At 45.4% G+C, this 144179-nt stretch overlaps 2 protein-coding genes and 2 pseudogenes across 4 annotated transcripts in view; all 4 read right to left on the reverse strand.

Moving 5' to 3' along the window:
* Positions 1-29406: 29406 nt before the first annotated feature.
* On the reverse strand, positions 29407-74179 carry LOC146757092 (uncharacterized; annotated as a pseudogene). Its single transcript, XR_014936946.1, has 31 exons — positions 73768-74179; positions 72705-72819; positions 72274-72447; positions 72056-72162; positions 71487-71624; positions 70594-70742; positions 67732-67782; positions 65329-65362; positions 65179-65248; positions 63876-63936; positions 63326-63510; positions 62400-62547; positions 53275-53303; positions 53110-53173; positions 50079-50164; positions 47822-48830; positions 47628-47634; positions 46842-47059; positions 45076-45256; positions 43346-43492; positions 41805-42761; positions 41413-41565; positions 39969-40144; positions 39707-39773; positions 37062-37174; positions 36513-36654; positions 35435-35728; positions 34515-34747; positions 33881-34127; positions 31911-31956; positions 29407-30398 (listed from the first exon to the last, which is right to left on the reverse strand). The product of XR_014936946.1 is annotated as an uncharacterized LOC146757092 (transcript).
* A 7487-nt stretch (positions 74180-81666) lies between these two features.
* LOC146757093 (ankyrin repeat domain-containing protein 7-like) lies at positions 81667-84212 on the reverse strand. Its single transcript, XM_085523443.1, has 3 exons — positions 83260-84212; positions 82197-82311; positions 81667-81933 (listed from the first exon to the last, which is right to left on the reverse strand). Exons 1-3 carry the CDS (start codon positions 83460-83462, stop codon positions 81739-81741), a joined length of 513 nt encoding a protein of 170 aa, XP_085379569.1. The 5' UTR covers positions 83463-84212; the 3' UTR covers positions 81667-81738.
* Positions 84213-108029: 23817 nt separating this feature from the next.
* Positions 108030-120846, reverse strand: LOC146757094 (class I histocompatibility antigen, F10 alpha chain-like; annotated as a pseudogene).
* A 19183-nt stretch (positions 120847-140029) lies between these two features.
* Positions 140030-144179, reverse strand: part of LOC146757095 (uncharacterized) — a 9007-nt gene continuing 4857 nt past the window's right edge. The window contains exons 2-8 of one of the 2 annotated variants that reach the window (XM_085523445.1): positions 144056-144179; positions 142966-143034; positions 142753-142824; positions 142560-142661; positions 141705-141848; positions 141039-141180; positions 140030-140853 (exon numbers count right to left, since the gene is read on the reverse strand). The exon at positions 144056-144179 is cut by the window's right edge and continues 16 nt beyond it. In XM_085523445.1, the coding sequence (XP_085379571.1) occupies positions 140757-140853; positions 141039-141180; positions 141705-141848; positions 142560-142661; positions 142753-142824; positions 142966-143034; positions 144056-144068 (639 nt within the window). In that variant the 5' untranslated portion in view covers positions 144069-144179 and the 3' untranslated portion in view covers positions 140030-140756. Of the gene's footprint in view, positions 140854-141038; positions 141181-141704; positions 142420-142559; positions 142662-142752; positions 142825-142965; positions 143035-144055 lie in introns of those variants that run through there. The other variant, XM_085523446.1, reaches the window with a different exon arrangement.

Raw genomic sequence — 144179 nt, forward strand, 5'->3', positions numbered from 1 at the left:
CCCACTCCGGGGTGATGGCGTCAGTGGGTCATACCTCGCACACTGGTTTGAAGGGAGCAGCAGGGAGAACCCGCTGGGCTCCCCCCTCATCCCAGCACCACACGTGCCAGGGGCAGCACCAGGCAGGTGGGTGCCAGGCTGGAGGCTTGGGCACATCCCAGGGCACAGATCCCCACTGCTTTCTTCTCTTGCTGCTGAAAGGAGCCAACCAGGATCAGGGACAGGACCTCAACTCTGACCAGCAGGAAAACTCAGGACAATGGAATGCTGTCTGCCAATCTTTTACCAGTTCAGCTGTGCTTTATGACTCATTATTGCAAAGACTCTTTTAGTAAAGTACCACCCTGGGGTATCCAACCAAAAAGAAAAGGTTTTTATTAAATTAAAGGGGTTTTTTTTGTTTTTTTTTTGTTGTTTTTTTTTTTAAACATACTATAATAACTACTATGCAGTTCAACTGTCAATCATCTCAGAAAGTTCACGAAGGAAATCATCCTCATCCTTCTCCAGGTCCAAGTCAATTTCTGCTACCATTTCCCCTCCTGAGATTTCCAAGATGAACTTTTCAGTGTCATCTTCTACAGCCTTGGTGAGCAGGCTGACCTCCGGCAGGGCTGGAGCAGCAGTCTGGGAAGAAGGAAGACAAAGTCAATGATTGCTCAGGAGATCCTTCCTCTGCAGTGCTTCTCCTTCAGCACTGCTGATCCTGAACCCAACACGGGGGCTAAGGGGCTCCTGAAGGATGTTAACAACCACGGGAAGTCTGCAGAGCACCTCAGGTCTTTTTAACAATGCAGCATTAATGGACAAATTCCTTCACACTACAGAGGAATCACAGGGCTGCAGAGCATTGTGCACACACTGTCATTCATCCAGCATCCTGCACACAGTGACTACTTTGAAAGGAAACCTGCAGAACATTTCAGTTCTCCACACTTTCTACAGGAGTTGTATCTCAGTATCAGCCTGACCAGGACAGCACTGACACTTCTTCCCCTCCTTACCAAAGCTGCTTTTTTAGCTGGAGGCTCCTCTTCTTCAGTGCTCGTTTAAATCAGCACAGTGCTAGAGCTGTTACATACCACATTCTATTTGAGCAACAGAAAGTCATTCCTGTTCCCCTACACAACATCCACCCACAGTCTGATTTCATTGAACACGAAGCCATCGTGACCTTTTTGTATCCAGTGCTTCCACGTTAACCTCACAAGTTGTACCTGGTGCCAGCAGGGTTACTGCCTCACTGCCAGATACAATCAGATCAATTCTGAGTTTGAGGAGTGCAAAGCTGTCTGGGAAAGCCATTGAAAGTATCAGGATTGTGAAACATGGCTGCAGCTCTTCACCAAAGGCAGGAAGGTAGGAATGCACTCATGATGGTGGCACATGGTGAGCAGTGAGACACAAGAACATGTGAAGAAATTGTGTCACTGTGTCCATCTACAGAAGGGACTCACCTCTGCGGGTGCAGAGACAGCTTTGGGAGCAGCCCTGCTCCATTCCACAGTCTTTTCCTTTTCTCTTCCAGGTGCTTTAAAACAAGGAAAAAGAAAATCACTTGGTCAACAGCAAGCATAGAAAGAAACCTGAGTGCCAGCGTTTCCTCCATGTGCTTATTTCCTCACATTCAATAACAAGGAACACGAGAGAGGCGACATCTCGCAGTCCATACAGTATCCAAGCTCTTCCCTCCTTCACATGCTGTCTCTTCACGAAGCCTCTCTCACCTGCCCAATGAATAACTCACCCCCCTGACCTTTCTGACAGAGGTTGGCCCCCATGTTAAGGACTCAATCCTGGCTTTACAAACACATTTACATATTAAAACAAGCAACACGCCAAAGATGAAGATAACCTTGGCGTCAACACACAGAACATGCCACACCAAAACCATGGCAGAAAGAAAGTACAGGAGAAACTGAATTACAAAACCTCACAGCGAATGAATTTTCCAGAATGAAGCAGGCAGACACCACGGATTCAATGGAAAAACACATGGATGGACATCCTGGCACTTCCTGCCTTTGCATTTGGTAAGAAACAGCCCAGGCAACTCCATTTGCTTGACAGGGGAAGCACTTCAGCAGAGCAGACAGTGAAACACCTCGTTACCTGCTGGCTTTGCGATCTGCTGCATCCGCAGGGCTTTCTCCTGCTTGATTTCTTCCAAGCTTTTAATATGCATTTCTTCCAATCGCTTGATTTTACGCGGTGGCTCTTCCAGTTTCTCGTTACCAGGCTCAGGTGGAGGGAAAATTCTCTTCTTCTTGCGCTTATCCTTAGATCTCTTCTCAGTAAGAACCTCTTCTCCTTTTTGCTTCTCTTCTTCCAGTCGTCTCTTCTTCCAGATCTCCCCTGCTGGCTTGGCACCCTTCTCTGTCATCATCAAGAAAGGAGAAGCATAAGGATTACAAGAAATTCCAACGAGAGCTCAAGTTTCCAGATTTGTCATAATATTACAGAATATACGTGTTCCCAACAACAACGCTCCTGAGAAAGAATAAGCAGAAAGCCTAGAGAATCTGTGCAGCAAACACCGATGACCATTTACCTCTCCTTGGTGCTCTGTCAACCTCGATCTTCTTCCCCAGCCTTTCTACGAGGCTACGCTTCAGCGGAAGTCCACTGACATCAGCTACAGAGAGAAAACAACAACATTCCTAAGATAATTCCTTTGGAGAAAGATTTTTACAAGTCAACCACAAACTTTGGTTTCTCCAATTGTATGTTCTCAAATTCACCTTTCAGCTGCTACACTTGTGTGCCACTTGGAGTCATCACAGACCCACGACACACTTTCCTCCCTCCTGCTTCAGCAGTGCCCTCCCATTTACGTGGAGGCAGCCAAACAGCAGCTCACAAGCAGCCCTTACCTACAGAGGATTTCCGTTTTCCAGGTTTATCAGCAGTATTCGGTTGAATCACAGGCACCTCCCCTAAAACAAAGAAAAACAAAGTGCTTATTTGTCAGAAACCAACAGAATTACTGTCTTGTGAGCCCATTTCCCACCCAAAACAAATACAACCATAAGACACCACTTTGACAGCCCTGACAGAAAATAATATTGCAACTGTAATGCACTCAGGGTAAGTCCCAATTGTAATTTCTCCATTCCACTTAGGAGCCACCAAATGGAAGCAAAGGTACTCATCATTACCCTGCTTTGCAGGCAGCATCACAGTGCTGACCAGTGTCCGCACATTCTCCTTCTTAGGCACACGAACAATCTGAGATTTGAGCCAATGAGCAGGAGCTCCTGAAGGTCCTTCTGATCCAAGTGTTTTTATTCCAGCATTCAAACTGTCATCTGGGAACACAGAGCAGTAAATGAGACTGAGGGACAGAGGCACACGCTGAGGACCACAGCTCTGCAAACTGCCTCCTGCTCAGAAGCATGCAGAACAAACCCTGTCAGCTCTCCCCACAGCTAAGAGCACCATGGACCTGATGTCTGTCTGCTGCCCTCCTTTCATCCTTCTGGATATTAAAAGTAGGCTTTATCCCTTACTTTATCCCATCCATATGACATTAGATTCCTCTATCAGCAAATGTGGCTTTCACCACTGGTTGAAAAGATGCACATACAGGCACTTAAACTCCATGCTGTGGCCTCGTCTTGCTCTAATGATGTAAACAAAGGAGTTTACCTTCCTAATCTGAAAGGCACATGAAGTTACAAGGTAGGAACAAGATCATGGAAATAGCTGATTCCATTCAGCAACCCTATGTTCTGTTGTGTTTGTACAATGAATTGCTTTGGAGTTAATTGGCAAGTGCTTCTGATTAATCCTGGAATACCTTGTTTTGTATCAGCATCAGATTTTGTAGTGGAAATGATCCGCAATCCATGATGGTTTTCTTCAGCTGGTTGCTGGACAGGTGTTTTTGTTTCTTCTCCCTCCTTAGAAAGCTGGTCTGTACAAGCAAAGAAAAAATCAGTCTCTTCAGTTATGCGGTAGGAATTCAATCAGATTATCCACTGCACAAAGATGGCAGGCAAGGCTGAAAACCCACACAGATAAATGCTGAGTCTCCACTTGCCCATCCAAATGGCTTCTCTGTGAACAAAGAAATCCCCCCCTACACAACATTCATCTCCCTGACACCCAGAAAAAGCTTAAATGCAGGAGAACAACCTGCAAGGCAAAGGCCACAGGAGCAGAGAGAAGCTGAGCATGCAAGATAAAACTGAGGTATCAGAAGCACACAAAGTTCAGCTCTGAACCTATCTATCAGCTCACAAGTGAACGTTACCTGGCGTTCTTTATGACACTATACCCACCTGTGAGTAATAGAGTTAATCTTTCGTACCTAAAAAAGACAAACTCACTTTGGCTTGGTGGAAAGAAAACCCCATTGAGGTAACGTCCCTTGGTGTGATGGAAGGCACAGTTGGATTTCTGGCAGCCTCCTGGCTGGTTCTCCCAGTAGCAGGAAATCATGCTGCGTTTTTTCTGAAGACAGAAAGGAAGAAGAGCTGATGGTAACGTGGACCTAAGATCTGCAAAGGGAGACTGAGCTCCAGATGGTGCCAGTGAGCAGACTGCCACAAAGCAGCACTCAAACACCACTCTGAAGAGTGCGCAGGCTGGGAGCACCAGGCTCACTGAGCTTTCCTAGCATTCTGTGGGTGAGGACACCAGTTTAGAAGGGGTTAAACTAACACACCTTGCAGAATGCTTGTCTGATTGATGTGGTTCTTTAGTATCTGTTGATAGAACACTGTTGGTATCAACTACAAGAATATTCTGCTATGATATACCAATGCCATTGAGCTCTCTTCCCTCTGCTTCCTCCCCTATTCTTAACCGTAGGAACCATCATCATTTCAAAGCAAATGAACCTAATCTGCAAAAGCACATTCAGCCCACCTAAAGAAATGAGAAGTGGGTTTGGTGATAAACTCTGAGGAGCCAACACTCACACTGATCTCCATGTGCCTGAACCTGCAGACATTCCTGAAGCAGCGGCCCTCCTTCCACAGCGTGCAGATGGTTTCATTGCCCAAAGCGGCTTCACAGTGCCTGAAGGGACAGTTGTCTCCCTGTAACCCAATGGAAACCAAGAGAGGAAAATGAAATAGTACAGCCTGAGAACTGGCCATGCTTTGAGCTCATTTTTAGCGAGTTGCTCTATTGTACAATGCAATTAGTTATGAAGTTTGCTGAAGACCAGTAATACTTCTACTTATTCTACCCATTCCTCTTAACTTCAGAACTGAAAGAAAGAAAAAATGAAGGAAAAAACCCAAGCAGACCTTTTTACAAGTGGAATAGAAGTAGAAATAGCAATCATTTCCTTTAATCGACATGCTGGACGAGCGTACAGAAGCAGTTCTGGTCTCGGGGATCTCTGTGCAGCTCTTCCTGTGCTTCTCAAAGAGCTGGCTCGTGCTTCCTTGGACTGAAAGTCTTCTACAGTCTTGATCAGTGAAATCTTCTTTTGAAAAGGAACCCTAAGCAAAACACCGACAAGCAGAAAAGAATGAGGAATGCCCACCCGTCTTCCCAGCTTTGTTCTCTTCATTCAATCAGTCTCTCAGGAGCAGTTGTTTCAAAACATTGCCCTCCTCAACACTGGTCAAACTCTAGTAACATCACCCTGACTCAGCACGGAGTCCCTGGGCTGCACGGCTGCAAGCCCTCCAATGGAGCCCCTCCTTCAACACCACGAGTGACAGCAGTGAGTAACCCCAACACATTTGTCTGACCGCTGCAGGTCTTCAAGCTCAACCACCTGGACAACTTCAGCAAATACAGTGATCTTCAAAGCTTTGCAGTTCACTTCTCCTGTAGGCCGAACCAACACTGAATCCGTGAATTAATTAATTATAACAGGTTAGGAAGAATTTTCCTCCTCACTTTGCCTATGTCAAATTCTGTAAGTTGGAATTTCTGGTCTTCAAGGATTCTTCACCTTTGAAGAATCCACAAAAACCATCCTCCGTCTTTATTACCTGTACAGCAAAAGCATGACAGTGCGTATCAATACACAAATCCACACACATGTGCCTGTATACTGTAACTCAGCACTGCATGGAGCTGCAGCACGATCTGCTCAGCCACAACAAGGGTTTGGGTTGGTTCATTTTTTTTTTTCTTTTCTGATGTAAAAATCAAATATTTTGATATTTTAGATTTGTTTTGTTGTTGTATTTTTTAAGGTACCAAATGCAGTAAAACCTGCAACCAGGCCAGACAGAAGATCAAATTCAAGTGATTCAGAACTCTTTCATTAAAGTGCTGCACATTTCTGAGCTAAGCATTTCCGATAGTCAATAAAGGTTGGAACCTTTTACTCACACAGACACTAGTGAATTTTCGAGGAATTTTTTTTTTTTTTTTTTTTTTTTTTCAGGGAATTTCCCCAAATCTAAACTAAAGAGAGGAGAAGTCGGGTTCTCAAGTTAGTTGCTGGATTGGCTGCATGACAAAGGGAACGAAAACAGCACTTAAGGACAAAGTTTCCTACCCTCCTCCAATACTGATAGAAATGCTGCCTTTTTACCTTTAGTATCTTCACAACGGATTGGCAGATTCCTACGTTCCTAAACACCTCAATGCTGCTCAGCACAGACTCGGGGCACCAACTGTCACTGGACTCTGCACCGTGGAACACGCACACAGCTCAGCACTTCTGTTTCCTCACAATTGGAAGGGTTCTGGAATCGGGAGCATGAAGCGGACTAGAAATACCTCACATCCCTCTGCTCCTTACGAGCCCTTCCATTTTAAAACAAGATAACCCCAGACACATCTGTTAGCACAGCAGCCCAAATGCTAACCAGAACACACAGTGTGTAACGCTGAAAGTACCAGTTTAATGCCATGCCACAAACCCTATTTAATGGTGCAGGTGACCGCCCCTATTAGATACCCGTGACCTCCATGACTCCAGCCCTGGTGCACGCAAGCACCACCTGCCCAATACCCAACATCTCCCCCCTCTTTATCATCTCCAGCCCCTGTAAAGGTTCCCCCACGTACTCCCTGTTACCCCAAAGGTGATTTGCACATTTAAGGCTATTCCGCAAATGAATCAATCATTAAACATATGCGAAAAACAATGAAACTGTCATAATAACATACCAAAGAGATGCAGCTGCAGTGACTACAAACCTGAAAGCACACAACAGCAATCTGCCTAAAAATTGTGAAATGCTGTATGGCAACACTTAGTCAACTTGTAGAGAACGGTGCATTCAAGTTCAAGATAACAGCACAGTACACAATGGAGTTACAACTTCTCCAAGTTCAATGTAACACTATTGTACAGAATCTTCGTGGCAATCCAGTTCTGTCCAGTGTGCATTATAATGTCACACTCCATAACCAAATAAGAAGACAAAAACATATTGGCTGTGCAGAATCGTTCTGAATGTCCACCACTGGGGGACTATCCAGGAACAAGGTCTCCCCCGCTCACGAACTATCAGTCCGGCATGAAGGCTGGATTCCCAGTTCGGACCTTCAGGCACATTGGGAGCAACGCAGTCTCATGTGCCGTTACCAGCAGCCGCTGCCCAGTGCTGACGTCAAATCACTGGCTGCACTGGAGACATTAACCAAGGAGTTGTTGACCAAAACCGGTGCTGAGATGTTCAGATCCTCACGGTGCACAGGATGGCTCGTCATTTGGTGCCGGCTTAACCCAACGCTCCGGCAGCCAGCAGGGCCCACTTGGGGTCCCGACACAGACGTGTTTCCTGCCCTTGACAAGGAGTGGCATAGGGTCTGGGAGCCATGGCCCTCCGTCGGGTCTGATCAGGACCTGACCTATTGGTGTCCATTCGGTCAGCTGATGGTCTCCCATCCGATTCTCTTACGCAGGAGGAGAGCGTGTGGGCACAGCTCAGGCCCCTTCAGCCCTCCCCCCTCTTTAAGCGCACAAAGACGCCCCTTCAAGGTCTGATGTGCACACTCCATAATATCCTGACAGGTGCTGCTGCCGGGAATGCTGAAGATATGCTTAATGCCCCAAGCTGTGCACCAGCGTCCAAAACATGCACTTCTATGTCCTGGGCCATTGTCAGTCTTTAACTCATGAGGTGCACCCATGACAGCGATGGCCATGCACAATGCTTTTATGTAATGCATGGCGGTCTGTCCAGATTGTGCCACAGCCCAGAGAAAACCACTGCATGTGTCAGTTGTGACATGCAAGTGATGGAAACACCCAAACTCTGGGAAGTCTGTGACATCCATCTGCCAAACCTCATTTGGTCTCAAACCTCTGGGGTTCACCCCTGCAGGAAACAGGTTAGCCATAACTCCCGCTCCTCCTTGGCCAATTCAGTTAACTTTCTAAGAGCACCAAGGGCGGGTAGCAGCTTCTGCGCCTCTTTGTCCCCCGCACAAGCTCACAGAGCTCCTTGCTGGCTTTCTCTAATGCTGACCGACTCACACAGTGAGAAGCTTCATCCGCCAGACCTCTCCGCATTATCCACATAATAAGCAGATTGAGGTCCTCATCACACACTCTGTGCCATCTCTTGTCAGCATGTCCTGTCCCATCCCTGGCTCTCCAGCAGGACTGTAATGCTGGGGTGAGCAACACTGGGCACTGTCAGTGTGTTTTTCTTGCAAGCATCTTCCAGGGCAACACGTGCAGGCGTTCCCCACTCCTGGCCGTATCTCTGCAGTGCTGGGTCCTGTGTGAGCAGAGCTCTCTGCCCCAGAAGCCAAGTCACTGCTGTGCAGAGCTCAGCCTCGGGCTGAATGTGCTCCTGAGATTGTCCCAGTGCAAGGACAACCTTCTCATTGCCCTTTAGGAGCACCTCTGGTGATGATGGGTGCTCTGCTCTCAGCAACCACTGGATACACGGCTCCAGGCGCGTGTGTGCTTTGTCACCTTGAGCTGTTTGCTCTGATCGCATCTCACCCTGGGGAGCCGGGATTTCCCTTTGGTCTCGGTGTCACTTCGAGACCAGTAGCAACACTAGGGGTCAGAGGAGAGCTGCTGAATGTGTGAGCACAGCTTCTAATTGAGAAGGAGGTCGCACTCGTGTGACTTCGAAACCCGAATTAATGAGCTTACCTTCACCCTCCTGACTAATGCAGACCTCATGCAGCCCTGGGCCTGCCCTTCTCCAGCCTCCTGCCTTGTTTTGCCTACTCATAGGAAAAGATTTAGCACAGCTCAGAGCCCCAGGCGGCGCTTGGAATGCCAGCAGGAAAGAGCTGCTGGTGTCCACATAGCTCAGGACTGCAGCAGTGGGGCTGCTGGACCTCAGTGTTCTGAACACTCTGATGTGGAAGTGATTGGCAGATGCTGTGGCCAGAGGGATGAGGTGCCTGCAGGGCGTCCCTTGGAAGAAGGTTTGGTGAGGATGGATCCTCTGAGCCAGCATCGGGCACAGGGTGCTGGGTGCAAATGCCAGTGCTGCCCCCTGTCATCCTTTTGGTTTTAAAAGGAGTACAGCTCCGTTTCCAAACATTGCCAACCACAGGCTGGCTGGCAGCTTGAAGGAACTGCCATGAAATAGGTCTAATGAAACGTTCCTGGCAGAGCTTCAGGATGGAGAAATTGCAGTTTGTCCTCAACTGAGCTGGGGTCCAATGAGCTGAGTTTCCTGGCTCAGAGCAGAGGCCGTGAGCATCACGTCTCACAGTCTGTGTCACCTGGGCAGAGCCATTAGGCAGGGGCTGCTAGTGGGGAGATGCCAAGGTTTTCCATGAAGATGATTGCTCAGATATGCCTGAGTTCAGATGGAGGGGCCCATTGCCCTTCCAAACAGTGGAAGATGCTTGGGGGTGAGGCAGCTCGTGCTTTCCCATGCCTGTAGGACCTTACAGTGCTGTGCCTTTCCACATACCTACCCCACCTTCTTTCTTTCCCATGCAGGGGGCATCATTAATCCAGTGGGTGGCACCAAGAATGCCCGGACAGCCCCACTGCAGTGCGTCGCTGTGGCAGAAGGACACACCAAGCCTGTGCTCTGCCTGGATGCCACTGATGAACTGCTTTTCACTGCCTAAAAAGGCATATGTTGGACAGAACAGGTGTGGGGGCTGCTGGCTTTTTATGCGCTAGTCTCATAGATCTCCCCAGGCTGGCGTGGGGAATTGGGGTGCATGGCAGGGATGGCTCCTTCTGGGCTGCTCCCCTGTCCCTGCCTTCTGATGTCCAGGTGCTGGAGCAGGCTGGCTCCATTGCCCTGGAGTGGAGCTGTGGGTGGTGGGAGGCAGTGCTTGGGAAGGAGTCGGTGCCTCCACGCCACGGATGAACTCCCCAGCCCAACTCTCTCAGGCATGTTCTTCTTCCTACAGACCGGAGCTGTAAGATGTGGAACTTGGTGACGGGTCAGGAAATTGCTTCCCTCAAGGGTCACCCAAATAATGTTGTTTCCATCAAGTACTGCAGCCACACGGGGTTGGTGTTCACCGTGTATCATGGTTTTGTAATTTTGTAATTTTGCTATCAGTATTCCACATCATAACATCATGTAAAGTATATATATGTTCCTATGCATTCATTCTATGCGGAAGTCTCCTCCAGAACCAGAGAATGATGACTGGCAGGGAATATGGAAAGGTTTAGGAAAAGTCTTAGAAGCATGGGGACCCTCAGTGTCATGGGATTTCACTCTTGAACACCTAAGGGACCCTAAGAAATTAAGTGAGTATTTGGGTCAGAGATCTAAGGAGGTAAACCTTATGTGGGGTTTGGCTTATGCATACCGTGCTTTGTATCATACTATTCTGGAGAGAGAGAGTTTCCGATCTGAGATTCAAGCCCAAATTAATTCTGATCAGTCACAGGAGGCATCAGTAGCAATATCAGTTGCCCCTGTGGAAGGCAAGAATTGGAAACGGGTGTCCATGTGTCTAGGAGAAGCACAGGGGGGGGCAGCAGAAGAACCAGGTGCTGGGCATGGAGCAGTACCGAAAAAAGCAAAGGCAAAAACCAAGAGGCATGAAGAAGAGACTGATGATGAGGAGGAAATCACCTATTGTCAGCCTCTGAAGCTGACTGAAATCCAAGGCTCAAGAAAGGAGTTCACATGGCGTCAAGATGAAGGTATCCTTGCTTGGTTGCTTCGCTGCTGGGACAACGGGGCCAACAGCTTGTCTCTAGATGGTAATGAAGCTCGCCAACTAGGAAGCATTGCCCAAGATGCAGGTATCGACAGAGGGATTAGCAGATGTTCGGATGGAGCTGCCACTCTCTGGTTGCGGCTGTTAGAAGCCGTGAGAGAAAGGTACTCCTATAAGGATGCTTGGAAGCCTAAATTTGATAGTTGGAATACAGTCCAAAAAGGTATTCAGCGCCTGAGGGAATTGGCCATGGCGAAAATGTTGTACAGCCCTGATCCAAGCGAACTTGACCCTGAGAGAGTGAGGGCCGATCCTGACATGTGGCAGAAAATCACAAGTACAGCACCAGAGAGAATTGCACAGTCATTGGTATCAGGATCTAAAGGGTTCGAGGACAGATGGCCCCGAGTTGTTGAGCTGATTATAATGCTTCAAACCACCGATCAGCAGCTCCCCCAACTGCATGCCGCAGTTTCTGCCATCTCACGGCTAGAAGACCGAGTGGATGAAATGTGCAAGAAATTGTTTCCATCAACTAATCGTAATGATCCCGTAATAGTATCAGAAACAACTGATGAAGGTCAATCCTCGTACGGGCCACTAGGTCTAATGAAGGATCTGATCAAAGTATTCCAGTCCTACTCCTCACCTGCATCACCAAAAGTCTCAGCTGTTAAACGCACACGCTTCCCAGCTCGAGCAAAGAACAACAGTACGATTGCACCGCGTGTTTCCATGTGGCGCTACCTACGTGACCGTGGAGAAGACATGAGGAAGTGGCATGATCAGCCCACTTCTGCACTACGAGCACGGGTGAAAGAACTACTAGACATACCAACCACCAGTGGAGTTGCTCCAGTCATCACAGGTAACCAATAGAGGGGCCCTGCCCTCAGTCAGGGGAGGGAAAGGGATAATAGAGTTTATTGGACTGTGTGGATTCGATGGCCTGGCACATCAGAACCACAGGAATATAAGGCGCTGGTGGATACCGGTGCACAGTGCACCCTAATGCCCTCCAGTCATGAAGGGACAGAATCAATCCATATTTCTGGAGTGACTGGGGGCTCTCAAGAATTGACTGTGCTGGAGGCTGAAATAAGCCTCGCTGGCAAAGACTGGCAAAAACATCCTATTGTGACTGGCCCAGGGGCTCCATGTATACTGGGTATTGATTACCTCAGAAGGGGGCATTTCAAGGATCCTAAGGGGTATCGATGGGCCTTTGGGATAGCTGCTGTAGATATGGACAACATTAAGCAGCTGTCTGTTTTGCCTGGCCTGTCAGAGGACCCGTCTATTGTGGGGCTGCTATGAGTAAAAGAGCAGCAGGTACCGATTGCTACAAAGACAGTGCACAGACGGCAGTATCGCAGCAACAGGGATTCCTTGCTCCCCATTCATGATTTGATTCGCCAGTTACAGAATCAGGGAGTGATCAGTAAAACTCACTCACCTTTTAACAGTCCCATATGGCCAGTGCGTAAAGCCAGTGGAGAATGGAGGCTGACAGTAGACTACCGTGGCCTGAATGAGGTCACACCCCCATTGAGCGCTGCTGTGCCGGACATGTTGGAACTCCAGTACGAGCTGGAGTCAAAAGCAGCCAAATGGTATGCCACCATTGACATTGCCAATGCCTTCTTCTCTATTCCTTTGGCTGCAGAATGTAAGCCACAGTTTGCCTTCACCTGGAGGGGCATTCAATATACTTGGAACCGTTTGCCCCAGGGGTGGAAACACAGCCCAACCATTTGCCATGGGTTGGTCCAAACTGTACTGGAACAGGGTGGTGCTCCTGAACACCTGCAGTACATTGATGACATTGTTGTGTGGGGTGATACAGCAGAAGAGGTTTTCACAAAAGGAGAGCAGATCATCCAAATTCTTCTACAAGCCGGCTTTGCTATTAAGTGAAGCAAAGTAAAAGGACCTGCCCAGGAAATTCAGTTCTTAGGTATAAAGTGGCAGGATGGACGTCGTCACATCCCAACAGATGTGATCGACAAAATCACTGCCATGTCTCCACCAACTAGCAAGAAAGAGACACAATCTTTCCTGGGTGCAGTAGGCTTTTGGAGGATGCACATTCCAAACTACAGCCTCATTGTAAGCCCCCTTTATCAGGTGATGCGGAAGAAGAACGATTTTGCATGGGGCCCTGAGCAGCAGCAGGCTTTTGAACAGATTAAACAAGAGATAGCCCGTGCTGTAGCCCTGGGGCCAGTACGGACTGGACAGGATGTAAAGAACATCCTCTATACTGCTGCTGGAGAGAAAGGCCCCACTTGGAGTTTGTGGCAAAGAGCCTCAGGAGAGACCCGAGGCTGACCCCTGGGATTCTGGAATCGATCATATAAGGGGTCTGAAGAGTGCTACACTCCAACTGAGAAGGAGATCTTAGCCGCGTATGAGGGGGTTCGGGCTGCTTCCGAAGTAGTCGGGACTGAAACACAGCTCCTTTTGGCACCTCGACTGCCAGTGCTGAACTGGATGTTCAAAGGACAGGTTCCCTCCACTCATGCTACTGATGTCACCTGGAGCAAGTGGATTACGCTGATTACACAGCGAGCACGAATGGGAAATCTCAATCGTCCAGGAATCCTAGAGGTAATCATGGAGTGGCCTGAAGATAAAAAGTTTGGAACATCACCAGCAGAAGAGGTATCACGTGCTAAAGAGGCCCCACCATACAACGAATTACCAGAAAATGAAAAGAAATATGCCCTATTCACAGACGGATCATGTCGCATTGTAGGGAAGTGTCACGGGTTAGTTAGATTTACCTATGCCCGTGACAGGGGAAGCCACCCCACGCCCCCCCCCGGGGCCCGGAAAGGAGGGGGAAAAGGGGAGTGGGATAAAACAGCGACAATCTAAGGAGGAAAAACTTATTTTACTAAATATGATATCGAAATACAAGATAACACAATATAATATAATTAAGGCTAACAAATCGAACGAAACAGAGAGAGAGAGAGAGTCTCCGAAAACCGAGAGGCCTACTGTGAACTCTAGGCGACACGGCTGGAACGCTTCCCACTCTCCGAGCAGTTCGAGAGAAGAAGGAGGGCACTCCAGCCTGGGAACGAGATTATATAGAGTCCTGGTCCCGTGACTTATTGTTACTCCTGTTGTTCTCTGGGATATGTAGTCTTCTTCTGTGGACTGCACATTCAACAGAAGTATCCATACTTGACATGATGTTATGATGTGGAATACTGATAGCAAAATTACAAAATTACAAAACCATGACATTCCACCCCTTATTCTACATTATTACATCATGGTCAATATATACATATATATACATATATATATACGTATGTAAAATTGTGATAGCTAAATAGTAGAATTGCATGTAACATAACTAAATGTACAACTATAATAACTAAAATACACTACACATGCAAACATATATATATATATATATAGATACATAAAATTATTGACTGCACTCCCCCAGCATCAAATTCCCTTGTGGCACACATTGAACATCCCCATCCTTCTGCATTACCCACCAAGTGCACCCAGGTCCCTGGGCGAAGACAGTTCCATGGATAGGTTTGCCCTTTCCAGAAGCTGGAAGGACCCAAACAGCTTTTCCCAACATGTTCTTTACATGTATAACAGGGACCTTATCTCCTTCTACAGTGTGTAGGGGGCTAGATTGACTAGGACCATCACGATTGACAGATCCTCTAGTATTGACCAACCAAGTGGCTTCTGCCAGATTCTTCTCCCAGTGCTTAAATGTTCCACCACCCATTGCTTTCAACATAGTTTTCAACAACCCATTATATCGTTCAATTTTACCAGAAGCTGGTGCATGGTAGGGAATATGATAAATCCACTCAATGCCATGATCTTTGGCCCAAGTATTTATAAGAGAATTTTTGAAATGTGTCCCATTATCAGATTCAATTCTTTCTGGGGTGCCATGTCGCCACAGGACTTGTTTCTCAAGACCTAATATGGTGTTTCGAGCAGTTGCATGGGGTACTGCGTATGTTTCAAGCCACCCAGTGGTTGCCTCTACCATAGTGAGTACATAACACTTACCACTGCGAGATCGTGGCAAGGTGATATAATCAACCTGCCACGCCTCCCCATATTTATACTTTTGCCATCGCCCTTCCTCCCAGAGAGGTTTCATCCTTCTGGCTTGTTTAATTATGGCACATGTTTCACAATCATGAATAATCTGCGCAATAGCGTCCATGGTTAAGTCCACCCCTCGGTCTCTGGCCCACTTATATGTTGCGTCTCTTCCTTGATGGCCTGAGGTCTCATGAGCCCATCGAGCTAGAAATAATTCGCCCTTATTCTGCCAATCCAAGTCGATTTGAGCCACCTCAATTCTAGCTGCTTTATCTACCTGATGGTTGTTTTGTTGTTCTTCAGTAGCCCGACTTTTGGGCACATGTGCATCCACATGACGCACCTTTACAACCATATTCTTTGTTCGGGAAGCAATGTCCTTCCATAGTTCAGCGGCCCAAACAGATTTTCCCCTCCGTTGCCAGTTATTTTGTTCCCACCGCTGTAACCACCCCCATAAGGCATTTGCCACCATCCATGAGTCAGTATAAAGATACAGCATTGGCCACCTCTCCCGTTCAGCAACATCTAAGGCCAGCTGGACAGCTTTTACCTCTGCAAACTGACTTGATTCTCCCTTACCTTCAGTGGCCTCTGCAACCTGTCGTGTGGGGCTCCACACAGCAGCTTTCCATTTGCGATGCTTCCCTACAATGCGACATGATCCGTCAGTGAATAGGGCATATTTCTTTTCATTTTCTGGTAATTCGTTGTATGGTGGGGCCTCTTTAGCACGTGATACCTCTTCTGCTGGTGATGTTCCAAACTTTTTATCTTCAGGCCAGTCCATGATTACCTCTAGGATTCCTGGACGATTGAGGTTTCCCATTCGCGCTCGCTGTGTAATCAGCGTAATCCACTTGCTCCAGGTGACATCGGTAGCATGATGGGTGGAGGGAACCTGTCCTTTGAACATCCAGTTCAGCACTGGCAGTCGAGGTGCCAAAAGGAGCTGTGTTTCAGTCCCGACTACTTTGGAAGCAGCCCGAACCCCCTCATACGCGGCTAAGATCTCCTTCTCAGTTGGAGTGTAGCACTCTTCAGACCCCTTATATGATCGACTCCAGAATCCCAGGGGTCGGCCTCGGGTCTCTCCTGAGGCTCTTTGCCACAAACTCCAAGTGGGGCCTTTCTCTCCAGCAGCAGTATAGAGGATGTTCTTTACATCCTGTCCAGTCCGTACTGGCCCCAGGGCTACAGCACGGGCTATCTCTTGTTTAATCTGTTCAAAAGCCTGCTGCTGCTCAGGGCCCCATGCAAAATCATTCTTCTTCTTATCACCTGATAAAGGGGGCTTACAATGAGGCTGTAGTTTGGAATGTGCATCCTCCAAAAGCCCACTGCACCCAGGAAAGATTGTGTCTCTTTCTTGCTAGTTGGTGGAGACATGGCAGTGATTTTGTCGATCACATCTGCTGGGATGTGGCGACGTCCATCCTGCCACTTTATACCTAAGAACTGAATTTCCTGGGCAGGTCCTTTTACTTTGCTTCTCTTAATAGCAAAGCCAGCTTGTAGAAGAATCCGGATTATCTGCTCTCCTTTTGTGAAAACTTCTTCTGCTGTATCGCCCCACACAACAATGTCATCAATGTACTGCAGGTGTTCAGGAGCACCACCCTGTTCCAGTACAGTTTGGACCAACCCATGGCAAATGGTTGGGCTGTGTTTCCACCCCTGGGGCAAACGGTTCCAAGTATACTGAATGCCCCTCCAGGTGAAGGCAAACTGTGGCTTGCATTCTGCGGCCAAAGGAATAGAAAAGAAGGCATTGGCAATGTCAATGGTGGCATACCATTTGGCTGCTTTTGACTCCAGCTCGTACTGGAGTTCCAACATGTCCGGCACAGCAGCGCTCAATGGGGGTGTGACCTCATTCAGGCCACGGTAGTCTACTGTCAGCCTCCATTCTCCACTGGCTTTACGCACTGGCCATATGGGACTGTTAAAAGGTGAGTGAGTTTTACTGATCACTCCCTGATTCTCCAACTGGCGAATCAAATCATGAATGGGGAGCAAGGAATCCCTGTTGCTGCGATACTGCCGTCTGTGCACTGTCTTTGTAGCAATCGGCACCTGCTGCTCTTTTACTCGTAGCAGCCCCACAACAGACGGGTCCTCTGACAGGCCAGGCAAAACAGACAGCTGCTTAATGTTGTCCATGTCTACAGCAGCTATCCCAAAGGCCCATCGATACCCCTTAGGATCCTTGAAATGCCCCCTTCTGAGGTAATCAATACCCAGTATACATGGAGCCCCTGGGCCAGTCACAATAGGATGTTTTTGCCAGTCTTTGCCAGTGAGGCTTATTTCAGCCTCCAGCACAGTCAATTCTTGAGAGCCCCCAGTCACTCCAGAAATATGGATTGATTCTGTCCCTTCATGACTGGAGGGCATTAGGGTACACTGTGCACCGGTATCCACCAGCGCCTTATATTCCTGTGGTTCTGATGTGCCAGGCCATCGAATCCACACAGTCCAATAAACTCTATTATCCCTTTCCCTCCCCTGACTGAGGGCAGGGCCCCTCTATTGGTTACCTGTGATGACTGGAGCAACTCCACTGGTGGTTGGTATGTCTAGTAGTTCTTTCACCCGTGCTCGTAGTGCAGAAGTGGGCTGATCATGCCACTTCCTCATGTCTTCTCCACGGTCACGTAGGTAGCGCCACATGGAAACACGCGGTGCAATCGTACTGTTGTTCTTTGCTCGAGCTGGGAAGCATGTGCGTTTAACAGCTGAGACTTTTGATGATGCAGGTGGGGAGTAGGACTGGACTAGTTTGATCAGATCCTTCATTAGACCTGGAGGCCCGTACGAGGATTGACCTTCATCAGTTGTTTCTGATACTATTACGGGATCATTACAATTAGATGATGGAAACAATTTCTTGCACATTTCATCTACTCGGTTTTCTAGCCGTGAGATGGCAGAAACTGCGGCATGCAGTTGGGGGAGCTGCTGATCGGTGGTTTGAAGCATTATAATCAGCTCAACAACTCGGGGCCATCTGTCCACGAATCCTTTAGATCCTGATACCAATGACTGTGCAATTCTCTCTGGTGCTGTACTTGTGATTTTCTGCCACATGTCAGGATCGGCCCTCACTCTCTCAGGGTCAAGTTCGCTTGGATCAGGGCTGTACAACATTTTCGCCATGGCCAATTCCCTCAGGCGCTGAATGCCTTTTTGGACGGTATTCCAACTATCAAATTTAGGCTTCAAAGCATCCTTATAGGGGTACCTTTCTCTCACGGCTTCTAACAGCCGCAACCAGAGAGTGGCAGCTCCATCCGAACATCTGCTAATCCCTCTGTCGATACCTGCATCTTGGGCAATGCTTCCTAGTTGGCGAGCTTCATTACCATCTAGAGACAAGCTGTTGGCCCCGTTGTCCCAGCAGCGAAGCAACCAAGCAAGGATACCTTCATCTTGACGCCGTGTGAACTCCTTTCTTGAGCCTTGGATTTCAGTCAGCTTCAGAGGTCGACAGTAGGTGATTTCCTCCTCATCATCAGTCTCTTCTTCATGCCTCTTGGTTTTTGCCTTTGCTTTTTTTGGTACTGCTCCATGCCCGGCACCTGGGTCTTCTGCTGGCCCCCCCTGTGCTTCTCCTTCTTTTCGTTCTAGACGCATGGACACCCGTTTCCATTTCTTGCCTTCCACAGGGGCAACTGATATTGCTACTGATGCCTCCTGTGACTGATCAGAATTAACTTGGGCTTGAATCTCAGATCGGAAACTCTCTCTCTCCAGAATAGTATGATACAAAGCACGGTATGCATAAGCCAAACCCCACATAAGGTTTACCTCCTTAGATCTCTGACCCAAATACTCACTTAATTTCTTAGGGTCCCTTAGGTGTTCAAGAGTGAAATCCCATGACACTGCGGGTCCCCATGCTTCTAAGACTTTTCCTAAACCTTTCCATATTCCCTGCCAGTCATCATTCTCTGGTTCTGGAGGAGACTTCCGCATAGAACGAATGCATAGGAACATATATGCATGCATTGATAGTGATAACATGAATGCAAGTATGAACCCTATCTCAGTTATTGAAAAGCGTGTGGAAATCTGAGAGTACAACCTAAATAAAAAGGGTTTATTTAGCCTGTACAATGAATTAAACATGGTGGTGTTTGTAAAATTGCCTGTTCCATCTGGGATGCAAGTATTTGTAAAATTGCCTGTTCCATCTGGGATGCAAGTGTTTGTAAGATTCACAATTCCATCTGGGGTGTAGATGCCAAAATTCTGACCATACCACATCTCGTAAAAGTACCAGGCAGGTGTCTCCATCAGTATCCACCTTACTAGGCTATATATCTGCACAATTCCACAACACCAAATTATGGTGTTAATAGTTGACCAATACTTTAAGAAGATCATAATTGCTTTCAATCCCTTAAACAGAGCAACTGGGATGAAGAGTGGATTCATAGCTGGCAGGCTCTGTAAAAGTCAGAGCTAGCTAGCTTTGCTCTAAGGGAGAAAGAAATCCCTTTGTTTTCTACACAAAAGTTAGATAGCAGTGCTGAGAATGTACAGCAGCCCTTAATGTTGACAATTTGTCTGGTATTTCAAGGTCACGTTCTCCGTGAGCAGCTACGGAAAGATAACACTCCCAACACTCCCGTAACGAAGCTCTTTAAGAGCAAAGAGAGAGTTGTTCTAAAAGCTAAAAAGCTCTATGCCCGCATTCTCCACCAAAAATCTGTCACGGGTTAGTTAGATTTACCTATGCCCGTGACAGGGGAAGCCACCCCACGCCCCCCCCCGGGGCGCGGAAAGGAGGGGGAAAAGGGGAGTGGGATAAAACAGCGACAATCTAAGGAGGAAAAACTTATTTTACTAAATATGATATCGAAATACAAGATAACACAATATAATATAATTAAGGCTAACAAATCGAACGAAACAGAGAGAGAGAGAGAGTCTCCGAAAACCGAGAGGCCTACTGTGAACTCTAGGCGACACGGCTGGAACGCTTCCCACTCTCCGAGCAGTTCGAGAGAAGAAGGAGGGCACTCCAGCCTGGGAACGAGATTATATAGAGTCCTGGTCCCGTGACTTATTGTTACTCCTGTTGTTCTCTGGGATATGTAGTCTTCTTCTGTGGACTGCACATTCAACAGAAGTATCCATACTTGACATGATGTTATGATGTGGAATACTGATAGCAAAATTACAAAATTACAAAACCATGACAGGAAGCATCGCAAATGGAAAGCTGCTGTGTGGAGCCCCACACGACAGGTTGCAGAGGCCACTGAAGGTAAGGGAGAATCAAGTCAGTTTGCAGAGGTAAAAGCTGTCCAGCTGGCCTTAGATGTTGCGGAACGGGAGAGGTGGCCAATGCTGTATCTTTACACTGACTCATGGATGGTGGTAAATGCCTTATGGGGGTGGTTACAGCGGTGGGAACAAAATAACTGGCAACGGAGGGGAAAATCTGTTTGGGCCGCTGAACTATGGAAGGACATTGCTTCCCGAACAAAGAATATGGTTGTAAAGGTGCGTCATGTGGATGCACATGTGCCCAAAAGTCGGGCTACTGAAGAACAACAAAACAACCATCAGGTAGATAAAGCTGCTAGAATTGAGGTGGCTCAAATCGACTTGGATTGGCAGAATAAGGGTGAATTATTTCTAGCTCGATGGGCTCATGAGACCTCAGGCCATCAAGGAAGAGACGCGACATATAAGTGGGCCAGAGATCGAGGGGTGGACTTAACCATGGACGCTATTGCGCAGATTATTCATGATTGTGAAACATGTGCCATAATTAAACAAGCCAGAAGGATGAAACCTCTCTGGGAGGAAGGGCGATGGCAAAAGTATAAATATGGGGAGGCGTGGCAGGTTGATTATATCACCTTGCCACGATCTCGCAGTGGTGTTATGTACTCACCATGGTAGAGGCAACCACTGGGTGGCTTGAAACATACGCAGTACCCCATGCTACTGCTCGAAACACCATATTAGGTCTTGAGAAACAAGTCCTGTGGCAACATGGTACCCCAGAAAGAATTGAATCTGATAATGGGACACATTTCAAAAATTCTCTTATAAATACTTGGGCCAAAGATCATGGCATTGAGTGGATTTATCATATTCCCTACCATGCACCAGCTTCTGGTAAAATTGAACGATATAATGGGTTGTTGAAAACTATGTTGAAAGCAATGGGTGGTGGAACATTTAAGCACTGGGAGAAGAATCTGGCAGAAGCCACTTGGTTGGTGAATACTAGAGGATCTGTCAATCGTGATGGTCCTAGTCAATCTAGCCCCCTACACACTGTAGAAGGAGATAAGGTCCCTGTTATACATGTAAAGAACATGTTGGGAAAAGCTGTTTGGGTCCTTCCAGCTTCTGGAAAGGGCAAACCTATCCGTGGAACTGTCTTCGCCCAGGGACCTGGGTGCACTTGGTGGGTAATGCAGAAGGATGGGGATGTTCAATGTGTGCCACAAGGGAATTTGATGCTGGGGGAGTGCAGTCAATAATTTTATGTATTTATATATATATGTTTGCATGTGTAGTGTATTTTAGTTATTATAGTTGTACATTTAGTTATGTTACATGCAATTCTACTGTTTAGCTATCATAATTTTACATACGTGTATATATATGTATATATATATTTACCATGATGTAATAATGTAGAATAAGGGGTGGAATGTCATGGTTTTGTAATTTTGTAATTTTGCTATCAGTATTCCACATCATAACATCATGTAAAGTATGGATACTTCTATTGAATGTGCAGTCCACAGAAGAAGACTACATATCCCAGAGAACAACAGGGGTAATAATAAGTCACGGGACCAGGACTCTATATAATCTCGTTCCCAGGCTGGAGTGCCCTTCTTCTTCTCTTGAACTTCTTGGGGAGTGGGAAGCGTTCCAGCCGTGTCGCCTAGAGTTCACAGTAGGCCTCTCGGTTTTCGGGGACTCTCTCTCTCTGTTTCGTTCGATTTGTTAGCCTCAATTATATTATATTGTGTTATCTTGTATTTCGATATTTAGTAAAATAAGTTTTTCCTCCTTAGATTGTCGCTGTTTTATCCCACTCCCTTTTTCCCCCTCCTTTCCGGGCCCCAGGGTGGGGGCCCACGGGTTGGCTTCCCCTGTCATGGGCATAGGTAAATCTAAGTAACCCGTGATAGGGACATGGGGGGTTATTTGGGGGGGATGGGGGGTTATAGGGGGTTATTGGGGGGGATGTGGGGGTTATGGGGGGTTATAGGGGGTTATAGGGGGCTTATGGGGGGGATGGGGGGTTATTAGGGGGCTATTGGGGGGAAAGGGGTGGGATGGGGCGTTATAGGGGGTTATGGGGGGGTTATGGGTGGGATGGGGGCTTATAGGGGGTTTATGGGGGGGATGGGGGGGTTATAGGGGGTTTATGGTGGGAGATGGGGGGTTATGGGGGTTATTGTGGGGTATGGAGGTTTATGGGGGGTTATAGGGGGTTTATGGGGGGAATGGGGGGTTATAGGGGGTTTATGGTGGGAGATGGGGGGTTATGGGGGTTATTGTGGGGTATGGAGGGTTATGGGGGGGTTATAGGGGGTTTATGGGGGGGCTATAGGAGGTTATTGGGGGGTGTGGGGGGGAATGGGGGGGTTATAGAGGGTTATTGGGGGGGATAGGGGGGATGGGGGGTTATAGGGGGTTATTGGGTGTGTGGGGGGAAGGGGGGTTATAGGGGGTTATGGGGGTGTTATGGGGGGATGGGGGGTCATGGAGGGGGATGGGGGGGTTATAGGGGTTATAGGGGGTTATTGGGGGGATGTGGGGGTTATGGGGGGGATGGGGGGTCATAGGGGGTTATAGAGGGTTTATGGGGGGGATGGGGGGTTACTAGGGGGGTTATTGGGGGGAATGGGGGGGATGGGGGGTTATAGGGAGTCATTGGGGGTTTATGGGGGGGATGAGGGGGTTATTGGGGATTATAGGGGGTTTATGGGGGACGATGGGGGGTCATTAGTGGGATATGGGGGGGAGATGGGGGTTATGGGTGGGATGGGGGGACATGGGTGGCTTATGGGGGGGGATGGGGCTGTTATAGGGTCCATGGGGGTCATGGGTGGGTTATGGGGGGGGATGGGGGGGTTATGGGGGTGATGGCGGGACATGGGTGGGTTATGGGGGGGTTATCGGGGGGTTATAGGGTCGATGGGGGACACGGCTGGGACATGGGGGGAGATGCGTGGGTTATGGGGGGTGACATGGGGGTATGAGGGTTAATGGGTGGGTTATGGGGGGATGGGAGTCATGGGGAGGGGATGGGGGGGATAGGGGGACGGGAGGGGTAATGCGGGGGAGTTGGGGGTGGTCATGGGTTGGTATGGGGGGGTATGGGGTCTATGGGGGGACATGGGTGGGGTAATCCACTGTTAACTGAGAAAGCCGCTTGGCATTCTGATCTGCTCATCATCATGGGAATCTTGCTACCCTTGTGGAGATGTCTTACTTTTGAACTCAGTCCTGTCCTGTTTCTGTCTAGTTCTTCGTAAATACTGATGCATCAGGAAGGAGAAATACTAGGGATTACTAGGAAGAACAATAGAACAGCAGGCATCATTTTGTCATTGCGTAAATACCTGGTATGCCTTGAATTTCAGAGGGTTGCAGTAGGAAAATTCACAATGAGCAGAAGTTAGAATAACAAGAGGTATGAAATGTTATATGTCAAGGAAAACCTGAATAGACAAAGGCTTCTCAGTGTGGAAAAGGCACAGCTGTAGAGTCAGCTGATTGATGAAATGGTACAATGAGGTGGGAGAATACCACGAGAATTTGGCATTTAAGTGATAGAGCTCTACAGTTAAATTTAAGCAATAAAAACAAAACTAAGTCTTCACTTTCTAGGTTTGCATCAGAGGATTTTAACAATTGGTAACTTGTTTTTTATTACAGTGCTGTCATTGGTGAGATCGATGAAGAGACAGATTCAGCTCTTGACTTAGGGAATATTCGAGCAGAACCCTTAAGTTCAGTTGTGCATTGAAAAGAAGAGAATGCACAAGGACTTTGTAAATCTTTGGTTGTACAGACCTATTTAACAATGTTCAACAGTTTTTAGAAATTGTACGTAACTTGTCTAGTCACCAGTTTTTTTTTTTTATTATGAATATGTTGTAGTTTCGCTTGTAAATTAAAGTTTCTACATTTTACTAAGTATGTTTTTGTTGGATTTACTTTAGACATTTCATGCTGTGTAATTTCACTATGAATAATGGGAAACTCAAGCAATATCAGGACAGGGGGCTCTGGTATAGAGTTCAAAGAAGGTAATGCATCTCTATTCACAGGCTGACAAAGATGTAGGTGCTAGAGCATTCTTGGAGAAGCTGAGAAAGGTGATTTCAGACTCTTTCAGAAAAGACTGCTGACAAAAACTGGCAGCACAAAGCCCCATTAGGTTGATAGGCTGTGCATTGTTGAACTGACTCTTCTTCAACAAGGTAGGCAAAGGATGGTCTGCTCACGGGTCTGGTTAGAATTTCAGACTGCAATTCAGTGCTGCCAGGAGGGAGACTACTCAGAAGCAAAGTTCTGTGTGACAGCTTAAACTGTCAGCTGTGAAGTTTGGTTACCTACACATGTAGACAGCAGCAATGTTAAGATTATTTTTTACTTTTGGATTGCATTCAAATTTTCTGTTTCAACAGCAGATTTTATTTCAGTTTTGATGCCATTGGTTTTGGTCTGGATTTGACCAAAGACTGTGCTGGTTACACTGGTGAAGAAATCGGAGAGAGAAGAACTGGTAACAAAGGGGTTCTTTAAATCAAACAGAAGGCCCACTACCCTTCTAAAAACTACAAAGGTGAAATCATAGCCTAATAAAGTTACACTCTACAGTGGATTGTTAGGTCTTAATTAGAGCTTAATTTTGAGAGAAGTTTCATTCTCAGATGTTGGAAGAAGTCTGGGAGAGGAAAAAGGGAACCACAAGCCGTTATTGTTTTGGACAGGGCTGTGCCAGTTGCTGTGTGCCATTTGGCTGGCTGCTAAGATTCCTGTGGTTTCCCACTCTGTACGAATGTAGAAAAGAAAGTGTTTCCTAGGAGATAAGTGGTAATTTCTGCAAAAGAAGTCCTTTCTCTCACTGAAGGAAAGAAAAAAGTACTCAACAAAGAAGAACAATTCTCAGGCTTGAAGGTACTCTCAGTACGGACTGCTGGTCTTAAGACTGACAGATGGTTCCTCAGTACATGGAGAGTCCTACTGAAATACATATAAGGTGTCAGTTCACAGTGTTCTTGAAAAGCGGCTTTTCCTGCCAAGAGCCAAAATCGAGTATGATAAATAACAAGAAACTGAGTAAAATTCAATGTGTCCTTGCAAATTAGCAAACTGATTTTACAAAAATGAGCAGGGAAGAGAAAGATGATGTTGAGGACAAAAGGAAGTAACACTGAATTGGAGGTAATCGTCATAATCCACTACGTTTCCTGTGTTGCCTGATGTTGGTCGCTTCCTCCTTTTGTTTATTTAAAAGACATCTTGGAGTTAAGGGACAAATCTTGGCTAACACTGGAAAAGGATGTCTCCAGTGAAAGGACTGAGCTGGCTTATAAAAAGATGTGTTGAATTCATTTGGTGTGCTTGAAGCAAAACAAAAGCCATCTTTGTAGTCAAAGAGCAAGTTCCTTAATTGCAATCCGTGTGCAGAGCCTCCGTGTCCACACGTCTGCAAAATTCTTCAAACATTAGTTGGTCAACCCATAGGTTGAAGGAATGTGATTCTGTTTTGAGGACTTAGTCTGATAAGGGAGGCTTTCTGTCCAGCTCATCCCTTGCTATCAGCTACAGCCTGTTATCCTTAGGCCTTGGACTTGGTGAGTATCAAACATGCTGAGCTAGATCTGGAGACTCATCAGGTAGTGTGATGTATCTAGTACGATTCCATCAGTATACTACCTTCCCAACAAACATACCAGTTCTGTATGTGTGAATAGATGCTTTTCCACCTATTAGCTTCCGATGGGTGAAGCTGTGCTCCACTGAGAATTTTACTCTGCAGGTAAAATGATCCTAAATACCTGGCTGGTGTTCTCAATGCCTTGCTGAGAGGTGATTTAGTTGATTCCATGGCTGACAGTTCATGGCTTGGTATTTGGTCATGTTCCTTTAGGAACTGAATGACCTTGAAGGCACTTCTCAGCACAATGAAAGCCTCTCAGAAGAGACTCAAACTCCAAATGGGAGTAATGCCACTGTAACTACATGGTTTATGCTTGCAAGGTTTATTTGGTCTATAGTATTTGTGAACACATCTGCCTCTTTCGCATCCTTCAGGCTGTGGGTTTAAGGAGTGACAGTGACAACCAAAGGAAGTGTGAGCCATGGAGCCAGACATAGCAGCTCTGCCTTCATGTCTGGCAGCACTGTATGCAACTTGGCTAATTTTTAGTAATTGTATTTTCATTCCTACCTTCCAGCTGTGTGTTCTGCTTAGTGATTAGAACCATGAAAGTCCATGAGTTTTCTTTGAGTGGAAGAGGGTTCTTCAGTCTCAGTTGCTGTCCAGTCAATGAGGGGAAACTTGTACCAGGTTTAGTTTAACTACATGTGGCAGAAGGTAATGAGTCAGGTGTTTGCCTTGAAAATCCCACACTTGCCTCTAATACTCTTTTAAGGATTTATTTATTTATTTATTTATTTATTTACAGTAATTTTTACAGCAATTACAGAAACTGTGACATTTCTTCCAGTAGTAGAATCTTCCCTGAAGAAAATAAAAGCTCTGCTGACGAAGGTAGAAATCAAAGGTGAAAACAATAGCAGTCAGACTCCTGCCAAGAGCCACTTGCCTGCACTGTGATCCTGACCTTATCCAGGCAGTAATATCTTCCTTCCTGGACCTTGCAGCACGTTCCAGGAACTCAGGGACTTGTGCTGAACAATGTGTTGCTGCTGTTAGTCTGACATCAATAACGCTGGCCCTGAGTGGGTGCCAAGAAATGTCACTCCACAATGAACTCCTCCACTTGCACTGTTATATAAACGGTGTTGGTTTCTCCTGGGGACACGAGGGCAGGAGGAGGGCAGTCCCTGTACGATTTTTGTTCTCTGAAACATCAGTAGTGGTTGTTCCCCACACCTCATTGTCATCATTGTGTCATGGTTTTGTAATTTTGTAATTTTGCTATCAGTATTCCACATCATAACATCATGTAAAGTATGGATACTTCTATTGAATGTGCAGTCCACAGAAGAAGACTACATATCCCAGAGAAAAACAGGGATAACGAGAAGTCACGGGACCAGGACGCTGTATAATCTTGTTCCCAGGCTGGAGTGCCCTCCTCCTTCTCTCGGACTTCTCGGAGAGTGGGAAGCGTTCCAGCCGTGTCGCATAGAGTTCACAGTAGGCCTCTCTGTTTTCGGGGACTCTCTCTCTCTCTGTTTGTTCGATTTGTTAGCCTCAATTATATTATATTGTGTTATCTTGTATTTCGATATCATATCCGCAGGCACCGAACCCCAAGGGGCCGCACACGCTCTGCCTCACTGCTCCGGCAGCCCAACTCTAACTCGGTCCGGTCCCGGGCTCGGCGCAGCTGCTAGTCCGATGGCAATGGAAATTATAATAATTGATCACAGTCCGTTACAGATTTCTTTGTTCTTTCTCCACACCCACTGCTGCATTTGACTAGTCTTTAAAAAATCTGTCATGGGTTACTTAGATTTACCTATGCCCGTGACAGGGGAAGGCACCCCGTGGGCCCCCCCTGGGGCCCAGAAAGGAGGGGGAAAAAGGGGAATGGGATAAAAACAGCGGCAATCTAAGGAGGAAAAACTTATTTTACTAAATATGATATCGAAATACAAGACTCCTCACAAATTGAGGATTTCCCCTGCAGTTTCCTTAAATGACAGCATTCCCTGTCCCTTCTCTATCACAAGGAACTATCCACTCCCTGCACTGAATCTAGTTTAAAGTGCTGGTAATCAATCCAACCAGCTTGCTCCCCAGCATGCTTTTGCCGCACCTGCTCTGTCACATTCTGTCTGATGTCCACATACCTGGTCTCTCAAAGGCCTGCCCAAGATCACAGTAACCAAAACCTTGATCTGACACCATTACCTGAGCCAGTAATTTACCTGGCCCATTCTCCCCCTTCATTTCTCAGCCCCCAGTCAGCAGTACAGAGAAGACTACTTGTGTTCCTGCTCCCTTTAACATCTTCCCAAGGGATTCAAAGTCCCTTTTAATGTTCTGTAATTTCCTTTTTGCAGCCTCCTGGGACCCTACTTGAATGAGACCTTGAGTGGGTAGTAGCCTTCTATTTTATCAGAGGCAGTAGAGTCTTCTTAACATCTGTGACATGTGCCCCCAGATAACAGCAAACTGCTCTGGAGAGGTTATTTTTGGTGACAAATTCGAGGCCTCAGTGCCTCCCAGCAAGGAGTCCCAATTACCAAGGCTCGTCAGCTGTTTTTGGTGGCACTAGTTTTAATAGTACTCCTTGGTTGGCCCTGCCCTGCATGCTTGTTGTATGCAGTGGAAGCAGGGACAGGTAGCTGGGAAGGGGCCAGGGATGCCGTCTGGACATGCATGGGATCAGGAAGGCTGAGGCACAGATGGAACTGAACTTGGCGAGGGATGTAAAAATAACCAGAAGGGAGCCTACAGGTGCACTGGGCAGAAGTGACAGACAGAGGGAGTGCACTCCCTCTGATAAATGAGGAGGGAGAACTGGCTTTAACCAACATGGAGAAGCGCAAGGTACTCTATGAGTGCTTTGCTGTCTGGATTCTGCTGGAGATATTCTTCCACCTGGCTCCTGGCTTGTACCAGCTGGAGAGAGCACAAAGGGCCACCAGAAGTTATCTCATAAAGGAATGTCCAACCTGCAGAAAAGGCTCCAAAGATCCCCCTCCCAAGCATGGCCAGGTTTACAACAGAGACTTTACCCTTGGCTTCCTGTTAATGAATCACCACCGAAGACCTGAAAGTGGTTCAGCACACCCATTAAAATCACAACCCTCCACACTTGTTTCAAGCATATACCCCTTAATTTCTATGATGACAAACCTTATGACATATAGTAGCTGTTTGCCCCACTGTTTCAAGTACCCAGGAGGAAAAGAACACAACATGCTGGCCACTTGTCTGATCTCAGGGCAGACTGAAGGCACCAGAAGGAGAGATGGAAGTGAGCAGAGGAGGACTGTAGCAAGTCATAGAGGCAAGGAATGAGGTGGAAAGCAAGTCAAGAAGGCCAACAGAATAAAACAAAGATGTACCAGATATGAAAGTTTATTAAATACCAAGTTGGAACATAAATATCTGGAATTAAATATAGCATATTAGTGTCACAAAATACATTCATATAAAAAGGTGCAGTACCAATTGGACAGAAGGTTGAAACATTAATTTTCCTTCTTACCACTATGAACCGCTTCAGGTTCATCATGTGTTCATCTACCAACTGTGAATGTCTTAAGATGAGTCAAATTCTAATGCAAAATCCAACAAGGATATCAAGTCAGAAATATCAAAAAGGTCACATTAAAGCTTTCTTGGCACTGCTACACACGCACAGTATTTTTAAACCCTAGGTGCGTGAAAGTGACAGCAATGTAAAGTGCATTCTTCTCCAGCTTAATCACTGCTAAAACTTCCACTTAACCAGCAGAAATATTCACAGCATCAGGACGGAAACAGCTGGCAGGAATCCAATCAAAATCTCCTATGCGTTAAAATAACACTGGAGACTCTACCACAAACAGTGGAAGGGTTAAATAGAACCAAAGGAATGCTTCTGGTAAAACCTTCAACAAAAAACATGGAGCAAAATAATGTGTCAAAAACATTTTGACAGTTCCGTCAAGTTCAAGAACCAACCTTACTCAGTCTGACAGTAATTAAAAATAGATATGGTTCTTATCCTGAGTGCAAAATAAACTGACTACCCCTCGGTGACCAACAGGTAAGTGCAGAGTGTCAACCTATTTAATATATTTAAAATTTATATTCAAACCGCAGTAAAGATGTTTCCACACTAAGCTGCAGGATGGGAAGTCACAGACCTCCTATGTAAACAAATGATCTCCAGTACTTTTCCCTTTACATTTTAAATAAAAATATATTTAGATCAGGTAATTTTGGTTTAAAACATCCCGGTACTCCTGTACCGCTCTGCAAAGGGGATCCTGGTCAACATTGAGATTTTTTGAAGATCCATAAGTAGATTTCATTGGAGAAGCTCTAGCAGTTTCAAGCTCAGCGGTGGCTGGAAAGAAAAGAAACAAGATTGACGATGTTACTTTTACAGTAGATTGAGTCAAATCAGTCACTGTAAAAACATTACTGATAACTGATCAGGCTACGCTCTACAGAGATATTTAAAAACTTCCAAGGAAAACACAAATCAAAAAGGACAGGCATAAAGGAAGAAACATTTTTTCACATTCAATGATCAGCCAATACAATTTTTAAAGCTAGTTAAAGAAATTCCAGGTTTTAGAAACACAGAATGGTTTGGGCTGGAAGGGACCTTTTAAGATCACCCAGTTCCAATCTCCCTTCTATAGGCAGGGACAGCTCCCTCTAGACCAGGTTCCTCAGAGCCCCATCCGGACTGGCTCTGAATGCCTGCAAGATGGGGGCTATGCACAACATCTCTAAGCAACCTGTTCCAGAGTCTCACCACCCTTACATTAGGAAGTAAAGAGTTTCTTCCTAATATCTAGTCTAAATCTACCTACTTTCAAGTTTACAGCCATTTCTCCGCATCCTGTTATTACATGCCCATATATATATATGAAAGTTTCAGCCTTAACTTTAACTGCCAGGGATGTCTTAACTTTCCCTGGCTAAACCCTCTTTCGTTCATGGAAACACATCTTCGATGGAAGCAGAAAAGGATTTTCAGTACTTCCATCCATCAGCCTTTTCCAGACAAGATCCCCAGACCAAGCAAATACTACGGCTCCTACTACACATGTAATTATGTTTGAATATGCAAATGGGCACATGGCAATGGGTTTCTGTCTATTCAGGGAAATTGGAAGAGCTGTGAAGCAACAGCTGGATTCTCAAGGGCTCCCTGCTTCAAAATAACTCTAGGAACAGCAGCAGTGACTCTGGCAGAATGCTAATTGTGAAACAGTATGAATTCTTCTCTGAAGACCTGGCCTTTTATTATAGAACAGGCTTTACACTGCATATTAAAAGCAATCAGTTCATGCTGTGTTTGCCTATATATTGCTGAATGATTTTTACCTAAAGAAAGGCTATCTTTTCCACTGATTCTTCTTTATCCAAAGACAAGTATGACAACATGTCAGGTACAAAAAAAAGCAATGAAAAAGAGCGAGCAAAAATTAAGAACACCAGAAAATGTATATGGTATATTTGAAGTGCTGAATGCAATGAATGTATGCAGAAAGAGAAGTAGTGACAGAAGTCCATAAAAATCTTATTTCTGGGCTTTTTTTTTTTTTTTTTACATTTGATGTTTGTGCCTGAGGATGAAAGGTGACTTGAACTTAAGCCAAGTGTATCTGTGCGGGGGAGATGGTTTGCTCTCCATGCTTTTTCTCAAAAGTAGCTGCAGAACATTCTGAAGAGTATATTGGTTAGCAGGAAGTTTTCCATTAAAACTCTCTAAGTTAGAGTTAAAAACAGCCCCACACTGTGCTTCAAACAGCACAAATCTTGACAACTTTTGAAAATAATTACATAGAAGTTACGAACAGTCATCACCTTCCTTAAAAACACTGATATCAGAGTAGCATATTACCTTGCTGAAGTTCCTTATTGATTTTTTCCTCCAAATCCTTCTGTACCTAGAATTATAAATAACACATGCATTATAAATAACACTGCACATTTTATTAAGTAACAGAAACCAGCTTGGATCGCTAGAAAGGAGCATTTGCCCCTCGCTCTCCCAGGAGATGTTTATTTACTGTCATTTACTCTGAATGCAAAGTTTTCATAAGGAGAAATTAGACCTTTTAAAGGGCCACAGTCCAAACACCGTATGCGATCATTTACATTTGAAGATATTTGCGACTCCTGTGTTATTTTCCATCAGGTCTTTAACGCATAGAAGTAATTGTCAAAACAGACAGCATATAGCTTCCAGACTCATGTAATTAGCAAATACAGTTAAGTGCTTGGAGCATGTGGCTTACGTGGAGAGGCTGAGAGCATCAGGACTGTTAAGCCTGGAGAACAGAAGGCTTGTGGTCTCACCTACAGGTGTAATTATCTGACTGTGGGATGCAGCATAAAGAGGACAGAGCAAGAAATTTCTCGGTGGTGCCAAGTAAAAGAACAAGAGGAACAGGCAGAAGTCAAAAGAGTGGAAATTTATAAGACTGCTAAAAATCAGGAGTGCAGACAGGAAATAAAATCAGAAAGGAAACAGAAACTGAGAGACGGAATGGGAAGTAGGTGTTCCCTTTCTTATGCTACCAGTAGGAAAACTGGTTTCATGAATCCATGCACTCACGCTGGTTGCAGCTAGCAGAAGTCACTATTATTTCCTGAACCCACTTTTCAGAGCTGCATTTCTTTCTCTTGTTTGTAATCAGTGCAATTTGTTTCTTCAAACAGTTGCATGGACAAAGTAATTGATACCAGCATTTTGAATAACGGCAGCGTAAAGTATTTTCAGCTTCTTATCCCTGAAGCTTTATCAAAGCTTTTGCAAAATCAAAGCCAAAATCTACACGAGCTTCCTCATCCCAGGAGATGCTCACACTCTACTTCAGATAACCTCCCTTTCTTTGAAAAACACCAAATGTGCACTGAGAGCTTTAAATAAAAACAAAAGTGCAAGATGACTACACGAGGCAAACTCCAATTTAAGTTCCTTAGTTTCCAGTTATTATGAACTTTACTGTCAGGAGAACTTGTAATCTCCTCCATCCAAGAAGGCAGCACTTAGTTTGAATTTAATGGCAATACAGAGGTGTTTTTTTTTGTTGTTGTTTTTTTTTTTCCCAATAGAAGGAAACAGATTACTGGAAAAATCTGAGGTATAACTGAAGCAAAGACAAGGCTCAGAGTCAGGTAAACTCTTGTCTTTTTAAGTAGCCTGGTGAACAGGCCAAGTACTAAGCAGCACAACTGGCAAAGTACTTCAAAGCTATTGCAGAAGTTGCAATCATGTATAAATTGCTGCAAAATATTATAAAGCTGTCAAGACTTGAAGAGTAGGTTGTTGTTTTCTCAGGTAATAATACATAGCAGGAAGCACAAAAAGAAATGTTTACTAGGCACAGCATGCATCCCACAGCAGACTGTATAGGAAGAAGCAAAGCAATCATACTCACATCATCCTAGTTTTAAAGGATGTCTTTGTTAGTATTAATGTACTAAAAGAAACTAAAAATGAAGATCAGTAAGGAAAAAAACAACGTGGCTTGACCAGAGATGTCTGATGGGCTGAGCAAAGATGTCAAAGTTATCCATTTCAAGTATGTCATACACTTATGTACAGTCTATACAGTAAAGTTTAATAAATAGCTTAGCTGGGAACTTCCAATGCCACAGCAGCTGCTTATTAAATTTTCTCTAGTTGAAAAAAAAGAAAAAAAAAACAATACAAAAACCTTACATAAGTACATAGTTATGTGTATATACAGTTAGATAGTTCATCATTTAGATGTCAGTATTTTTGGTGTCTGAGCACTCTAGGAATTCTGTACAATCTTAATGACCTAAAGTCTTCATCACTGAAGAGTATTTCACAATGCTTACCTTATCCATGTACACTTCAACTTTTTTTCTTGCCAATAATGCAATCCCAGCAGCATCTAGGAAGCATTCCTCTTGGCTGGAGCTTCTGTTTAGTGCGGAATTGTTTCTGAGATTTCCCAGTTCAGCTGAATATTTTCCTGGACTTGCAGGAGGACCTCCACTGACAGTGCTGCTCGCAATTAAAGATTTGTTTCTTTGGCGTTCCTCAAAGAGCTTACAATTGGCTTCTGCAAGTCTCTTGGTTGTTCTGAAATATTTAAAAACACACAAAGAATTATCTTTGATAATATTTTTGCAGAGTCACTTCTTCCAGGTCTTTGACTACTATTCAGCTTTTGAAAAGAGAAGGCATTAGAAGTCCAAAATGAGAGGGGCCCAAAGGCCATGTGTTAAAATGCTATCAACTTCAAACATGGGCCAGTGATGCCATAACTAGTGGTGTGACTGCTAGAACACTGAAGTGAAATGATGGTGGTTCCAAAAATAAAGGGGAAAGGTTTTAGAGGGTTACGCTTACATCCATAGTGCTGACAAGACACAGAAAAAGGATTTTAGGAGGAAACAGTACAAGGTTTTTCATGCAAGCTACTGCTACTTCACGTCTTGTTACCACTCCAAAAAAGCACGCACTTACCTTTCCAGCTTATTTGCTAGCCTTATTCTCATTTTCATTTCTTCACGATGCAGCTCTTTGTATTTTCCCAGTTCCGCAAGCATAGATTCGTTTTGAAAAATATTGTCTTTGGTATTTTTTATTTTGTCCAACTCACATTCAACCTCTTTTATTCTGCACTTCAGCTGGTCTCTCAGCGAGGCATGATGATTTTCTCTGATTTGTTCTATCTTGTCTTGTGAGGCTGCCTGGACCTGAAGCAGATAATACAATTTCAACCATTGCAAAGAAAAAGTGAACTGCATCTCCCTATACGGTTGCCCATAACCAATTTAAAGGGCCCAGTTTTACTCAACTGAGTCAACTGGACCTTTTCACTACTATCAGCAATCAAGGCAAAACCCTGGAACCAACACGTTAAATAACTGTTTTCATCCAGACAGATCTGCTCTTAGCAATATTACTTATGGGAGCAGCTACTAAAAGAATGCTATGGTTGAAGGACAGGGCACACAAAAAGGATTCTACAAAGAAATTATGAGAATCCCATCCCCACTCTTTCTGCCCCACGGTAACTTCAGTGACTTCTTCCCTGAGCATTTTATCCTGTACAATGATAAAACATAACCTGTACGTATGGCCAAGCCATCTCTAAGTTATAGCATTCATGTGATGAACAGCAATAACAAGATGACCAGATGGCCATAGCTTCTTCTAAGAACTGCAAAACAGAAGTCTGTCAAGGGACGGCTATTAGCTTGGGGACCTGCAGGCAAATTACACACACAAAAGCACTTTCGCCAAACAATTTTCCATTCTTCCACTTCCCTTCAGGAAATATAGAAGTATGGCACTAACACAAAAAACCAAAGTACGAACAAGAAATGGCAAAAAGAAGTTACATAATAAAAACTATAGACATACACAACAAATTCACTTACCTGCAAAAACAAATTGACTTCTTGAAGTTTTTGATTTATTTCTTGTGCAGCTCGCTCTTCCACTTCTTTCTTGTATCGTTCGATTTGGTTGTAAGTCATCATGTGCACATTGTGGACAGCCTCCAGATGTTGTCTCAGGTTTGCCACCTCTTCTTTCAGCTGGCATCTGGTCTTCTCTAGTTTTTCATGTTTTTTCATGTTTAGAGCCAGCAGTTCTTGCAAATAATGGTTTTGTCCTTGTAGTTGGACGCATTTTTTACACTCTAAATCCAGCTGATGAGAAAGTTCAGTAACCTACAGACAGTAATAAAATGAACTTAGAGGGGTGTAAAATTATTCTCTGAAAATTTATGAAGGGGAAGACCATCAAGTCTGTAACTGTCATCTGCTGACTCAGTACCCGAGTCAAAGGAAAGACAAGATCATCTTTTAAGGGAAGAACAACTTTTAAGTTCTTGCCAATAGGGTTCCTTGACTTACAACCTTCCTCAGTTCTGCAGCAAGTAAAAGATCAACAAGTAGCAAACTAGCAGAATTTCACTTACGGGAGTGTGCTGAAAGGCACTAGGGCCATTCTTTTGTGCACTGCTCTACTGCTCGATGGAAATCAAACCACTCTACCCAGACAGCAGAAAGAATGCCTATCATGCTTCAGGGGTAATGTTCCAGTACAGAGTTAACTAGGCACAGGAAACAAGTACTCCTCCTGCCATTGCTCTTGAAAGCTTTGTAAACAGTGCTTCAAAAAGCAGCTTCCACAGCAGTGGTAAAGGAAGGTATTTTCTCTCTAGGTCAAATCCAGTGTCTGGTTGCAAGAATATGTACAAAATATGAGATGTTTCAGTAGTTTCCAAGGTCAACTGTGAAGCCAATTTTCTCTCCCAGAAATATAACTTTTCCATACCTACTGAAAAGAATATTACAAGTCTCTAGAAATTAACATGACCCAAACAAAACAACAACAACAAACAAACAAACAACAACAACAACCAACCAACAACAACAACAAACAAACAAACAAACAAACAAACAAACAAAAAAACACCAAAAAACCCAAAAAGAAACAACAAGAACTTGCCTTTGTTCTTGATTTTTCAACTTCATTCACCATTTCAGAATACCTGTTCTTCATTTCTCCCTGGAAATTAAACTGGGAGTCTCTTTCTTTGGCTTCATGCATCTTTAGTTTTTTCACAGCTTTCTTCAAAAGGCTCTTGAACCTGCACAACAAATCAGTCAAGAAAATAAGCAAAGGAACTAGGTATCTATTTGTCACGCTTGTACAAGAAAAGCATAGCTATGGCTTGCTTCATTTTTAACATGCTCAACAGGCCAAAAGTTAATAAGAAAAACCAGCATTTCAATGCAATAGATCACCTGGAGGGTCCACATTTCACCTCAACAGAGGAAAAAAAGACTTCCCTCCCAGAAGTGCAAGGCAGCCTACATTTGCTCTTCTTATGGCAGCTACAGAAAATCATAGGCTCATGTACCAGAACTGTCTTGCAAGAACTGATGTGAGATCTGAATTTGTTCAGAGTTAAACACACCTACTTTTACATGCAAGTTCCTTAAAGCCTGACTTCTAACCTACATGAGCTCTCTTTCAAGTACTAGTGAACCATACCTGTCACATTCCTTCTGCAGTTCAGTATTTCTTTCCCTTTCCTGGTCAAGACATGCTTCAAGTGGTCGTTTCAATTCTATCGGCTTCTTCACATTCTTTCTTTCATTCTCACACTTTCAAAAAACAAACAAACAAAAATACATGATACACTCAGCACAGGACAGTACACATAGCAACTGCAGATAGCACATATCCATCCCTTTGCCACATTCAGCAGAACACTGAGGCACAGGATTCTTGTAAACATTTAAATCACTTCAGGCTTCACACAAGCGGGCCAAGACCTAGGGATACCAATTAACGCCCCTGCTGAAGCAAATGCTCCTCTGCCCCCTTATTGGGCTTCGTCCCAAAAAGCTGGAAAAAAGATGCTAGAGAACAGCTTCCGCAGTTCCTCTGCTAATAGGTCAGCTTGCACAGGTAGCCACAGCCCTGGAGAACACTGCACACTCTACAGCATTCATTCCAATGACCAGCAGGCTCTTGTGGAAGAGTCTGCTTTTCTGGAATTCACCAGTGTCTTCTCAGTCATTACTTCCATATCTTATTTGTGGGTGTTTACTAATTTAGTTGCTGTTCCTCATGGTGTTTTTTCAGACAAACTACAGGAGAACTGGCAACTAGTTCTGTAGTTTGCATTTGCACCTTATTTATTCTGCAAGGTTTTTAAGCTCCTGTTATTCTGAAAACATGCAGCAGTTCCTCCGTACACTGCACTGAAAATAAGGGGTGATTTAATCCTGCTTGGAAATCAAGGGGTCAGACAATAACCAGAAGGAAATCAAATAAAGAACACAGGAACTGCTGCCTTGCTCCATGTGCTCAACTGGTATCAAACCACACCGTCTTTCTGATAGCACAACTCCGAGATATTCTCTTGGCTTTTATTCAATTCCTTCATGACACCCAAATCACAATAGTACTCAGGGCCTGAGTAGCAGGGATATAAAATCAGAGTATGTAAGAACTCAAGAAAATGTCAGCATTGCTCTGGGTATTGGCTAGGTGTTAGGGACTGTTTTCTGGGCTCACTTCTTCTAAAAGCTCAGCATTTTCCCTACTCAGTTTAGCAATATGGTCTTCAAGGTGGGCTCTCGACTTTCGATCTTCCTCGCACATCATGCATGAGCCTCTGGATGTCATAGCCAACATATTCTGATTTTGTATCTATGGAAACAACAATGACAAAGGGAATGCCAAGATAACCAGAGAGACAACACTGCACATGAACTGCATTATAAACTATTAACTCAAATGGAGGCAGGGCTAAGCTCTCACCACTAAGGATCTATAGTGAATGTTACACTGAGTTTATAAAAGATGGCTTGAGAAGCACCGTCAAGAATAGCACTTAATGCTAGTGGAAAAAGTGAATGCTCTCTATGCGATAAAATGAGGTTACATCATTTGGAGATAAGAAGACACACATACAACATTAACTCACAGTTTTCTTCATAAAATTCTCCAGATTTCATAATGATACAAAAATGACTGCATTTATAATTGTGCCCACCACTTAAAATTCCCTACACTTACTGACTGTGAAATAACTGCAGATCTCCTCAGAGCAAGAAAATGTTTTCAGAACAGCAATGTTACTTATCCTTTTACACAAAGGAGCAAAGATTTGCATCACAGATGCATTTGTGTGTAAACAAGTTTGCTTATTCAGTTCCCTTTGTAAAGAATGAAAGTTGCCTACATGCTTTGAATAGCACATTTTAAGAAAAAGAGAGACATCCCTGACGTACAGAAGGACATAAAAACCTGAGCTTAAAGGCTTATATGACAAACTCATAAAACTTCCTCATGTGTCTTTACAGGATATGTTAAATGTCGGTTCTCCCTATGTGACAATGTATGGGTAAAATACAGAAGTGTTAAAAATGCTAAAAACCTTCTAATTGGTATATCACCAAAAGAAGATGGCAGGAAAGGAACCTGGAAAAGAACTCAGACTTTTCTGGTGCAGATAATCAACAGCTTTTCCCTTCCACTAGATCCTTCTTATTCTCCCTATAGCAGCTTAATTTTCCAACAGCAAACTAATTAAAGAATATTCCAAGGTTACACAAGATGCTAAGCCATGCATGCGCACCAGCTACTTCCCAGCTGCCTGCCACTGACTGCACAGCATTACTTCACCTAGTTGTTCTTTCCTTACCTCAGCCCCCTGCGGGGCAGTAAAGTACCAACACATATTCACAAATGGAAAAAGAACCTAATGAGCTCAGGTGGAAACTATGACAAAGCTCTGAAGATAAAATAGATTTCTCACATCCAGGTTTCCCCTCCCAGATCTGAACCACACATCTCCCTCCTGCTGACACTGTCCGTCCTATCCATCAAAAGAATCATGCTGATTAACACAAACATTTTCATACTACTGCAAAGACAGAAATGGCAGCAGTGAAAGGTGGAGATTTACAACCTTTACCTTATGGGAAAACTCTCAAAACTGGAGAATAGACCATCAGGATTTTCAGAGTACCCTACAGTCACACCACAGCTCAGATGACTCAGCTCCCCTATGATCCCCAGGAAAACCACATAACTTCCCCACGAAAAATATCTAAATAGGCTCAGAAGCTCACATAAAAAAATAAAAAATAAATAAATAAAAGGGAAGTTTATGACTGGCTTACTGAGGCTTCAGTTCTCTTGTCCTGGTGTTGCGCAGCAGCTTCCACTCTGGCATTTTCCATTTCAAGCCTTAAAGAGAAGCACAGATCTTATTAGACAAATCCATAATAGCGCACACTGCAAAAGAATGGTGTGAAAGAATGCTATTTAAAGCAAGAGCTTCTTTTAAAATCATGTTTTACCCTGATGATGCAACAAGGCAATTCTGATGTTTTCAGAGAATCCCAGAAAGCAAAACCTTGCTTCACTCTGTTATTTTCTTACCGTTGGACATGTTCTTCCAGCTGCTTTATTGTAGAACTGCTTCTGGAAGCTGCTAACAGAAGGTCTTTCATTTTTTGGTTAGAAGCTGATATTTGTCTTTCCTTATTATCTAGGTCAGTCTTCAAATCTTGAATGCAACGCTCATATTGAATACGCTGTTGTTCAGAGTCATGTAACTGTAAAGTAGCAATGAGAATCCTCAGCAGCCCGGTTAGGTTCAGTATAGAGAGCTCATTGAGCACTGAAGAATTTGGATATTGCATGTATCTACATACACCCCCTACCCAAAGTACTGGAATCGTTTCCAATTCATTCAAGCCTTCATTCCTCTTAGCAAATAAACAATAACAGATGATATTTCATCATCTGTGACACTGGCCTCTCCCATCTGTACAAAGGATTTTCTATAACACCATTATGAGCATTGACACTGCCAATCCTACCTTCTCAGTGACTTGTGACATCCTGAAATTACTTGTTTGCTATTCTATCGAAAATATTAACCAAAAAACCTCATCCTTTTCCTAAAGTGATTTCACAGCTCATTAGTACGTTATTATGGTAGATGTTTCAGAAAAAACCCACAACTCTCACAGAGAGCAAAAAAGAAAAACTCAAATTCAGCTGTCCAGTATTTCTACTTTTTCTCAGAAATCAGACACCAAACTTGGCCAAACCAAAAGCGATAACCTGCTGAGACACCAGGTCATTTTGCAAAGCAGCTTATCAAATACAGATCTTCTCCAGTTAAAGACATAATGACTTCGTGTCGAAGACCACCCAGTCATGGACACCAAGTGCACAGAACAATGCAGTTCATATACTTGTCTTTAAATCTATACCCCTGAATTTATTTCTAGGATAGGAGGACATTTGCTTATACTTTGAACTCTCTGCTCTGATTTGGCACAGGCATGACTGTGATCACAGATGACAAGGGGCAAGTTGAGAAGACTAAGGGGATAAAGACCACCTTATAGTGTTTACAACCAACCTTATAAGACACAGAAAAACAATTTGTAAATTCAGAGCACCTGTGTAATGTTGCTTCAGATAGTTGGTAGTTTGTACACATCCCATCCACAAATAAATTCTTAATTGTGTTTGACACCAGGAGAGGGAAGTAAGTTGGGAAAAGAAAGAACACTGCTACAACACCCTGGAGCCACAAGAAGAACTTTAGCTGTGGGGCTGAAGAACGGCTCCTACTTGCAAAAGAAACTAATTGGCTTTTTGATGATTCTAGTAACACTTATCTTTCACTACAGAGGAGGAGGCCAGCTGGCAAAGATTTCACCAGCTTCATGAATTATGACAGGGTATCACTGCTAACCTCCTTAGCTCTCTCTGGTACTTGCTCTCAGAACATTATTTTTCTCTTCTTCACCAGAAACAGGGAAAAATCACCCTCAGATTTTATGTGTAAGTTACAGCCTCTCTGTACCTTAGCTTTAATCCTGTCCAGTTCCTTCTGCAAGTGCAATTTGTCTTCCTCAAGGTCACTGCGGTAGCATGTAGTAACTACAAGGGAAGCTTCTGACATAGACTGCTTTTTAAGAGCATCAGCAAGCTCCTGCTGCAGCTGTCTGACCAAACCCTAAGGAAACAGATAAACATGAGGAAAAACATGAAACTTGACTTTACTCCTTTAAACTGACTATATTATACAGTTCAGTCATTTACCGGTCCTCCTTAATTCTAAGAGAAAAAACAATGAACCACAACAAAACAACACAATTTGGTCCTATGTGTAAAACTTACACCTGATGCATTTTAGAAATACAAAATCATTTTATGAATTGAAACATTTTAATTTATTCTAATTGTATAGCTTACCTCTCTTTCTACTTTGTCAGTCTCATATTTAAAGACTTGTTCCTTTAAATCAGTACACTTGGTATTTAATTCCTTGTTTCTCTCTTCCATGAGATAAACCTGCTTTTCACTGTCAGCTCTGAGTTTGTTGAACATATCATGAAATCTGTCCTGGACATCATTCACAACCTTTTCTTTGATGATCTCCTTGTTCTGCAAATCTTCCAGCTGCTGACGGAGCACAAGGTTTTCACTTTGGAGCTGGGCCAATCGTTCCTGCATAGATTCATGCTTTATCATAAATTTACTGACTTGATCTTTCTCAAGTTGCCACGCATGCTCATTTTCTTTTGCTTGACACTGGGCTTGATTTAAGTCTTTTTGTGTCATTTCTAAAAGCAGTGTTTTTTCTCGAAGTGTTTGTTCCAACTGGTGAAGCTCGTTTTCTAGACTATTAACTTTGCTTTCCGTTTTACTCAGCTGCTGAGACAAGCTCTTGTTGCTCTCTCGCACCTCAGAGAGCTCACGATGGAGCTTGTCTTGTAAACGAAGCCATTCATCACGTTCTCTCTGAAATGTTCGTTCGGCATCACTTTTCAATGACTGATGACGTTCGAGATCTTGAACCACTGCATTCAAGCGGGAACAGAATGATTCAATCTCTGTTTCCAGTCTGTCTTTGCTTTCTTTTTTCTGTTCAAGCTTGGAAGTTAGCATTGCAGATTCCGTCTTGAGTAAATTCAGCTGTCCATTGTACTGAAATACTGTCTGAGTTAAGGTTTCCTCACTCAGTTTAAGTTCCTTCTGAAGAGAATCATTCTTTTCTTTCAAAGACTCATTTTCCTCTAAGTATTTTCCTTCATCCTCCTGGTGCTTAAGTTTTACTTGATCGAGTTCTAGTCTTAGCATAGCAATCTCTTCTTGCAGTAACTGATTTCTGTGTAGCAGATCCTTTTCTCTGTCATTAGTGTCAGATTTCTGTGTGATAAAGGACAATAATGAATAGTTAGTTGGGAAATAAATTCAGGTTTAACCCATCAGGCAGCTAGGCACCACACTCTCATCACTAAGTGGGATGAGGGAGAGAACAGGAAACAAAACAGAACTCATGGGCTGTGATAAAAATAATTTATTAAGCAAAAAGATGAAGGACATGGAAACAAGAAAGTGATGACAGCATAATAACGAATTCAAAAGCCAAGTAATAGGATCACAAACAGCCTCAGCCAGCTTCTTTCTTAGTTAATCTCCAGATATCTGGACATTTCACGGGTAGAAACCTTAGAAATGATTGTAACAACTATACAGTGAAGAACAGCAGGCAGTTTAAGAGACTGGGAACACAATGTCTTATTTTCCAGTGGCTTCCTACTTCCACATGCAATTCAGGTCTATGTGGGATTGATGATGCTATTCAGAGTTTTTAGACAACAGTAACAAAATTTGGTTATATTGATAAACTGTAGATAATCCACGAAAAGGCACAAAAGGTTATTTTTCTTAAGGTTTTAGAATGAGCACAGTGAAGTATAACCAAATTAATTAGGAATGGAACTGCTTACCTCTGAATTTTTCCCAATAGTTTTTCTTGTCTCTTCTTCCAGCTCCTTCTGTCTCCACAGGTGGTTGCTCAAAATTCCTTCTTGCAGAGCTCTAGCACTCCTTTCATTAGAGAGCTGTCTCTGTGTTTCATCACGCTCTTCTTCAACCTACAGTAATATAGTTGAACTTGTGAATCTTGAACAAAATCAGAATTAGCAATACCTTCTTATTTCATTCTTTTTATTCTTACATTCTATTAATTCTATTAAGAGTCATTTATCATAAAATCATAGAATGACCTGCATATCAATTTTCCATGTTTGCAAACAAACATCTTTAGATTTATCTGAATTGAAAGTTATAAGGATAGTGTGAGTCCTTTGCACAAATCAGCATCATAGAAGTTTTATACTTAATGAATCTCCCTCTATAACACAAGAAAAAAACAAACAAACTAGAACTACTATTCTTGGAAACATACAGAGTTTAAGTAGAAACCCAAGTTATCTTTCTAACAAACTATATATACATACTAAAACCAGAGATGGACACTCATATGCTTACAGTCAAAGATTTAAAAACATCTATTCATCAATATGAGCACTAACACTAAGAACTGCACAAAACAAATGACTAAGATTTCCAAAAGCACAATAACTACACTTACTTGACCCCACTGCAAGGTCTTAAGTCTACATCTCTTCTACTAATATTTAGAAATGCTTCAGAAAATGTGCCAATCCATTTTCAGTTTACCAAAATCTAGCAATACTGCTGGATAAATTGAGTTGTATGAGATTTCCAAAGGCTATTAATGAAGTGAGACACAGAAGAGGACTGACCAGCTGAACAGCAGACCAGGAGGTAAACTAATGCCAATGATGTCCCTGTTAAATCCAGGCAGACTGAAAGAGGTGATGCTAACTACTTACTGCTTCTGCCAGAGCAACATGGCCACTGAGGATCCTTAATGACCACTTTCACATGTTCTTAATATGTTTGCAAATACAAGTTCTGAAAATTTGAGGCTTACTATTTATGGGGAAAAATACAACACAACAGACCGAATTTCCGAGGTATATTTCAAACTGCGTAGAACCATGACAGGAATGCTGAAAAGTAGGTAAAGGCCAGTGAAAAGACCCTCAAAACTGTATGTAAGAACTGAAGAATTCATGCAGGTTGTGTACAGTGAGAACATCATCATCTCAATTGCATTAAATAAGCCACTAAACTTGTAATAAAAATAAAGGTGAGAGTTTTTCTGGATTCAGTCTTGATTGTAAGCAACTGAGGCAATTTACAGATTATCAGGTAAACAGTAACATTTAGGCCTAAATTTAAATTCATGTAAGTATAATTGAAAGAATACTACAAACAGTAACTGTAATTTCCTTCTGAAGAAAAAAAACAATAATAATAAAAACATTATATATATATATATACACATATAATATATATATAGATATATAGATATAGACATACATATACACACACGCGCACAGAGTTCTGTAGTAATTAGGAAAAATAACTCAAAGAGAAGCTTTGCCTGAAGCACAAACCAAACTATAATTCTGAAAAATGTGAAAAGGTATCATGAACTTGTTTGTTCACGCTGGTTTCATGACAATGGTCCTCAAAATGCACCAAGATAATTACCTAATGTCTCTTTCACCAACAAGTTGAACATACTAGCATAAAATATCAGTTTGAAAGAAACAGAAAAACAGAAGATATATATTTAATATACCTGTTTCTTGAGCCGTTTCAGCGTTATTAACTCTGTTTCTAAATTCCTTACACGAAACTCAAGTTGTTTTTCCTCTGTCTCTCTAGAATATTGTTCCTTTTCCCTCTTTAGTTGCTTTCTTGTTTTTTCATATCGCATTTCAGCTCTATGTCTCTTTTCCTCTCCTTGTTTCACAGAAAATCTGGGATTTAAAAGAGAGTATTTGAGGAATTAAAGCACTGACAAAAAAGTAAATATGCCACATCATGAACCAGGAGAAACAACTTAAAACTGTAGAAATGTCACACCTTTTCAAATATAGAAGTTTTTCTGCAATTTTAAACTTTTAACATCACTCTAATTTCATTCCATTAGTGGTGGAAGACACCTTATACATGAGCTGCACAAGACTGACAAATAAGCCCTTAAGTGATGTACAAAATTCATCATGTATTTCCATGTCGACATAGGTAAACATGAACAGTAAACCATGAACTTTTACTAACAAAAATACACTGTTTTTAATAAGTTGATCATCACCTACATAGTACAGATTCATAATGACTGCAAGTAATACCGATAAAACATCACATCACTTATCTAAGACAATTCAAAAACTTTTAAGAAGCCTTCCCTAAGACTATAACAACTGCTTACCATGTGCGGATGAACCTTTTCATTTCTTTTAATAAATTGAAGGATAAGGATAGTGTTCAAAAAAAGATTTGAATATCAGCAACCACTAACAAGTAGTTCAAAACATTGGCTGTAACATCAGTATTGAAGCAGCTTATTCTAAAGGAGAAAGATTTACATGTAGTCTTTAGCTTCCCAAAAAGTACAGCTTTTACTCATGTATAGCTAATACTGTTTTGAGATTTTACATAGAAGAAAAAATTAATTCCTTCTATTTACAGATGTTTGGGAATTCTGAAAAATGTTTAGAATCAAATCCAGGCCAAATCAGGAATGGCTTTGTCTTACTTACAATCCCCTTCCACGTACTGGGAGACTGCTGGCACATCCTGAAGTTTATTTCCCTCAGCTTATTCTCACAGAGTTTCATGCTCTGTGATCAGCCTGGAAAGCCTCTACTGAACTCACACATGTTGACTACGATCTCTTGAAGGCCATAAAAAGAAATGCACACAAGTACTTGGAGGCCAAAAGTTGGACCCAGTGCTCCAGACACAGACCAACTAGATGCTAAGTAGGGATGGACTCCTCCCTTCAGCTTCTTGACTCTGCAACCCAGGATGCTGCTGGCCTTCTCAGCTGCAAGATCATTCTGACTCATGTTGCACTTAATCTCTGCCAAAGCCCCCAGAGGCTTCTCAGCGAATCAGCTCACCAGCCAGAGCATTTCACTGTGTACACAAGGGGTTCCTCCATCCCACGTGCAAGGGCTTTGAATTCGTTCTTGATTAATTTATTAGGCATAGGAGGTAAGATTCTAAAGACACGATTAGAGTCAGTGTTAAGGAAGAAATTCTCTGGGAAGCCTGGTCTGGTGGTTGGTGACCCTGCACATAGCAGGGGGGTTGAAACTAGATGATCATTGTGGTCCTTTTGAACCTGGGCCATTCTATGATTCTGTGATTAAGACCTCTATCACTTCCAGCAAAATTAATCTGAACCTCCACTGTGCATTTAGTTCTTTGAAAAATATACTTTTAAAACAGTTTGGGGAGCAGGGGACTACTCAGCATAGCTTTCAATACCGAGGAAAGTGCTTCAATTACAAGATTTAAAACAATCTAATTCTACGGATTATTTTATTAGCTTACCCTTTTACTGGCATTTCAAGTAATTTTGGTCTCTCCTCAGATGAAGAATTCTTTGTGTGTTTTTCTTCTATCATTTTTTCATTCTTCCTTAGAGCAAGCTTTTCTTTTACTGGTTGATGGGTAATATTGCCCACTGGTGTATTTGATTTATCAAGACTTTCCTGTTTCTCCACTGCTTGCATTTTGAAATGTTTCTGCTTCCTTTTTTCCTTCTCAATCTATGAAGAGAAAATTAAGCTTCATATATTTTTCTGATTCTAAAGGAGATCCAAGACCAAATAATCTAAGCTTGACTTTTAAAATAATGTAAAATAAAAAAGATTTTCCCCAAAAATTACTCTACAAAATGTACCAAGTCAACAAATATACTCTGAATTCACTCTTGATTTGAAGTATAACAATCAAACAAAAACAAAAAAGCAAAGCAGCCCTAAGGAAACAAACAATAGAAGCGTTACTGATGGATAAGAAATCAGATGGACTACACAACAGTAGTTGTAGAAACACAAAGTATGAGTGGATGTATGATGTCGTACTTCCTTAATGATGAGGACAAAAGCAAACTGAACTCAAAAGCAGAAACAGCTTCACAGCAATCAGGAATTTTAGTGAGAGGCAATGAAGGCACACCATGCACAAACCACAGCAAATGAAGAGATAAATCAAGACCCTGTTCAGAAGCTATTTTCATTCCTTGATCGACAATCAAAACTGGTGTACTTGTATGAATTTCTTTTTATGGTAATGAGGTGATAACTACTTACACTGGAAATGACTGCCACCTACTGTCAAACTGAAACAATACACTTTGCTTTCTCAAAACCTTCTGATTACATTATGGGGAAAAGCACAGTTCTCCACTGCTTTCCTTATTTATGAGTAACGTTCTTCTCTTAAGACAAAAAAACCAATTTGCACAAAGCACCTTCTTTTAATGATCAATAGCTAACATGAACAGGACCACCGATACTGAGAAAGACTAAAGAATAAGGAAAAGCAGGTGAACTTCTACCTCTTTTTGTAGCTCTACCTTCTCTTTTTCCAAAGCCAGGAATACCATTTGCAGCATTCCTACCTTACTCTTAAATCTTTCCACATCTTGTTTTAGTTCTTCATCCAGATTCCTTTTCAGCATGCCACAAGGTTGCTGAGCATGCGGGAAAAGATTTTCCATTTCTGTTTCTCCTATTTCCTTGTTTTTGATAAGGCAGTCTCTGGGAACACTGTCACTAAGACAGATGTCCTTGCCAATTTTCTTCTCACTTATAAAGCCAAGTGTACTTTCACCATTTGTGGAAACAGGTCTTATATTAGGAAGATTATTAGAAATGTCATCCCAAATATTTGTTTTTAAACAATGTCTCAGGGAATACTCAGGACTTCCCTCTACATCTCTACTAATCCCATTCTCATTCTCTTCCATTTCCTCTGCTTTTGATAGATGTACTTTTGTATTATCTGTGTAATTAGTGCAGCCTTCTTCATCTGGTATTCTCCAGGTATTTTCCATGCTCGCATTTAAGTTATTGTGATCAGGAAGGACACAGAGACTCAGAATAACTATTTCAGGTTTGGGTTCTTTTAGGTCTACATTAAGCTTCACATCTCCAAATTCACCTTTACTTTCTAACTTATCACTTGATTCTGTCACACAAGACGAAACACAAAGACTCTTCAATTCTTCAATGAGGTCATCTTCTGACACTTCTGCCACAAGGGATGGAGCTTTCTCAGATTCATTAATTTCACCAAACAGCTGCTTCAGCTCTGCTGTAATGTTTGTAAAATTTCTTTTCAACTCCCTTTTCTCTTTTTCAATCCACATTTTTTGTATCTTTCTTCCCACAGCTTTAGACTTAACTGCTTGTCAGCACTGTGGGATTCCTCATTTTCTGCTATGGCTTCCTGATGAGAAATTTCTGCTTTGTCAGTCTGCTTTTCATGTGCTGTATTTTCTATCAAGTTGGTAGTTTCTAAAACATATTTATCCTTAAGTAAGCAGGTAAAGACAGAAAAATTACCAAGAAAAATGAAATTACCGTTAAGCCATATAATTTACATTGCAAACTCATCCCATCATACAACAACAAAACAAAGATACCTTATTTATTTTTTCCTCAAAACAGAAGGATCTAGTTTAGAAACATAAACCAATCAAACAGATCAAAACCAATCAGTAACAACAGAAAACACAACTGCCCAAATTTTCCCATACTCCATTACTTTCTACTGACTGTCCCTTTAAACCCCCTGCTGGTGAGCGTTCATAACAAGCGTGAGTGATCATAACAAGCTTTTTTACTAACCACCACAAGGGACTGGCTACATTACAATCACTTATGCTCCTCAGAGTCAGAATTATTAAATTCTATTCCAAGCTCCCAAGACAAATATTTACAAGGAATACCTGTTCATTCCTGCCCTCAGCCCAAAATCAAGAACTGAGACATCTATCCAAACGGTACCATGCCTCAAGCTCACTGACCAGCTCCTCTCTCCAGCCTTCTTACTGTCTCTGACTTCACAGTCCCTGCAAAGTTGCCCTTGGCTTGTGTTCCCTTCTGAACAAGGTCTGCAGCCTTGGCATCCCAAGGAACCACAACTATTGTCCTTCTTACTCTGGTTATAGAGGCCCTTTTCTCCTTCCACATCGTAACTCCACAAAAATCTTTCACAATGGAGAGCATCTCAGTCACCACCTGTCTCAGCCACTTCATTTCCAAGCTCCATTCACTTTGCACATCTGCTACCACCTTCCAATACTTGAGTTCCGCTCTCTACCTGCTGAAATGAATCACATCCCTCTTCCACAGTGCCTTGGATGTATGATGATATTACTTCCTCCACTTCCCTTGAGGTATTACAGAAGACTCCAGACACTCAATGAAGATCCCTACCCAGTCCTGTATGCTCAATACAAACAGGACGCCTAGCCTATATTCCTCCATAATGACCTTCAAAAAATATTTTCGAACACTTACTAACTTGATCAGATAAGGAGATATTTTGCAGAGGCAGAGAAAGCACTGACAGATCATATTTCAGGTTTTTACTTAATCTTTCTAATACACAGAGGAAAATCTGGCGTGTTTTGTCAAAGAAATAATCACATGATATAAAATTTTGCTCCCAAATGAGTATGTATTTTGCATAGGAAAAAACAAAAAACCCACCACATGACTGCACTGTTTCTCAGAATTGCACGCAAGGAAAAACACAATATTTGGTTTCACATACCTGCCTCCCAAAGTTTTCAGTGGCATCCTTGACCATCTCTTTTTTAGCTGATGACGACACATGAACGGTAGATTCTGAGCGCTCACCTACAGTGAAAAAATTACATCTTTATAACGAACATGACTTATTACAAATTAATTATACCTAGAGTACATCCTGAATCATTGCATTTGTGAGAAAATGGCACAAACTAACACAGCCTCTCAAGCGTATGATTATTTACGATTTGAACATAATATTACAAAACAGTTTGAAGATGCCTCTGTGCGAACTAATCCCTCTCAGGGCATTTTCCCTTTCATTCCTAAGGGAAATTTGATGAAAATCAGTCAGAAATACACCTTTAAGAATCTCAAATGGTTTACATGTAGAACTATATTTATACATACATGACACACTGTATGCTAGACAGCAATCGGCTAGATTCCTCTAGCTACTTTCATTTCTCCTTGTTTTGTGCCACAAAGGGTCTCGTTTAACCCTTTTAGAGTTAGAAATACTTGTACCATAGGAATTATAACACTCTGCAGAAGAAATACAGCTTGCTGAAACCCAAACATAGGAGTTTGAGACAAACTTTCACATATATTTCTTAATACCTGATCTTTGAGCAAATACATGGATTATAGAAAAAAAACAGACTCGAGGAAGGATGAACAGAAAATACATGAAATGATGACATAAAATGATCTATGAAACGACTGTTTTTCCTATCTAACTTTGCCACGTCCCACACCATCACTGGACTACATTTCACATGACTACATAAAACAGACAAAACAAGAACTCACAGAATCACAGAAACACAAAGGATGGAAAAGACCTCCAAGATCATGGGTAAATTAGGTTGCTAAGTCACTATCCACCATATTTAAAGAGTTGTGGCAGTCAGGTAAAACCCTTAGTGACAGGAGAAAGGGAAACATCACACTTGTTTTTAAAGAGTTTAAGAAAGGAGGTACTTTCCAAGGCCCAGACAACCTTCTATTATGGAGTGACTAGAGTGGAGGATAAAGAAATAGCAACTGATGTTAGCTACCTAGAGAGCTCATCTCTCTAAATTGGAGAAATATCATGGATGGATTCTTTGGTAGACAGGGAAGTGCTGCCAAGTGGTGTATCTGATATGTTAGTGAAAAGAGATCGCATTCAGACAGATACTGACAGCCTACAGAAGCAGGTCTTATGATGTTCAGCAAGGCCAAGCGCAAGATCCTGCACCTGGGTTGGGAAGTCATCAGCTTCAGCACAGGCTGGACAATGAACAGACTGAGAGCAGTCCTGTGGAAAAGGACTTGGGGATAATGCTGGATGAAGAATTACATATAAGCTGAGAATGCATGCTTGCAGTCCAAAAATCCAATTGCATCCTGGGCCACAAAAAAAGAAGCACTGCATGGCCAGCAGGCCAAGAGAGGTGGCGTCCCCTTCTACTCCACTCTTTCAAAACCCTACCAGGAGCACCGAGTTCATCTCCGGGGCCCCCAGCACAAAAAATCTCTGGCTAGAGCAGGTCCAGGGAAGGGTCTCAAAAAACAATTTGAGGACTGGAACACTTTTCCTATGAGGAAAGCTGACAGAGTTGGGGAATATAAGAGTTTGCAGAGACCATATGATGGCCTTTCAATAATTAATGGGGGCTTACACGAAAGACTTTTAACTATGGCCTGTAGTGACAGAGCAAAGGGTAACAGTTTTAAACTAAAAGATCGTTCGGATTAGATATAAGGAATAAATTCTTGATGAGGGTGATGAGGCACTGCAACAGGTTACCCACAGCTGGGAAGTTTCAATTAGGTGATTTTTAAAGGTCCTTTCCAGCCCAATTCTATAATTCAATGATTCTAACCACCTTTTGTGCATCTTACAAAAACAATATCACTGCAGTAGAGAATCTCCTTTTCTTTATGCAAACACACGTACATTTTTTTTCTAGAAAGAAGTTTAACCTCTATTGTCATCAAAAGAAACAGTACCTTTTTTTCCCAAGACATGGATGTCAAACAGCTTGGAGCAATTTCCATTCCATACTTAGAAGTTGCAATAGTTTTCTGAACTCTTATCTAATCATCTACTTCATATGCTTGCTTATATAGGTTTTCACCTGATTTGTAATTTTCAGGGCTTGTTGTAGAAATTCTAAGACCTTAATAGGGAACTGTTTTGTATCTCGCTAACAAATAATTAAATTCACATATATCAGAATTAAGAAACTAAGAACCCATTGAGGTTAGATATACTCTCTCCCATGTATAACAAATGATCTAGCTGCTTCACTTTTATTTATCTTTCCCAACCAAAAGGAATACCTGCCAACATACTTCCACTCACTACCTCCCACCTACACTCTCTTTCCCATGTCCTTCCACTATCTCTAAACTCAGTGGCCAGTTTAAACAAAACATGAGAGGATGGCTTTGGAAGAGCATATGTAATACATGTTTTCATACAACTGCCAGAGAGGCAAAGAAAAAGCCAGGTAAATAATCAATCATGCTTATGAAGCATAAGCCTGTGAATCACCCATTCTGTCCCACCTGCAGCTCCTGGACAGCTCCATCTGCAGACCCTAGCCAGGAATCAGACACAGGACATGACCCCTATTGCTCCTCTGCAGATTGGTATATTTGGCAATGAGAAGGAAATGAGTAAATGTGGACTGCCTGACAAGGGGTGATGATAGCAGGTATGCTGGAGGAACCTTACACTGTAGAAGGATGTTTAGAAATGTTGAATGGAGCTGTAGTGGAGAAAACACCCAAAGATAGAGCCATATTTCATTAAATCTGCTGCTGAAATAACATCTTGCTAGCAAAACATTAATTTAATATGAAGAATTTACAACTACAATGTATCTGCCCACAAAGGGACATGACAAAAAAAAAACCAACAACTATTTATAAATACTTTCAATATCATCTACACTCAATTTCTCCTGTGGATCTGCAAAACAAATGAATCAAATGCTTAATTAAATATGCTTATCAGAAAGATTTTGAAGCTAAAATCAGAATATAAAAGACATCATTACCTGATTTTTGCTTTTCTGTTTTTGAAGATGTTTCATTCATCTCTAAAACTGCAGAAACCTTTAACTATGAAAGACAAACCAATGAAAAATAAACACCCATACATTCAAAGTAACTACATATTCATTAATGAGCAGGACAAGTAGATTTCAATGAAAAGCATTTACCTGCAAATTACTGGGTTTCTCTGAAAAGCCTGGAGATGAAAAATGAAAGCGTTATTTTATTTAATTGAAGATATCTTTTATTCTTTACAACATTAGTAGGCTCTGTAATTGTTTCTTGCACAAATTACTTCATTGAGAGTGAAATAGCTAATATCCAATTATCTTATCACAGAGAACTTGTAGTAGTATATAAGAAATACAGAGTAATTCCCATCATCCAACTTTTATTAAAAAAAAAAAAAAAGAATCAAATCACAGAATGACAACAATTCATGTGAAGCATTAAGTCATGTCTATTAAGAGAACAAGATTAAAATATTTTGTTCCTTTTGGAAGCTGAATTCTGCTTTCTGGAAAAATTAATTAGAGCAGATAGCTTTGGCTTCTTAATGACCAATCAAGAAAGAACCCAGCAGAACTATGACTACTTCTATTCTAGCAGTGCATAATGTTGAGGCTACTTTCTCATTAACAGCTTATGGAGAGCAAGGGTACAAACACAGCAACCTCATACAAACATCATTCAATGAGGTAAAAACAATCTGGTTCTCAACGGACCTCTCTGGATCAGTTTGCAAGGAAATAAATGATACAAACATTGCTTGGTTGTAATGCACAACATGTGCGTTATTCCAAATCTCCAAGTTTAGTGTCAAATCTTATTTCCTAACTCACACAACCTACTGCCCTGTGCTGCAGTCATCTTATACTTTACGACTCCATTCATGAAACAAGCATACAAAATGCTTCTACGAATTGTTCCACAAAATAATTTTTAGATTTAAAAAATACTAAAAACAAATCATCAAAACTTGATTTTCGAACACTAGGTGGTCAAGTAACATGGAAATACATTAAAAAGACTACCACAGTCACCTCTTCCCCCCTCCCACACTGATTTAAAGCTTAGCAGAATCATATGAAGCAGACATTAAAGACAATTGGTAAGTTGATTTATGGATTCCAGAAGCTTGCTAAGATTTGGTGTCTGCTTACAAAAATAAAATTGGACTTGCCTATTAGGCTATGTCATTGAATCCATATTATAAGCCACATTGCCAAAGCACTCTCAAAAAGATAAAAGATTTATTCCAATAGCAAAATTTTCCAGCACACTTATGATCAATCAGGATGGTCATAAAGCAACTGCCATGAGCTGCAGGTGGAAACCCGCAGAAACATAACAAGAATTTGCCCACATATTTTAGTTCTTAAAGAAAAACAGGAAACTAAAAAAAATTAAATAAACAAACAAAAAGATTAACCAAATGATATTTTTCTTCTGCTGATTATCCAGAAATATCCAAATCCTCAGACAGATAAATCTTAAACCAGATATCACTCCCACCACTTTAAGCAACCACTTAAAGCAAAGAAAAACACCCGAACAAATACATATCCAAAAAGTATACATAATGAACGCAAGAACCGCCTGGACTAATCAAGCAGACCAGCAAGTTCAGTGTTCACTGCTGTTAATTAACATCAGCCAAGCACTTCATTGCTACAGCACATACTCACTGAACAACAGGACTGACAAGGAAAACAAAAGAAAAAGTTCACTTGTCTATAAACACAGACAAATCCAATCTATCAGATAGTTACCCTTGTTGTGCTCCCCTGAAACACTCTGCAAGCGTACTCCATGTTCAACTGCAGGTGGGAGAAACACAGGAGGAGATGCTTTCCTCGAACCTTCAGAACACGGCTGTACAATACAGTACATACGCATAAGAATTTGTACAAAACAATTTTTTTAAAATAAAATCTAACAAAGGCTTTTGCATTTTAAATAAAAGGGCAAAAAAATCCTCACAATTCATCTAAACTATTCCATAATGTTGATTAAGGCTGGCAAATCACAGAGCCACACAAGAAATTAACACAGGAAATCAAGATGTTGATTGTGAACAAGAAGCTGCAGCTCTGTGTTGATTGAACATTGGCATCAAATTTGCACCTGGCATTCAAATATCAGCCTACATTGCTGGGGCACATGTCCCACAATGTTGAGTGAGTGCATCACTACGTTGCAAAAGCAAGATTTGATTTGCTTAAAGGCCAAAAAGGCAAAGCTGATAGCGATTAAGCTATCTAGAAAGTCTTGTATTTTTAAGAAAGGAGTGGGGAATTAGTTTTTTTCCCAACAACAAAGGCTAGAGGGGAAGTAGCTACAGACCCTGCTCACTCTCATCTTGAGAATTATCAGACAGAAAGGATAAACACAGCCAGCACACTTGGTGTCTGCTGAACACGATTTTCAAAATCGGATTAAGTCTATCTAGAGAAGACAGAGGTTCTATACAGAAAAATCTAAATGTCTGGGTTGCTCAATGTATTGGCATCCGTTAAACTCTGAGTGGATCAGCAGAATAGATCTGAATAGTAGGAAAAAAAAAAATCCTCACAAAAATATGCCTGAGAAGTTCATAAGTTTAAAAGCAGCAATAAACTGCTGTATTAAAACTGTGCTAGAAAATCAACTCCAAAGCCTGCAGCCAGGAGGCCAACGTAAGTAGTCTGACATAACTTTGTCCCAGTACTATCTCAACAGAGAACCTACGCTACAGGTATTTCAATGACCCTCAGATACAGGACATCGAGCAGCAGCAACATGGGGTAAATAAGCCTCACCAGGGGCGGGGCTCAACTCAAAGGCAAGCTCTCACGTAGTTCTCATCAGGCTCTCCCACAGACCGGGGAGATGCACATATCTCAGAAAGTACCTCAGAATCCCAGGGAGAATCAGACTCTTCCTTTTTCTCTGTTCCTACTGCTGGCAGAGCACCTACAAAAAAATGGACAAAGAGAGACACTGAGAATTTACTGCACTCCAATTTTATACCCCATCAGTCAAACAAAGGATCTGAAAGATGAGTAACAGTACTACAGCAAAGGACAAACCAAGAAATGAGTTACACTCAACGGTAGCTTTACACCCAGTCACATCACATTATTCTCTTTTCTCCTCTTCATTTCTTTTCCAGCAAAAGATGCATAAGAATGGTGGCTGACATGACAATGTCCCTCGTGTTGGGACAACGTTAAGGAAGAAACTCCAGCATGCTTCAGTCTCAGCATATGGACACCCTGAGTCATCTTCCCTCTTGCCTACACCTCCATCATCTGGCACTTACTATCACATTCCACTCTACAGGACATACCACAAAAGCACGATACAAAACAACCTCACACTAAGAGGAAGCTGCCAACACACACGGCTCCTTGCTTAGTGCTATCAAGGGATACCTCACCTGACCATGATTCATAATCCTGCAACTTCTGACCAGGTACATACATAAGAAACTGACATTTAGGAATGAAACAGAAGCTCACAGCTCCAATACAGTCCGGAACACTGCAAGCATTTTAAATCTTATCACTTCAAAGTCTAGTATCTTCTGACCACCAAACTCCCATCTAGAGCAGACCACAGTCAGTTCTCTCTTCTAAGCTACTCCATTATGTAAAACAAACTCAGGATTGACTCACACAGAAACGCAAGGAAAATTTACAGGAATGAGCCAGACAGGAGCAATGGCGTCCACTCTGGAAAACCATAACTGCTGATTCCAGCCTGAGTGCTGACTATTCATGCTTTTCCAAAATAAACTTTTTGCACATAAAATGCACTAAGAGAAAAGTGAATGCACCGTGAGTGCTGCTTCCACACCTTCTGAGCAGCAACTGACCAATAGCTACACGAGCTCTGAAAACATCTACAGCAACAAGATATCCTCTGGAGACGGACATACTATCTTCTGCTCTGAGACCCTGGGGTGAGTACCTAAGCACCCACCTCTCTCTGATCAGGTCATGCTCTCAAGCATACAAACGAGTAGCACAGGAGAGATCTCCTACATTTTACAACTGAACAAGGTGAGGCACTGGAAGAGTCTTCTCCGACTTTGAATCAGGTCAGCTCTTGGCTGAAGCCCTGAAAAACCACAGCTTTTCAATCTGATAGTACCCATTAGAAAGGGAATCAATAGTGTCACACACAAGGCACACTAGACTACCTACTTGTTTTGTGCAGATCAAGGAGAACACAGCAACAAAATTAATAAAGAAACTTGCATCATACATAATCATTAGGAACCCAGCACCACCATTTGTGACCTTTAGGAAAGAACGAAAAGCAACAAAAGCTGCAGACCTTCTCTACCACAGCAGGCTAGGGTTCACAGCTAAATCTTAAACCAGATACCACTCCCACCACTTTAAGCAACCACTTAAAGCAAAGAAAAACACCCGAACAAATACATATCCAAAAAGTATACATAATGAACCCAAGAACCGCCTGGACTAATCAAGCAGGCCAGCAAGTTCAGTGTTCACTGCTGTTAATTAACATCAGCCAAGCACTTCATTGCTACAGCACATACTCACTGAACAACAGGACTAACAAGGAAAACAAAAGAAAAAGTTCACTTGTATATAAACACAGACAAATCCAATCTATGAGATAGTTACCCTTGTTGTGCTCCCCTGAAACACTCTGCAAGCGTACTCCATGTTCAACTGCAGGTGGGAGAAACACAGGAGGAGATGCTTTCCTCGAACCTTCAGAACACGGCTGTACAATACAGTACATACGCGTAAGAATTTGTACAAAACAATTTTTTTTAAATAAAATCTAACAAAGGCTTTTGCATTTTAAATAAAAGGGCAAAAAAATCCTCACAATTCATCTAAACTATTCCATAATGTTGATTAAGGCTGGCAAATCACAGAGCCACACAAGAAATTAATACAGGAAATCAAGATGTTGATTGTGAACAAGAAGCTGCAGCTCTGTGTTGATTGAACATTGGCATCAAATTTGCACCTGGCATTCAAATATCAGCCCACATTGCTGGGGCACATGTCCCACAATGTTGAGTGAGTGCATCACTACGTTGCAAAAGCAAGATTTGATTTGCTTAAAGGCCAAAAAGGCAAAGCTGATAGCGATTAAGCTATCTAGAAAGTCTTGTATTTTTAAGAAAGGAGTGGGGAATTAGTTTTTTTCCCAACAACAAAGGCTAGAGGGGAAGTAGCTACAGACCCTGCTCACTCTCATCTTGAGAATTATCAGACAGAAAGGATAAACACAGCCAGCACACTTGGTGTCTGCTGAACATGATTTTCAAAATCGGATTAAGTCTATCTAGAGAAGACAGAGGTTCTATACAGAAAAATCTAAATGTCTGGGTTGCTCAATGTATTGGCATCCGTTAAACTCTGACTGGATCAGCAGAATAGATCTGAATAGTAGGAAAAAAAAAAATTCTCACAAAAATATGCCTGAGAAGTTCATAAGTTTAAAAGCAGCAATAAACTGCTGTATTAAAACTGTGCTAGAAAATCAACCCCAAAGCCTGCAGCCAGGAGGCCAACGTAAGTAGTCTGACATAACTTTGTCCCAGTACTATCTCAACAGAGAACCTACGCTACAGGTATTTCAATGACCCTCAGATACAGGACATCGAGCAGCAGCAACATGGGGTAAATAAGCCTCACCAGGGGCGGGGCTCAACTCAAAGGCAAGCTCTCACGTAGTTCTCATCTGGCTCTCCCACAGACCGGGGAGATGCACATATCACAGAAAGTACCTCAGAATCCCAGGGAGAATCAGACTCTTCCTTTTTCTCTGTTCCTACTGCTGGCAGAGCACCTACAAAAAAATGGACAAAGAGAGACACTGAGAATTTACTGCACTCCACTTTTATACCCCATCAGTCAAACAAAGGATCTGAAAGACGAGTAACAGTACTACAGCAAAGGACAAACCAAGAAATGAGTTACACTCAACGGTAGCTTTACACCCAGTCACATCACATTATTCTCTTTTCTCCTCTTCATTTCTTTTCCAGCAAAAGATGCATAAGAATGGTGGCTGACATGACAATGTCCCTCGTGTTGGGACAACGTTAAGGAAGAAACTCCAGCATGCTTCAGTCTCAGCATATGGACACCCTGAGTCATCTTCCCTCTTGCCTACACCTCCATCATCTGGCACTTACTATCACATTCCACTCTACAGGACATACCACAAAAGCACGATACAAAACAACCTCACACTAAGAGGAAGCTGCCAACACACACGGCTCCTTGCTTAGTGCTATCAAGGGATACCTCACCTGACCATGATTCATAATCCTGCAACTTCTGACCAGGTACATACATAAGAAACTGACATTTAGGAATGAAACAGAAGCTCACAGCTCCAATACAGTCCAGAACACTGCAAGCATTTTAAATCTTATCACTTCAAAGTCTAGTATCTTCTGACCACCAAACTCCCATCTAGAGCAGACCACAGTCAGTTCTCTCTTCTAAGCTACTCCATTATGTAAAACAAACTCAGGATTGACTCACACAGAAACGCAAGGAAAATTTACAGGAATGAGCCAGACAGGAGCAATGGCGTCCACTCTGGAAAACCATAACTGCTGATTCCAGCCTGAGTGCTGACTATTCACGCTTTTCCAAAATAAACTTTTTGCACATAAAATGCACTAAGAGAAAAGTGAATGCACCGTGAGTGCTGCTTCCACACCTTCTGAGCAGCAACTGACCAATAGCTACACGAGCTCTGAAAACATCTACAGCAACAAGATATCCTCTGGAGACGGACATACTATCTTCTGCTCTGAGACCCTGGGGTGAGTACCTAAGCACCCACCTCTCTCTGATCAGGTCATGCTCTCAAGCATACAAACGAGTAGCACAGGAGAGATCTCCTACATTTTACAACTGAACAAGGTGAGGCACTGGAAGAGTCTTCTCCGACTTTGAATCAGGTCAGCTCTTGGCTGAAGCCCTGAAAAACCACAGCTTTTCAATCTGATAGTACCCATTAGAAAGGGAATCAATAGTGTCACACACAAGGCACACTAGACTACCTACTTGTTTTGTGCAGATCAAGGAGAACACAGCAACAAAATTAATAAAGAAACTTGCATCATACATAATCATTAGGAACCCAGCACCACCATTTGTGACCTTTAGGAAAGAACGAAAAGCAACAAAAGCTGCAGACCTTCTCCACCACAGCAGGCTAGGGTTCACAGCTAAATCTTAAGCCAGATACCACTCCCACCACTTTAAGCAACCACTTAAAGCAAAGAAAAACACCCGAACAAATACATATCCAAAAAGTATACATAATGAACGCAAGAACCGCCTGGACTAATCAAGCAGGCCAGCAAGTTCAGTGTTCACTGCTGTTAATTAACATCAGCCAAGCACTTCATTGCTACAGCACATACTCACTGAACAACAGGACTAACAAGGAAAACAAAAGAAAAATTTCACTTGTCTATAAACACAGACAAATCCAATCTATGAGATAGTTACCCTTGTTGTGCTCCCCTGAAACACTCTGCAAGCGTACTCCATGTTCAACTGCAGGTGGGAGAAACACAGGAGGAGATGCTTTCCTCGAACCTTCAGAACACGGCTGTACAATACAGTACATACGCGTAAGAATTTGTACAAAACAATTTTTTTAAAATAAAATCTAACAAAGGCTTTTGCATTTTAAATAAAAGGGCAAAAAAATCCTCACAATTCATCTAAACTATTCCATAATGTTGATTAAGGCTGGCAAATCACAGAGCCACACAAGAAATTAACACAGGAAATCAAGATGTTGATTGTGAACAAGAAGCTGCAGCTCTGTGTTGATTGAACATTGGCATCAAATTTGCACCTGGCATTCAAATATCAGCCTACATTGCTGGGGCACATGTCCCACAATGTTGAGTGAGTGCATCACTACGTTGCAAAAGCAAGATTTGATTTGCTTAAAGGCCAAAAAGGCAAAGCTGATAGCGATTAAGCTATCTAGAAAGTCTCGTATTTTTAAGAAAGGAGTGGGGAATTAGTTTTTTTCCCAACAACAAAGGCTAGAGGGGAAGTAGTTATTCTGTTTCACTACTGTGCTAGAAAATCAACTCAAAAGCCTGCAACCAAAGGGCCGATACAAGAAGCTTAACCTAACTTTGTCCCAGTACTATCTCCACACAGAACCTACACTACAAGTATTTCGTTGACCCTCAGATACAGGACATCGAGCAGCAGCAATATGGGGTAAATAAGCCTCACCAGGGGCAGGGCTCAACGCAAAGGCAAGCTCTCACGTAGTTCTCATCTGGCTCTCCCACAGACTGGGGAGATGCACATTTCACAGAAAGTACCTCAGAATCCCAGGGAGAATCAGACTCTTCCTTTTTCTCTGCTCCTACTGTGGGTTGGGCTTCTACAAATAAAAAGGAGAAATACAGACACTGAGAAATATACTGCACTACACTTTTATACCCCATCAGTCAAATAAAGGATCTGAAAGACGAGCAGTAATTCTACAGCAAAGAACAAACCAAACAGTGAGTCCCACTCAAGGGTAACTTTACATCCAGTCACATCACAGTATTCTCTTCACTCCTCTTCATCTGTTTTCCAGCAGAAGATGCCCAAGCAGGACAGCTGACATGGCTACGTTCACCATGTTTGGACAATGTTCTGTGCAGCATCTGACCAATAGCTACACATGCTCTGAAGAAGTCTACTGCAACAAGCAGTGCTCTGGAGTCAGACAATGGAAATAGTATCTTCTGCTTTCGCACCCTGGGGTCTATGCCAAATTACCCAACTCTCTCTGAGCTGGTCATGCTCTCAAGCCCACAAAGGTTTAGCAAAGGAGAGATCTCCTACATTCTACAACTGAACAAGTCGAGGTACTGGAAGAGTCTTCTCTGAGTTTGAATCAGGTCTGCTTTTGGCTGAAGCCCTGAAAAACCACAGCTTTTCAATCTGACAGTACCCATTCGAAAGGGAATCAGCAGTGCCACACACAAGACACACTAGACTACCTACTTGTTTTGTTCAGATATAGGAGAACACAGCAACAAAATTAATAAAGAAACTTGCATCATACGTAATCATTAGGAATCCAGCACCACCATTTGTGACCGATAGGTAAGAACGAAAAAAACCAAAAGCTGCAGACCTTCTCTACCACAGCAGGCTAGGGTTCACAGGTAACAGGAAAGTTTATCATCTTTGAGGATAATCATCATTTTACTTTATTTACTGAACATTAATACTTATAGAGGAGCAATCAGGATCATATTTAAACTCACTTCTCGCATAAGCTGTGTCTTCTGAAACTTTACGGACTTGATGTTTATTACTAGAAACAGAATGTTTCACATCTCCCAAAACTGTCGTTTGCAGCTTCCTTCTAGTATCTTCCTTCTCCTGTTCTTCTTTCCATTTAGGTGACTCCTTCTAAAACAGATTGACCAAAACAGCTGAAAAGCACAGAAATCAATATCTACTTCACCACCCATTAACAACTTGGAAAACGGTTTTCTTGGGTAAGACTTAAATGAAGCAAAGTGCAACATGGTTTCTAAAGGCCTACAATTTTTAGTGGGAATCTGCACAATTAAACTGCAGTGCCTCATGTTGTAAACCTCATCTCTGGCTATGCAAAACCTCTGAGAAGCACTTCCTTGTGTCAATCTAAATGCAGTTTCATTGATATTATTCAGAAAGTCTTCTTTCTGCCTACATATCTCACAATTTCACTAGTTTCCTGCCCTCAATTTCATTCAAAACTTCCTTTTGTTTCTTCATTTCCAGTCATTACCTCATGAATTCTACTAAATGGCTACAACTTCTAATGGATATTATCCATTCCCTCAGTTTTACATAACAGAAAGTGCACAGATTCCAGAAAGAATGAAGTTTCCTGTCTTTCTCCTTCCAAAACTCTCCAATCTCATAATAAAAATATTGAAAATAATGTCTGAGTTTGGCTATGAACAAGATGTTTTCAGTATCAAAATACAATGATTGAATACAGATACGTGATTGAGTATTAACAGGAAAATAGTTTACTGTCGCTTACCTGTATTACCCTTAACAAACTCTTCCAATTGAATCATCCCTGTACACTTACTTTTGTGCTTGAGGGAAATGCTGCCCATAGATTTTCCTCATATCTATTTAGGCCCAGGTTTTCACTTTCTTGTTTTAGTGTTTCATGGAATTTATTATGTACCTCTTTGCACTGCCCTTCTTCCTCTTCCACCAATTCATCTTCCTCAAGGTTGCCTGAATCTGAGACATCTTGTTTCAACAACTGTCCACATTCTCCTCTGCTCAGATTTGCACCTGTTGGTTTTTTTTGTTTGAGGCTTTTCTTCTGTGACTTAGGAATTTCAATTCTAGAACTATCACCACCACCTTAAAGCATGAGAAAGGGAAAGAGGAATATGAATCAAATGGGTTATATAAATAGCAGCAGGCATTTTACCCATTAAAAACACAGGAAAGTAGTCATCTGGGACTGTATGGAAAAGAAGCCAGGAAAGGGCAGGATGGGAGAAGGACACATCAGACACAAAGGCTTAGGAGGGGACTCAGTATGGTCATTTCCATTATCTTACTTATTTTATTCTGACATGACCATCTGTTCTGTTCTTATAACACTACTTTCCTCAATTACTACAGCCAAGTGAAAACAACAACAACAAAAACCGAAATGAAATTACTTAGTAAGTTTACTTTTGTATGTCATTGTATTATGAAGTACTTTCCAAATAACTTACCAGTATTTCTGAACTTTTGGGGAACATTCATTAACGATGTCAAGTTTGGCTTCTGTGGCTTCTGCAAATAAAAACACATTTTAAAAGAATTATTTGATCTGTTTTTGTTTGCTTTTTTGTTTTAAAGCAAATCCTTTACTTACATCAAATCTTGAACAGTAAATACAACCAGGCTGTCCCCTTTTGAAAGGACTCAGATACTTGCTAGATCCTTCAACTTTAATTACACAAACATTCCTCTCCTCTTGTGTACAAGTCAGTGACTATTCAAAACTATCTGTAAATGCGTAACAATTCTTAAAAGGTATTTTAATCCATTGGTAAAATACAACTACACTCGCGATTACTTACTTGTAAGTATGCACAACTCAAGTATCAATTAAAGTTCCTGAAGCTTGAAGAATAAATTAGTTAATATAACTCCACTTAGTGAAATATCTGTAAATTTCAAAATAATGCTAGAAATTTGAATCACTTCCCCTAAAATCAATGTAAGAAAATAGAAAAAATTTTAAAGTACACATGCTTACATCTCCAGCATTACAGAGTGTGCTGAACTAACAAACTAAAGTTCCTAATCACTGCAGAATCCCAGTGCAACAGACTAAATACTCCAGACGCCATTGAAAAAACTGGTAATCCTTTGGAACATTCATAAAAACAGCAGGATAAGCACATGGAGCTTATAAAGAGAAAAATCCAAATATTCAAAAAATGAAGATAGTCATGCAGTGTGAGATTATATACAAGCACGGAATGTCATCCCACAGAAGGAAAAAAGAAAGAAAGAATAATTATTTGAGCAACTCAAGTATCGAACACTTGAGGAACCTAGTGAGGAAGGAAAGAGAACCAGGTGATGAACAATTTCACTAGATTTTGATAAATAAATGTTCTTTTTCATTATCGTGTTCTTTTTCATTAATCATCCTATCATGTAAATTAGGGGAAACAATTGTGAAGTTTGAAAGAGAACAGAACAGGTTATTTATTAACTTATCAATTCCTAGGGTTGGCAAATCTCACTCAATGAACAACTAATACAATGTGGTAGTTTATCTTAATATCTACTCTTTTGCCTCAAACCACAAATCTACTGCATGTTCTGCCAAAGCAACAATTTTTAGGAAAAACTTACAGCAGAAGAAAGGTTGGCAGATGAGAGACTCTTCTTAAGGAGGAAAAAAAAAAAAAAAAAAAAAAAAAAAAGAATTGGCTGGAAAAAGAGTTTCCTTCTATCTCATAGGAAATTGCCTTCAAATCACTTATTTTACACAACTATTTTCCCATAAAGGCACCATACCTTGGCTGTAAAATCCAGTTCTTCTTCCTCAGAATTATTCCAGGTGCCATTACTGCCCTTTTTTTCAGAACTTCAAAAACAACGAAAAGTAAGTACTGGTCCTCTCAAATAATTCCTCAAATAAGCATTTGGTATTTTTATAAGACTCACCTTGTTGAGTATCCTTCGAAAAAGTCATCCATTGCTGTTCAAATATAAATCGACATGTTGAGATTAGATTTTGCATACTAAAAATTAACCAATACAGACATTTAACATGAAAACAGCTCATAAGAGTACAGAAGCTGAAGTGGCCAATTCAATAAGAACAGCATGAAGGAAAGTATTTACAAAACAAATGCTTTTTCAAATTATACTGAAAAACAAATCAGACATATCTACAATATCTACCATTTTTTGCTGCCGTACCTTGCTATGGATTATAAATAAATATAAAGTATATTTATAAATACAAAGAAAATCAAAAAGCATACTCAGGAGCTATAGGTTATCCCTAGCTAGAAGAATCACCAGCATTTCTCTACAGTGAATCAAAAAATGATATACTTGAGACAAAAGGAGCATTAGCAGGGCATGCTATACTACACCCCCAAGTTTTTATCAGTTCAGTGAAGGTAGTAACTCACACCTAAGACTATAGGATAGGTCAGGTCAAAAGGGATCTCTGGAAGTCTCTCAGCCAACTACTTAAAGCCAGCTCAGCTTTGAGGTCAGGAAAAGTTGGTCAGGGTTTTATTCAGTCTAGTCTTGAACACCTCCAAGAGAAGGTTCACAACTTCTCTATTTTGCCATCCTTATCATGGCAACACTTTTCATCTCCAGCTAGAAACCATCTTGCTTCCATTTATACCTCTTGCCATCTTCGCTTCCTGTCAAGTATCACAGGGAAGCATCTGGCTTTGTCTTCTCATCTGCATTGGACGCTGCAGTTAGGGCCCTTCAAAGCTGCCTCTTCTTCAGGCTAAGTCCACTTTCTCAGCCCTCTCTCACAGGGCAAATACTCCTTCACAAATATGATGGCTCCCTAGAGAATTAGCTTGCTATTGATCCATCGACCTCTCACGTAGAAGGAACTCAAAATTACAGCCAAGGCACAGTCAAGTGAGTGCTAAACAGGGGCTGACAATCTCTTCTCTCAGTCTCCTGGCTTTGCTACTCTTAGCACAGTGCAAGCTGCAGCCCTTAGCTGCCAGAGCACCCTGCTGCCTCATGCTCAGCTTGCCTTCTGACAGGTCTGTGTCCTTTCTCAGCAGAGCTGCTCCCCTGCCATGCAGTCCCATCATGTTTTGTAGGAAGGGGCTTTTTCACCCCAAATGGGTCTTGGTATTTGCCCCCGATGGATTTCTTAAGATGCCTGCCAGTCTATTGCCCTGGCTCATTGAAGTCCCTCTGAATGCCAGCTCTGTGCTGAAGCATATCCAACAATCGCTCTTACTTCAGATCATTAGCAACCCTGATGAGAGCGCCCTGCAGTAAATCCTTCAGGTCACCGTTCTAATGAAAACTGCAGTCTAGGAACACAATTTTTGAAGCGCTAACACCTCTTAACAACTAAAACATAATAGAAGGACTTTCTGATTCCCAGCACAGAAGGGAAAACAGACATATCTGATCTCCACATAGAAATCATAATTCCTGAAGTTTCTGAACTGTTAAATATTATAACAAAAAGAAGGGTTACTACTAACAACCTACAAATGAGTGTACAAATTTTGCCTTTCCTAAACACAGTATGCGAGAATATTCCCTGATCTGAACACAGCTTTCTGAGATGCAGTACAGTATAAATGTTCAAAGAAATCTCATGTAGAAAAAAGCTAGAGGCTGAAACTTCCCATCTGAGGGCATCTTAAATGGTTCAAATGCTAACAATCTGATTTTTGATGTTTTCCACTACAGAAAACACAGAATATTCTTAAATGCTAATGGAATCCTGCTGTATGTAAAGCTAAATAACTAACTCAGTACTATGACTCTATCTGCTAACTTTCCACGCAGAACAGAAAATTGCTGCTGTGTGGAACAGTTAAACTCTGGACGAACGACTTCAGTTACATCTTCAATGAGTACCACTAGAAGTAAGGAAAACAGCTCATTAAATTACCTACACTTTTGCTTTCAACATATAAATACTGCCAATGATCCTGCTATCCTTTAGAAGGTGAGACAGGAATTTGATGAGATAGCTTTCAGCTAGACCAAAACCACAGCCATGATGCACTGACACAGAAATGAGATCTAGTCTCCAGGGACCCGTTTCCACTTTAACTGAAGCCTATATCACCATTTCTGAGCAAGAGGAGAACAGATTACAAAACAAACAACCCCAAAACCAACACTATCACAAGTGATAAAAGCAAATGCTGAATTCAGTAATAAGGGACTCATGCAAAACATGCAAAGAAACAAAAGCTGCCCCAAATCCACTCTAACTCATAGATCTTAAATCATCAAGATACAGATCTGCAAGATAATAAGCACCTATGATGAATAAGTATTTGTGTATCACAAGACATGTGTGGTATTTAAAATACTGCTGTGCAGAATGAATACCTTCACTCGATTCTCCTGTTCTCAGAGTCTGCTCAGGGGACCGTTGCATTTCTATATCCATTAAGGGAAAGGCATGGAAAGGACAGACAACAATGACATCAGAATAAATGCGGAATCTCACAAGTTTGGAAAATACAAAAAGCACACACACAAAGCTACAGCACTGGGAGAATGTGCTGTGACTATGACATGCATTTGTGTGCATGTGTACATCTGTGTGTCAAAAGAGAAACTGTGGAACACTACCTTGACATCAAATTCTTTCACAATAAATCTGTTACTTTTCTCTGGAGCAGAAGGTTGTCCTACTTACATGGATTTTATCACATACACATGCAGTGCTGTGGAAAAACAGCTACTATCAGAAACATACACTTAAGAGAAAGTTTAAAAGAATCATAGGATGGCTTGGGTTGAAAAGAACCTCAAGATGATTTCTCATCCCTTCTGGCTTTTCTCTGTTTCCTTAAGAGGGAATACAGGAAAAGTTTTATCTGACCTCAGGAGATAAAAATCACACAGAAGTGATAATTTACTTTTGTAAAGAGTTTTACAATGCTGAGACAATTCCTCTAATCATAGAAACACTAAGGTTGGAAAAGATTATCAAGTCCAATTGCAAATGACTCAGGGAAACACTGAACAATACACTAGTATGTGCTGCAGTGGCCAAACATACTGTCACTGCAAACATACTAGAAACAGAAATAGCACAACTACTGTTTTCCTCAAAAAGAAATTGTTACTTAAAATCTAAGAGATCGGTCATTCAATACGTTCTGGAAGCCAATCTGTACGTGATTAATAAAAGGGTTCATGTTCTGACATCCAAATAATCATGAGCAAACTTGTTGAAAAATGCTGACCTGTTCAACATTCTTCAGAATCTCCTCTTCTAATTAGAAGGTACAAAAGCAGCAGAAAGGATAAGGTCAAAATTTTAGATAGCAGAAAAATAAAACAGAAGAGCAAAAGACAATAAAAGAATTCCAAAGTGGGTATTTCTCTGGTCTCTCTCTCAACATCCCGGCTTCTCCTCTAAAGGACACTTTTAAGACTGTTACTGTGGCATATTAAAAGGACTCTCATGATTCAGGGTGTGGATGCAATCAGAGACTGCAGAATTAATTCCAATATTGTTTCTACTACGCTACTGAACTTTCTCTCTGCTCCCTCCTACTCCTCATGCTGGTGTCATCTTTAAGAGACTGAGCACAGGGAGAATCACAGAATGGTTTGAGTTGGAACAGACCTTTAATATCATCTAAATCCAACTCCCTGCTATAGGCAGGGACACCTCCCTCTAGACCAGGTTGCTCAAAGCCCCATCCACCTTTGGCTTTGAATGCTTGCAGGGAGGGAGCATTTACAACCTCTCTGGGCAACCTGTTCCAGTGTCTCATCCCCCTCACAGTAAAGAATTTCTTCCTGATATCTAGTCTAAATGTACCCTCTACTTGGAAGAAGAAACCCTCAAATCACATATTTTAAATTAACCCAGGCCTGTTAGTCCTTACAATGGGGTACCAGAGCAACTATCTACGTGCATGGAAGGTAGCAACTGAGTGGATTTGGATAAAAAAAAGTATTTCAATGATTAAACCAACTGTATCGAGCCCCACTGAAAAACAAGCAAACAAAACTTCAAAACCAAGCTACGAAGAAACTTTTTCAACCACTCTCTAGTTCAAAGTAACTGCTCCTAAGTCAAAGGCAACATCACTTGGGTCTAAAATCTATACTTCCATCTGGGATAAGTCCAGGAAGAAAAAATATGCCATGTATTCTTTGTTCATATTTCTAAGTCTTTATAATAAAAAAGTAATGACTTGTGTTTGAACAGTCTGCTGCCCATCTGACACATGATTCTCACAAAACCCTTAAAAATAAGGAACAAATAAAACCTCGTACGTTGGGGCTTGAAACGTAAACTGCAAGGCAATCTCATTCATACTAAAATAGCAACTTTCTAAGATTCATTTAGGGCAATTTGAGCTTATAAACGCTGCCTGGATTTTACAAATTCATTGAAGGAATGTATTTCTTTTATTTACAAGGCAATGAGAAAATGTAACAGTTTTTCTGGATCACAAAGTCTTTCTCAGTTGGTTTTTTTTTTTCTTTTTTAAATAAAAGTAATTGAAAAAAACATTATTTGATTATAAATCAAACCATGTCCAAAAAGATACGGTGTATACAAACAATGTACTGTTGTTGCTTATGAAGTTATTTTTCCAAGACAATTTTTGTTACGTCTCCACAACACAAACAAAAGCAATTGTAATTGAAGGTGAGAAATTATGTCTCCCAAAAAAGGAGCTTTATGCAGGTGAAACTATTAAAATTAAAACAAAGTGACAGAAATCCAGTGGTAATCAACAAAAGATGCATCTTCTTGCAATTCATCTGCTGCTTCGCTGCTACAGAAGATAAAACTACTATTTGGGATGAAACTACAGCTTTTGCAATTGGATTTTCTGAACAACAATCTAAATGAGCATCTCTAAGAAAAATTGCACACCCATAAAACAAGGCTACTTTAACCTATTTTGTTTCTTCTCTTCCCTCCTCCCCCTTGCTAAAGGGACAATTTAAATAAATGGGCAACTTGATGTGCTGAAAGTGACAACTGTATGAGCAGATGGATGTAGTGCACACAAATCACAACTGTCCCCACAGCCTGTGGAGATGCAGTGTAAACTAGCAGCAAGCAAACACATTCATAACACTTCTTATTACAGTCCACCTGATGCTTCCACTGAAGTCCACACTGAGCACGGTGAATTTAAAAGATGCAAACCAACCTAAGGAAGGGGCCACCACGATTCTGCCCATTAGCTCTACCACAGTTAAGTATCCTACCTCCTCTGCTCGAAGCAGCTGCACCCAACGTAAAGCCAGCAGCTCTTGCCTGGTGAGGAGTCACTGGCACAGGGATGCCTCCTTTAGCACCTGCAGAAGCTTCCCCTGCATTCTCATGGTCTGCATATTCTGCCAGTGTTTTACTAAGACTATGGAGAGCAAAAAAGGAAATGCATTTGGGAAAAATAATCCCATAGCTACATAAACACTTAATGGGATAATAAGAGCCTTATACTATCCATCCTAAACATAACCATAGCCAAAACAATTTTCATATTCAGTAAGTGTAACATACTCTACTTTTTGCAAACCGTAACATACTCAAATATAATGGACACATCTATTTTATAGATGCACATCCAGATCTATGAAGTTATTTACTTCTGCTCGGTACCCTTTGCAGTCCAGTTTTTACAAATACAACCACTCTTATGAATGAACACCCATGGGTAAAATACTTATGTGTAGGAGGAGTTAAACTGCTTAGTAATTTAACAAAAGAAATAACAGCTAGATCTCCTCTGAAACAAAACAGGTGGTTCCTGCTCAGTGGAACTGAAGACAGTAATAACAAGGGTTCTGTTTTGAGAAGAATTTACAAACATTTCAGTTTTTCAAGTTGAACTTCTGCGTCTGTGGGCTACAGACACATTTTAATAGTGTATAGCAGGCAGACATCAGCTTAGAAACAAACACTTGAAATCTTACAGAGAATTTTGAGCAGAAGCCCTTTTCTCAACTTTCAAATTAACACCAGACACATGAACAGTATACGTGAGAAGATGTCAATGAACACATCTTCAAAATAGCACCGTTAAACTTGGTGCTGTTACCAAAAAGGTTCAAACTCAACACTGATAACTAAAAACCTAGCAATAAATTTAAAAGTTTACCTAGCATTTCCATGAAGGATAGCATAGTCCTCAGCTGTCCATCCATTAACGTCTTTATGGAAAATTTCAGCACCATAGCGAAGAAGCATTTCTACCAACTTAAGCTCCCCACCGGCCGCTGCAGTCATAAGTGGGGTTCTACAGCATCCAAAATACAAGACAAACCATACAATTTAGTCAGACATTGTAATTATTTTAATTCCCATTTGCTCAATCTCAAAGAAAAATAAAATCACTTTATGAACAGAAAAAAAAGCTTCTATATTAACAACACTTGCATACAAACTTGGCATCAATTTGAAAAACTCTCTCTGGCATAACAGCAATGTTGCTGGCACAATAGCAATTTTCCTGCCACAGCGGCTACCAGAAACAATGTTTTCTTGCAGTTTTCAATGCAGAAAACATGCAATAATGCATGTCACCTGCCAAGCTGAGACCTGCTTTCGCCAGTCACTCAACGAGCTCTTTCTCTGTGTCTTTCTACTTCTATGCTCATTCCCATCCCTCCCATCAGTCCAACCTGAAGACAACTAAGGTGACCTGCAGAGTTTAGACCATCTCCTCACCTTTCACACGGATCTCGAGTGTGAACATCAGCTCCTTTTTTAAGAAGGAGCTCTACGATTTCTTTGTGATTTTCAGAGATAGCAAGAGTAAGAGGAGTACATCCGTCCTGAAAGAACAGAAATAATTCAAGTTAAAAATCAAAAGAAACAAACAAAAAATCTACAATAAAAATATCAATGCAACTTTTTGAACTTCTCTATTGAATATCGAAATGTACCTTATTCTGAGCATTGATACGGGCACTGTGCTCAATTAACATCCCTGCTAGAAATGTGTTAGGAGTTACAGCAGCCAAGTGAAGGGCAGTGTTGCCACCAGCATCTGCCAGGTTCGGATCAGCACCATGCTCTAGCAGGATCACTGCACATCTTTCTTTCTGGCATTGTACTGCCTGGAAACAACACACACACACACACACAAAAAAAAAAGGCAAAATTTCCAGCAGTCATATTTCACTGTGTCACTACTACTACAACTTCCCATTCCTGGAATATAAAAGCATCTGCCAAGATTAGCTATCACATGCCAAAGCCACACTGATTACAGCATGCATGCTTCTACACAGACTTACTTAAAGAATCTGGAAAGACATCATTTAATACATAATCAATAATTCCTACTTGCAGCAACATAGTATGTTCTACTTACCTTCATCAGTGGAGATCTGTTATCACTGTCAACAAGATTTAGCTTACACTTGTTTTCTACTAGAAACGTAACGACATCCTCACGTCCATTTGCACAAGCAAGATGCAGTGGTGTCCTAAAAGTGAAACGTGTAAATTGAAACAGACAGCTAAATAAATATTTTCACTCTGTGGTACATGAACAGGGCAAATTGCATTTCTTTATCCCAATTACCTCCCAAAATAAACAAAATAAAATAAAAACAAGCTTATTCCATTACCAGCGTGCACCAAACCATGTCCCTTAGTACAACATCTACATGTTTCTTGAACACCTCCAGGGACGGTGACTTTACCACCAACCTGGGCAGCCCATTCCAGTGCACAACCACTCTCTGGAGAGGCTTATCCTAGCATCCAACGTGAACCTCCCCTGGTGCAAGCTGAGGCTGTTCCCTCTTGTCCTAACAGCTCCCATCACGGGCAGGCTGATGAGTACCCTCCATAAGACCAGCTTCCTCCAAGGCAGAGAAGATGAGGACGAAATAACAGGCAGAACGTCAAATAACTCATCATGCCTTGTCACAGACATGGAACAACTCGAGGGTGACTGTCCCCACTGAGAAATTCCCAAATAAGTATACAAGATCCTTCACCTCCGAATAGAAGCCTGACAATATTGATCTGAGCACTGTATTTATTATTTATTTAGCACAGTGTACCGCAAAGAGCTCGAATGAGTAATTTAACTGTAACAAACACAACTTTGTGCAGGAGCCCCTCCTCACCCAAAAGCAGCCGTTACCAAGCACTGGGGAATATGACAACCTAAAGGAACCACCATCAGCTTCGCAAGCAAGAAAGCCTTCATGAAGCCAGCAGCCTTATCGCTGCCTTTTCTCACCAGCCCCCAACAGAGCTCCCAGCTCGGAGGAATGCCGAGCAGCCCTACGAGGGATCCAGGCCGGGAGGGCACATCGGAGCGGCCTCTACTGGCCGTCCCAGCCACGCGCGGCCCCCGTTAACAGCAGCCCTCTGTGCCCAGGTCATGCAGCGGGGATCCCGGCCCGGCCCGCCCCCCTTACCGCTGCGCCCTGTCGCGCTCGTCGATGTCGTGCTTCTTCAGTCCTTGCTGCACCAGGGCCAGGTCTCCGGCGGCGGCCCCTCGGTGCAGCTTGGTCAGCTCCTTCCGGCGGATCTCGTACGCACCGGCGGAGCACGCCGAGGCGGCGCTGCCGGGCGGCGGATCCCGTTTTTTCTTCTTTACGAAGCTGAGTATCTTCTTCATGTCGTCTTAAAACTCTGCCGGGCCGAGCCCCGAGCAGGACGCGGAAACACGGCGCAGGCTCAGGAAGCCGCGGCCCAACCCACAGGCTGCAGGGCAGCCTCAGGCTCCCAGCCGGAGCCGGGAGCCCCACGTATGCGTTATACGTGCGATATTAAGCGATATGAAGCGATAGTAAGCGATATGAAGAGGATACACACCCGCGGAGAGCAGGAGTGTGCGCGTCTGTAGGCTCGGCTGCCTCAGAAAGCGGTTGGCAACGGTGTGTCCTGGGGCCGTTGCCTTTGGAATAGTCACGGGGATAACCGTCTGCAGGGTTATTTCTTGCCCTACTTGTGGGTATTATTTAATAGGGATCTCAAAGCACGCGTTTTTAACCTGTTACTAAACCAGTTGTCAGCTTTCTGTCTTCAGTTTTCCCATCTTCCCCTCCCCCCCTCCACCTTTGTTCATACTGTTTATTAAATCTTTAATATGGGTGATTTTGAATAATATTTTAAATTCATTCCTGTTAAAAACAAATAGTTCCATTTAATTTTTATTTTTCTTCAGAAATTGGTATTTCCTGTCACAGTTCCTCATATTCTCAGTGTGTTCTCTTTGATAATCTGGAGCTTTCTCTAAGAACCATTGAGCAATTGCTATTCCTGTTGCTGTCTGCGTGAGGTGATTCCTCTTCTTTTACCCAGTACTAGATCCACGTAGCACAGTAAGATTTTCAAGTAAGGGCTTAAGTGTGGCTTAAGTGTTGCGTAAGCATTGGCATTTGGGTTAGTCTGCTAAAGACTCACCTTTCCTTTGACATAACAATACGGCTGGATAATTTAGCTCACAATCCTTGCAGCTCTGAGGTACAAAATGGCAGTCTGAAGCTCTCTTTTTGCAGTCTTTATTTTTCCCCTATTAAATCACTGTGTGTATTTTGCTTATTGAAGAGTAACAATGGCAGTAAAGGCTTGTGTGCTGCGTGTTGTCTGGTCATAGAATCTTTTAATCATAGAATGGAATGGCCTGGATTGAAAAGGCCCACAATGACCATCTAGTTTCAACCCCCCTGGATATAGCCACATCCAGCCTGGCCTTGAATGTCTCCAGGGATGGGGCATCCTCAACCCCCTTGGGCAACCTGTTTCAGTGAGTTACCACCCTCTGTGTGAAAAACTTCCTCCTAATATCTAACCTAAACCTCCCCTGCCTTAGTTTCAAACCATTCCCCTTGTCCTATCAGTATCCACAGGTGATTTACTACGCCTGATTTGCAGCTGATGTGTTTACAAGCTGGGAAATCTGGCTGGGCAGATAGCATGTTTCTGCATTGCTTGCTCCAGGGCTTTGAAGAGAACTGGGCAGTTGCAGGTAGAGACTATAGCAGCTCCAGCTCTGTCTAGGTTGGAGAGCTGGAGCTGAGGTGGTGCTTTTGATGTTACACTCTTGCTTCCCTATGCAGCCAATGTGTATGCTTAAATACAGTTTTGCTTGTTCCTGGTCCAGTCTGAAGCTCTCACACTGTATCTCATGCACATGGTCTGTTAATCCTCAGCTGGATTAACAGCTAGTTTCTATTGATAATGCTGAAAGAATTCCTTTTGGCTTACTCTAAATGAAAAAGATGCAGCTATGCTTCCCATTTTAACAATGAAAATTAAGAATAGGTTTCAAGATTGAAAAAAAAAATATATCATTTATTTGCTTTCTTTATGACTCCATTTTCAGTTGACATAAATACATGACTTGCAGATTTTCAAATGGAATATATGGAGTTGCAACTAAAAGTTTGATCATGTCTCTCTACCAGACCTCTACAAGTCTCATTTTACCAGAGAGAAATATCCTCCTTCTTACTTGTGTCACCGCTTCTGGCAGTAAATACATTTGTGAGTGACTGTTTTTCAAGGCTGAAGCACAGGAAGAGTAAAATTTCATCAAAACTGTGATCAAAACCTGGAGTTCTCACTGAGAATGGCAATCACTGCCATTAAAGCAGCCTCATGTGGTTGTTTCACAGAAACAAGATCACATATCCCACTAGTTTTGTGGGTTTTTTGGTCTCTTTTTTACATGCTTTAATAATAAAGACTAAAAATTAAGTTTTGTTATTTTGTATATGCAGTGTTTCTTCCTGAAGTTCACACCTTATTGCCACTCTTGCCAGTATCAGTACAGCACAGGGCCTGCAGTCACCTCCCTACCTCCCCAGACCAAATCCATGAATCATTTGCTTCTCATAGGCCTCAGATGAAAATACTATTTTATAACAACTCTAACCACGTTAAGGACAGTGAGACACTTTAAGTCAGTGCTGTGCAGTTCTACAAACTTGGCAAATACCTCTAATGAGGAGGAATGTCTAACGTGCAGCCTGAGGTCTTCGATACCACAACTAAAGCAGATCTAAACCTGAAAATACTTACACCAGCATGTTAGTGTAAACCCTTACCTTCTCTAGTGTTAACTACGGCTTGCCATAGCATCGTGGCAAGTCTCAAAACCACAAACATGGGGAAATAACGAATGGCAGGATTTTCAGAGTAGCCTATGGTCAGCACAGCTTGGGAATTCAGCTCTCCTAGGCCCTCCAGGAAAATGTCATCATGCATTTTCCTCACAGAATTACTTAACTAGTCTCAGGAGCTTGCAAAACCCACAGAGGTTTTTAACTAGCTTACTGAAGCAAAGGCTTGAAGGTTGTCCTGAGGGGCTTCATTCGTTTTGCTTTGTTGCTGAGCTGTGGTTTCCAGTCTGTCACTTCCAGCCTTGAGCCTGAAAGAGAGACAGGCCTTGCTGTGGACATTCACAAGAGCACAACTTCTGAAAGAGCAGTCTTTATGGAGGGAAACTGACAACTTCTACTTTCAAAAACTCACGTTACTTAATTGCATTCCCTTCTATTAGAATTCAAAAAATAGCTTTTTGAAAGGAACATGCACACAATTCTCCCAGCATGGAAAAAGCAACTTCTTGATTGGCAGCCCTCCTAATTACAGGTTAGTAAAACAAGGCAACCAACTTTCATATCACTGAATCTACCCTGCTGAAACGATGCTCAGTGTGCTACAGCAACCTGAGCTCATGCCCCCACTGTAACCTTAAGCTGCTCATAGGAGCAGACACGGAATGCAGCAGCCCCATTCCTTCCCAGTCACTGTCATAGCTGAGTGCACGCTGAAGCATCCTGAGCTACAGAAATGTCCCAGAGAAGGAATCAGCTCTCCACTCTGGGTTGTTACAGCAAAGACCTGAGCACCACTCTCTGGGAACTACGTGGAAACTTAGGACGGACATGGAGAAACCTCAGAGTCCAGAGCTTTGATGTGAGTATATGGCTTGTGTTGTCGTGTAATTTGGTGCCTGTTTACATTAAACATCCCCAATATGGCTGCAGTCTTTCATGTGGCACAAGCTTAGCAAAAGGGCCAATTCACAGTTGGGCATTGAAGGCAGGAGCTTGGGCTCCTCCTAGAATCAGGGATGGGGAGAATTCAGAAATACCCATTGCTCATCCACTGTTAGGTTCATGTCAGCTTCAGTGCAGAAACCTGCAGGGGGAGCAAAGTGTTTCTGTGTATCCACTAGAAGGCTGTTTCTAACACACTGCTTTGCCCCTCCAGCTTGTGAAAAGCACCCAGGCCTGCTAGCAGCATTATGTACCTTGAACAGCTGGCCTAGAGCTTAAGTATTTCAAGGTCTCATTGTTCAGAAGCATAAGGCAGAGGCAGCAGCAGAGGGAGGTGGGTCCAGAGGTGACAAGCCTAGAAGTAAGCAAGCCAAGAAGTAAGCAAGCCAACAGGGGTCCCTGCACATCCTTCAGAGAAAGTACCTCAGAGTACTGGGGAGATTCAGTCTTCCTCTTGCTCTGCTCCTGCTGCGGGCAGGGCACCTATGAAGAATGGACAAAGTGAGACACATTCAGTCTCTTGCAGTGAGTTTTCCTAAGTCTGTTAAGCCCTGTCATCAAAGCTTTGCCATGCTCTCTGTGGGGAAGTGCAGCTGCAAGCTTTGTTAAAAATTGGTGTTATCTAGCTTTACAACGTGAGTTTTCCAGTTATCATGTTCTGTGTTTTTTTTCAAGATTGTAATAGGGCCCTCTGTCAAAAGAAGCCCAACTCTATGCAGAGAGATGTGCATAATCAGGCAGAGCTTTCTAAAGAACAGCACCTGTTGCAGAACGGCAGGAGAAAAGCAAACGATCACACCTGTCATTGACATATGATCAGCTAATCTCGTTTATTCCTTGGCTGCGTGTACATTTATAATACGGATAATTAGCTCATACATATTGCAAAAGTGGAGCTCATCATTGGTTCCCAATTACATACCATCCCCAAGTATCTTTGCAGCTTCTTGTTATCATCCTGAAAGCTACTCCCTTGCTGAGTTCACAGAACCATGGCTAGTTTCTCACCATCCCAGGGCATCCTGTTGTTCTCACTGTCCTTGCAGGTGGTATGGCTGCTTGATTAACTGCACCGTGTTTACGACCCTTCTCAGCTAACTAGCTGTAAAAAACACTCTCTACATTTCCCCCGTTTTCTTTTAGGCTGAAAAGGCTCAGTTTACCGACCGACTAACCATATTTAACAAGCAATTCAGTTCATTTGTTCAATTAGTTCTCATGTAGTTTTATCCTGCCCCGTAGCTGCTGCTCTGTGAACTCCTTATCTTGATCCATGGCTGCTGCTCCATAAATTCTTCTTGTATTACAACAATTTCAAGATACTGCCTATAGAATAACAACACTACTTATATTAATAACATAACTATGATAACTCAATCAAGGCCTTGATTGACAATACTCTGAAAGTGAAAAAAGAGACAAGTCAAATACAACATAACAACATTACTGTTAAACCCACTAAAAAGAACAAATATGTTTGTACTGCAACCTAAGTTTCTGCAACCTGAAAATAAATCTGTGAGGGTCCCATTGTGTTAATCTGTAACTGATTTGGAAAAGTCTTCAATTTTCATATACTCTGATACATTGATTTTTTAATGACCACTAAAATTTGTGCAATAAATGCTTTTAAGATGCTCATAACCATGCTCTACTGACTGAGTTATCCGGGCTAATAATTGATTAATGATCGCGCAATTTAATGGAATAGCATGTCAAATAGAACCAATTTTAGAGGAAAAATGTACTAGAGTATCACTAGGGGCATTATTACTTACTGACCCTTGAGAAACAGCAAGCCATGTTGGTGTTGGATGTAACAGGCGGTGCCAGCAGGGCGTCCCCTGCTTCAAGGTGCACATTTCCTCTCTCACCCATCACAGATTCTCTCCTGCATTCAGGGTCTGAAGGATTTCTTCCAGTTGTACACCATATCTGCGTGGCCAGTACGTGATACAGAGCCCAAGTGCAACACCTGCTTGGAAAACAGAATAAACTATCAAATTTAGTTCTATTAGCGTGCACTTTTGTCTAAAATGATCACAGAGGCTGCCTGCAGTGAGTGGGGAAAAAGGCATCATTAGTCTCAGGCAATGTGATGGGGTTACTTCCTGCTAGCAAACATTTCCAGGCTGATTAAGAGAGGTGCTGGGAAGATATCCAGGGCCTACTGACGCGAGAACAAAGAGGGACAGCAAACTTGCATTTCAGTTGCCTTTGCCCGCCTGCCTACGAAAAGAGCCCTCAGCCTTCAGTACTGCTGCACTTGCAGGTGGGGGGGAGTGAGGGTCACGAAGCACTGGAACAGGCTGCCCAGGGAGGTGGTGGAGTCTCCTTCTCTGGAGATATTCAAGACCCGCCCGGACGCCGAGCTGTGTGATGTGGTATATGGAGCCTGCTTTGGCAGGGGGGTTGGACTCGACGATCTCTAGAGGTCCCTTCTAGCCCCTACAATTCTGTGATTCTGTGATTCCGGGAGGGACGTGAAGCCGACCACTTCATGGCCCTGCAATTGCCAGCCCGAGCCAGGCACTGTATTGAGCAGCTACTGAAAGAGGCAGCAACACTTATCAAATGTTTGTTTCGCTTTTATTTACAACAAAGAGAAGCCAAATGCATCCAAAATACATTTCAATATGAAATCAAAAAGGCGGAATACTGGTAATGATTAAAGACACAGCTTCCTTAGTTCCCCTCTGGAGTCCATGAAAGGGAAAGCACAGCCAGGCCTGAAAACCGCACCACACAGTGTGTGTCCTTTGGTGCACCTGTGAGGACGCAATCCAGGCGATTCTGCTGTCCTTTGTGCCTTTCTGCTCAAGCCCTTATCGTTTCTTTTTGCTTTCCTTCTTGGCTTTCTTGCTCAGCTGAGCAGCACTTGCCTTGGGTTTCTTCACTGTCTCCCAAGTCTGATACTCAAAACCCTCCGAGTCCTGCAAGAATCAATTGGGAAACAGTCAGGGAGCTTTAACCATAGCCAAAACAATTTTCATATTCAGTAAGTGTAACATACTCTACTTTTTGCAAACCGTAACATACTCAAATATAATGGACACATCTATTTTATAGATGCACATCCAGATCTATGAAGTTATTTACTTCTGCTCGGTACCCTTTGCAGTCCAGTTTTTACAAATACAACCACTCTTATGAATGAACACCCATGGGTAAAATACTTATGTGTAGGAGGAGTTAAACTGCTTAGTAATTTAACAAAAGAAATAACAGCTAGATCTCCTCTGAAACAAAACAGGTGGTTCCTGCTCAGTGGAACTGAAGACAGTAATAACAAGGGTTCTGTTTTGAGAAGAATTTACAAACATTTCAGTTTTTCAAGTTGAACTTCTGCGTCTGTGGGCTACAGACACATTTTAATAGTGTATAGCAGGCAGACATCAGCTTAGAAACAAACACTTGAAATCTTACAGAGAATTTTGAGCAGAAGCCCTTTTCTCAACTTTCAAATTAACACCAGACACATGAACAGTATACGTGAGAAGATGTCAATGAACACATCTTCAAAATAGCACCGTTAAACTTGGTGCTGTTACCAAAAAGGTTCAAACTCAACACTGATAACTAAAAACCTAGCAATAAATTTAAAAGTTTACCTAGCATTTCCATGAAGAATAGCATAGTCCTCAGCTGTCCATCCATTAACGTCTTTATGGAAAATTTCAGCACCATAGCGAAGAAGCATTTCTACCAACTTAAGCTCCCCACCGGCCGCTGCAGTCATAAGTGGGGTTCTACAGCATCCAAAATACAAGACAAACCATACAATTTAGTCAGACATTGTAATTATTTTAATTCCCATTTGCTCAATCTCAAAGAAAAATAAAATCACTTTATGAACAGAAAAAAAAGCTTCTATATTAACAACACTTGCATACAAACTTGGCATCAATTTGAAAAACTCTCTCTGGCATAACAGCAATGTTGCTGGCACAATAGCAATTTTCCTGCCACAGCGGCTACCAGAAACAATGTTTTCTTGCAGTTTTCAATGCAGAAAACATGCAATAATGCATGTCACCTGCCAAGCTGAGACCTGCTTTCGCCAGTCACTCAACGAGCTCTTTCTCTGTGTCTTTCTACTTCAATGCTCATTCCCATCCCTCCCATCAGCCCAACCTGAAGACAACTAAGGTGACCTGCAGAGTTTAGACCATCTCCTCACCTTTCACACGGATCTCGAGTGTGAACATCAGCTCCTTTTTTAAGAAGGAGCTCTACGATTTCTTTGTGATTTTCAGAGATAGCAAGAGTAAGAGGAGTACATCCGTCCTGAAAGAACAGAAATAATTCAAGTTAAAAATCAAAAGAAACAAACAAAAAATCTACAATAAAAATATCAATGCAACTTTTTGAACTTCTCTATTGAATATCGAAATGTACCTTATTCTGAGCATTGATACGGGCACTGTGCTCAATTAACATCCCTGCTAGAAATGTGTTAGGAGTTACAGCAGCCAAGTGAAGGGCAGTGTTGCCACCAGCATCTGCCAGGTTCGGATCAGCACCATGCTCTAGCAGGATCACTGCACATCTTTCTTTCTGGCATTGTACTGCCTGGAAACAACACACACACACACACACACACACACAAAAAAAAGGCAAAATTTCCAGCAGTCATATTTCACTGTGTCACTACTACTACAACTTCCCACTCCTGGAATATAAAAGCATCTGCCAAGATTAGCTAGCACATGCCAAAGCCACACTGATTACAGCATGCATGCTTCTACACAGACTTACTTAAAGAATCTGGAAAGACATCATTTAATACATAATCAATAATTCCTACTTGCAGCAACATAGTATGTTCTACTTACCTTCATCAGTGGAGATCTGTTATCACTGTCAAAAAGATTTAGCTTACACTTGTTTTCTACTAGAAACGTAACGACATCCTCACGTCCATTTGCACAAGCAAGATGCAGTGGTGTCCTAAAAGTGAAACGTGTAAATTGAAACAGACAGCTAAATAAATATTTTCACTCTGTGGTACATGAACAGGGCAAATTGCATTTCTTTATCCCAATTACCTCCCAAAATAAACAAAATAAAAAAAAAACAAGCTTATTCCATTACCAGCGTGCACCAAACCATGTCCCTTAGTACAACATCTACATGTTTCTTGAACACCTCCAGGGACGGTGACTTTACCACCAACCTGGGCAGCCCATTCCAGTGCACAACCACTCTCTGGAGAGGCTTATCCTAGCATCCAACGTGAACCTCCCCTGGTGCAAGCTGAGGCTGTTCCCTCTTGTCCTAACAGCTCCCATCACGGGCAGGCTGATGAGTACCCTCCATAAGACCAGCTTCCTCCAAGGCAGAGAAGATGAGGACGAAATAACAGGCAGAACGTCAAATAACTCATCATGCCTTGTCACAGACATGGAACAACTCGAGGGTGACTGTCCCCACTGAGAAATTCCCAAATAAGTATACAAGATCCTTCACCTCCGAACAGAAGCCTGACAATATTGATCTGAGCACTGTATTTATTATTTATTTAGCACAGTGTACCGCAAAGAGCTCGAATGAGTAATTTAACTGTAACAAACACAACTTTGTGCAGGAGCCCCTCCTCACCCAAAAGCAGCCGTTACCAAGCACTGGGGAATATGACAACCTAAAGGAACCACCATCAGCTTCACAAGCAAGAAAGCCTTCATGAAGCCAGCAGCCTTATCGCTGCCTTTTCTCACCAGCCCCCAACAGAGCTCCCAGCTCGGAGGAATGCCGAGCAGCCCTACGAGGGATCCAGGCCGGGAGGGCACATCGGAGCGGCCTCTACCGGCCGTCCCAGCCACACGCGGCCCCCGTTAACAGCAGCCCTCTGTGCCCAGGTCATGCAGCGGGGATCCCGGCCCGGCCCGCCGCCCTTACCGCTGCGCCTTGTCGCGCTCGTCGATGTCGTGCTTCTTCAGTCCTTGCTGCACCAGGGCCAGGTCTCCGGCGGCGGCCCCTCGGTGCAGCTTGGTCAGCTCCTTCCGGCGGATCTCGTACGCACCGGCGGAGCACGCCGAGGCGGCGCTGCCGGGCGGCGGATCCCGTATTTTCTTCTTTACGAAGCTGAGCATCTTCTTCATATTGTCTCAAAACTCTGCCGGGCCGAGTCCCGAGCAGGACGCGGAAACACGGCGCACGCTCAGGAAGCCGCGGCCCAACCCACAGGCTGCAGGGCAGCCTCAGGCTCCCAGCCGGAGCCGGGAGCCCCACGTATGCGTTATACGTGCGATATTAAGCGATATGAAGCGATAGTAAGCGATATGAAGAGGATACACACCCGCGGAGAGCAGGAGTGTGCGCGTCTGTAGGCTCGGCTGCCTCAGAAAGCGGTTGGCAACGGTGTGTCCTGGGGCCGTTGCCTTTGGAATAGTCACGGGGATAACCGTCTGCAGGGTTATTTCTTGCCCTACTTGTGGGTATTATTTAATAGGGATCTCAAAGCACACGTTTTTAACCTGTTACTAAACCAGTTGTCAGCTTTCTGTCTTCAGTTTTCCCATCTTCCCCTCCCCCCCTCCACCTTTGTTCATACTGTTTATTAAATCTTTAATATGGGTGATTTTGAATAATATTTTAAATTCATTCCTGTTAAAAACAAATAGTTCCATTTAATTTTTATTTTTCTTCAGAAATTGGTATTTCCTGTCACAGTTCCTCATATTCTCAGTGTGTTCTCTTTGGTAATCTGGAGCTTTCTCTAAGAACCATTGAGCAATTGCTATTCCTGTTGCTGTCTGCGTGAGGTGATTCCTCTTCTTTTACCCAGTACTAGATCCACGTAGCACAGTAAGATTTTCAAGTAAGGGCTTAAGTGTGGCTTAAGTGTTGCGTAAGCATTGGCATTTGGGTTAGTCTGCTAAAGACTCACCTTTCCTTTGACATAACAATACGGCTGGATAATTTAGCTCACAATCCTTGCAGCTCTGAGGTACAAAATGGCAGTCTGAAGCTCTCTTTTTGCAGTCTTTATTTTTCCCCTATTAAATCACTGTGTGTATTTTGCTTATTGAAGAGTAACAATGGCAGTAAAGGCTTGTGTGCTGCGTGTTGTCTGGTCATAGAATCTTTTAATCATAGAATGGAATGGCCTGGATTGAAAAGGCCCACAATGACCATCTAGTTTCAACCCCCCTGGATATAGCCACATCCAGCCTGGCCTTGAATGTCTCCAGGGATGGGGCATCCTCAACCCCCTTGGGCAACCTGTTTCAGTGAGTTACCACCCTCTGTGTGAAAAACTTCCTCCTAATATCTAACCTAAACCTCCCCTGCCTTAGTTTCAAACCATTCCCCTTGTCCTATCAGTATCCACAGGTGATTTACTACGCCTGATTTGCAGCTGATGTGTTTACAAGCTGGGAAATCTGGCTGGGCAGATAGCATGTTTCTGCATTGCTTGCTCCAGGGCTTTGAAGAGAACTGGGCAGTTGCAGGTAGAGACTATAGCAGCTCCAGCTCTGTCTAGGTTGGAGAGCTGGAGCTGAGGTGGTGCTTTTGATGTTACACTCTTGCTTCCCTATGCAGCCAATGTGTATGCTTAAATACAGTTTTGCTTGTTCCTGGTCCAGTCTGAAGCTCTCACACTGTATCTCATGCACATGGTCTGTTAATCCTCAGCTGGATTAACAGCTAGTTTCTATTGATAATGCTGAAAGAATTCCTTTTGGCTTACTCTAAATGAAAAAGATGCAGCTATGCTTCCCATTTTAACAATGAAAATTAAGAATAGGTTTCAAGATTGAAAAAAAAAATATATCATTTATTTGCTTTCTTTATGACTCCATTTTCAGTTGACATAAATACATGACTTGCAGATTTTCAAATGGAATATATGGAGTTGCAACTAAAAGTTTGATCATGTCTCTCTACCAGACCTCTACAAGTCTCATTTTACCAGAGAGAAATATCCTCCTTCTTACTTGTGTCACCGCTTCTGGCAGTAAATACATTTGTGAGTGACTGTTTTTCAAGGCTGAAGCACAGGAAGAGTAAAATTTCATCAAAACTGTGATCAAAACCTGGAGTTCTCACTGAGAATGGCAATCACTGCCATTAAAGCAGCCTCATGTGGTTGTTTCACAGAAACAAGATCACATATCCCACTAGTTTTGTGGGTTTTTTGGTCTCTTTTTTACATGCTTTAATAATAAAGACTAAAAATTAAGTTTTGTTATTTTGTATATGCAGTGTTTCTTCCTGAAGTTCACACCTTATTGCCACTCTTGCCAGTATCAGTACAGCACAGGGCCTGCAGTCACCTCCCTACCTCCCCAGACCAAATCCATGAATCATTTGCTTCTCATAGGCCTCAGATGAAAATACTATTTTATAACAACTCTAACCACGTTAAGGACAGTGAGACACTTTAAGTCAGTGCTGTGCAGTTCTACAAACTTGGCAAATACCTCTAATGAGGAGGAATGTCTAACGTGCAGCCTGAGGTCTTCGATACCACAACTAAAGCAGATCTAAACCTGAAAATACTTACACCAGCATGTTAGTGTAAACCCTTACCTTCTCTAGTGTTAACTACGGCTTGCCATAGCATCGTGGCAAGTCTCAAAACCACAAACATGGGGAAATAACGAATGGCAGGATTTTCAGAGTAGCCTATGGTCAGCACAGCTTGGGAATTCAGCTCTCCTAGGCCCTCCAGGAAAATGTCATCATGCATTTTCCTCACAGAATTACTTAACTAGTCTCAGGAGCTTGCAAAACCCACAGAGGTTTTTAACTAGCTTACTGAAGCAAAGGCTTGAAGGTTGTCCTGAGGGGCTTCATTCGTTTTGCTTTGTTGCTGAGCTGTGGTTTCCAGTCTGTCACTTCCAGCCTTGAGCCTGAAAGAGAGACAGGCCTTGCTGTGGACATTCACAAGAGCACAACTTCTGAAAGAGCAGTCTTTATGGAGGGAAACTGACAACTTCTACTTTCAAAAACTCACGTTACTTAATTGCATTCCCTTCTATTAGAATTCAAAAAATAGCTTTTTGAAAGGAACATGCACACAATTCTCCCAGCATGGAAAAAGCAACTTCTTGATTGGCAGCCCTCCTAATTACAGGTTAGTAAAACAAGGCAACCAACTTTCATATCACTGAATCTACCCTGCTGAAACGATGCTCAGTGTGCTACAGCAACCTGAGCTCATGCCCCCACTGTAACCTTAAGCTGCTCATAGGAGCAGACACGGAATGCAGCAGCCCCATTCCTTCCCAGTCACTGTCATAGCTGAGTGCACGCTGAAGCATCCTGAGCTACAGAAATGTCCCAGAGAAGGAATCAGCTCTCCACTCTGGGTTGTTACAGCAAAGACCTGAGCACCACTCTCTGGGAACTACGTGGAAACTTAGGACGGACATGGAGAAACCTCAGAGTCCAGAGCTTTGATGTGAGTATATGGCTTGTGTTGTCGTGTAATTTGGTGCCTGTTTACATTAAACATCCCCAATATGGCTGCAGTCTTTCATGTGGCACAAGCTTAGCAAAAGGGCCAATTCACAGTTGGGCATTGAAGGCAGGAGCTTGGGCTCCTCCTAGAATCAGGGATGGGGAGAATTCAGAAATACCCATTGCTCATCCACTGTTAGGTTCATGTCAGCTTCAGTGCAGAAACCTGCAGGGGGAGCAAAGTGTTTCTGTGTATCCACTAGAAGGCTGTTTCTAACACACTGCTTTGCCCCTCCAGCTTGTGAAAAGCACCCAGGCCTGCTAGCAGCATTATGTACCTTGAACAGCTGGCCTAGAGCTTAAGTATTTCAAGGTCTCATTGTTCAGAAGCATAAGGCAGAGGCAGCAGCAGAGGGAGGTGGGTCCAGAGGTGACAAGCCTAGAAGTAAGCAAGCCAAGAAGTAAGCAAGCCAACAGGGGTCCCTGCACATCCTTCAGAGAAAGTACCTCAGAGTACTGGGGAGATTCAGTCTTCCTCTTGCTCTGCTCCTGCTGCGGGCAGGGCACCTATGAAGAATGGACAAAGTGAGACACATTCAGTCTCTTGCAGTGAGTTTTCCTAAGTCTGTTAAGCCCTGTCATCAAAGCTTTGCCATGCTCTCTGTGGGGAAGTGCAGCTGCAAGCTTTGTTAAAAATTGGTGTTATCTAGCTTTACAACGTGAGTTTTCCAGTTATCATGTTCTGTGTTTTTTTTCAAGATTGTAATAGGGCCCTCTGTCAAAAGAAGCCCAACTCTATGCAGAGAGATGTGCATAATCAGGCAGAGCTTTCTAAAGAACAGCACCTGTTGCAGAACGGCAGGAGAAAAGCAAACGATCACACCTGTCATTGACATATGATCAGCTAATCTCGTTTATTCCTTGGCTGCGTGTACATTTATAATACGGATAATTAGCTCATACATATTGCAAAAGTGGAGCTCATCATTGGTTCCCAATTACATACCATCCCCAAGTATCTTTGCAGCTTCTTGTTATCATCCTGAAAGCTACTCCCTTGCTGAGTTCACAGAACCATGGCTAGTTTCTCACCATCCCAGGGCATCCTGTTGTTCTCACTGTCCTTGCAGGTGTTATGGCTGCTTGATTAACTGCACCGTGTTTACGACCCTTCTCAGCTAACTAGCTGTAAAAAACACTCTCTACATTTCCTTCGTTTTCCTTTAGGCTGAAAAGGCTCAGTTTACCGACCGACTAACCATATTTAACAAGCAATTCAGTTCATTTGTTCAATTAGTTCTCATGTAGTTTTATCCTGCTCCACAGCTGCTGCTCTGTGAACTCCTTATCTTGATCCATGGCTGCTGCTCCATAAAATTCTTCTTGTATTACAACAATTTCAAGATACTGCCTATAGAATAACAACACTACTTATATTAATAACATAACTATGATAACTCAATCAAGGCCTTGATTGACAATACTCTAAAAGTGAAAAAAGAGACAAGTCAAATACAACATAACAACATTACTGTTAAACCCACTTAAAAAGAACAAATATGTCTGTACTGCAACCTAAGTTTCTGCAACCTGAAAATAAATCTGTGAGGGTCCCATTGTGTTAATCTGTACCTGATTTGGAAAAGTCTTCAATTTTCATATACTCTGATACATTGATTTTTTAATGACCACTAAAATTTGTGCAATAAATGCTTTTAAGATGCTCATAACCATGCTCTACTGACTGAGTTATCCGGGCTAATAATTGATTAATGATCGCGCAATTTAATGGAATAGCATGTCAAATAGAACCAATTTTAGAGGACAAATGTACTAGAGTATCACTAGGGGCATTATTACTTACTGACCCTTGAGAAACAGCAAGCCATGTTGGTGTTGGATGTAACAGGTAGTGCCAGCAGGGCGTCCCCTGCTTCAAGGTGCACATTTCCTCTCTCACCCATCACAGATTCTCTCCTGCATTCAGGGTCTGAAGGATTTCTTCCAGTTGTACACCACATCCGCATGGCCAGTGCATGATATAGAGCCCAAGTGGAACACCTGCTTGGAAAACAGAATAAACTATCAAATTACGTTCTATTAGCGTGCACTTTCCTCTAAAATGATGCATGGTTATATTTTCAGGTCCCAATTAGTTGGATGTAATCATGCACAGGGTCACCCTGCCATGGACAGGATGGTGGCTGCTCCTGGGTCACAGCTGAGCCCTGTGCTGTGGGGCTGGGCAGGATGGATCACAGGCCCCATGGTTGCCCTGTGACGCACAGCACTGGGAGGTGGGGGCAACGCTGCCCTCTCAGCCTGTTTTTTTCCATTGGGATGTGTATGTCTGCGTTCGTGTGGCTGTAGCTGGGTGTACCATAGGTACTGGTGTCTCAGTACCTGTGTGGGTCGGTATCTCCCATGTGGAAGAGTGGGGGGGTGTTGATCTGGGGAGATGGAGGGTGTGTGTTGATTTGGTGTAGCTACCTCACGGTTCAAGCTGGGTGCTGTTGTCATTGATTTCATTTTGGGGGTGGGCTGGGGAGCTCAAGGGTTTCTGGTGTTGTAACAGCCTCTGCCTGAGGTCGAGGCAATCTGAGTTAAACTGAATCTCGTAATGCTGTTAAGAGTTGTTGTCCCCAAAATGCAGTTCAATCTAGATCCTGTCCCAGGCACTGAACATGATGAGGACAGCCCCAGGAAGCTGGCACAGAGCTCTGCCCTGCTCCCCATCACAGGGGGCTGTGGGGGGGCAGCTCTGAGCCATGCTGTCAGGTTGGGGGGGCAGGTCCCCCAAATGCTAAAGCACAAAGTCCCAACTCAGCTGCAGTCCAGTGAGCGTGGCTTCTTGGCCTCTGCTTCTTCAGATCCTTCCCTTGCTGCCCTGCCTCTGCCTGTGGGCAGGCAGCAGGAGGCCCTGGGGCTGCACTTGCCTGCTTTGCCATCTGTTCCATGCCCCAGAGCACGGTGCCTGCAGGCCCCGTGCTGGGGCTGAGGGCTTTGGCCACAGAGGGTGAAGGTTCAGGGCTGGGCTGCAGATGGGCTCCGTCCTTTCGCACTGTGCTGGGTGCTCCTTTAGGGCTCAGGACTTGCACTGCTTTCTTGTGGTCTCTGAGCCTCTGTGCACCTAATTTTGCTTCTCTCTCGGTGCCTTTGGTGGTGTCAAGCATGGAGATAATAACTGCTGTCCAGGGAGGGAGCTCCTTCCTTTGCTGAGAGCTGGGGGACTTCTTCTTCCTGGCTTCTGCCTCTTGCTCCTGGATCTCCTCCTCCCAGCACACAGGAGCCAGCTTCATGCTCTGCTAAGGGCACTGCACTGCCTGGAGCTGAGCTTTGCACACAAGGGCTGGAGTTGACCCAGAAGTCCAAATGTTTGGGCCCCCAAACCAACCACTGTGAGCCCCCCCAGGGAGCTGCAGCTCTCCCGGCACAAAAGACAAGGCTGTAGGACTGTCCCCAGCCTGGCCAGCTGCGAGAAGCACAAGGATGCGTTGTTCCTCCCCAGCGCCTCCAAAAGCACAGCTGCTTTGGGCTCCCTGCCTGGGCAGTCTGCTCCCAGGGATGCCCTCCCATCCCACACTGGATGGGCTCCAGGTACGATCCCACAGAGCACCTGTCACTTGTCCCCTTGCCTTGCAGCGTGCTCACCCCTGCTTTGCTCCATCCTGCAGGCAGCATCACCCTCCCCAGGGCTCCCACCAGCTGCCCCTCTCTCCCCGTGCTGCTCCCACCCCAACTGTGAGGGATCCCAGCACAGTCCCACTCCCCCCCCAGGCCTTTCCAGCAAAGCGTTGCCCTTCACCTTCCTGCCACCCCGGGCCTTTGTCCCCATTCGCAGTGGAGCAGCTCTGCCCCTTTAGCTGCTCACTGCTCTGCATCCCACCACCACCCTGCACTCTGCTCCCTGCTCTGCAGTGCTGCACTGCCTGCTCCATCAGCCCATCCCACACAGCAGCAGGTGCCTTTTCTTGCTCAGAGCTGTTGTACAGAGCCCAACTCCTGTTGGTGAAGGCTTTTTTTCTCTGCTGGGTGGTGCAGCCCAGCACTGCGCTCTGGGTTTGTCAAGGTGTGTACAAATATTTGATCCCTCGATGTGTTCCTGTAAATAGTGTAACTTATTTCGCTCTCATGATGTACGTTGGTTTGAATTGTTTCCCGATGGATGTGTTTGTTCCTCGCCTCTTTGTCTTCACAAATAAAGCGTTACTGAAAGGAAGAGACAAAGCAGTGCTGACTGTTATGGGGAAGAACAGAGCTGGGAGCCACCCGTCCTGATGTGCATCCTGTCCTTCTGTGCTGTGGGTGCTGTGAGGAAGTGAGCACATGGGAACAGGGTCCTCAGGGACTGCAGGGATGTCCCCGTGGCTCTGGGATGTACCTGAGCAGCTGCCTGGGCTCAGTGAGCCAGCTCAGGGAGCAAAGTGCATTTTGGGGCACTCCACCCTACAAAAAGGACCTTGAAAGCATCGCAAGGAGGCGACAAAGCTGGTAAGGGCTACGAGGTTCATCCTGTAGGAGAGGCTGAGGACCCCCGGCTCGTCCGAGCTGCAGGAGATGGGGCTGAGAATCCGTCCCGTTGCTCGTTGTGGCTTCCTAAGCAGGGGAATGGCACAGAGCTGCCCGTAACTGATGAAGGAAGCGGGGGAGGGCTGAGAAACGCGCCTTTGCCGTGGGGGTGGTCCAACGCAGGCACGGGCCCTTCTGGGGGGTGGTGGATGCCCCGAGCCCGTCACTGACCGAGTGGCGTTTGGACAATGCCCCGAATGTGGTGCTTAACTTCAGGGCAGCCCTGAAGCGCTCAGGACCCGCTCGGTCCCTTCCGGCTCCTCCATCCAATTTAATTGCCCCCGCATTTGTCCCATCCTGGGGGCGGCCCGGCTGCTGGAACCCCCGGCAGCGCTGCGGGGACAGCCGCCAGGTGGCAGCGCGGGCTGCGGTGCGGGGACGGCGGGCGGTGGGCGGTGTTGGCACCGGGGCCGTTTGCGGGATGTTGTGAGGTTCCTCCCTCCCTCCCAACTCCTTTCTGCCCCCCCCCCGCCCCCGAGCCGCGCTGACTGCGCTGCAGTGCCCGCAGAGATGATGATGCTGGCACCGCGTTGTGCCCCACTCCGGGGTGATGGCGTCAGTGGGTCATACCTCGCACACTGGTTTGAAGGGAGCAGCAGGGAGAACCCGCTGGGCTCCCCCCTCATCCCAGCACCACACGTGCCAGGGGCAGCACCAGGCAGGTGGGTGCCAGGCTGGAGGCTTGGGCACATCCCAGGGCACAGATCCCCACTGCTTTCTTCTCTTGCTGCTGAAAGGAGCCAACCAGGATCAGGGACAGGACCTCAACTCTGACCAGCAGGAAAACTCAGGACAATGGAATGCAGTCTGCCAATCTTTTACCAGTTCAGCTGTGCTTTATGACTCATTATTGCAAAGACTCTTTTAGTAAAGTACCACCCTGGGGTATCCAACCAAAAAGAAAAGGTTTTTATTAAATTACAGAATCACAGAATCACAGAATCACAGAATTACCCGGGTTGGAAGGGACCTCAAGGATCATGTAGTTCCAACCCCCCTGCCTAGCAGGGCCACCAAACATACACATTTACTAGATCAGGTTGCCCAGGGCCCCGTCCAACCTGGTCTTGAACACCTCCAAGGACGGGGCATCCACAACCTCACTGGGCAGCCTGTTCCAGGACCTAACCACCCTTCTAGTAAAGAACTTACCCCTAACATCCAACCTAAATCTTCCCTCCTTCAACTTAAAACCATTTCCCCTATTCCTGCTATTATCAGCCCTTTCAAAGAGTTTACTCCCCTCCTGGGAGTAAGTTCCCTTCAGGTACTGAAAGGCTGCAATGAGGTCACCCCGCAACCTTCTCTTCTCCAGGCTGAACAAACCCAACTCCCTCAGCCTGTCCTCATAGGGGAGGTGCTCCAGCCCCCTGATCATCTTTGTGGCCCTCCTCCGGACCCTTTCCAAAATCTCCATATCTTTTTTGTACTGAGGGCTCCACACCTGGACACAGTACTCCAGATGGGGCCTCACAAGAGCAGAGTAGAGAGGGACGATCACCACCCTATCCCTGCTGACCACCCCTCTCCTGATGGAGCCCAGGATCCCATTTGCTTTCTGGGCTGCCAGAGCGCACTGCTGGCTCATGTTAAGTTTCTCATCTATCAGGACCCCTAGGTCCTTTTCAGCCGAGCTGCTCTCAAGGACAACTCCTCCCAGCCTGTACAGGTGCCTGGGGTTCTTCCGGCCCAAGTGCAAAACCTTGCACTTTGCCGTGTTGAACCTCATTAGGTTCACCCGAGCCCAGCTTTCCAGCCTGTCAAGGTCCCTCTGAATGGCATCTGTTCCCTCCACCGTATCAACTGCACCACTCAGCTTGGTGTCATCAGCAGACTTGCTGAGGGTGCACTCCATTCCCTCATCGATGTCATTAATAAAGATGTTAAAGAGCACCGGTCCCAAGAGAGACCCTTGAGGGACGCCGCTCGTTACCGGCCTCCACCTGGACATAGAGCCATTGACCACCACCCTCTGTCTGCGGCCTTTCAACCAATTGCTTATCCATCTAGTTGTCCACCCATCAAATCCACCTCCCTCCAATTTGGAGATGAGGATGTGATGGGGGACCATGTCAAAGGCCTTGCTCAGGTCCAGGTAAATGACATCGGTCGCCTTCCCTTCATCCACCAACGCCGTCACTCCATCATAGAAGGCCACAAGATTAGTTAAGCATGACCTTCCCCTGGTGAAGCCGTGCTGGCTGTCTCGGATCACATGCTTGTTCTTTATGTGATCAAGCATGTTGTCCAGGAGGATCTGTTCCATAATCTTCCCAGGCACAGAGGTGAGACTCACCGGCCTGTAGTTACCCGGGTCGTCCCTGCTCCCCTTCTTGTAAATGGGAGTGACGTGACCCTTCCTCCAATCATCCGGGACCTCACCTGACAGCCACGACTTCTCAAATATGATGGAGAGCGGCTCAGCAACCACCTCACCCAGCTCCTTCAGGACCCTGGGATGCACGCCATCTGGCCCCATAGACTTATACTCATTCAGTCTAAGGAGGCACTCTCGGACTTGCTCTACCCTTACAGTGGGGAGGGATTTACCTCCTTGGTCCCCACATGGAGGGATGGGGGTGCAAGACTTAGGGACGTGAAAAAGACTAGAATCCTGGCCACCAGTGAAGACCGAGGTGAAGAACTCATTCAGCACCTCAGCTTTCTCTTCATCTGTTGAAGCCATTTCTCCTTTTGAATTTACCAGAGTAGGTACGCCTGTTTTGGCCTGTCTCTTCTGGCCAATGTACCTGTAGAAGGTTTTCTTATTGTTTTTCACATCCCTCGCCAAGTTCAGTTCTGCCTGTGCCTTGGCTTTCCTGATCCCACATCTGCAAGTTCGGACGGCATCCCTGTATTCTTCCCGAGTGACACAGCCTTGTTTCCAGAGCTTGTACACCCCTTTCTTCACCCTCAGTTCTCTTAGCAGGTCCTTGCTGAGCCATGCCGGTTTTCTACCTCTCCTGCCCACTTTCTTAATCAGGGGAATGGAGACCTCTTGTGCTGCCAGGAGGGCATCCTTGAACAGTAGCCAGCTCTCCTCAACGTCCTTATCTTTGAGGGCAGCGCGCCAGGGGATCTTGGCCAGCATTCCATTGAGTAGCTTGAAGTCTGCTCTTCTAAAGTTGAGCATCCTGGTCCTGCTCTTTGCCAGGCCCACATCGCTTGAGATCACAAACTCAACCAGGGCATGATCGCTGGAGCCCAGGCAGCCTCCAACCTTGACGCCTTTGATGATCTCCTCAGCGTTGGTGAGCAGCAGGTCCAGCAACACTTGACCTCTGGTCGGTCTGTCCAATACCTGAACCAGAAAGCTATCATCAATGGATTCCAAGAGCCTTCTGGAGCTCTTGCAGCTCGCCGTGTGGTTTTCCCAACAGATGTCAGGATGGTTGAAGTCCCCCACCAGGACAAGAGCCTGTGAGCCAGACGCCTCACGCATCTGGAGCAAGAAAGCCTCATCAGCAGCCTCCCCTTGATCAGGTGGCCTGTAGTATACCCCTAATACCAGCTGACCTTTATTAGTCCCATCTCTAATCCTAACCCACAGGCTCTCAACCTGTTCTTGACTGTTTCTCATGGGGAGCTCCTCACAGTTTATCCAATCTCTGACATAAAGGGCGACTCCCCCACCCTTCCTACCTCGCCTATCTCTCCTAAAGAGCCTATAGCCATCGATGGTAGTATCCCAATTGTGGGAGTCATCCCACCATGTTTCTGTGATAGCAACAATGTCATAATTTTCAGAGTGCATCACAGTTTCCAGTTCCTGGAAATTAAATTAAATTAATCCAATTAATTAATTAATTAATTATTTTTATATAATATAAATTAATTAAATTAAAGGGTTTTTTTTTTTTTTTTTTTTTTTTTTGTTTTTTTAAACATACTATAATAACTACTATGCAGTTCAACTGTCAATCATCTCAGAAAGTTCAAGAAGGAGATCATCCTCATCCTTCACCAGGTCCAAGTCAATTTCTGCTACCATTTCCCCTCCTGAGATTTCCAAGATGAACTTTTCAGTGTCATCTTCTACAGCCTTGGTGAGCAGGCTGACCTCCGGCAGGGCTGGAGCAGCAGTCTGGGAAGAAGGAAGACAAAGTCAATGATTGCTCAGGAGATCCTTCCTCTGCAGTGCTTCTCCTTCAGCACTGCTGATCCTGAACCCAACACGGGGGCTAAGGGGCTCCTGAAGGATGTTAACAACCACGGGAAGTCTGCAGAGCACCTCAGGTCTTTTTAACAATGCAGCATTAATGGACAAATTCCTTCACACTACAGAGGAATCACAGGGCTGCAGAGCATTGTGCACACACTGTCATTCATCCAGCATCCTGCACACAGTGACTACTTTGAAAGGAAACCTGCAGAACATTTCAGTTCTCCACACTTTCTACAGGAGTTGTATCTCAGTATCAGCCTGACCAGGACAGCACTGACACTTCTTCCCCTCCTTACCAAAGCTGCTTTTTTAGCTGGAGGCTCCTCTTCTTCAGTGCTCGTTTAAATCAGCACAGTGCTAGAGCTGTTACATACCACATTCTATTTGAGCAACAGAAAGTCATTCCTGTTCCCCTACACAACATCCACCCACAGTCTGATTTCATTGAACACGAAGCCATCGTGACCTTTTTGTATCCAGTGCTCCCACGTTAACCTCACAAGTTGTACCTGGTGCCAGCAGGGTTACTGCCTCACTGCCAGATACAATCAGATCAATTCTGAGTTTGAGGAGTGCAAAGCTGTCTGGGAAAGCCATTGAAAGTACCAGGATTGTGAAACATGGCTGCAGCTCTTCACCAAAGGCAGGAAGGTAGGAATGCACTCATGATGGTGGCACATGGTGAGCAGTGAGACACAAGAACATGTGAAGAAATTGTGTCACTGTGTCCATCTACAGAAGGGACTCACCTCTGCGGGTGCAGAGACAGCTTTGGGAGCAGCCCTGCTCCATTCCATAGTCTTTTCCTCTTCTCTTCCAGGTGCTTTAAAACAAGGAAAAAGAAAATCACTTGGTCAACAGCAAGCATAGAAAGAAACCTGAGTGCCAGCGTTTCCTCCATGTGCTTATTTCCTCACATTCAATAACAAAGAACACGAGAGAGGCGACATCTCGCAGTCCATACAGTATCCAAGCTCTTCCCTCCTTCACATGCTGTCTCTTCACGAAGCCTCTCTCACCTGCCCAATGAATAACTCACCCCCCTGACCTTTGTGACAGAGGTTGGCCCCCATGTTAAAAACTCAATCCATGCTTTACAAACACATTTACATATTAAAACAAGCAACACGCCAAAGATGAAGATAACCTTGGCGTCAACACACAGAACATGCCACACCAAAAACACGGCAGAAAGAAAGTACAGGAGAAACTGAATTACAAAACCTCACAGCGAATGAATTTTCCAGAATGAAGCAGGCAGACACCACGGATTCAATGGAAAAACACATGGATGGACATCCTGGCACTTCCTGCCTTTGCATTTGGTAAGAAACAGCCCAGGCAATTCTAAGCAAACTCCATTTGCTTGACAGGGGAAGCACTTCAGCAGAGCAGACAGTGAAACACCTCGTTACCTGCTGGCTTTGCGATCTGCTGCATCCGCAGGGCTTTCTCCTGCTTGATTTCTTCCAAGCTTTTAATATGCATTTCTTCCAATCGCTTGATTTTACGCGGTGGCTCTTCCAGTTTCACGATACCAGGCTCAGGTGGAGGGAAAATTCTCTTCTTCTTGCGCTTATCCTTAGATCTCTTCTCAGTAAGAACCTCTTCTACTTTTTGCTTCTCTTCTTCCAGTCGTCTCTTCTTCCAGATCTCCCCTGCTGGCTTGGCACCCTTCTCTGTCATCATCAAGAAAGGAGAAGCATAAGGATTACAAGAAATTCCAACGAGAGCTCAAGTTTCCAGATTTGTCATAATATTACAGAATATACGTGTTCCCAACAACAACGCTCCTGAGAAAGAATAAGCAGAAAGCCTAGAGAATCTGTGCAGCAAACACCGATGACCATTTACCTCTCCTTGGTGCTCTGTCAACCTCGATCTTCTTCCCCAGCCTTTCTACGAGGCTGCGCTTCAGCGGAAGGCCACTGACATCAGCTACAGAGAGAAAACAACAACATTCCTAAGATAATTCCTTTGGAGAAAGATTTTTACAAGTCAACCACAAACTTTGGTTTCTCCAAGTGTATGTTCTCAAATTCACCTTTCAGCTGCTACACTTGTGTGCCACTTGGAGTCATCACAGACCCACGACACACTTTCCTCCCTCCTGCTTCAGCAGTGCCCTCCCATTTGCGTGGAGGCAGCCAAACAGCAGCTCGCAAGCAGCCCTTACCTACAGAGGATTTCCGTTTTCCAGGTTTATCAGCAGTATTCGGTTGAATCACAGGCACCTCCCCTAAAACAAAGAAAAACAAAGTGCTTATTTGTCAGAAACCAACAGAATTACTGTCTTGTGAGCCCATTTCCCACCCAAAACAAATACAACCAAAAGACACCACTTTGACAGCCCTGACAGAAAATAATATTGCAACTGTAATGCACTCAGGGTAAGTCCCAATTGTAATTTATCCATTCCACTTAGGAGCCACCAAATGGAAGCAAAGGTACTCATCATTACCCTGCTTTGCAGGCAGCATCACAGTGCTGACCAGTGTCCGCACATTCTCCATCTTAGGCACACGAACAATCTGAGATTTGAGCCAATGAGCAGGAGCTCCTGAAGGTCCTTCTGATCCAAGTGTTTTTATTCCAGCATTCAAACTGTCATCTGGGAACACAGAGCAGTAAATGAGACTGAGGGACAGAGGCACACGCTGAGGACCACAGCTCTGCAAACTGCCTCCTGCTCAGAAGCATGCAGAACAAACCCTGTCAGCTCTCCCCACAGCTAAGAGCACCATGGACCTGATGTCTGTCTGCTGCCCTCCTTTCATCCTTCTGGATATTAAAAGTAGGCTTTATCCCTTACTTTATCCCATCCATATGACATTAGATTCCTCTATCAGCAAATGTGGCTTTCACCACTGGTTGAAAAGATGCACATACAGGCACTTAAACTCCATGCTGTGGCCTCGTCTTGCTCTAATGATGTAAACAAAGGAGTTTACCTTCCTAATCTGAAAGGCACATGAAGTTACAAGGTAGGAACAAGATCATGGAAATAGCTGATTCCATTCAGCAACCCTATGTTCTGTTGTGTTTGTACAATAAATTGCTTTGGAGTTAATTGGCAAGTGCTTCTGATTAATCCTGGAATACCCTGTTTTGTATCAGCATCAGATTTTGTAGTGGAAATTATCTGCAATCCATGATGGTTTTCTTCAGCTGGTTGCTGGACAGGTGTTTTTGTTTCTTCTCCCTCCTTAGAAAGCTGGTCTGTACAAGCAAAGAAAAAATCAGTCTCTTCAGTTATGAGGTAGGAATTCAATCAGATTATCCACTGCACAAAGATGGCAGGCAAGGCTGAAAACCCACACAGATAAATGCTGAGTCTCCACTTGCCCATCCAAATGGCTTCTCTGTGAACAAAGAAATCCCCCCCTACACAACATTCATCTCCCTGACACCCAGTAAAAGCTTAAATGCAGGAGAACAACCTGCAAGGCAAAGGCCATAGGAGCAGAGAGAAGCTGAGCATGCAAGATAAAACTGAGGTATCAGAAGCACACAAAGTTCAGCTCTGAACCTATCTATCAGCTCACAAGTGAACGTTACCTGGCGTTCTTTATGACACTATACCCACCTGTGAGTAATAGAGTTAATCTTTCGTACCTAAAAAAGACAAACTCACTTTGGCTTGGTGGAAATAAAACCCCATTTAGGTAACGTCCCTTGGTGTGATGGAAGGCACAGTTGGATTTCTGGCAGCCTGCTGGCTGGTTCTCCCAGTAGCAGGAAATCATGCTGCGTTTTTTCTGAAGACAGAAAGGAAGAAGAGCTGATGGTAACGTGGACCTAAGATCTGCAAAGGGAGTCTGAGCTCCAGATGGTGCCAGTGAGCAGACTGCCACAAAGCAGCACTCAAACACCACTCTGAAGAGTGCGCAGGCTGGGAGCACCAGGCTCACTGAGCTTTCCTAGCATTCTGTGGGTGAGGACACCAGTTTAGAAGGGGTTAAACTAACACACCTTGCAGAATGCTTGTCTGAATGATGTGGTTCTTTAGTATCTGTTGATAGAACACTGTTGGTATCAACTACAAGAATATTCTGCTATGATATACCAATGCCATTGAGCTCTCTTCCCTCTGCTTCCTCCCCTATTCTTAACCGTAGGAACCATCATCATTTCAAAGCAAATGAACCTAATCTGCAAAAGCACATTCAGCCCACCTAAAGAAATGAGAAGTGGGTTTGGTGATAAACTCTGAGGAGCCAACACTCACACTGATCTCCATGTGCCTGAACCTGCAGACATTCCTGAAGCAGCGGCCCTCCTTCCACAGCGTGCAGATGGTTTCATTGCCCAAAGCGGCTTCACAGTGCCTGAAGGGACAGTTGTCTCCCTGTAACCCAATGGAAACCAAGAGAGGAAAATGAAATAGTACAGCCTGAGAACTGGCCATGCTTTGAGCTCATTTTTAGCGAGTTGCTCTATTGTACAATGCAATTAGTTATGAAGTTTGCTGAAGACCAGTAATACTTCTACTTATTCTACCCATTCCTCTTAACTTCAGAACTGAAAGAAAGAAAAAATGAAGGAAAAAACCCAAGCAGACCTTTTTACAAGTGGAATAGAAGTAGAAATAGCAATCATTTCCTTTAATCGACATGCTGGACGAGCGCACAGAAGCAGTTCTGGTCTCGGGGATCTCTGTGCAGCTCTTCCTGTGCTTCTCAAAGAGCTGGCTCGTGCTTCCTTGGACTGAAAGTCTTCTACAGTCTTGATCAGTGAAATCTTCTTTTGAAAAGGAACCCTAAGCAAAACACCAAAAAGCAGAAAAGAATGAGGAATGCCCACCCGTCTTCCCAGCTTTGTTCTCTTCATTCAATCAGACTCTCAGGAGCAGTTGTTTCAAAACATTGCCCTCCTCAACACTGGTCAAACTCTAGTAACATCACCCTGACTCAGCACGGAGTCCCTGGGCTGCACGGCTGCAAGCCCTCCAATGGAGCCCCTCCTTCAACACCACGAGTGACAGCAGTGAGTAACCCCAACACATTTGTCTGACCGCTGCAGGTCTTCAAGCTCAACCACCTGGACAACCTCAGCAAATACAGTGATCTTCAAAGCTTTGCAGTTCACTTCTCCTGTAGGCCGAACCAACACTGAATCCGTGAATTAATTAATTATAACAGGTTAGAAAGAATTTTCCTCCTCACTTTGCCTATGTCAAATTCTGTAAGTTGGAATTTCTGGTCTTCAAGGATTCTTCACCTTTGAAGAATCCACAAAAACCATCCTCCGTCTTTATTACCTGTACAGCAAAAGCATGACAGTGCGTATCAATACACAAATCCACACACATGTGCCTGTATACTGTAACTCAGCACTGCATGGAGCTGCAGCACGTTCTGCTCAGCCACAACAAGGGTTTGGTTTGGTTCATTTTTTTTTTCTCTTCTGATGTAAAAATCAAATATTTTGGTATTTTAGATTTGTTTTGTTGCTTTTTTTTTTTAAGGTACCAAATGCAGTAAAACCTGCAACCAGGCCAGACAGAAGATCAAATTCAAGTGATTCAGAACTCTTTCATTAAAGTGCTGCACATTTCTGAGCTAAGCATTTCCGATAGTCAATAAAGGTTGGAACATTTTACTCACACAGACACTAGTGAATTTTCGAGGAATTTTTTTTTTTTTTTTTCCAGGGAATTTCCCCAAATCTAAACTAAAGAGAGGAGAAGTCGGGTTCTCAAGTTAGTTGCTGGATTGACTGCATGACAAAGGGAACAAAAACAGCACTTAAGGACAAAGTTTCCTACCCTCCTCCAGTACTGATAGAAATGCTGCCTTTTACCTTTAGTACCTTCACATCAGATTCCTCTCTGGCAGATTCCTATGCTTCTAACAACCTCGGTGCTGCTCAGCACAGATGCCGGGCACCAACTGTCACTGGACTCTGCACCGTGGAACACGCACACAGCTCAGCACTTCTGTTTCCTCACAATTGGAAGGGTTCTGGAATCGGGAGCATGAAGCGGACTAGAAATACCTCACATCCCTCTGCTCCTTACGAGCCCTTCCATTTTAAAACAAGATAACCCCAGACACATCTGTAAGCACAGCAGCCCAAATGCTAACCAGAACACACAGTGTGTAACGCCGAAAGTACCAGTTTAATGCCGCGCCACAAACCCTATATAGTGGTACAGGTGACCACCCCTATCAGATACCCATGACCTCCATGACTCCACTGCTGGTGCATGCAGGCACCACCTGCCCAATACCCAACATCTCCCCCCTCTTTATTATCTGCAGCCCCTGTAAAGGTTCCCCTGCATACTCCCTGTTACCCCAAAGGTGATTTGCACATTTAAGGCTATTCCGCAAATGAATCAATCATTAAACATATGCGAAAAACAATGAAACTGTCATAATAACATACCAAAGAGATGCAGCTGCAGTGACTACAAACCTGAAAGCACACAACAGCAATCTGCCTAAAAATTGTGAAATGCTGTATGGCAACACTTAAAGAGAACTTGAAGAGAACAGTGCATTCAAGTTCAAGATAACAGCACAGTACACAATGGAGTTACAACTTCTCCAAGTTCAATGTAACACTATTGTACAGAATCTTCATGGCAATCCAGTTCTGTCCAGTGTGCATTATAATGTCACACTCCATAACCAAATAAGAAGACAAAAACATATTGGCTGTGACGAATCATTCTGAATGTCCACCACTGGGGGATTATCCAGGAACAAGGTCTCCCCCGCTCACGAACTATCAGTCCGGCATGAAGGCTGGATTCCCAGTTCGGACCTTCAGGCACATTGGAGCAACGCAGTCTCATGTGCCGTTACCAGCAGCCGCTGCCCAGTGCTGACGTCAAATCACTGACTGCACTGGAGACATTAACCAAGGAGTTGTTGACCAGAACCGGTGCTGAGATGTTCGGATCCTCACGGTGCACAGGATGGCTCGTCATTTGGTGCCGGCTTAACCCAACGTGCCGGCAGCCAGCAGGGCCCACTTGGGGTCCCGACACAGACGTGTTTCCTGCCCTTGACAAGGAGTGGCATAGGGTCTGGGAGCCATGGCCCTCCGTCGGGTCTGATCAGGACCTGACCTATTGGTGTCCATTCGGTCAGCTGATGGTCTCCCATCCGATTCTCTTACGCAGGAGGAGAGCGTGTGGGCACAGCTCAGGCCCCTCCAGCCCTCCCCCCTCTTTAAGTGCACGATGACGCCCCTTCAAGGTCTGATGTGCACACTCCATAATAGCCTGGCCGGTGCTGCTGCTGGGAATGCCGAAGGTATGCTTAATGCCCCAAGCTGTGCACCAGCGTCCAAAACATGCACTTCTATATCCTGGGTCATTATCGGTCTCGTGAGGTGCACCCATGACAGCGATGGCCATGCACAATGGCCATCATGCTCCTGGCTCAGAGCAGAGGCCGTGAGCATCACGTCTCACAGTCTGTGTCATCTGGGCAGAGCCGTTAGGCAGGGGCTGCTAGTGGGGAGATGCCAAGGTTTTCCATGAAGATGATTGCTCAGATATGCCTGAGTTCAGATGAAGGGGCCCATTGCCCTACCAGGAAGTGGAAGATGCTTGGGGGTGAGGCATCTCGTGCTTTCCCATGCCTGTAGGACCTTACACTGCTGTGCCTTTCCCTCAAGGGTCACCCAAATAAATGTCGTTTCCATCAAGTACTGCAGCCACACGGGGTTGGTGTTCACCGTGTCCACATCGTACATCAAAGTGTGGGACATCCAGGACTAAGCGTGCTGCATCCACACCCTGATGTATGTAGTGGGAAGAGTGGCTATGGGGGACTGTGGGCAGCTCTGGCTTTGCAGAGGATGGTGTGAGAAACTTCTGGGGTCCCACAGGCTGGAAAAGAGCCCAGCTGTTTTAGGATCAGTGCCTACAGCTGTAGGAAGAAGGGAGGCTTAGGGAGATCTTGGAATGGAATCTGTGGGGACCCTCTGCAGCAAATGCTCAAAGGAAAGCACTGCTCTGGAAGGTGGAGGTTTTGCTGGTCCCATGGCGGCCAGACAGCTGCAGGACCATTCCCAATGTGGGACCAGCTGAGAGGCAACAGCTTCTTTGGGTTCCTCGGTGGGGCCTCGCAGGCTCTAAGCTGGTCTCTGATCATCCTTTCTCCTCCCATCCTCCCTCCTCTAGGTCTTCTGGCCAGGTGATCTCTGGGGATGCATGTGCTGGGACAACCACCCACCCTGTGACCAGTGTGCAGGGGGAGCACCAGATCAACCAGATTGCTCTCAACCCCACTGGCACCACCCTCTATGCTGCCACTGGGAACTCCGTCCGCATCTGGGAGCTGAGCAGGTGAGGGGCAGCACAGAGGCAGGCAGGACAACTGACTGATTCTGTGTGGACGGTGTCCATCTGAAAAGACTCCCCTTAGGAAAGGGAAAACCTTTGTAGCTGTGGAAGCTGCCTCAAATGAGGGCTTACAGAACCCTTTCATATGCCTTTTCAAGCCCCTGTTTTGGACCTGATGGGTGATGAGCAGCAATGGGACTACTTGAGGCGTGGCTTCCATCTGTGAGAAGAGGGAAGAAATGGGAGATGAGCAGCATCTTCCCCAGGCTGTGCCACTGACCCTGAGCCCTCACTGCAGCCTGGGCTCTGCAGATGGCTGTCGGTGTGCCCCAGAGCTGCCTTCATCCCTCAGCATCACTGTGAAGCAGGGTACCCCTGATGGCGATGCCCGTGTTTGGGGACCTTTCTATGTCAGGAGTGCTTGAGGGCAGTGGGCTTTGTGCTGGGGGAGGGCCCTGGAGGAGCTGTGCTGTTGGGAAGGGGCTGACTGACCCTTGTCACTGGTTGTAGGCTGCAGCCCGTTGGGAAGCTGAGTGGCCACACTGGGCCCGTGATGTGTCTCGCAGTAAGCCAGACAGCAAGCAACCATGACCTGGTGGTGACGGGCTCCAAAGATCACTATGTCAAGGTACTCTCCTGTGGCTGCTGGGCAGAGCACCGCTCTGAGACCTCTTCTCTCCCCCTTGCCCACATTTCTGGTTTCCCCTGTTCTGCATGTGGCTTTTTGTGCATCTTCTCACCCCAAATATTGCCCACATCTGTGGCAGCTGTGTTCTGCACTCACCCTTGCAAGGACAGTGGGGGGGGGAGTCGGCAGCCCACCATGGGCTGGGGGTGGGCGCTGCTTCTGCTGGCGGTGCCTGTCTGAAGCATGCAAAGCTCCTGACTCATTCCATCATTCTCTTTTGTTTCTGAAGCAGCCAGCGCTGCACATCTGACCTGGCTCACCCTGAGCTTCCCTGCAGAGATCTCTGAATCCCAGCTGCAAATTCTGCTGACCCTCTGCTCTTCCCTGGGTACCCACTTTGCTCTGCAGTGGGGTGGGGAAGGGCTGCAGATGGGTGAGGATGGAGATGGTTGTGCCAGGAGCGGAGTGCGGACGGGTTGGACCATGATCCTGCACGACTCCCCCCACGGCTGCACGCCTGAAGGACAATCCTACAGAGAACGATGGTGCATGGCTGGAGCCCTTCAGAAGGCTGAAGGCTCAGCCCAGGAGTGTCAATGAGGACGCAGCCTCTCCAGCTGCCCTGCTCACGTTTCTCTGCTCAGGGGGCCGACGAGGCCCTGGTCTCACACTGGAGCTTTCTTCTACCTCTCCTGTGGTCCCTTGGAGCATCCCCTGCTCCATCGTGCCCTGCCCCACGCTGGGCTCGTAGGGGAACATGGGAATACCAGAAAAGCTGTTCAGAGCAGCAGCTGTGGAGCCAGATCAACAGCATGAGAACCAAGGACACCTCTGGAAGGAGAAGAAGGGACTCACGGCTCTGATTGGATATGTGCCTGCATGGACAGTTGAAGAGTTTTTGTAGAATGCTCTGTTGACATGTAAAGGTGGTTGGGAAAGTTGTAAGGGCGGATGCGAAAGCACAGACCAATTTCCTTCTGCTTTCTGCAGCCCCGTTATTTTGTGCCACCAGCCCTCGTTCAAACCACTGCAGGGTGGGAATTTCTGCACACCTTGAAACAGGAGCATCTCTATTTACTTGATGGAGTCTGTCTTTTATCATTCTGGGAATGGGGGGGAGGGGAAGAAGAAAATGCAGTTTCCATGGCCTGGTGGAGGGCACGATGGCATGCGCAGGGTCACCCTGCCATGGACAGGATGGTGGCTGCTCCTGGGTCACAGCTGAGCCCTGTGCTGTGGGGCTGGGCAGGATGGATCACAGGCCCCATGGTTGCCCTGTGACACACAGCACTGGGAGGTGGGGGCAACGCTGCCCTCTCAGCCTGTTCTTTTCCATTGGGATGTGTATGTCTGCGTTCGTGTGGCTGTAGCTGGGTGTACCATAGGTACTGGTGTCTCAGTACCTGTGTGGGTCGGTATCTCCCATGTGGAAGAGTGGGGGGGTGTTGATCTGGGGAGATGGAGGGTGTGTGTTGATTTGGTGTAGCTACCTCACGGTTCAAGCTGGGTGCTGTTGTCATTGATTTCATTTTGGGGGTGGGCTGGGGAGCTCAAGGGTTTCTGGTGTTGTAACAGCCTCTGCCTGAGGTCGAGGCAATCTGAGTTAAACTGAATCTCGTAATGCTGTTAAGAGTTGTTGTCCCCAAAATGCAGTTCAATCTAGATCCTGTCCCAGGCACTGAACATGATGAGGACAGCCCCAGGAAGCTGGCACAGAGCTCTGCCCTGCTCCCCATCACAGGGGGCTGTGGGGGGGCAGCTCTGAGCCATGCTGTCAGGTTGGGGGGGCAGGTCCCCCAAATGCTAAAGCACAAAGTCCCAACTCAGCTGCAGTCCAGTGAGCGTGGCTTCTTGGCCTCTGCTTCTTCAGATCCTTCCCTTGCTGCCCTGCCTCTGCCTGTGGGCAGGCAGCAGGAGGCCCTGGGGCTGCACTTGCCTGCTTTGCCATCTGTTCCATGCCCCAGAGCACGGTGCCTGCAGGCCCCGTGCTGGGGCTGAGGGCTTTGGCCACAGAGGGTGAAGGTTCAGGGCTGGGCTGCAGATGGGCTCCGTCCTTTCGCACTGTGCTGGGTGCTCCTTTAGGGCTCAGGACTTGCACTGCTTTCTTGTGGTCTCTGAGCCTCTGTGCACCTAATTTTGCTTCTCTCTCGGTGCCTTTGGTGGTGTCAAGCATGGAGATAATAACTGCTGTCCAGGGAGGGAGCTCCTTCCTTTGCTGAGAGCTGGGGGACTTCTTCTTCCTGGCTTCTGCCTCTTGCTCCTGGATCTCCTCCTCCCAGCACACAGGAGCCAGCTTCATGCTCTGCTAAGGGCACTGCACTGCCTGGAGCTGAGCTTTGCACACAAGGGCTGGAGTTGACCCAGAAGTCCAAATGTTTGGGCCCCCAAACCAACCACTGTGAGCCCCCCCAGGGAGCTGCAGCTCTCCCGGCACAAAAGACAAGGCTGTAGGACTGTCCCCAGCCTGGCCAGCTGCGAGAAGCACAAGGATGCGTTGTTCCTCCCCAGCGCCTCCAAAAGCACAGCTGCTTTGGGCTCCCTGCCTGGGCAGTCTGCTCCCAGGGATGCCCTCCCATCCCACACTGGATGGGCTCCAGGTACGATCCCACAGAGCACCTGTCACTTGTCCCCTTGCCTTGCAGCGTGCTCACCCCTGCTTTGCTCCATCCTGCAGGCAGCATCACCCTCCCCAGGGCTCCCACCAGCTGCCCCTCTCTCCCCGTGCTGCTCCCACCCCAACTGTGAGGGATCCCAGCACAGTCCCACTCCCCCCCCAGGCCTTTCCAGCAAAGCGTTGCCCTTCACCTTCCTGCCACCCCGGGCCTTTGTCCCCATTCGCAGTGGAGCAGCTCTGCCCCTTTAGCTGCTCACTGCTCTGCATCCCACCACCACCCTGCACTCTGCTCCCTGCTCTGCAGTGCTGCACTGCCTGCTCCATCAGCCCATCCCACACAGCAGCAGGTGCCTTTTCTTGCTCAGAGCTGTTGTACAGAGCCCAACTCCTGTTGGTGAAGGCTTTTTTTCTCTGCTGGGTGGTGCAGCCCAGCACTGCGCTCTGGGTTTGTCAAGGTGTGTACAAATATTTGATCCCTCGATGTGTTCCTGTAAATAGTGTAACTTATTTCGCTCTCATGATGTACGTTGGTTTGAATTGTTTCCCGATGGATGTGTTTGTTCCTCGCCTCTTTGTCTTCACAAATAAAGCGTTACTGAAAGGAAGAGACAAAGCAGTGCTGACTGTTATGGGGAAGAACAGAGCTGGGAGCCACCCGTCCTGATGTGCATCCTGTCCTTCTGTGCTGTGGGTGCTGTGAGGAAGTGAGCACATGGGAACAGGGTCCTCAGGGACTGCAGGGATGTCCCCGTGGCTCTGGGATGTACCTGAGCAGCTGCCTGGGCTCAGTGAGCCAGCTCAGGGAGCAAAGTGCATTTTGGGGCACTCCACCCTACAAAAAGGACCTTGAAAGCATCGCAAGGAGGCGACAAAGCTGGTAAGGGCTACGAGGTTCATCCTGTAGGAGAGGCTGAGGACCCCCGGCTCGTCCGAGCTGCAGGAGATGGGGCTGAGAATCCGTCCCGTTGCTCGTTGTGGCTTCCTAAGCAGGGGAATGGCACAGAGCTGCCCGTAACTGATGAAGGAAGCGGGGGAGGGCTGAGAAACGCGCCTTTGCCGTGGGGGTGGTCCAACGCAGGCACGGGCCCTTCTGGGGGGTGGTGGATGCCCCGAGCCCGTCACTGACCGAGTGGCGTTTGGACAATGCCCCGAATGTGGTGCTTAACTTCAGGGCAGCCCTGAAGCGCTCAGGACCCGCTCGGTCCCTTCCGGCTCCTCCATCCAATTTAATTGCCCCCGCATTTGTCCCATCCTGGGGGCGGCCCGGCTGCTGGAACCCCCGGCAGCGCTGCGGGGACAGCCGCCAGGTGGCAGCGTGGGCTGCGGTGCGGGGACGGCGGGCGGTGGGCGGTGTTGGCACCGGGGCCGTTTGCGGGATGTTGTGAGGTTCCTCCCTCCCTCCCAACTCCTTTCTGCCCCCCCCCGCCCCCGAGCCGCGCTGACTGCGCTGCAGTGCCCGCAGAGATGATGATGCTGGCACCGCGTTGTGCCCCACTCCGGGGTGATGGCGTCAGTGGGTCATACCTCGCACACTGGTTTGAAGGGAGCAGCAGGGAGAACCCGCTGGGCTCCCCCCTCATCCCAGCACCACACGTGCCAGGGGCAGCACCAGGCAGGTGGGTGCCAGGCTGGAGGCTTGGGCACATCCCAGGGCACAGATCCCCACTGCTTTCTTCTCTTGCTGCTGAAAGGAGCCAACCAGGATCAGGGACAGGACCTCAACTCTGACCAGCAGGAAAACTCAGGACAATGGAATGCAGTCTGCCAATCTTTTACCAGTTCAGCTGTGCTTTATGACTCATTATTGCAAAGACTCTTTTAGTAAAGTACCACCCTGGGGTATCCAACCAAAAAGAAAAGGTTTTTATTAAATTAAAGGGTTTTTTTTGGTTTTTTTTGTTTTTTGTTTTTTTAAACATACTATAATAACTACTATGCAGTTCAACTGTCAATCATCTCAGAAAGTTCACGAAGGAGATCATCCTCATCCTTCTCCAGGTCCAAGTCAATTTCTGCTACCATTTCCCCTCCTGAGATTTCCAAGATGAACTTTTCAGTGTCATCTTCTACAGCCTTGGTGAGCAGGCTGATCTCAGGCAGGGCTGGAGCAGCAGTCTGGGAAGAAGGAAGACAAAGTCAATGATTGCTCAGGAGATCCTTCCTCTGCAGTGCTTCTCCTTCAGCACTGCTGATCCTGAACCCAACACGGGGGCTAAGGGGCTCCTGAAGGATGTTAACAACCACGGGAAGTCTGCAGAGCACCTCAGGTCTTTTTAACAATGCAGCATTAATGGACAAATTCCTTCACACTACAGAGGAATCACAGGGCTGCAGAGCATTGTGCACACACTGTCATTCATCCAGCATCCTGCACACAGTGACTACTTTGAAAGGAAACCTGCAGAACATTTCAGTTCTCCACACTTTCTACAGGAGTTGTATCTCAGTATCAGCCTGACCAGGACAGCACTGACACTTCTTCCCCTCCTTACCAAAGCTGCTTTTTTAGCTGGAGGCTCCTCTTCTTCAGTGCTCGTTTAAATCAGCACAGTGCTAGAGCTGTTACATACCACATTCTATTTGAGCAACAGAAAGTCATTCCTGTTCCCCTACACAACATCCACCCACAGTCTGATTTCATTGAACACGAAGCCATCGTGACCTTTTTGTATCCAGTGCCCCCCACGTTAACCTCACATGTTGTACCTGGTGCCAGCAGGGTTACTGCCTCACTGCCAGATACAATCAGATCAATTCTGAGTTTGAGGAGTGCAAAGCTGTCTGGGAAAGCCATTGAAAGTACCAGGATTGTGAAACATGGCTGCAGCTCTTCACCAAAGGCAGGAAGGTAGGAATGCACTCATGATGGTGGCACATGGTGAGCAGTGAGACATGAGAACATGTGAAGAAATTGTGTCACTGTGTCCATCTACAGAAGGGACTCACCTCTGCGGGTGCAGAGACAGCTTTGGGAGCAGCCCTGCTCCATTCCACAGTCTTTTCCTCTTCTCTTCCAGGTGCTTTAAAACAAGGAAAAAGAAAATCACTTGGTCAACAGCAAGCATAGAAAGAAACCTGAGTGCCAGTGTTTCCTCCATGTGCTTATTTCCTCACATTCAATAACAAAGAACACGAGAGAGGCGACATCTCGCAGTCCATACAGTATCCAAGCTCTTCCCTCCTTCACATGCTGTCTCTTCACAAAGCCTCTCTCACCTCCCCAATGAATAACTCACCCCCCTGACCTTTCTGACAGAGGTTGGCCCCCATGTTAAGGACTCAATCCTGGCTTTACAAACACATTTACATATTAAAACAAGCAACACGCCAAAGATGAAGATAACCTTGGCGTCAACACACAGAACATGCCACACCAAAAACACGGCAGAAAGAAAGTACAGGAGAAACTGAATTACAAAACCTCACAGCGAATGAATTCTCCAGAATGAAGCAGGCAGACACCACGGATTCAATGGAAAAACACATGGATGGACATCCTGGCACTTCCTGCCTTTGCATTTGGTAAGAAACAGCCCAGGCAATTCTAAGCAAACTTCATTTGCTTGACAGGGGAAGCACTTCAGCAGAGCAGACAGTGAAACACCTCGTTACCTGCTGGCTTTGCGATCTGCTGCATCCGCAGGGCTTTCTCCTGCTTGATTTCTTCCAAGCTTTTAATATGCATTTCTTCCAATCGCTTGATTTTACGCGGTGGCTCTTCCAGTTTCACGTTACCAGGCTCAGGTGGAGGGAAAATTCTCTTCTTCTTGCGCTTATCCTTAGATCTCTTCTCAGTAAGAACCTCTTCTACTTTTTGCTTCTCTTCTTCCAGTCGTCTCTTCTTCCAGATCTCCCCTGCTGGCTTGGCACCCTTCTCTGTCATCATCAAGAAAGGAGAAGCATAAGGATTACAAGAAATTCCAACGAGAGCTCAAGTTTCCAGATTTATCATAATATTACAGAATATACGTGTTCCCAACAACAACGCTCCTGAGAAAGAATAAGCAGAAAGCCTAGAGAATCTGTGCAGCAAACACCGATGACCATTTACCTCTCCTTGGTGCTCTGTCAACCTCGATCTTCTTCCCCAGCCTTTCTACGAGGCTGCGCTTCAGCGGAAGGCCACTGACATCAGCTACAGAGAGAAAACAACAACATTCCTAAGATAATTCCTTTGGAGAAAGATTTTTACAAGTCAACCACAAACTTTGGTTTCTCCAAGTGTATGTTCTCAAATTCACCTTTCAGCTGCTACACTTGTGTGCCACTTGGAGTCATCACAGACCCACGACACACTTTCCTCCCTCCTGCTTCAGCAGTGCCCTCCCATTTACGTGGAGGCAGCCAAACAGCAGCTCACAAGCAGCCCTTACCTACAGAGGATTTCCGTTTTCCAGGTTTATCAGCAGTATTCAGTTGACTGACAGGCACCTCCCCTAAAACAAAGAAAAACAAAGTGCTTATTTGACAGAAACCAACAGAATTACTGACCTGTGAGCTCATTTCCCACCCAAAACAAATACAACCAAAAGACACCACTTTGACAGCCCTGACACAAAATAATATTGCAACTGTAATGCACTCAGGGTAAGTCCCAATTGTAATTTCTCCATTCCACTTAGGAGCCACCAAATGGAAGCAAAGGTACTCATCATTACCCTGCTTTGCAGGCAGCATCACAGTGCTGACCAGTGTCCGCACATTCTCCTTCTTAGGCACACGAACAATCTGAGATTTGAGCCGATGAGCAGGAGCTCCTGAAGGTCCTTCTGATCCAAGTGTTTTTATTCCAGCATTCAAACTGTCATCTGGGAACACAGAGCAGTAAATGAGACTGAGGGACAGAGGCACACGCTGAGGACCACAGCTCTGCAAACTGCCTCCTGCTCAGAAGCATGCAGAACAAACCCTGTCAGCTCTCCCCACAGCTAAGAGCACCATGGACCTGATGTCTGTCTGCTGCCCTCCTTTCATCCTTCTGGATATTAAAAGTAGGCTTTATCCCTTACTTTATCCCATCCATATGACATTAGATTCCTCTATCAGCAAATGTGGCTTTCACCACTGGTTGAAAAGATGCACATACAGGCACTTAAACTCCATGCTGTGGCCTCGTCTTGCTCTAATGATGTAAACAAAGGAGTTTACCTTCCTAATCTGAAAGGCACATGAAGTTACAAGGTAGGAACAAGATCATGGAAATAGCTGATTCCATTCAGCAACCCTATGTTCTGTTGTGTTTGTACAATAAATTGCTTTGGAGTTAATTGGCAAGTGCTTCTGATTAATCCTGGAATACCTTGTTTTCTATCAGCATCAGATTTTGTAGTGGAAATTATCTGCAATCCAAGATGGTTTTCTTCAGCTGGTTGCTGGACAGGTGTTTTTGTTTCTTCTCCCTCCTTAGAAAGCTGGTCTGTACAAGCAAAGAAAAAATCAGTCTCTTCAGTTATGAGGTAGGAATTCAATCAGATTATCCACTGCACAAAGATGGCAGGCAAGGCTGAAAACCCACACAGATAAATGCTGAGTCTCCACTTGCCCATCCAAATGGCTTCTCTGTGAACAAAGAAATCCCCCCCTACACAACATTCATCTCCCTGACACCCAGTAAAAGCTTAAATGCAGGAGAACAACCTGCAAGGCAAAGGCCACAGGAGCAGAGAGAAGCTGAGCATGCAAGATAAAACTGAGGTATCAGAAGCACACAAAGTTCAGCTCTGAACCTATCTATCAGCTCACAAGTGAACGTTACCTGGCGTTCTTTATGACACTATACCCACCTGTGAGTAATAGAGTTAATCTTTCGTACCTAAAAAAGACAAACTCACTTTGGCTTGGTGGAAAGAAAACCCCATTGAGGTAACGTCCCTTGGTGTGATGGAAGGCACAGTTGGATTTCTGGCAGCCTGCTGGCTGGTTCTCCCAGTAGCAGGAAATCATGCTGCGTTTTTTCTGAAGACAGAAAGGAAGAAGAGCTGATGGTAACGTGGACCTAAGATCTGCAAAGGGAGACTGAGCTCCAGATGGTGCCAGTGAGCAGACTGCCACAAAGCAGCACTCAAACACCACTCTGAAGAGTGCGCAGGCTGGGAGCACCAGGCTCACTGAGCTTTCCTAGCATTCTGTGGGTGAGGACACCAGTTTAGAAGGGGTTAAACTAACACACCTTGCAGAATGCTTGTCTGAATGATGTGGTTCTTTAGTATCTGTTGATAGAACACTGTTGGTATCAACTACAAGAATATTCTGCTATGATATACCAATGCCATTGAGCTCTCTTCCCTCTGCTTCCTCCCCTATTCTTAACCGTAGGAACCATCATCATTTCAAAGCAAATGAACCTAATCTGCAAAAGCACATTCAGCCCACCTAAAGAAATGAGAAGTGGGTTTGGTGATAAACTCTGAGGAGCCAACACTCACAGTGATCTCCATGTGCCTGAACCTGCAGACATTCCTGAAGCAGCGGCCCTCCTTCCACAGCGTGCAGATGGTTTCATTGCCCAAAGCGGCTTCACAGTGCCTGAAGGGACAGTTGTCTCCCTGTAACCCAATGGAAACCAAGAGAGGAAAATGAAATAGTACAGCCTGAGAACTGGCCATGCTTTGAGCTCATTTTTAGCGAGTTGCTCTATTGTACAATGCAATTAGTTATGAAGTTTGCTGAAGACCAGTAATACTTCTACTTATTCTACCCATTCCTCTTAACTTCAGAACTGAAAGAAAGAAAAAATGAAGGAAAAAACCCAAGCAGACCTTTTTACAAGTGGAATAGAAGTAGAAATAGCAATCATTTCCTTTAATCGACATGCTGGACCAGCGCACAGAAGCAGTTCTGGTCTCGGGGATCTCTGTGCAGCTCTTCCTGTGCTTCTCAAAGAGCTGGCTCGTGCTTCCTTGGACTGAAAGTCTTCTACAGTCTTGATCAGTGAAATCTTTTGAAAAGGAACCCTAAGCAAAACACCAAAAAGCAGAAAAGGATGAGGAATGCCCACCCGTCTTCCCAGCTTTGTTCTCTTCATTCAATCAGTCTCTCAGGAGCAGTTGTTTCAAAACATTGCCCTCCTCAACACTGGTCAAACTCTAGTAACATCACCCTGACTCAGCACGGAGTCCCTGGGCTGCACGGCTGCAAGCCCTCCAATGGAGCCCCTCCTTCAACATCACGAGTGACAGCAGTGAGTAACCCCAACACATTTGTCTGACCGCTGCAGGTCTTCAAGCTCAACCACCTGGACAACCTCAGCAAATACAGTGATCTTCAAAGCTTTGCAGTTCACTTCTCCTGTAGGCCGAACCAACACTGAATCCGTGAATTAATTAATTATAACAGGTTAGGAAGAATTTTCCTCCTCACTTTGCCTATGTCAAATTCTGTAAGTTGGAATTTCTGGTCTTCAAGGATTCTTCACCTTTGAAGAATCCACAAAAACCATCCTCCGTCTTTATTACCTGTACAGCAAAAGCATGCCAGTGCGTATCAATACACAAATCCACACACATGTGCCTGTATACTGTAACTCAGCACTGCATGGAGCTGCAGCACGATCTGCTCAGCCACAACAAGGGTTTGGGTTGGTTCATTTTTTTTTTTCTTTTCTGATGTAAAAATCAAATATTTTGATATTTTAGATTTGTTTTGTTGCTTTTTTTTTTTAAGGTACCAAATGCAGTAATACCTGCAACCAGGCCAGACAGAAGATCAAATTCAAGTGATTCAGAACTCTTTCATTAAAGTGCTGCACATTTCTGAGCTAAGCATTTCCGATAGTCAATAAAAGTTGGAACCTTTTACTCACACAGACACTAGTGAATTTTCGAGGAAATTTTTTTTTTTCGGGTTCTCAAGTTAGTTGCTGGATTGACTGCATGACAAAGGGAACAAAAACAGCACTTAAGGACAAAGTTCCCTTCCCTCCTCCAATACTGATAGAAATGCTGCCTTTTTACCTTTAGTACCTTCACAACGGATTGGCAGATTCCTACGTTCCTAAAGACCTCAATGCTGCTCAGCACAGACACCGGGCACCAACTGTCACTGGACTCTGCACCGTGGAACACGCACACAGCTCAGCACTTCTGTTTCCTCACAATTGGAAGGGTTCTGGAATTGGGAGCATGAAGCGGACTAGAAATACCTCACATCCCTCTGCTCCTTACAAGCCCTTCCATTTTAAAACAAGATAAGCCCAGACACATCTGTTAGCACAGCAGCCCAAATGCTAACCAGAACACACAGTGTGTAACGCTGAAAGTACCAGTTTAATGCCGCGCCACAAACCCTATATAGTGGTACAGGTGACCACCCCTATCAGATACCCATGACCTCCATGACTCCACTGCTGGTGCATGCAGGCACCACCTGCCCAATACCCAACATCTCCCCCCTCTTTATTATCTGCAGCCCCTGTAAAGGTTCCCCTGCATACTCCCTGTTACCCCAAAGGTGATTTGCACATTTAAGGCTATTCCGCAAATGAATCAATCATTAAACATATGCGAAAAACAATGAAACTGTCATAATAACATACCGAAGAGATGCAGCTGCAGTGACTACAAACCTGAAAGCACACAACAGCAATCTGCCTAATCTGTGACATTCATCTGCCAAACCTCATTTGGTCTCAAACCTCTGGGGTTCACCCCTGCAGGAAACAGGTTAGCCGTAACTCCCGCTCCTCCTTGGCCGATTCAGTTAACTTTCTAAGAGCACCAAGGGTGCCAAGGGTGGGTAGCAGCTTCTGTGCCTCTTCGTCCCCTGCAAAAGCTCACAGAACTCCATGCTGGCTTTCTCTAATGCTGACCAACTCACACAGTGAGAAGCTCCGTCAGCCAGACCTCTCCGCATTATCCACATAATAAGCAGATTGAGGTCCTCATCACACACTCTGTGTCATTTCTTGTCAGCATGTCCTGTCGCATCCCTGGCTCTCCAGCAGGACTGTAATGCTGGGGTGAGCAACACTGGGCACTGTCAGTGTGTTTTTCTTGCAAGCATCTTCCAGGGAAATACGTGCAGGCGTTCCCCACTCTTGGCTGTATCTCTGCAGTGCTGGGTCCTGTGTGAGCAGAGTTCTCTGCCCCAGAAGCCAAGTCACTGCTGTGCAGAGCTCAGCCTCGGGGTGAATGTGCTCCTGAGTTTGTCCCAGTGCAAGGACAACCTTCTCTTTGCCCTTTAGGAGCACCTCTGGTGCTGATGGGTGCTCTGCTCTCAGCAACCACCCAAATAATGTTGTTTCCATCAAATACTGCAGCCACACGGGGTTGGTGTTCACCACGTCGTACATCAAAGTTTGGGACATCCGGGACTCAGCGCGCTGCATCCGCACCCTGATGTATGTAGTGGAAAGAGTGGCTGTGGGAGACTGTGGGCAGCTCTGTCTTTGCAGAAGATGGTGTGAGGAACTCCTGGGGTCCCACAGGCTGGAAACAGAGCGCAGCTGTTTTAGGATCAGTTCCTACAGCTGTAGGAAACAGGGAGGCTTAGGGAGATCTTGGAATGGAATCTGTGGGGACCCTCTGCAGCAAAGGCTCAAAGGAAAGGATCTGGAAGAGCTTTTCAGCACATCCTGGGGGTGGCCAAGAGCACCAGCCAGAAGGGATGGGGATTCTCTTTTTTGCTTCAACTAATATGCCACAGGAAGATGACCACATTAACCCAGCTGTATTTGTTGTTGTTGTTTATCTACAGCGTAAAGCATTTCCCTTGGAAAGTCTCTGCTGCCACTCATCGTACAACAGACTTAAAGCACAGCACTTGGCACCTAGCAGTGCTGTGAAGGGTTGGAAAGGCAGCGCATCATTGTGCTGAGGGCCAAGAGACGGTTCAGACAACAGAAGCATTTGTCCACATTTCTGACATGAAGGCTGTCGCCTCCCAATCTGGCGACAAATCAAGGCTGCTGTGTGAAAGTACCGTGCCTCCGCACACGGGAACGGACGGGACTCACACACAGTGTGTAACACCGAATGTACCAGCTTAATGCCACGCCACAAACCTACCCAATGCCCAACAGGGGGGACCAGTCAATGCTGCTCATCAGCCATCAACCCCGGATGCTGGAGAAGGCAGACCATGTTGTGGTGCTGGAGCATGACACCATGGCTGAGATGGGGACACCCACCGAACTGAGGACCCGCGGTGGACCCTACAGCCGGCTGCTGCAGCACTGAGGACCACAGGGCAGCTGGAGTGGGATGCGATGGGACATGGGGAGCTGTGGCTGTCTCCGCTCCCCGCTGCAGGATGGGAAGAGTGGGATGCTCTGGGATTTGTATGGAATAAAGTGGAGATGTTTTGTAGAGGAGCAGGTTGGGATGTGGGGTGTGGGCAGCTCAGCCTCAGTGCATGGTTGGTTATGGAAGCTGGGTGTCTGCCCTCAGAATGTGGCTGTGGCAGCACTGTGGGTTATGGGGGGGAAGCACAGCTCAGCCCAATACTGGATGAACTTTCCAGTCACGTCTTCATGCCAAAGCGTTGCAGACAGCACAGGGAGTGCAAAGGGGAGGAGGAGAGCAGCAGTGTGAAATGGAGCAATGGGCAAAGAGTGTGGGGTGGGGGGAGGAGGGATGAGGAGAGGTCCCCTCATCCACCCCAACCCTGAGCACAGCACAGAGCAGAATGCAGGCAGGCTGAGCACAGAACAGCCCAACACTTTATTTCACAAGAAGCAGCACAGGAAAAGCATAACAGCATAGGAAGCAGAGGGAGATGTGAGAGGTAGAGGGGATGGGGCTGTGTTCATCACCGACCCCAAATGCTCGTGTGGCCAGTTGGCCCCTTGCAGGCTGAAGCACAGCACTCAGACGGTTTGGTTACTTCCTGTGTGAAGAAGAAGAGATGGTGTCCCATAGGGCCACGTTCACATCCCAACCCTCAGCTCCCTGCAGAGTCCCAGCCCAGCCCTGGTGCAGCACCACAAGGAGCACAAGGAGCACAGGGAACCCTTCCAACCCCCAGCCCCACACCGCAGCTGTGCTCGAGTTGCTGGTTCCACCTTCCTGGCCTGTAAGGTAAGAAGAGCCATTGTCTCAGCCCAGTTTGTAGGAGGGAGGCAAGGTTCTTTGATATACGTATACCTGGTGCGGGATTAAGAAACAACGGTTCAAACATTTGTCCGACCAGTTTATTACAAGACTTTATCAGGGAGATGGGGAAGGGGAGGACAGACGCTATTATGGTGTAGGGTGATGGGGAAGGGAATGCAGTAAAAATATGAAATAGAAGCAAGGAGTCTCTGTAGGAAGCAAGAGGGAGATATTCACCACCATGGATCCATCGAGGTTTGTAGTTCAGTCATTGGTCTTCAGTCGTGGTGGGTCGTCAGGCGTTGTTCTGTTAATGGTGACCACGATGACAATTTCCAATGGTAGCACCAACTTATTTATATGTCCAAAGTGGTCAAGTCAGCTCTCTTTGGAGTGACAGCTCGAATCCAAAGTAGTTGAGTCAGCACTCCTTGGAATGGAAGCTTCTGGCTCTGGGATCTTAGCAGAAATTCCTTTGTTCCCATCTTCTGAGCCTTGCCAGCAGATAAGAGGGAGCAGGGATACCCATCCACATCCTGTTTTTCACAGGGCACGATGGCTTCATTACCCAGTTTTCCCACACCAAGCTGGAGCTATTTAGTCCCGGGCCAGATCTTCCACTCATAAACAGTCCTGAGCACTCTTCTGGAGGCAAACAGCTCTGAAGGAAGGTGCTTTCAAATATTCAAATACCCAAAAAGTGATATTGATTGTCACACGGTAGCACCCATTACTTGCCACTTCAATAAATCATTGAGAGTCTTCTCACAAGAAACACCTCAGGAAGCAAGCTTGGAGCCAGAAAACAAGGAAGGACTCTCACAGCCATGAGCCCCAGCCCTGTTCATGCTGTGGGGCATGGAGCAGCTTTGAGCACCAGGAAGGGGAACCCTGGGAGAAATCGGGGACCTCAATGCTGCCCTGGCACTGGGCAGAGGTGGGGGACAGCGCTGCCCTCATCACTCACTGGGTGCCGTGTTGTAGCCTTTCTCCTTCTTCCCTGCAGACAGAGAGATGCATCAGCACAGGTTCACATCACAGCCAGGCTGAGGGCTCCTGAGGGAGCCTCAAATCCCCCCACAGCCCCCACTGTCCTCCTACACCCCTCCACTTTTACCTGCATGGCGTCTGTAGATGATGAATCCATGGCCAGCCATGATGGCAATGGCCACAACGGCGACAACCACCCCCACCACGTTGGGCACCAGGCTGGACTGTGACCGCTCTGGGGGAAGGCAGAGCTGTCAGCAGGGGAAGGGGCAGCCCAGAGCCCCCCAGCCCCACATCCCCTCACTCACCCTATGAGTAGAGGCTGGGTTGGGGCAGGCTGGCGTGCTCCACGCAGCACTGGTACTTGTCCCCGTCCCCAGGCACCGTGTCGATGGTGACCAAGGTGTGGTAGGTGCCGTAGCTGTTGGGCACGATGCCCCCCGAGTGGGTGTCCTGGCCCAGCACCATGCTGTCCTTCATCCAACTGACGGCGATAGGCTGTGGGTAGAAGCCGTGAGCGTGGCAGGACAAGGTCAGGATCCCATCGGCCTTCTTCCCCCACACTCACACTTCGGGTTGCTCTGAAGGTGGGCGGCAGTGAGGGCCGGGCTGAGCTCCCCACGCTGAGCCCCCGCCCCACCTGCAGTCTCACACCGCAGGCCCCCCCTCACCTGTCCTCCCCAGCTCTGCCTTCCCGTTCTCTACATGTCTTTGCAGCCACTGCACACAGGTTTGCTCCAGGTAATGTTTCCGTCTCTCAGCATAACCAGGTTCCTCCCACGCTCTCTTGGTAGGAACTGCCTCTGGAACCGCTGCAGTAAACATCATCGTGTCTTTGTCGAAGGCAATGAAGTCTCTCCCATCATAGCCATACTGATGATAGCCCCGGGTGGTGCCGTCCTCGAGGATGTCACAGCCCAACATCCGCTGCCATGTGTGAGACCCTGAAACACAGCCAGGCAGGGGTTGATGGGCCCCTCCAGCTCCAGGGGACCCACTGTACTGGGGATGGGGTTGGGGTCCCCCAGGGTCGAGCTCGGTGGGGCTGTGACGGGCAGCCCCGGGACGGTGCCGCCGGGCAGGACCAGCCCTGGGGGGTGCGGGCGGCAATGCACCATGGAGCCCCATCCCACAGCATGGAGCCGCGGTGCCAGCTGTGCTCACCGCCGCTCTGCTTGTGGCGCCGTGCCGCATTGACCAGGCTCACGCGGCTATTCTGCTCATTGCTCAGTGCTCTCTGGGTGTTCCTGTCCCAGTACTCGGGATCCACAGCTCCAGGTGCCTTCATCCACTCGGTGCAGGGCACGTAGCTCTGACCAGAGCTGTTGTAGTGCACGAAGATTTCGCCATCCACGTACCCCACTTCAAAGAACCAGGGCTGCTCGGGGCCGGAATCCGTCATCCCTATTTCCAAGTACCGCATGGAGTGGAGCTCTGCGGGGTCGGAGCGCGGCGACCCCCCCTTTTTTATTAATTAGCAAGCTACTGCCTATAGAATAACAACACTACTTATATTAATAACATAACCATTATAACTCAATCAAGGCCTCGATTGACAATACTCTAGATGTGAAAAAAGAGACAAGTCAAACACAGCATAACAACATTACTGTTAAACCTACTAAAAAGAACAAACGCGTTTGCTCTGCAACCTAAGTTTCTGCAACCTGGAAATAAATCCATGAGGGTCCCATTGTGTTCACATGTAACTAGTTAGGAAAAGTCTTCAACTTTCATATACTCTGATATATTGATTTTTAATGGCCACTAACTATTGTGCAACAAATGCTTTTAGGATGCTCATAACCATGCCTTTGAGCTAATAATTGATAATTGAACTTTATGAAGTTGCATGTCAGATAGAACCAGTTTTAGAGGACAAATGTGCTGGAGTATCACTAGGGGCATTATTACTTATTGACCCTTGAGAAACAGCAAACCGTGTTGGTGGTGGTTGCGACAGGCGGTGCCAGCAGGGCCTTCCCTGCTTCAAAGTGCACCTTTCCTCTCTCACCCATCACAGATTCTCTCCTGCATTCAGGGTCCGAAGGATTTCTTCCAGTTGTACACCATATCCGCATGGCCAGTGCGTGATACAGAGCCCAAGTGGAACAGCTGCCTGGAAAACAGAATAAACTATCAAATTTAGTTCTATTAGTATGCACTTTTGTCTCAAGTGATGCATGGTCATATTTTTAAAATCCCAATTAGTTGGGTGTAAGAGACGTATCCATTCTACGATACAGGGTCATCCCTTTGCCTGGGATTCCTTTCCAGGTTTTGTCTTTGCAAATTAAGAAAAGCTAATTAATAGGCTAATAACATCATGAGTGAGCAGTACTAACATACTAAAAGAGCTATTCCCATAGATTACAGCACTGATTACATCAAATCCTTTCTTTAACACACATTTGATCTATGGATAATGCCTAAAATTCTAATTCTTGAGACTGCATTGGTAACACTGAAAATCACACACTATGTCAAACCATTACTAATATTATTTATAACACTGCAAGTTACAAAGCAATTCCACTAGGAAAGAAACACACAAACACAGTTACTATAAAGGCTGGATGCTATTTTCTGCCTTGAGATGAGACCAACAACGTATTCTGGTGGTGTTAGTAACAACCGCACAAGATTAGAAGTGTCTAGTGTCATATGAGTATCCTCAGTGAAAATCCATTGAATGATTTGCTTAGAAGCTTCAGATCGTTTCCCATAGTCAGTCACAGTCTTACCAGCCTGCTGTAACAATTTCCAATGATGCACTTCCCACCGAGCAGCTCCCTGCTGATCGTCTATCAGCGGGCAAGCGAGCTGAAACACAGCTTGACACGGTCCCTCCAATATCATGCCTCTAATGACTCCAGACCAACGCAAAGGTGGAGGATCGCTACGTGTGGGGGGGAATCGCATAGACAGGGGCTGTAAAGACATCGGTGAAACGCTCGAAGAGACTGATGCCTCCTTCGTACGCAGTTCTAAGTCCTGCAGCTCCTCAGTTAATGTTTTATTATGTTCCTCCAACGCTTTCTCATTCCCACCATTATCCGAGTCGCTTTCACTCTCAGGAGCTTCTTGCTGCTCTGCACACCCCTCAGCCCCCCCCCACCGCACCTTCCTCACCAGCCAAAACCGGATCTGCCAGAGACGTTGAAGAGGTCGAGGACGGGGGATTATTCGGGGCTTCTGCGGCAGCCCTGACTTGTGAGGCTGATGAGCAAACAGAGTACGAACCTCCTGGTAACAGGGAGTCAAGCTCTGACCTTGACTGAGCACTAGGTCCGGATAGAGCTTGTACCACAGCAGCAGCAATCTGCCGCTCGGCTTGCATATTCTTCAGTGTATATATTTTGTATTCCTTATTTTTGGAGATAACAAAGTCCTACATATGGTCGACTATTTCTCGACATTCGGCTACAGTGAACATCAGTGCCACCTCCTGAAGATGTCCATTCATATGAGCCCATTTTACCAGCTCGGATATGCATTTAGGAGATACCTGCTCCCCTGTCTTAGAGAGAATACATTTGAGCAGTTCCTCCACAGCTTCCCACAATATCGTGGATGGCAGAGAACGGGATGGTACCCCGATGAGAGGTGAGTGCCATCCCCCCCCCCCCCCCACAGTTCTTTATTGCCCCCACCTCATTATTTGTGGTTCCTATCCCTTTATTTTGTTCTCTCCCCCATATTTGTGCCCTCACTCTGTGTTTATTTTGCTCACCCCCCCTCCGCCCCCGCAATTTTTTCAAACCAGCTTCGTCTGCACCAGCAAGCACCTGCGGGACCCTGAAGCTGGTGGGGGACGTGGGGATCCCCCCTGAGAGGGGAGAGCGCGACAGCCGCTTGGACTGGGAGCAGGAGCCGGAGCCTGAGGAGCGGGGGAGGCGAGAGCAGGATGGGCAGAGGGGCAGGGGGCGTGGGCAAAGCTGTGGGTGAGTCAGTGATGTATGGGTGCATCTGTTGTGGGGTGGTGCTGAATGGGGTGGAAGCTGTGCTGACCTCACCCCCCCACAGCTGTGCCTTTGTCACCTACAAGAAGATGGAATCAGCTGACCAGGCTCTGGGGATCCCTGGGTGAGCTGGGGGGCACTGGGGGGGCACAGGGACGGTGTGGGGGTGCCAGCAGTGCTGAGTCCCTGCCCCCATCCTGTGCCCCAACAGCCGTAAAGAACAGTGCCAAGGGCTCACACCGCGACAAGCGGGCGCAGGTGGTGTACAATGAGGACCTCTTCGGGGGGCAATAAAGGTTTAGTGCACACAGCAATGGTGTGGCAGGGTGACAATGGGACAGCGGGAGAACGGGGATGGGGGAACTGTGGGACACGGGGAGCTGCAATGGGGGAGGCTGAGTGGTGACCAGCTGCACACACACCTGTAACTGAACTGCCAGCTTCACCTGGCTGTGGTGCTGAGCATGCTGGGCTGCCTGGCCCTGCTCTCAGCAGCACTGTGTCCTCCCTCCCAGCCCCCACAATTCCACTGATACAGTTATGTCTGTTAGAGAGATTCACACTGCATGGAATGTGCCACGGCCAATAGAAACTGAAGGCTTCAGAGCCAAATAAGTGTGAGGAGGCCGTGCTGGAGCTCATCTCTTCCATGGAGCTCATAACAGCAGCACAGCAGTAACCCTGGTGGCAGCAGCACCAGGATGTTGCTGGAGCAGCACTCCTGGCTCCCCTCCTGCTCCCTCCAAGAGCTGCAGGCAGACGTACAGCACTGCTGTCCTGTGCCAGGTTTATTTAAAAACACAGCTGAGAGCCGCTGGCACAAACAGAGGAGCCTGGCTACATTCATACAATATCTTAAATAGAAGGCAAATACAAAAGGAAAAGATAAAATATTTACAGTAACAGTGGCAGACACGACATGGGCACAGTCCCACCCAGAGTCAGCAGAAAACCACTCAATACCCTGCTGAAGCACAGAGTCACCACGGCGTCCTCCAGCAGGGCCAGGGCTGCACTGTGCCCACAGCAGGGCTGGGATGGCTGCACTCTGAACTGATACAAGCGAAGCGCACACGTGTTGGCTTCCAGAAATCATCAGCACAGCATCAAGCTCTGCCAGCAAACAGCACTGGAAATCCAGCAAAAGGGAAAGGAGGGAATAACGCAGCTGTGGCGTGCAGCTCCCGCTTCTCACACTGCTGCTGCATCACTGCTGATAACTGGAAGGCAGGGAGCACCCCCCCACCTTGGTGGCACATTTGGTCCAAAACAAAAGAATAATTCTGCTCCCTCCCACCCCCACATTGTCATTAAGTTGCCTTAAAGGATTCAAGTCATAAACAAAAGCATACACCAAAAATACTCAAGAGCTGGCAGAACTCCAGGCTAGACATGGGGACTGCCCGAGAAATGGGAGCACCGAAGAAGCTTCCAGCTGCACCCAACGCTGAGCATGGCCAAGGGAGGAGGAAGGAAGGAGCTTGAGGTTGAAGCCTTCAGAGCGTCACTGAATCAGGAGATCAATTGCCAGGCACTGCAGCACACAGATGTACGTCCTTCTGGGCTGTCACAGAACTGCTTTGTCCTCTTGCTGCTGAAAGGAGCCAACCAGGATCAGGGAATGGATGCACAGGGCCTCAACTCTGACCAGCAGGAAAACTCAGGACAATGGAATGCAGTCTGCCAATCTTTTACCAGTTCAGCTGTGCTTTAAGACTCATTATTGTGAAGCCTCCTTTAGTAAAGTATCACCCTGGGGTATCCAACCAAAAAGAAAAGGTTTTTATTAAATTAAAGGATTTTTTTTTGTTGTTGTTGTTTTGTTGTTTTTTTGGTTTTTTGTTTGTTTGTGTTTTTTGTTTTTTTTTTTTAACATACTATAATAACTACTACGCAGTTCAACAGTCAGTCATCTCAGAAAGTTCACGAAGGAAATCATCCTCATCCTTCTCCAGGTCCAAGTCAATTTCTGCTTCCATTTCCCCTCCTGAGATTTCCGAGATGAACTTTTCAGTGTCATCTTCTACAGCCTTGGTGAGCAGGCTGACCTCCGGCAGGGCTGGAGCAGCAGTCTGGGAAGAAGGAAGACAAAGTCAATGATTGCTCAGGAGATCCTTCCTCTGCAGTGCTTCTCCTTCAGCACTGCTGAGCCTTAACCCAACACGCGGGCTAAGGGGCTCCTGAAGGATGTTAACAACCACGTGAAGGCTGCAGAGCACCTCAGGTCTTTTTAACAATGCAGCAGTAATGGACAAATTCCTTCACACTACAGAGGAATCACAGGGCTGCAGAGCATTGTGCGCACACTGCCATTCATCCAGCATCCTGCACACAGTGACTACTTTGAAAGGAAACCTGCAGAACATTTCAGTTCTCCACACTTTCTGCAGCAGTTGTATCTCAGTATCAGCCTGACGAGGACAGCACTGACACTTCTTCCCCTCCTTACCAAAGCTGCTTTTTTAGCTGGAGGCTTCTTCAGTGCTCGTTTAAATCAGCACAGTGCTAGAGCTGTTACATACCACATTCTATTTGAGCAACAGAAAGTCATTCCTGTTCCCCTACACAACATCCACCCACAGTCTGATTTCATTGAACACGAAGCCATCGTGACCTTTTTGTATCCAGTGCTCCCACGTTAACCTCACAAGTTGTACCTGGTGCCAGCAGGGTTACTGCCTCACTGCCAGATACAATCAGATCAATTCTGAGTTTGAGGAGTGCAAAGCTGTCTGGGAAAGCCATTGAAAGTATCAGGATTGTGAAACATGGCTGCAGCTCTTCACCAAAGGCAGGAAGGTAGGAATGCACTCATGATGGTGGCACATGGTGAGCAGTGAGACATGAGAACATGTGAAGAAATTGTGTCACTGTGTCCATCTTCAGAAGGGACTCACCTCTGCGGGTGCAGAGACAGCTTTGGGAGCAGCCCTGCTCCATCCCACAGTCTTTTCCTCTTCTCTTCCAGGTGCTTTAAAACAAGGAAAAAGAAAATCACTTGGTCAACAGCAAGCATAGAAAGAAACCTGAGTGCCAGCGTTTCCTCCATGTGCTTATTTCCTCACATTCAATAACAAAGAACACGAGAGAGGCGACATCTCGCAGTCCATACAGTATCCAAGCTCTTCCCTCCTTCACATGCTGTCTCTTCACAAAGCCTCTCTCACCTGCCCAATGAATAACTAACCCCCCTGATCTTTCTGACAGAGGTTGGCCCCCATGTTAAAAACTCAATCCATGCTTTACAAACACATTTACATATTAAAACAAGCAACACGCCAAAGATGAAGATAACCTTGGCGTCAACACACAGAACATGCCACACCAAAAACATGGCAGAAAGAAAGTACAGGAGAAACTGAATTACAAAACCTCACAGCGAATGAATTTTCCAGAATGAAGCAGGCAGACACCACGGATTCAATGGAAAAACACATGGATGGACATCTGGCACTTCCTGCCTTTGCATTTGGTAAGAAACAGCCCAGGCAATTCTAAGCAAACTCCATTTGCTTGACAGGGGAAGCACTTCAGCAGAGCAGACAGTGAAACACCTCGTTACCTGCTGGCTTTGCGATCTGCTGCATCCGCAGGGCTTTCTCCTGCTTGATTTCTTCTAAGCTTTTAATATGCATTTCTTCCAATTGCTTGATTTTACGCGGTGGCTCTTCCAGTTTCTCGTTACCAGGCTCAGGTGGAGGGAAAATTCTCTTCTTCTTGCGCTTATCCTTAGATCTCTTCTCAGTAAGAACCTCTTCTACTTTTTGCTTCTCTTCTTCCAGTCGTCTCTTCTTCCAGATCTCCCCTGCTGGCTTGGCACCCTTCTCTGTCATCATCAAGAAAGGAGAAGCATAAGGATTACAAGAAATTCCAACGAGAGCTCAAGTTTCCAGATTTGTCATAATATTACAGAATATACGTGTTCCCAACAACAACGCTCCTGAGAAAGAATAAGCAGAAAGCCTAGAGAATCTGTGCAGCAAACACCAATGACCATTTACCTCTCCTTGGTGCTCTGTCAACCTCGATCTTCTTCCCCAGCCTTTCTACGAGGCTGCGCTTCAGCGGAAGGCCACTGACATCAGCTACAGAGAGAAAACAACAACATTCCTAAGATAATTCCTTTGGAGAAAGATTTTTACAAGTCAACCACAAACTTTGGTTTCTCCAAGTGTATGTTCTCAAATTCACCTTTCAGCTGCTACACTTGTGTGCCACTTGGAGTCATCACAGACCCACGACACACTTTCCTCCCTCCTGCTTCAGCAGTGCCCTCCCATTTACGTGGAGGCAGCCAAACAGCAGCTCACAAGCAGCCCTTACCTACAGAGGATTTCCGTTTTCCAGGTTTATCAGCAGTATTCGGTTGAATCACAGGCACCTCCCCTAAAACAAAGAAAAACAAAGTGCTTATTTGACAGAAACCAACAGAATTACTGTCTTGTGAGCCCATTTCCCACCCAAAACAAATACAACCAAAAGACACCACTTTGACAGCCCTGACACAAAATAATATTGCAACTGTAATGCACTCAGGGTAAGTCCCAATTGTAATTTATCCATTCCACTTAGGAGCCACCAAATGGAAGCAAAGGTACTCATCATTACCCTGCTTTGCAGGCAGCATCACAGTGCTGACCAGTGTCCGCACATTCTCCTTCTTAGGCACACGAACAATCTGAGATTTGAGCCGATGAGCAGGAGCTCCTGAAGGTCCTTCTGATCCAAGTGTTTTTATTCCAGCATTCAAACTGTCATCTGGGAACACAGAGCAGTAAATGAGACTGAGGGACAGAGGCACACGCTGAGGACCACAGCTCTGCAAACTGCCTCCTGCTCAGAAGCATGCAGAACAAACCCTGTCAGCTCTCCCCACAGCTAAGAGCACCATGGACCTGATGTCTGTCTGCTGCCCTCCTTTCATCCTTCTGGATATTAAAAGTAGGCTTTATCCCTTACTTTATCCCATCCATATGACATTAGATTCCTCTATCAGCAAATGTGGCTTTCACCACTGGTTGAAAAGATGCACATACAGGCACTTAAACTCCATGCTGTGGCCTCGTCTTGCTCTAATGATGTAAACAAAGGAGTTTACCTTCCTAATCTGAAAGGCACATGAAGTTACAAGGTAGGAACAAGATCATGGAAATAGCTGATTCCATTCAGCAACCCTATGTTCTGTTGTGTTTGTACAATGAATTGCTTTGGAGTTAATTGGCAAGTGCTTCTGATTAATCCTGGAATACCTTGTTTTGTATCAGCATCAGATTTTGTAGTGGAAATTATCTGCAATCCAAGATGGTTTTCTTCAGCTGGTTGCTGGACAGGTGTTTTTGTTTCTTCTCCCTCCTTAGAAAGCTGGTCTGTACAAGCAAAGAAAAAATCAGTCTCTTCAGTTATGCGGTAGGAATTCAATCAGATTATCCACTGCACAAAGATGGCAGGCAAGGCTGAAAACCCACACAGATAAATGCTGAGTCTCCACTTGCCCATCCAAATGGCTTCTCTGTGAACAAAGAAATCCCCCCCTACACAACATTCATCTCCCTGACACCCAGTAAAAGCTTAAATGCAGGAGAACAACCTGCAAGGCAAAGGCCACAGGAGCAGAGAGAAGCTGAGCATGCAAGATAAAACTGAGGTATCAGAAGCACACAAAGTTCAGCTCTGAACCTATCTATCAGCTCACAAGTGAACGTTACCTGGCGTTCTTTATGACACTATACCCACCTGTGAGTAATAGAGTTAATCTTTCGTACCTAAAAAAGACAAACTCACTTTGGCTTGGTGGAAAGAAAACCCCATTGAGGTAACGTCCCTTGGTGTGATGGAAGGCACAGTTGGATTTCTGGCAGCCTCCTGGCTGGTTCTCCCAGTAGCAGGAAATCATGCTGCGTTTTTTCTGAAGACAGAAAGGAAGAAGAGCTGATGGTAATGTGGACCTAAGATCTGCAAAGGGAGACTGAGCTCCAGATGGTGCCAGTGAGCAGACTGCCACAAAGCAGCACTCAAACACCACTCTGAAGCGTGCGCAGGCTGGGAGCACCAGGCTCACTGAGCTTTCCTAGCATTCTGTGGGTGAGGACACCAGTTTAGAAGGGGTTAAACTAACACACCTTGCAGAATGCTTGTCTGATTGATGTGGTTCTTTAGTATCTGTTGATAGAACACTGTTGGTATCAACTACAAGAATATTCTGCTATGATATACCAATGCCATTGAGCTCTCTTCCCTCTGCTTCCTCCCCTATTCTTAACCGTAGGAACCATCATCATTTCAAAGCAAATGAACCTAATCTGCAAAAGCACATTCAGCCCACCTAAAGAAATGAGAAGTGGGTTTGGTGATAAACTCTGAGGAGCCAACACTCACACTGATCTCCATGTGCCTGAACCTGCAGACATTCCTGAAGCAGCGGCCCTCCTTCCACAGCCTGCAGGTGGTTTCATTGCCCAAAGCAGCTTCACAGTGCCTGAAGGGACAGTTGTCTCCCTGTAACCCAATGGAAACCAAGAGAGGAAAATGAAATAGTACAGCCTGAGAACTGGCCATGCTTTGAGCTCATTTTTAGCGAGTTGCTCTATTGTACAATGCAATTAGTTATGAAGTTTGCTGAAGACCAGTAATACTTCTACTTATTCTACCCATTCCTCTTAACTTCAGAACTGAAAGAAAGAAAAAATGAAGGAAAAAACCCAAGCAGACCTTTTTACAAGTGGAATAGAAGTAGAAATAGCAATCATTTCCTTTAATCGACATGCTGGACGAGCGCACAGAAGCAGTTCTGGTCTCGGGGATCTCTGTGCAGCTCTTCCTGTGCTTCTCAAAGAGCTGGCTCGTGATTCCTTGGACTGAAAGTCTTCTACAGTCTTGATCAGTGAAATCTTCTTTTGTAAAGGAACCCTAAGCAAAACACCAAAAAGCAGAAAAGAATGAGGAATGCCCACCCGTCTTCCCAGCTTTGTTCTCTTCATTCAATCAGTCTCTCAGGAGCAGTTGTTTCAAAACATTGCCCTCCTCAACACTGGTCAAACTCTAGTAACATCACCCTGACTCAGCACGGAGTCCCTGGGCTGCACGGCTGCAAGCCCTCCAATGGAGCCCCTCCTTCAACACCACGAGTGACAGCAGTGAGTAACCCCAACACATTTGTCTGACCGCTGCAGGTCTTCAAGCTCAACCACCTGGACAACCTCAGCAAATACAGTGATCTTCAAAGCTTTGCAGTTCACTTCTCCTGTAGGCCGAACCAACACTGAATCCGTGAATTAATTAATTATAACAGGTTAGGAAGAATTTTCCTCCTCACTTTGCCTATGTCAAATTCTGTAAGTTGGAATTTCTGGTCTTCAAGGATTCTTCACCTTTGCAGAATCCACAAAAACCATCCTCCGTCTTTATTACCTGTACAGCAAAAGCATGCCAGTGCGTATCAATACACAAATCCACACACATGTGCCTGTATACTGTAACTCAGCACTGCATGGAGCTGCAGCACGTTCTGCTCAGCCACAACAAGGGTTTGGGTTGGTTCATTTTTTTTTTTCTTTTCTGATGTAAAAATCAAATATTTTGGTATTTTAGATTTGTTTTGTTGCTTTTTTTTTTAAGGTACCAAATGCAGTAAAACCTGCAACCAGGCCAGACAGAAGATCAAATTCAAGTGATTCAGAACTCTTTCATTAAAGTGCTGCACATTTCTGAGCTAAGCATTTCCGATAGTCAATAAAAGTTGGAACCTTTTACTCACACAGACACTAGTGAATTTTCGAGGAATTTTTTTTTTTTTTTTTTTTTTCCCCAGGGAATTTCCCCAAATCTAAACTAAAGAGAGGAGAAGTCGGGTTCTCAAGTTAGTTGCTGGATTGACTGCATGACAAAGGGAACAAAAACAGCAGTTAAGGACAAAGTTTCCTACCCTCCTCCAGTACTGATAGAAATGCTGCCTTTTACCTTTAGTACCTTCACATCAGATTCCTCTCTGGCAGATTCCTATGCTTCTAACAACCTCGGTGCTGCCCCGCACAGACGCCGGGCACCGTCACTGGACTCTGCACCGTGGAACACGCACACAGCTCAGCACTTCTGTTTCCTCACAATTGGAAGGGTTCTGGAATCGGGAGCATGAAGCGGACTAGAAATACCTCACATCCCTCTGCTCCTTACGAGCCCTTCCATTTTAAAACAAGATAAGCCCAGACACATCTGTTAGCACAGCAGCCCAAATGCTAACCAGAACACACAGTGTGTAACACTGAAAGTACCAGTTTAATGCCGCACCACAATCCCTATATAGTGGTACAGGTGACCACCCCTATCAGATACCCATGACCTCCATGACTCCAGCCCTGGTGCACGCAGGCACCACCTGCCCAATACCCAACATCTCCCCCCTCTTTATTATCTGCAGCCCCTGTAAAGGTTCCCCTGCATACTCCCTGCTACCCCAAAGGTGATTTGCACATTTAAGGCTATTCCGCAAATGAATCAATCATTAAACATATGCGAAAAACAATGAAACTGTCATAATAACATACCAAAGAGATTCAGCTGCAGTGACTACAAACCTGAAAGCACACAACAGCAATCTGCCTAAAAATTGTGAAATGCTGTATGGCAACACTTAGTCAACTTGTAGAGAACAGTGCATTCAAGTTCAAAATAACAGCACAGTACACAATGGAGTTACAACTTCTCCAAGTTCAATGTAACACTATTGTACAGAATCTTCATGGCAATCCAGTTCTGTCCAGTGTGCATTATAATGTCACACTCCATAACCAAATAAGAAGACAAAACCATATTGGCTGTGCAGAATCATTCTGAATGTCCACCACTGGGGGACTATCCAGGAACAAGGTCTCCCCCGCTCACGAACTATCAGTCCGGCATGAAGGCTGGATTCCCAGTTCGGACCTTCAGGCACATTGGGAGCAACGCTGTCTCATGTGCCATTACCAGCAGCCGCTGCCCAGTGCTGACGTCAAATCACTGGCTGCACTGGAGACATTAACCAAGGAGTTGTTGACCAAAACTGGTGCTGAGATGTTCGGATCCTCACGGTGCACAGGATGGCTCGTCATTTGGTGCCGGCTTAACCCAACGTGCCGGCAGCCAGCAGGGCCCACTTGGGGTCCCGACACAGACGTGTTTCCTGCCCTTGACAAGGAGTGGCATAGGGTCTGGGAGCCATGGCCCTCCGTCGGGTCTGATCAGGACCTGACCTATTGGTGTCCATTAGGTCAGCTGATGGTCTCCCTTCCAATTCTCTCAGTTAACTTTCTAAGAGCAGCAAAGGTGGGTAGCAGCTTCTGCGCCTCTTCGTCCCCTGCAAAAGCTCACAGAACTCCATGCTGGCTTTCTCTAATGCTGACCGACTCACACAGTGAGAAGCTCCGTCAGCCAGACCTCTCCGCATTATCCACATAATAAGCAGATTGAGGTCCTCATCACACACCCTGTGTCATTTCTTGTCAGCATGTCCTGTCCCATCCCTGGCTCTCCAGCAGGACTGTAATGCTGGGGTGAGCAACACTGGGCACTGTCAGTGTGTTTTTCTTGCAAGCATCTTCCAGGGAAACACGTGCAGGCGTTCCCCACTCTTGGCTGTATCTCTGCAGTGCTGGGTCCTGTGTGAGCAGAGCTCTCTGCCCCAGAAGCCAAGTCACTGCTGTGCAGAGCTCAGCCTCGGGGTGAATGTGCTCCTGAGTTTGTCCCAGTGCAAGGACAACCTTCTCATTGCCCTTTAGGAGCACCTCTGGTGCTGATGGGTGCTCTGCTCTCAGCAACCACTGGATACACGGCTCCAGGCGCGTGTGTGCTTTGTCGCCTTGAGCTGTTTGCTCTGATCGCATCTCACCCTGGGGAGCCGGGATTCCCCTTTGGTCTCGGTGTCACTTCGAGACCAGTAGCAACACTAGGGGTCAGAGGAGAGCTGCTGAATGTGTGAGCAAAGCTGCTAATTGAGAAGGAGATCGCACTCATGTGACTTCGAAACCCGAATTAATGAGCTTACCTTCACCCTCCTGACTAATGCAGACCTCATGCAGCCCTGGGCCTGCCCTTCTCCAGCCTCCTGCCTTGTTTTGCCTACTCATAGGAAAAGATTTAGCATAGCTCAGAGCCCCAGGCGGCGCTTGGAATGCCAGCAGGAAAGAGCTGCTGGTGTCCACATAGCTCAGGACTGCAGCAGTGGGGCTGCTGGACCTCAGTGTTCTGAACACTCTGATGTGGAAGTGATTGGCAGATGCTGTGGCCGGAGGGATGAGGTGCCTGCAGGGCGTCCCTTGGAAGAAGGTTTGGTGAGGATGGATCCTCTGAGCCAGCATCAGGGACAGGGTGCTGGGTGCAAATGCCAGTGCTGCCCCCTGTCATCCTTTTGGTTTTAAAAGGAGTACAGCTCCGTTTCCAAACTTTGCCAACCATGGGCTGGCTGGCAGCTTGAAGGAACTGCCATGAAATTGGTCTAATGAAGCGTTCCTGGCAGAGCTTCAGGATGGAGAAAGTGCAGTTTGTCCTCAACTGAGCTGAGGTCCAATGAGCTGAGTTTCCTGGCTCAGAGCAGAGGCCGTGAGCATCACGTCTCACAGTCTGTGTCACCTGGGCAGAGCCGTTAGGCAGGGGCTGCTAGTGGGGAGATGCCAAGGTTTTCCATGAAGATGATTGCTCAGATATGTCTGAGTTCAGATGGAGGGGCCCATTGCCCTACCAGGAAGTGGAAGATGCTTGGGGGTGAGGCAGCTCGTGCTTTCCCATGCCTGTAGGACCTTACAGTGCTGTGCCTTTCCACATACCTACCCCACCTTCTTTCTTTCCCATGCAGGGGGCATCATTAATCCAGTGGGTGGCAGCAGAATTCCAGGACAGCCCCACTGCAGTGGGTCTCTGTGGCAGAAGGACACACCAAGCCTGTGCTCTGCCTGGATGCCACTGATGAACTGCTTTTCACTGCCTAAAAAGGTATATGTTGGACAGAACAGGTGTGGGGGCTGTTGGCTTTTTATGTGCTATTCTCATAGATCTCCCCAGGCTGGCGTGGGGAATTGGGGTGCATGGCAGGGATGGCTCCTTCTGGGCTGCTCCCCTGTCCCTGCGTTTTGATGTCCAGGTGCTGGAGCAGGCTGGCTCCATTGCCCTGGAGTGGAGCTGTGGGTGGTGGGAGGCAGCACTTGGGAAGGAGTCGGTGCCTCCACGCCACGGAGGAACTCCCCAGCCCAACTCTCTCAGTCACGTTCTTCTTCCTACAGACCGGAGCTGTAAAATGTGGAACTTGGTGACGGGTCAGGAAATTGCTTCCCTCAAGGGTCACCCAAATAATGTTGTTTCCATCAAGTACTGCAGCCACACGGGGTTGGTGTTCACCGTGTCCACGTTGTACATCAAAGTGTAAAACATCCGGGACTCAGCGCGCTGCATCCGCACCCTGACTTATGTAGTGGGAAGAGTGGCTGTGGGGGACTGTGGGCAGCTCTGGCTTTGCAGAAGATGGTGTGAGGAACTCCTGGGGTCCCACAGGCTGGAAACAGAGCCCAGCTGTTTTAGGATCAGTGCCTACAGCTGTAGGAAACAGGGAGGCTTAGGGAGATCTTGGAATGGAATCTGTGGGGACCCTCTGCATCAAAGGCTCTAAGGAAAGGACCTGGAAGTGGTTCTCAGCCTTTCCTGGGGGTGGCCAAGAGCACCAGCAAGAAGGGATGGGGATTTTCTTTTTTGCTTCAACTAATATGCCAGAGGAAGACGACCACATTAACCCAGCTGTATTTGTTGTTGTTGTTTATCTACAGCATGAAGCATTTCACTTGGAAAGTCTCTGCTGCCACTCATCGTACAACAGACTTAAAGCACAGCACTTGGCACCTAGCAGTGCTGTGAAGGGTTGGAAAGGCAGCGCATCATTGTGCTGAGGGCCAAGAGACGGTTCAGACAACAGAAGCATTTGTCCACATTTCTGACATGAAGGCTGTCGCCTCCCAATCCGGCGACAAATCAAGGCTGCTGTGTGAAAGTACCGTGCCTCCGCACACGGGAACGGACGGGACTCACACACAGTGTGTAACACCGAATGTACCAGCTTAATGCCACGCCACAAACCTACCCAATGCCCAACAGGGGGGACCAGTCAATGCTGCTCATCAGCCATCAATCCCGGATGCTGGAGAAGGCAGACCATGTTGTGGTGCCAGAGCATTACACAATGGCTGAGATGGGGACACCCACCGAACTGAGGACCCGCTGTGGATCCTACAGCCGGCTGCTGCAGCACTGAGGACCACAGTGCAGCTGGAGTGGGATGCGATGGGACATGGGGAGCTGTGGCTGTCTCCGCTCCCCGCTGCAGGATGGGAAGAGTGGGATGCTCTGGGATTTGTATGGAATAAAGCGGAGATGTTTTGTAGAGGAGCAGGTTGGGACGTGGGGTGTGGGCAGCTCAGCCTCAGTGCATGGTTGGTTATGGAAGCTGGGTGTCTGCCCTCAGAATGTGGCTGTGGCAGCACTGTGGGTTATGGGGGGGAAGCACAGCTCAGCCCAATACTGGATGAACTTTCCAGTCACGTCTTCATGCCAAAGCGTTGCAGATAGCACAGGGAGTGCAAAGGGGAGGAGGAGAGCAGCAGTGTGAAATGGAGCAATGGGCAAAGAGTGTGGGGTGGGGGGAGGAGGGATGAGGAGAGGTCCCCTCATCCACCCCAACCCTGAGCACGGCACAGAGCAGAATGCAGGCAGGCTGAGCACAGAACAGCCCAACACTTTATTTCACAAGAAACAGCACAGGAAAAGCATAACAGCATAGGAAGCAGAGGGAGATGTGAGAGGTAGAGGGGATAGGGCTGTGTTCATCACCGACCCCAAATGCTTGTGTGGCCAGTTGGCCCCTTGCAGGCTGAAGCACAGCACTCAGACGGTTTGGTTACTTCCTGTGTGAAGAAGAAGAGATGGTGTCCCATAGGGCCACGTTCACATCCCAACCCTCAGCTCCCTGCAGAGTCCCAGCCCAGCCCTGGTGCAGCACCACAAGGAGCACAAGGAGCACAGGGACCCCTTCCAACCCCCAGCCCCACACCGCAGCTGTGCTCGAGTTGCTGGTTCCACCTTCCTGGCCTGTAAGGTAAGAAGAGCCATTGTCTCAGCCCAGTTTGTAGGAGGGAGGCAAGGTACTTTGATATACATATACCTGGTGCGGGATTAAGAAACAATGGTTCAAACATTGGTCCGACCAGTTTATTACAAGACTTTATCAGGCAGATGGGGAAGGGGAGGACGGACGCTATTATGGTGTAGGGTGATGGGGAAGGGAATGCAGTAAAAATATGAAATAGAAGCAAGGAGTCTCTGTAGGAAGCAAGAGGGAGATATTCACCACCATGGATCCATCGAGGTTTGTAGTTCAGTCATTGGTCTTCAGTCGTGGTGGGTCGTCAGGCGTTGTTCTGTTAATGGTGACCACGATGACAATTTCCAATGGTAGCACCAACTTATTTATATGTCCAAAGTGGTCAAGTCAGCTCACTTTGGAGTGACAGCTCGAATCCAAAGTAGTTGAGTCAGCACTCCTTGGAATGGAAGCTTCTGGCTCTGGGATCTTAGCAGAAATTCCTTTGTTCCCATCTTCTGAGGCTTGCCAGCAGATAAGAGGGAGCAGGGATACCCATCCGCATCCTGTTTTTCACAGGGCACGATGGCTTCATTACCCAGATTTCCCACACCAAGCTGGAGCTATTTAGTCCCGGGCCAGATCTTCCGCTCATAAACAGTCCTGAGCACTCTTCTGGAGGCAAACAGCTCTGAAGGAAGGTGCTTTCAAATATTCAAATACCCAAAAAGTGATATTGATTGTCACACGGTAGCACCCATTACTTGCCACTTCAATAAATCATTGAGAGTCTTCTCACAAGAAACACCTCAGGAAGCAAGCTTGGAGCCAGAAAACAAGGAAGGACTCTCACAGCCATGACCCCCAGCCCTGTTCTTGCTGTGGGGCATGGAGCAGCTTTGAGCACCAGGAAGGGGAACCCTGGGAGAAAGCGGGGACCCCAATGCTGCCCTGGCACTGGGCAGAGGTGGGGGACAGCGCTGCCCTCATCACTCACTGGGCGCCGTGTTGTAGCCTTTCTCCTTCTTCCCTGCAGACAGAGAGATGCATCAGCACAGGTTCACATCACAGCCAGGCTGAGGGCTCCTGAGGGAGCCTCAAATCCCCCCACAGCCCCCACTGTCCTCCTACACCCCTCCACTTTTACCTGCATGGCGTCTGTAGATGATGAATCCAACGCCAGCCATGATGGCAATGGCCACAACGGCGACAACCACCCCCACCACGTTGGGCACCACGCTGGACTGTGACTGCTCTGGGGGAAGGCAGGGCTGTCAGCAGGGGAAGGGGCAGCCCAGAGCCCCCCAGCCCCACATCCCCTCACTCACCTCATGAGTAGAGGCTGGGCTGGGGCAGGCTGGCGTGCTCCACGCAGCACTGGTACTTGTCCCCGTGCGAGGCACGTAGCTCCGACCAGAGCTGTTGTAGTGCACGAAGATTTCGCCATCCACGTACCCCACTTCAAAGAACCAGGGCTGCTCGGGGCCGGAATCCGTCATCCCTATTTCCAAGTACCGCATGGAGTGGAGCTCTGCGGGGTCGGAGCGCGACGACCCCCCCTTTTTTATTAATTAGCAAGCTACTGCCTATAGAATAACAACACTACTTATATTAATAACATAACCATTATAACTCAATCAAGGCCTCGATTGACAATCCTCTAGAAGTGAAAAAAGAGACAAGTCAAACACAGATAACAACATTACTGTTAAACCTACTAAAAAGAACAAACTCGTTTGCTCTGCAACCTAAGTTTCTGCAACCTGGAAATAAATCCATGAGGGTCCCATTGTGTTCACATGTCACTAGTTAGGAAAAGTCTTCAACTTTCATATACTCTGATATATTGATTTTTAATGGCCACTAACTATTGTGCAACAAATGCTTTTAGGATGCTCATAACCATGCCTTTGAGCTAATAATTGATAATTGAACTTTATGAAGTTGCATGTCAGATAGAACCAGTTTTAGAGGACAAATGTGCTGGAGTATCACTAGGGGCATTATTACTTATTGACCCTTGAGAAACAGCAAACCGTGTTGGTGGTGGTTGCGACAGGCGGTGCCAGCAGGGCCTTCCCTGCTTCAAAGTGCACCTTTCCTCTCTCACCCATCACAGATTCTCTCCTGCATTCAGGGTCTGAAGGATTTCTTCCAGTTGTACACCATATCCGCATGGCCAGTGTGTGATACAGAGCCCAGGTGGAACAGCTGCCTGGAAAACAGAATAAACTATCAAATTTAGTTCTATTAGTATGCACTTTTGTCTCAAGTGATGCATGGTCATATTTTTAAAATCCCAATTAGTTGGGTGTAAGAGACGTATCCATTCTACGATACAGGGTCATCCCTTTGCCTGGGATTCCTTTCCAGGTTTTGTCTTTGCAAATTAAGAAAAGCTAATTAATAGGCTAATAACATCATGAGTGAGCAGTACTAACATACTAAAAGAGCTATTCCCATAGATTACAGCACTGATTACATCAAATCCTTTCTTTAACACACATTTGATCTATGGATAATGCCTAAAATTCTAATTCTTGAGACTGCATTGGTAACACTGAAAATCACACACTATGTCAAACCATTTCTAATATTATTTATAACACCGCAAGTTACAAAGCAATTCCACTAGGAAAGAAACACACAACACAGTTACTATAAAGGCTGGATGCTATTTTCTGCCTTGAGATTAGACCAACAACGTATTCTGGTGGTGTTAGTAACAACCGCACAAGATTAGAAGTGTCTAGTGTCATATGAGTATCCTCAGTGAAAATCCACTGAATGATTTGCTTAGAAGCTTCAGATCGTTTCCCATAGTCAGTCACAGTCTTACCAGCCTGCTGTAACAATTTCCAATGATGCACTTCCCACCGAGCAGCTCCCTGCTGATCGTCTATCAGCGGGCAAGCGAGCTGAAACACAGCTTGACACGGTCCCTCCAATATCATGCCTCTAATGACTCCAGACCAACGCAAAGGTGGAGGATCGCTACGTGTGGGGGGGAATCGCATAGACAGGGGCTGTAAAGACATCGGTGAAACGCTCGAAGAGACTGATGCCTCCTTCGTACGCAGTTCTAAGTCCTGCAGCTCCTCAGTTAATGTTTTATTATGTTCCTCCAACGCTTTCTCATTCCCACCATTATCCGAGTCGCTTTCACTCTCAGGAGCTTCTTGCTGCTCTGCACACCCCTCAGCCCCCCCCCACCGCACCTTCCTCACCAGCCAAAACCGGATCTGCCAGAGACGTTGAAGAGGTCGAGGACGGGGGATTATTCGGGGCTTCTGCGGCAGCCCTGACTTGTGAGGCTGATGAGCAAACAGAGTACGAACCTCCTGGTAACAGGGAGTCAAGTTCTGACCTTGACTGAGCACTAGGTCCGGATAGAGCTTGTACCACAGCAGCAGCAATCTCCCACTCGGCTTGCATATTCTTCAATGTATTTATTTTGTATTCCTTATTTTTGGAGATAACAAAGTCCCACATATGGTCGACTATTTCTCGCCATTCGGCTACAGTGAACATCAGTGCCACCTCCTGAAGATGTCCATTCATATGAGCCCATTTTACCAGCTCGGATATGCATTTAGGAGATACCTGCTCCCCTCTCTTAGAGAGAATACATTTGAGCAGTTCCTCCACAGCTTCCCACAACATCGTGGCTTGCAGAGAACGGGATGGTACCCCGATGAGAGGTGAGTGCCAACCCCCCCCCCAGTTCTTTATTGCCCCCGCACCGCGCTGTTAGAGAGGGGAGGTTCTTTGTTCCTTCTCTCCCTGGGTTTGTTCCCGCTGTCACCGAGTGAGCTCTAGAGAGAACTCCGTGACACAAACTCATTGCAAAGTCTAAGCTAGAAGAAGCGTCACCTCAGTGTATCCCAGAAAAAGAACAGCGTTGAGATTTTAATTGGTTTTGGATTTTTGTTTTATTGAGGGTGGGTTGTTTTTTGTTGTTTTTTTAGGGTTTTTTTGGGGTTTTTTTGTCTTTTTTTGGGGGAGGGGGTAGGGGGGTGCGAGGGGAAGGGAGAGGGAGGGGACAGTTGTTTGGTTGTTTTTCATATACAATAAAGCTATGCAGTTCCGCTGTCAGTCGCCTCAGAGAGTTCCCGAAGGAGCTCAACCACATTCTGCTCAACATCGAGTTGTTCCATTGAGTGGAACAATGGTAGTCTTGCAGATGGAGCAATGCAGGAATTCTGACAGGATCTCCAGGTGTATCCAGTTCATCATCTGAAAGCTCCGCAACCAAATTGGAAGGGACCAGTCCTCTTGTGCCATCTGTCAGCTCTCCCTGAAACCAGCCATTCTCACCCACATCTCCAAAGACATTACGCATTGTCCGGCAGTCAGAGGAAGCTCGTTTTCTGGGTCCTCATTAGGACCCTCAACAGGAATGTAGCTGTGTCGAGCTAAGAATCTTCAAACTGCTGGTGATACCTGTCCTGGAGAATGCAGGATGAAGGACAAAAGCTCTGCTCTCACATTCAGGGCCATCCTCTGACAGAAGGCAGCACTCAGGACTGTTCCCAAGGATCTCTTTCATGGCTTTGAGTTCAAGCTCCAGGTCTTCCAGATGACCTTGAAGACTTCTGGCCTCTTCAATGGCAGAATGGAACGGACTGGAGCTATTAGGGAGACTCTTGTTTGACTGGGTCAGAGTCTGTCTCGTTGCCTTCCCCAGCTCTATCTGCTGCTTCTGCTGCTCTCTTTTCCCTCTTGCGTGCTCTGTGAGAATGAGTTTCAGAAAGCACTACTCACTGACAGGAAATAAGGGGAAACTTGAAAGACTTTGCAACCTGAGTCCTGGCAGTGTACTGCCAGCGGCTGATTTGGCCGTCCAGGATCCTGGCACCACAAATGCTTCATTGCCAAATGCAGCAATAAGGTGTTCTGGGGAAAGGCCAACTCACAGGTAGTTTTTGAGCACCCATATCACAGTACCAACGGCCAGCACCAGCGCAGGCAGCAGCATCGCTGAGACCGTCACCGGAATGCGGCGCTTCCGCACAGATCTGTGAGCAGCAGCCTCTGTGCTTTTGCCTGTGTTCATCCCTGGAAGAAATGAGACAATGTCCCACGTTACCTTCAGCTGCGCTACAGATAATCTCTCAGTGTGCTTCATGGACCCAAGAGGTCATTTTGTCAGTGGGTGCCTCCGTCTCTGGTGCCGAAGCACCGGAGGACAAGAAGGATTGCTTCCACCTCTCGTTGGGTACGAAGAGGCTGCACAGGCACTACCCGTGTCCTCCTCTGGGCCGAGAGCTGGGGCTGTACTCTGGGGTCTGGGCTTGGTCTGTGGGGAGAGCTACAGAGCAGAATCCCTCATGCTTTTCCCGGCATGCGTGTCCTGAGCTCTCCTGTGGGACGCCCCCCAGGCTGAAGGTCAGGCTTCAGCCAGCACAGGGCACAGCCAGAGCCAGCCCAGGGGAGAAACACTCCTGCTTCTTTTACATGTGCTCTATGCTCACACGCTCAGGTCTGGCTGCTGACCTGGTGTGCAAGAGCTGGCAGCAAGAGCCTGCAGGCACGCAGTGACTCTGGTTTGTGACACCGTATGATCATGGGACAGAAATTACCTGGCATGCTGGTTGGTGCTGCCTGCATTCCTCTGTCCGGGATGGGCAGTGTGGGATATCCACCTTCCTGGAGTGCATCCGGGACCGGCAGTGTGGGATATCCACCTTCCTGGAGTGCATCCCGCTCACTTTGTTGGTCCGTTCCTTTAGAAAGAAAGCAGGGCAGTAGGAGTGGGATGTCACGTGCCCTCATCAAAAACTGAGCTTCTCCAATCCCGAGCTCAGGTAAAGTCCAGGCCCCCCACCCCCAAGTACACTGTGAGCCCCTCTGTTACCCAAAGGCATTTGGGCCCTTCCAGCTATTGGACAATGCTGACTCCCTCACACCTCTTGAGGAATCAGCTCCTGTGCAAGGCCCTCACATTCTGTGCTGTCACCAGCCCATCACAGCCAGGTAGCTGCAGGCTGAAATCCAAGCTCTAACACACAGTCCAAGCCTTCAGAATTAGCATCTCCACCTCATTTCCAGCATTAGCAAAGACAGCCAACCCTGCTCGGGATGCTTCTCCTGCCTTGAACTTGCTCAGCTGCACGGAGGGCTTTGGATGAACAGAAGCACAGCGCTTGCCACTTTGCCACTTGCTGCCATCTGGGTGCCAATGACTGCACAAAGCAGCTCTGACAAGTAATGGTTGTGCTGGGGGAGCAGCTGCCTCTGGGTCTTGGCTGGATGCAGACCATCTGGCAGCAGACCAGCTCTGGTGCTTGACAGCACCTGCAAGGTGATACATGGAACACGGCTGCAGCACGGCTCTGACCCATTCCTTCCTGCTGTGCAGGCTACAGCCTGCCCACACCTGCATATCACACCTCAGCTTCCCAGGTCCCACAGTGAACAGACTGAAGTATACCCACCACGCTCTGCCTTCTCCATTTCCTTCAGCAGTCGCTTCAGGAGACGGGATGAGCCCTGAGAGTATTTTCCTTGTTTGTATTCATCCTCTTCTCTTTCCGGACCTTAACAGAATGTATGAAGTTAAATATCACGTGCATGAAGTTTTGAAGATCAGCGGCGAGTCAGCCAAGTCAGTGAAGACAGAGTACTCACTGCTGGGATTCCAGCTGGGCTCCAGCACAGGAGGAAACCGATGACCGGGCAGGGCCCACACTGGGGGCACTTCTGCAACCAAAGACCCATGAAAAGTTTCAGCCACACACTACAGCATCAACTGAGTAGCAGAGCGTACAGGGGACTGTGCCATGAAATGGCACTGAAACGGGCAGCAAAAGCTCTCTAAAGAATTTCAAAGCTATGACGTACCTGCGCGATCCGACAGAGTTTCAGTTCCAGATCTCAGAGAGGAAGCTGGATCAACTCCTCTAGTCAAATCTGCAAATGAACACAGGACAAAGCAACTGCTACTGAGCATCCCTTCAGCCACAAGGTCGCAGGATGCAATTAAAGCCAGGGATTCCTTCACAACACTATTCTCTCCCTTCCGCACAGGGAAACAAGGGGCCTGGGAGAGCAGGAAGGATGCAGATAAGGAGTGAGACCTCACGGAAGTCATCAGGCAAGGAGGAGAATAGATGTTGTAAATACCAGAAGAGGAGTTGCATCCCCCTGATAAGAACAAGAGGGGGTCTGCATGCTAAACAACTATTGAATATGTATCAGAATTCCGAGAAATCATTGACTATGTATGAGATGTACCTATATCTGTGTCACGATTTTACAAGTCCATGTGCAAGTTTGGTGGAGCTATCCCCCTTGCACCCAGCACTGGAATAAACATACCTGCTTTATAACCCATCTATGTGTTATAGAGTTTGATTCCGCAAGTCACTTACACCCCATATTTTCCCTAACAGCCACACTGGGTTATCTGGATTCGTTACATTTATCCATTGTTGCTGGCAGATGTTTCTCTCTCTCTCTCTGTCTTTAATCCCCACACAGCCCATCTTCCCAACTGTGGGTTTCGGTTAGGAGGTATGCACCCATAGGGTCCATGCCCTACTTGTAGATATTTATCCTGCCCAGCCCCAGGTGCCCAATTTGAGGCAATAGTTGCACATCCCTAATAGGCACAGTAATATGAGCCTGGGTGGTTACAGTATCCCCTCCCTAGGTTTGAGCTTAGGCAAAAATAGTAACCCTTTTGGTTTAGACTGGGCTGTATAGGTACCAGGTCACACAGGGATGTAAGGAAGCTTGGTGTGGGTGGCGTTGTGCTGCTATACAAAATGTGATCACTGTGAGAATCCCAAGTACCAATGGATACCCCTAAGGCCCGTCTTTCCCCACAATTCACTCCTCTGCCTCACTCGTCAACTGGGTTGCAACCAGCTACGAGGGGTTTTTTTAGTTCTTCTCAGCAGCAGTAGTGTTCTTCAGGGGAAGCCTTTACCTGGAATACCCATTGGGCTTGTCGCATTGTGAGTTTCAGGTCGTCACTCCCGGGAGCTACCTCCCACTTCTCGTCACCGATGGGTCCTTTAACACGGCTGGCATGAGTCCATCCTCTCTCTGCG

This window comes from Coturnix japonica, chromosome 24 (genome assembly GCF_054131305.1).
Source record: "Coturnix japonica strain WE chromosome 24, WE-NBRP24, whole genome shotgun sequence".
Taxonomy (NCBI): Eukaryota; Metazoa; Chordata; class Aves; order Galliformes; family Phasianidae; genus Coturnix; species Coturnix japonica.

Coding starts and splice junctions, on each gene's coding strand:
- LOC146757093 (XM_085523443.1), bottom strand. CDS start 83,462: ATGAAGAAGATGCTCAGCTTCGTAAAGAAGAAAATACGGGATCCGCCG. Junction 82,312..83,259: donor GAGCGCGACAAGGCGCAGCG/GTAAGGGCGGCG, acceptor TTTCACTTTTAG/GACACCACTGCATCTTGCTT. Junction 81,934..82,196: donor ACAGATCTCCACTGATGAAG/GTAAGTAGAACA, acceptor TGTTGTTTCCAG/GCAGTACAATGCCAGAAAGA.